The 144,179-nt window shown below is 35.8% G+C and overlaps 2 protein-coding genes across 7 annotated transcripts in view; one reads left to right on the top strand and one right to left on the bottom strand.

Moving 5' to 3' along the window:
- Positions 1-4,723, top strand: part of LOC149789580 (uncharacterized) — a 14,901-nt gene extending 10,178 nt beyond the window's left edge. For 2 of the 3 annotated variants that reach the window (XM_089973326.1, XM_089973327.1), the window contains exons 3-7: positions 1-259; positions 1,888-1,908; positions 2,398-2,748; positions 3,362-3,426; positions 4,398-4,723. The exon at positions 1-259 is cut by the window's left edge and continues 62 nt beyond it. In XM_089973326.1, the coding sequence (XP_089829452.1) occupies positions 1-259; positions 1,888-1,908; positions 2,398-2,748; positions 3,362-3,390 (660 nt within the window). In that variant the 3' untranslated portion in view covers positions 3,391-3,426; positions 4,398-4,723. The remainder of the gene's footprint in view (positions 260-1,887; positions 1,909-2,397; positions 2,749-3,361; positions 3,427-4,397) is intronic. The other variant, XM_089973328.1, reaches the window with a different exon arrangement.
- An 18,134-nt stretch (positions 4,724-22,857) lies between these two features.
- LOC149789581 (uncharacterized) lies at positions 22,858-97,205 on the bottom strand. 4 transcript variants are annotated; one of them, XM_089971602.1, is made up of 19 exons: positions 97,019-97,205; positions 93,320-94,210; positions 85,780-85,955; positions 85,273-85,340; positions 82,494-82,656; positions 80,428-81,231; positions 69,344-69,441; positions 63,647-63,728; positions 45,076-45,342; positions 43,181-43,687; positions 40,073-40,179; positions 39,199-39,450; positions 38,565-38,683; positions 37,789-37,952; positions 35,052-35,179; positions 29,226-29,792; positions 28,603-28,627; positions 26,301-26,600; positions 22,858-24,516 (listed from the first exon to the last, which is right to left on the bottom strand). In XM_089971602.1, exons 5-19 carry the CDS (start codon positions 82,561-82,563, stop codon positions 24,164-24,166), a joined length of 3,843 nt encoding a protein of 1,280 aa, XP_089827728.1. In that variant the 5' UTR covers positions 82,564-82,656; positions 85,273-85,340; positions 85,780-85,955; positions 93,320-94,210; positions 97,019-97,205; the 3' UTR covers positions 22,858-24,163. The 4 variants fall into 4 exon arrangements, with proteins under 4 accessions (XP_089827728.1, XP_089827731.1, XP_089827727.1 ...); XM_089971605.1 differs by lacking the exon at positions 85,273-85,340 and having other exon boundaries at positions 35,052-35,173; XM_089971601.1 differs by lacking the exon at positions 85,273-85,340.
- Between the last annotated feature and the right edge of the window lie 46,974 nt (positions 97,206-144,179).

Consider the following 144,179-nt stretch of genomic DNA (forward strand, 5'->3'; position numbering starts at 1 on the left):
ATTACCATAACATGCAGTCCATTAATGAAAGATAATTTGTGGGAATCTTTTAACGTTCCTTCTACAATTAACATAAAACCAGACTGCACATATATAGTTTATTCCGGAAATGTTACATCTGACATGGAATTTACATGCATAGAAAGAAATTACTCCGCTCTTACTCTATCAAAAGTCTCCAGATATAGACACGGCCAAATATGGTATTGCCAGGGACCGTATTATGCAATAAGCTACTCAACGGTAGTAGTTGTAAAAGGTTAGTAATTAGAGTTATATCTTAATCCTCTAAAATATATTGTCTTGTTCAATAGTTTATTCATTCATTATCAATATGACGCATACATATACTACCCTATTACTGCGCGCGTGTGTGTGTGTCTGTGTGTGTGTGAGTGTATGTGTGTGTTTGTGTCCATGTACATGTAAATGTGCCAAACGTTTAACTTGCAATGGCCATAAATATACATAGTTTTTATCAATTGATTCATACCTATTTATATACATCCCAAAATTGGTGACATGACACATGTAACATGAAAACATGATAAAACGTATGAGCATATATATAACACAAAGGTAAGGATACACACAGATGTGTGTGTGTGTGTGTGTGCACCTCCACCCAAACCGAATCCAATTTCCATAGAAGGTTCATAACATTTTATTGCAAAGAGAGAATAAATTTATTTTAAAATACCAATGAAATAGTGTAAGAAGGAACTGAAGTTTGTTATTTATAACCAGAATACAGTGGTTTCGTACACAGGAAGGAATCAGACGTTTTACATCATTACACACACTTTGTCAGATCCATTGCCTGATACACACACTTTGTCATATCCATTGCCTGATACATACACTTTGTCAGATCCATTGCCTGATACATACACTTTGTCAGATCCATTGCCTGATACACACACTTTGTCAGATCCATTGCCTGATACATACACTTTGTCAGATCCATTGCCTGATACACACACTTTGTAAGATCCATTGCCTGATACACACACTTTGTCAGATCCATTACCTGATACATACACTTTGTCAGATCCATTGCCTGATACATACACTTTATCAGATCCATTGCCTGATACATACATATTTGTTTAAGATGCATAATCCGTAGTTCATGAGAAAAAGGTTCTTACTTCTTCAAATAAGGCTATGATTTCATCTTGTAAGTTGACTTTTATAGCTATAATGTTAATTACACAATTTTTGGCAACGTCATTAAATGGCTTCTTTAATTCGGTCTTAACCCAATAAATGCCTACTTCTACATCCAGAGAAACCAAAGAACAACGACCACAAAACTAACAAAATACATGACACATAAAATTCAACCCACCATTTTCGTGCAAAAAGCCTGAATAAATTGGCGTTCAACATGCTTATAACATGTCACTCACATGTTTTCACAGTAAGATAAATGTCGATGCTAAACCAGTATAATTGTATTTAAATGCCAAAAATGTGGCCTTTACTGATAGAGTTCTAGTACCTCTATTCAAAACATCATATCAGTTTCTTACATAGACATAAAGATTTTCCAGAGGATCTTGAGAGATCACTAGTTTTAGATCCAGAGAAATTGTGCTAACGAGTCTCCGATACAATAAAATAATACATCAGAAAAAAACCAAAACAAGCTATTTAATTTCGAATATCCCATTCTTTATGCTGTGCAACAAATACAATAAATCAAAGTTAAGGTGTTACTTCATTATTGGCGATGCAAAACACTGCTTCTTACAGGCAGGCGTGTAGTACAAGCTTGTTACACGTTCATCAAACTTCAAATGATTGCATAAAATCGATGAGCTATTGATAAATTACGAAAGGTAGATATGTTGTAATAATACCGCAATTATATCTTTTCTTCAGAACTTGCTGCTGTGGAAACGTGTAAGTGGACGAAGTTGTAAACGTATCTTTTGTTTGAAAGTAATTAAGTATAATATAGTCTTATGTTTGGTTGTGTTACTGTTGACTCTCCCTCTCTCTCTCCCTCTCTCTCTCTCTCTCTCTCTCTCTCCGCCTGTTACTCTCAAATCTTGCATCCATCTCATTGCATATTAAATTAAGATATACGATTCGTTCCCATTTAAACAAAAATGTATAGTTTTAATGACGTCTATTGAGTACAGTGACTATATATATGCATATATATATCAATTACCATATTACACCTTCGAAATGTATTGTGAATCACATTCATCTGAGTATACGCCCGGTTGAAACAGGTTTTATTATATGTATCGGGTTTTAGAAAATTGGAGTCATGTTTTATAAACTTCTAAAAAATTAATACGTTTAGATATCCATGAAGAGTATACCAACAAAGTTAATTATACCACAAGCAAATTAATCTATTAATATTGTATAATTTTGTAGGTAGTCAAGATACGGAAATACATGTATGCCCATATCCAGTTGCATATTTTGTGGAAAATCAGCCTCTGACGATCTTTGCCAAATACACTGGATTACATATAGTAAAATCGATAAAATGGATTGAATACATAAAGAATTCTCCCCAAGTGTCTCATTTAGTATACCCAAACTGTTCATATGGATTTAGGGATATCCCTGACGGCTACGAATTCGTATGCAACAGCTCCCAGGCACAGTTCACCATGATAATAAAGAATGTTCGACATTATATGCATGGCCAGATGTTGAAGATCGAGTTTGAAGTGTCACCCTTATCCACTATATCAAAATACATTATCTTGTCCATGAAGGGTAAGAATACTTTGATTTATGAACATATAATATCGGCATCATTATCGGACTTAACATTTTGTAATTCTCAAGCGGGATTAAATAATGTTCGCACATTATATTCTTTAAACCAACTACAAGGTCTACACTATTAAATCTTAATAAAATTTACAATATATTTAAATACTTACACTAACAATTCATTTTTAAGAAGGTTTTATATTTAAGATGTGAAGCGACAAATGCCGATCAGCGTATCTGCAGTATGTGGGACATGTATTAATGCCTCATATTGACAGTGACTTAGTAAATTATTGAACAATAAAATATTATATGGAGATTAATATATGACTCAAATTACTAATTTTTTACAACTGCTAACTTATTACGTGATACAGTCCCTAACAATACCAAATTGGCCGTATCTATATCTGAACACTCTTGATAGAGTAAGAGCGAATTAATTTCTTTTTATGCATGTAAAATCCACGTCATATGTAATATTCCCAGAATAAACCATATATGTACAGCCCTAATGTACGTTAATTTTAGAAAATGTTAAATGATTTAGGCAAATTAACTTTCATTAATGGATTCCATGTTATGGTAATACTTCCCTTCTCCTCTACTTCAGCCACGGGTGCAGGAGTCATTGTAGGATGAGCCGACACACCTGTATGAAATATAAAGTACATCAAGGTAAATAATCGGTATCTTCATATTTCAATAATGCATATTTGTTTCTGTATTTTAATTTAAATTTAAAATTGTCAAATTTGTGATACGACTGGACACCAACTAATATATCTTGTTCTATGATGCTTACAAAATTTATAAATGACAACGTCATGGTTGTTGATGCTACTGTATTTTCAAAAGAAGAACGATCGCAGTTTGTTGTTAAGTAATTTCAATCCTGTATGAATGTTAAGGAAGTGCGCGTCGATTCCCTTCCATCGCTACCAAAGACTTACACTACTGTATGACTATTTCCCTTTGAACATTAAACTACAGAGGGTATAATGTATCAATCTGACGTTAAATATACAAAGTACGTATTATTTATATAATTTTAACTAATAGTATAACTTCAATGTTTAAATTCTGTTTTTGTTTGTTTTTACCCTTTCCAATTTCTGCCGGATACTTTAGCTTACTGCGGCATAATATTTCATACGAACATATCATTTTATAAGTGAACAAATATGCAATATCGTCTTTGGAGTAAGTCTCCTTTGAACTTTGTTTTTTTTTTTTGTTCCAAGTAGAATATCGTTACCTTTCACAATTCTAATCATTATTCACAAATTTATCTGACCACAAACTACTAATTATAATATGGAAATAGTTCACTTATATACAGTCATTAATTCTCTCAAATGTTTTGCTTTTTATATGTATGAATTACTTTTTGTCAATTCTAAAGCATATACATTCCAAATTTTCCATAAAGAAGAATTACACGAAAACAAACTCACAGCGCGAATCAAACTGACTCTGCAGTTGAACATTTATTTATAAATACACTAAAATGTCAATTAAAAAGTATAGAAAGAAGTCAATAACTGTATGAATAGCAATATTCAGAGAAGGAAACTTATATAATTATTTTAGTCACGTGGCGATATTCAAAGTCCTAGATATTAATTGTTTTCCTTGTTTTCTTACAGAACAAGAATCTGGCTGAAAGAATTAGTGGTGTATATGTCTAGGCCAAGTACGATGACGTTGCATACAGTGGAATATTTTTCCTGCTCTTAAACTCACACGAAGTTTTCTTTTTAAATTAAAATCAAACCTTACGACTCAATCCACATACATCAGTGTTTACAAAGTGTCTCTGATCGTCCAATTATTTTTCCTCTACTTGAGGGATCGTTTGCACATACTTATGCCAAATTATTCATTCCCAGCAATATCCTTATATGTTTTACTTACATATTTTAATGAAATGTCACTCTGTTTAAAGTTAAAACAATGAAATTTGTGTTCCGTTTGTTTGCGTTTTTATTTTTTTTTCTTCTGGTTTTATGTTATATATGAAGAAAATAGTCTTAGACACAGTCATAAAACTAGTATTTACCATCAAAATGTTAGGTTTAATTACTCCAAAACAAGAGAAACTTAAATGTAGTCCAGATATCAGAAAGAAAATTTGATGGTCAGTGTATAGCAGGTTTATTGTATCTACATCCAAAACTAGGTGCACTTTCTGGCTGAAGATATTATTTTACTGGTATTAAACTTAACTCTTTGTCAAACAGTATGTTATGCCATGTAATGTATGTTATTTTGGATTCCACTCTTTGAATTCGTGCATGATCTATTGTTAACGATCCATTGTTAATTTTTAACAACATCTTGGCATAATTATAGACTGAAGTGATAGCTTCTACACTGACGATTGGTTTAACATTGTATTTAGTTTAAAAGCCTGGTCAAATGTAATTAAAATGTTGATGAACAATTTCCTATAATTAGTATAATAAGTCAAGTATTTTAAATCCAAGTTAAAACACCTTCAGTCATATACATGACAATTTTATTACAGGCATACTTTCCTGTATGTGATTTGTGCCTGCATAGTTATTTATTATTCTGTTGAGATTAACATTAATGAAATAAAAAATACATTGTTTAAACTCACAGTGTCTCGTAAGAATGATGACGAAAAGATGCGTCGTTCTTTGATCCTCCTATAAAAGAAAAGGCGTTTTAACTTGGAAATAAAGACTGCATAAATGTTAGAAGAGGAATGATGTTAAGAAAACTCGCCAAAGGAAGACAAATATCGGTGTCATGGTTTTCAATTTAGACTACGGTTTACAGAAACTACGATGTATTTATTTGGTGAATAACAAATCTAAAGAGCACTCAATAGAGTGTGTGTTGAATAAATTAACGTTGACGTTCATTGCATATAGCGCGATATAAATTTTAATTTAATCTGCATTAGTAACGAGTGAATACACACAAATTAATGACTCGATGATAGATACCCCGTTCACTTCACGTTTGAAATATATGAACATTGTGTTCATGAAACACCTTGTCTGTGGGAACTATTTGCATTTTACGAATCAAGTGCATCAATTTGGCAAGAAAATTCAAATGTGTTATGTTTAGTCCTTAGGATTAAATCTATGCAATAAATATTATCCGTGACATAATTTTGGGTAGTAATACTTCGGTGTGGGGGTGCGAGGCCTGGGCCTGACGTCCCGCTTACCAAAGGAAAGTGAAGCGTCTCTCATAGCCTCTCCTTCCCAGGTGTAGTGATCGGCGCAGGACCACTGTCTCCCTCTGCGGGGCAGGAGGTTACTTGCATATGGCCTCTCCTACACTATTGTGTCCACAACAGCACCTTCACGCGATGCCCCCTGTTTTAACAGAGCCTGCTGTGTGGCGCGACCGAGTAACCGGCGGTATAACTGGGTGGGCAGACTGGGCTCATTACCCTTGGCAGGCAACCAGTCTAAGAGAAGGGAAACTCTGACCCCAAACCCGGGCAGATGAAGCTCGTTAGCCTTGTCAGGCAGTTCATCTAGGAGAAGGAAACTCTGATTCAAAACCAACCAAGTCCCATCCATTGGATTATGGCTCCACTGCCTTGTGGATATCTTCGGGAGAAGGAAAGGCTACGGGAGTAAACCCAGACAGAAAATCAGGAGTGGAGCCCCTAAGGCGGCTGGGGGTCGACTACGACCTCCTTCCGGCAGCTCCTGCATCCAAACTGGTGCCAAATGTCATGCTCAGCATTCCTTTGGACCCCACCAGCAAGGACGAGAGGGGGATCCTGACGTCTGGGCAGCCCAGGATCTCCATACTCCACGCCCAGGCTTGCGCCCTGGAGAGGACACTCCAGTCTCGCTACTGAGTGAGGAAACAACACGGAAGCTGACAGTTTACGGGTTATAAGTCCCACCCGATTGGCGTAGGGAAGGGGCGCCACGGGTCAGCTTTGACGGTGGGAGGGATCATAATGTCCCACTGGCCAACTATCGCCCGCCTCAAGCCGGGCAGCCCCCGGTCAATAAGGTGTTGACCCGCCATCGTCTGCCTGCTCCAGTGGGTGTCTGGAGCTCAGTGTGTTGTTCAGCATGACAAGCAGACGGTAATTCCACACCAGACAAAAGAAACAAGAAACCAATAAAGAAGACTCCAGCTCTTCGATTTACAAGCTGGAATGTGCGCACCATGTGTACAGGCATCTCCGACGACCTCAGAGAAGTGGACGACACCAGAAAGACGGCCATCATCGATAGAGAACTCAACCAGACTAAATATCAGCATAGCTGCCCTCCAGGAAACCAGGCTCGCCTCTAGTGGCTCCCTCAGAGAGGAAAACTACACCTTCTTCTGGAATGGTCGAGAACCTGAGTAGCCCCGTCAGCACGGAGTGGGCTTTGCCATCAAAAACAATCTCCTGGCCTCGGTTGAACCTCCCACAGGGGGCACTGAGCGTCTCTTGTCCATCCGCCTCACCACTGCTTCAGGTCCTGTCAACATCATCAGTGTCTACGCCCCAACCATCACGTCATCAGAAGACGTGAAGGATCAGTTCTATGGGCAGCTGGATGAACAGATCAAAGGATGCCCCAAAAATGAACCACTATTCCTCCTCGGCGACTTTAATGCCAGAGTAGGTGCGGACCACGAGTCATGGCCTACCTGCCTCGGATATCATGGCACTGGAAAGACCAATGAAAACGGCCAGAGACTGCTGGAGCTATGCACCTACCATGGCCTGTGCATCACAAACACCTTCTTCAAGTGTAAGCGACAACACAAAGTGTCATGGAAACACCCCATATCTCATCACTGGCACCAACTCGACTTGGTCATCACCAGGCGCTCTGTCCTTAACAGCGTCCTCTCCATCAGAACCTACCACAGTGCAGACTGTGACTCCGACCATGCCCTTGTGAGCAGCAGAGTGCAACTACAGCCACACACGCTACACCGCTCAAAACCAAAAGGACGTCCTCGTATAAACACTGCGCAGATGTCAGTCCCTGCCAAGGTGGAGGAGTATGTGTCTGCCCTGAACAAGGCTCTCCAGGACCTGCCTGAGTATGAGGCTACAGCCAAGTGGAACGCCATGAAGGGTGCCATCTACAGTACAGCTATGTCAACGTTTGGCAAGAAGGAACGACCCTGCCAGGACTGGTTCAATGCACACCTATCAAGGATGGAACCACAAATCGAGGAGAAACGAAAAGCCTTCATAGCTTACAAAAAATGCCCTAATGAACGGACGCTTGCTGCTCTCAGAAGTGCCCGAAGTAACACCCAACGCATTGCTAGACAGTGTGCGAACGAGTACTGGCAACAACTGTGTGAAGGGATCCAGCGCAGTGCCGAGTCCGGACACATCCAAGGTATGTACAGTGGCATCAAGAAGGCTCTAGGCCCTACAGTGAAAGGTGTCGCTCCCCTGAAATCCCTGACGGGAGAGAAGATCACAGACCGTGGGCAACAGATGGCCAGATGGGTGGAGCACTACTCAGAACTATACTCCCGAGAAACGTCAGTCACTGATGCAGCCTTCAGCAGCATAAAGAATCTGCCCACCATGGAAGAGCTCGACAAAGTGCCAACCTTAGAGGAGCTCAGCAAAGCAATCGACTGCCTTCCAAACGACAAAGCACCAGGTAGTGACAGCATCCCGCCCGAAGCTATCAAACGTGGAAAACCAGCATTGATTAAACCACTGCACGAGCTACTTTGCCGCTGCTGGGAGGAAGGAGTAGTCCCCCAAGACATGCGTGATGCTACAATTGTGATCCTTTACAAAAACAAGGGCGACCGCAGTGACTGTAATAATTACAGAGGGATCTCGCTCTTGAGTATCGTTGGTAAAGTGTACGCCCGCATCATACTCAACAGGCTGCAGTTGCTGGCAGACCGTGTGTACCCGGAATCACAGTGCGGCTTCAGAGCAGGCAGGTCGACGACAGACATGATGTTCTGCCTAAGACAACTCCAAGAGAAGAGCAGAGAGCAAGGTCAACCACTCTACATGATGTTCATTGACCTCACCAAGGCCTTTGACTTGGTCAGCAGGAATGGCCTTTTTGAACTTCTGAGTAAGATCGGTTGCCCCCCAAAACTCCTCAGTATGATAATCTCTTTCCATGCAGATATGAAGGGAACAGTCCTGTATGATGGATCCTCCTCAACCTCCTTCCCAATTAACAGTGGTGTGAAGCAGGGCTGCGTGCTGGCACCAACACTTTTTGGGATCTTCTTCTCCCTGCTTCTGTCCAACGCCTTCGACACGTCCACGGATGGCATATATCTACACACCAGGTCCGACGGGAGGCTGTTCAACCTGGCACGACTGCGCTCAAAGACCAAAGTGAGAGCTGTGCTCATCGGGGAGATGCTTTTTGCAGATGACGCAGCTCTTGTGGCCCACACTGAGGAAGCCCTCCAGAGACTGGGAGACCGTTTTGCTGTTGCCTGCACGCAGTTTGGTCTCACCATCAGCTTGGAAAAAACAAATGTCAGCGTGCAAGATACCACCATTGCCCCTTCAATCAAAATCAACGGTGTCACCCTGGAAGCAGTCAACAACTTTACCTACCTAGGGTCAACCATCAGCAACACTCTCTCGATTGATATGGAGCTGGACAGAAGGCTTGGAAAGGCAAACACCATCATGGCTCGATTAACGAAGAGGGTGTGGGAAAACAACGCGCTGACAGAGCACACCAAGGTCCGAGTCTACCAAGCCTGCGTTCTCAGCACCCTTCTATATGGAAGTGAGACCTGGAGTACCTACATGAGGCAAGAACGCCGGCTCAACTCCTTCCATATACGGTGCCTAAAACGCATCCTGAAAATCAGCTGGCAAGACCGTGTTCCACACAGCGAGATCCTGCAGCGTGCAAGTACGCCCAGCATGTACTCCCTGCTAATTAAACGCCGCCTTCGATGGCTGGGTCACGTCCGACGCATGGAGGATGGAAGGCTGCCAAAGGACATCCTATATGGACAGCTGTTCACTGTCATGAGAAGAGTCGGACGCCCCTCACTCCGTTTCAAAGATGTGTGCCAGAGGGACATGAAGGCATGCAACATTTCACCCGATGGCTGGGAAGAGCTGGTCGAGGACCGAGGCACCTGGAGACTGATGGTAAACATTGGCATGTCAGTCGCTGATGCGAGGAGAGGCCAGTTGGCGGCAGAGAAACGTAAGAGAAAGAAGAACGCATCAGCAACCACAGTAACGCAGACTTCCCAGTATGTCTGCACCAACTGCAATAGGGACTGTCACTCACGTATAGGCTTGCACAGCCACAGCAGACGATGCCAACAGAGACAGACAACACCCCAAGGGCGCTATTCGCATGGTCTTTCGAGACCGAGTCGCCAATGATGATGACTTCGGTGTCATTCATATATAAAATGTTACGTTTAATACGTTTTAGTCATTTAAACGGGTTACATGTGGCCAACTTAAATGCACATAAACATTCTTGTGAAATTTAAATCCCTGACTTTTCGCAATTTATCTGGAATGTGTTTCTTGATAGATATAACAAGTATGATCTTATCCCATTCTTCTTCGTCAACGTTGGTAGGACATTGATGACCAGAGACAGAACGCTCCTTTGATGGGATGCACCGAAAAACTCCGCAATGATACAAACCATTACACCTGTAGAATCGACAAATGCTATGTTTACCAGTTGGTGATTATTTGCATATAACACTAATCAAATGATTCTGGCATAGCTTTATCCTATTGTCTTTTTTCTCTTACATTTATCCCACCTTAAATAAAGGCAAATAGCTTTTCTTTCTGCACACCTTTTTCAGAAAATTTCCTTGAAAGTCTGACAGAAGAAAAATCTTGATTCAATGGTGGAAAAAGACAATCACATTCCATCAATTAACGATGTTCAGCTAATTAATATGGTAAATATCAATGCATCTAATATATAGATACATCTGATGATTTCAATAAATTTTCTAACCTTACCTTACTACCACATTAGGTAAGATGCACTCGCATGTCAGCAACGATGGGCGTTAACAAATTACACTCGTCATTTTTGGATCCCCAATAAGATCACCATCACAATGGTCTTGAATTTTATTCCTATTTTTACAACTCCTAAAAATATGATAATATCGATACAGAGATTTCACTAGAAGACTGATCATATTGTCATAGTTGGTACTGAATGAAAATAGTGCCGGGTATCTCAGACCACCATCACAGTCATGGTGTCCACGCGATTGAGACTACTCAATCAAGGGACGCAAGCATTGTTTTTTTTCTGCCTGGCCTGATGGAGTTGTTTTCCGATCAAGCGATCTTCTATAAATTGATATATCGTCCTGGTTATATAGTGATCCATTATTAGAGATCTTTCTAACCATTTTTTTTAAATATTGCAATTTTCTCCCTCTCTATTCTTCTCATTATTTTCAACATTGCTGATTGTAATGTATCGTCCACCTGATACTGTACAAAGTCTTCACACTCTCATTTTCCTGAGATTCTCTGAGGAACACCTATATAGACAGCACCTGATCATCTTCGTGAACCAAACATAATAGTGGGAATCGCAAGTGTCTTTTCCTCTTCTTCAGCAAATCTATCAGGCCTCAGGACTATCAGAATAGCATGTGGACCTGTCAACAAACACTTCAGGTACTCTTGAATTTGTAGTACCGACGGTAGAACTGGTATTTTTGAGTGTCGACAATCTTTATCCGTGTACCACATATCTCTGCCGACTCCGATATTGATACCTCCTTGATAACAGAGTTTAAACTATGCTTTCTTGGAAAAGCTGATTTTCTTAATATGACATTTCCAGTTGTACTATTGCCATTTCAGTTTTACCAAATCAAATGAATCGGAAACATGTATTTGCCCGTGCGATGTGCAAACGTTCCATCTTTCAGAACCTTGTGCTCTGGAGGAAGACATTAATTAAAATTTCACTTCGATTTAAGATGCCTATATTGCTTCATAATTTTACTATAAATACGTTCTTGAGATTTCGTTCAATGTCATGTGCGACATGATGCTACATGTCTGCGGCACGATGCCCCAGTGCAAGACATCGCAATACACTGCCACACTGCAGGCATGACTGAAGAATTGTTTAAGCTACGTTAAAAAAAATCCAAACCAAACCAAACCGAAACGTGTAATAAGTCATATATAACATGTAATGCACTGACAGACAATGAATGGGTAATAAGTAATATAGAATATCATATTTTGACATATTAAAATTGATAATGCGATATATATAAAGTGCCATATACGGATATATATATATATATATATATATATATATATATATATATATATATATATATATATATATATATATATATATATATATATATTAAAATGATTAGCAAGGATATGCAAGTCTTTGATCGTGATATATTTATTTCTTTTAAATGTAAAGAGTCTACTTAAATATTTTAAGGATCGTAGATATCCATATTTGTACATATTTTTGGAAATTTTTTATATCCAACCTAATATAAAGATGTATACGCTTACAATGATTACAGCGTGCCAATCCAATAGTAACTGTATTCGAATAAATGAGTTTTAAATTCCGATTTCTGATGAATAAGTTTTAGTGCACATCATTAGACCTTATTCCATCAATTATTTGAGACAATCGCAAGGCCGAGTGGTGTTGAGCGCTGGTGCAAGAAAGACAATCGATTTGCTTACGTTGATGACTCTGTTCATGTTTAAAACGGATGCTTACTCACTTTCTCACCTATTCGGTTACTTCTCTCTCTCTCTCTCTCTCTCTCTCTCTCTCTCTCTCTCTCTCTCTCTCTCTCGTACAATATGCGTCAATTACTTGCAGATAGATTTAAAATATATATTGTATTTAGTGAGTTTGATATTTGTATGTTCGTTCCGAAGTGTAAACAATGTTCCTAGTATGATTAGAAATCAGCAAAGCACATCACTGTAGGCGAAGGCAGAAACATATGCTATCTCGTGCAAAATTATGTAAGAAATACATAGTGAATGTTTTAGGCTCTCACAAATTGACACGTGTCATTGGAACGTCTGAGTATCAAATCGCACTAAATTGACACGTGTCATTGGAACGTCTGAGTATCAAATCGCACTAAATTGACACGTGTCATTGGAACGTCTGAGTATCAAATCGCACTAAATTGACACGTGTCATTGGAACGTTTGAGTATCAAATCGCACTAGCAGTATAAATTAAGATTGCCATAACTGCATAAGATATTTACTAGCTTTGTCTTCTATTTATGTGTCATTGTCTCCATAACATTTTGGATTATCGTTTGTTGTTACATAGTAACTCAGATCAGATATTTACTACTGTAGGTATCCATATAACGTGGGATTGAATTGACTGTATTGAAATGTATGCAGTTACCCTTGGACAATTTTAAATTCATATATTATTTATCACCGACATTGGATTTTAACATACATGGATATCTATATTCTTCCATTCCTGTGTGCATCCATACAACTATGCATACGTACACACACACACACACATACATACATTCATACATACATACATACACACATACACACACACACATACATTCATACATACATACATACATTAAATGTAGTACGATTAGTCATACCTACCTACCTACATACATACATACATATACACGCACGCACGCACGCACGCACACACACACACACACACACAAATACATACATACATACATACATACAAGCAAGTTATTTGTTTCAGTTTTTCTTTCCATACTGTTAACCATCGTCGTATTAGATTGATATAGCGACATTAATTTCGTTCCTTATAATTTCTCCACCTTTTATTCAGTAAATATGATAATTTATGTCTTATATATATTTCTCTTCTTCTATAGTTTTTTGTTACCCTTGACTATTTTGCTAATTATTTTTTGTGGAGGGAGGGGGTGACGTGGAGGCAATTTCCATAGTAAAATATGAAGAAAAAAAACGCGTGATTAAATAGAGTAATAACATTTTCAACTAGCTGTTTTAACTGGCATTAAAATCGTATTTGAAAATAACAGATAAATAGTGCGTTGATAAGCGTTGATTGCAACCAAAATTAAATGAGAATTGAAGTTGAATGCAGCGCCTACCGCCGATCTACAAGCATACCAAGGCCGCACAAAACTGCACCTTGAAAAGTGTGTGTGTGTGTGTGTGTGTGCGTGTGTGTGTGTGTGTGCATGATTTGGATTTTTAACGTAGCTTATTCAATTTTACAATCCTATCGTTACGATGTCCGCACTGTGGTCCTTTGTAGTGATGTTTAGCACTGGGTCATCATGATGCAGACATGTAGCATGATTCCCACCCATTCACATTATCCTGATACCAGGTCGACCACTCTCAACACTAACCTCTTAATGCTGAGTGCCACGCTAAGCAACAGTTAGTGCCAATTTATAAATATTTTGTATGACTCGTTCGGGGTTGAACCCGCGACTTTCCGCATCCGAGGCGGACGCTCTAACCAAAAGGTGACCGGAGCGATGCATATTTGGATGTAGAAACAAACAACATAAAGGACGACAATTTTTCACGTAAATTAACAGGCATTAAAAGATTTTGTTTAACGGTGTTACTCTCTAACTTCTACATTATCACATCCCAATAGTATCAATCCGCTCATGAAATGTGCTTTAAAAAATAAAATGTATCTTAATTTTCATGCAAATTACATTAATTTGACATAATACACAGTTTGAAGAATCCTACAAAGAATCGAAATTTGTAGCTCGTTCCTGTCCGAAAATTATTATTGTTAATAGCATAACCGTATTCTCTATTCAAAAGTCCCGAATCAGAACATTTCTACAGTGAAAGTTAACAAATTTATACAGTTTTACATTACAAACGATTATAAAAATGATAATACGTATAGGATGAAATTAGTTAATTAGCCAATCCTATTTTTAAAAGCTGTGACACATGGAACATCTTAGTGAACTAGTTAATCGTATTCTTTACAGCTGTGACACTTGTCACACCAAAGAATGCTGTGGCTTACTATAATCCTTTTAGGATCTGGGAGAAAAAAAGCATGCAAGAGTATTGAAAATTCTACTGCTATAAAAGAATTCAAATAAGATATGAACAATGATGCTTTAATTAACTAAGCAATCAATCGTCAGGAGATAAATTTAATTAGATCTTCTACTCATCAGATATACAATATCACGATAAATAAAGATTCTTTTTCAAAATATGATGATATACGTAATTTAGATGTGTTACGACCCCAGATCTTAAAATAAGAAAATAAAAGGAAATTTAAATGAACAATTTAAATAACATCAAGACGCTATTTATTTTCCCAAGTTGCAAAGTGTATATTTAAGAAACACTTATAGTACTGTGAATATTAAATCCCAACATTCTTAAATGTTCTTTCAGAAGTCCAAACTTACAGAATGTTTCGAATGAATTACATTGGTCCTTAATGCACTTATGTGCCGCAATGATATAATTGAGAGTGTTTTGAGTGAGTCCCAAAAATCCAATTTAGTAATGTGAACAAATCTAAATAGTAAATAGGTACTTGCATTCCAATGAATGATTTAAATAAGTCCACCCATGAGCATTTAAATAATTCAAATTAATACTTTAAGTAATTATTCTCGAATTATATCTGAACAAACACAGCTAATGATTCCAGAGATTAATCATAAAAAAACGAATAAAACAAGAATCAATATCTTTTTAGAAAGCCTCTGTTTATACAGACACAAAATAATATTCTGGAATTCCTTCGATGCGAGTCATTCTAATTTGGAAACTTCCATCAGATTTGTTCTAGAATATTCTGAACTATTAAAGCTATATCAACCTCGTCTTTACAACCTACAATCATGGAAAAAAGTTAGCTATGTAAATACGTTATCATGAAAAGTTGTTGTTGTTATTGTTGTTGTGGGGTTTAACGCCATTTTTCAGCACATGATAGGCTATACATGGCGGCCAGTATTAATGGTGGAGGAAGAACACACAAAAAAATCGGAAAGAACCACCGACGCACGAGAAGCTACTGGCAAGCTTTCTCACATACCCACATTGACTGAATCCGAGACTCGAACCGGCGCAGACAGAAGTGAGATAGCAGTGATCCGTAACCGGGAGCGCTTTAGACTACTCGGTTACTCGGGGCCCCTATCATGAAAGGAACATCAACTCAACATGCAATCCACAATGAAGAACAAACATTAGGCACAATATAGACACACATAACAGTTAATAGCATTAATAATTTACTTAATGACTTTAGAACTATTATTGTTGCTTATTTATTCGTTTTAAAGATTAATAATAAAACTAATGGCATTACTACTTAGCTACTTAATATAATCTCCTTCTAACTTGCAATCAAATATATATTCTAGCCTCATTTTAAGTTTATCTCTTTTGCTTTCATTTAACTATTTTACCTATGTCTACTGCTGGTAATAAAGCATTTTTATTACAAGTGTTTTCGATCAATTTCATTACGTTTAATATAGACTCTATCTTTTCAGTCAAAGATAACTCTAAACATGTAAGTTCCAAAAAGGTCTTTAATGAAATAATTATGGACGCTTGCCATGCAAACATTTCGTAATGCATACGTAATACATACCTCATATTCTTGGCTGCATTAAGTTTGCTACAATCATTTTTAAGGTCACCTAGATTCGTCGAATCGTATAAAAAAAACTGATTATTAATATCCTTGTATACACTAGAAAGAGGCAACGAGTTATTTATCACCGGGATTTGTTACAATAGTATTCCTGTACCTGAGTGTTACGGAAAAAACAAATATATGCTCTGTTTTAATCAAACAGACTTTGTTTTTAATCAAACAGACTTTGTTTTACGTAATTTTTACACCATATATAATCATATTGCGATGTTATATTGTTTTAGGTTTACTTCCATACTAGTCTTACTATAAATGTTTACTATAATAAAGATTTTTTGTTGAAATAATCAATCTTAATCAAGCCAGTTTGTCACGTGGCAAAAACTATAGTTTTTGCATGTATGATATGTTAACAATGTCTCTGCTACATATTTTCTTAAGTATAAGAACAAGTCATTTATAAACACATTAAATAAAATTAGTCTTAGCGTGACCTGTCAAACCATAACTATCGAAGAATGTATACGTGTTTCTTAACAGATATATTATTTTACTTTCGAGTCCCATACGGAAAAGCAATACCAACAATTTTGCAAGATCAACGTGTCGAACGTCTTCTTGAAATTGACAAGAAGTCATCTAATTATTTCCTTAAATTTTAAAGCATATTTGTGCACAGCGTATTATAAACGTATCAATAATACAATATGTCTTTCTCATGCCAGATGGTGCCTCGTAGATGAGATTATTCTCCTCAGCTCAACGCATTTGTGAAACCTTTGAATAGTGTACTACATTGAGATCTAACTTCATTGAGATTGTTTCTACTCCCACTCTTACATTTCGGACCAATGATAAGTTTAGCCACTCGCTGACAGAGTTACCAGAATCAACTATTGTATTTAAAAGAGAATTTAGTAATTGTTAAACACCTTACTAGTCAGTTTAAGAAATATTGGAATAATATCAGGTCAAGTAGTTTTGACATTAAAACTAAGATATCTTGGTTACTTATTAAATCATCCAAGAAATTGTCAATTTCGGGTAGGACAGTATTATCAATTGGATTGTCAAGATTATTATAAGTTTTCATCTTGTAATAGATCGCAACAATAAACGTACCAAACTACCTTTCAGAGAGCTTGCGTGTCCTTCTAAAAGGTAGACTTTTAGCATGTGCTTAAACATAAACTATAAGTAGCAAATTTAAATCTGGATAGCATGGTATGAACCCTGCCTGCGGGTACGTCGGCTTCACAGAATAAGTCCCTCCCTTAACCTTTTTGTCTTCAGTAATATAGTCCTTTGATGGCCTTTCGCTCATCTCGAACGTCTTTAGTAAGAGTTTTAATTACACGAATTCGCTAGTTCCTTGTTGGTTTACCTAGGCAATAGCTGTGCGTGTTCTTTGAATCGACTCAACTTAAAATATTAAACGGTATGCACGGTATATTCACTTTGGCTGGTGTCAACATGGCTGGTGTCAACATTAGCAAGTCTGTGTTCGCTCAATTGAGTATTAACAGTGTCCAGAGGAACACTTTTCTTTTTAAGGAACTAAACTCTTGATGGATAGCCCGCAAAGCCTATCCCTTGTCCGTTTCGGGTTTACCTGTAGTTTGAAAGATATATATAGTAAAACTGAAATTTCATGAATGAGTTTATTTTTTCTGTGTGAGTTCTTTCTTGTCTTTTTTCGGGGGGAGGGAATTTTGTTTCTTTCGGTTCTTTTGTTTCTTTACTTTCCTCACAGTTCAATTTAACTTGTCCAATATTGACCAGTAACACGCTGCACATTTCAACAAATTTCAAAGTCACTCTTATTTATCCTTTTGTGAAGTTGTAAGACCTTAATCATTGTTTTCCTCTTTGATATCTGAATGAAGCATCCTATTCAAATTCGCCATTCATCCACATGTGCTCCCATGTATAATTTACAGTCTTCACTACTTTTTCAACCTTGCTCAACTTCCAATTGTAACAAAAGTTGTGTAAGCAGATTTCAATCACTGAATTATTTTAAGATTACTTTCTTACTTTATTGAGATAATGACAGGTATATACTAAGTTTATGATAAATGCTTATACTGAGACCTGTGAAAGTACAGTGCAGATGTCAGTGCTTCCGGAGTTAGTCCCCTTTATTTAACACCCATTGCGCACAGAAAATTGAGATGAATAAAAGCACTCGAAATTTCTGATAAATACGTTCAAATGAAATGGTCCATGTAAAGAGGAAGGAGGAGTGACGATATGAATAATAACAAAATTCTAAATATTGTATAACTCAATTTCTTTGGTTTTCGTTTAGCCAGCACAATCCTGTGTTGCCTTTAGTTTCTCATTACTCTGCAAGACCCTAAGTTACCCCTTGGTTTCAGTTTATGACAAAGAACAAGGGGAAAAGCTATTAAATATGATCATAACATACACGACAAATATGAATGTATTGCTCTTTACTTATGCAATGCAACACTTGTACTAATACAAAATGTTAGCTTTACGGAAACTTTATGCATAGCGATGGGATCTATAATTGGATTGCATTTTAGCCATTAAATGTATGTGTTCAATTATATTTCATGAAGCTCGATGTTTGAGAACTGGTCCCAGATTTAGACAGATAATTTTTTCATAAGTGTTGTTCTTTACAATTTGTGTCGTCCCCGTCCAATTATTCATGTTTCTAACGTTAAGAAGTGTGTTCATATTCCTTACATTTTCTTCGGTACGTATTTCGTATACGTCTCTGTATCTGTGAATGTAAAACGGTAAGTATATTTTGAAATTTTGCCATGTATAAAGATATATTCAATAGATTTCTCAGTTATGTTAACTTTATCATGAAATAATATGAATTTTAAATTGTCTGGTTACAGTATAAATACATTGTAACAATATATGTTAATCCGCTGTATATATACTATATTCACATACCATTTAGTGTGACCGTTAATTCAATATTTCTTTACAAGGAAATTGAACCTTTCATAAAAGAAAATACAAAGCGAAAAGACATTGCAGTTCGATCGAGAGAATGCTGTCAAAGTACTATCAGTAAATGCAAAAAAATAAAAATAGACGTGAAGAAAATCCAACAAGCGGAAACATTTAGCTGATTCAAGAGGCCAAGATGTTTATACAGGAAGTCGCCTAATTCACTCTTTCCTCATTGTTTTATTTAGAATACGTTAATCGTGCAATTATTTCCATAATGAAATAGAGGGTACATGTAGCGATCTTAGTGTCGAATAGGAGTTATAATGTTTTCTTTTCTGCAACTTTATAATTATTAAGCGCATAAATAAGAAATCGTCCTTGTTTTGGGCTTGTGTGTTTTATATCTATCTACCTATCCATCCATCCAACCAGCCAGCCAGCCAGCCACCGATCTATATTTTTTATCTTTATACTAATACTTAAACAGTAGTTGTATCATGCTAACTTATAAAATATCGGCTGTTGATAATTGTTACAGACGATTCAATATCGATATCAATCGAGTGTTAACGCTGTTAGAGTAAGATTCAGTAACAATATCAGTCAGTGGTGACATTCTTAACGTACGATTCAAGATTGGTATCAGTTTAGTGGTGATAACCTAAATGAGCAATTCAAGCTTATAACAGACTTTGCCAATTTTCTAACCCTTCAATGTCAAGAAAGATACCCATTATTTAAATTAAAATTTGCTATCCTACTTCCCTTCCAAGAAAAATAGTAATAGTAGTTCCAGTTAAACATATGCGGGCGGATTTTTATGTCACAAGTTGTGCGATAAGTACAAGACCGACGCTAGATAGCATTTCGCGTCTACATTGAAAATGAACTTAATCAGAAATAACTGTTTTGTAAGACCTATGCGACATTGTCTTGCCTGCTATGCTAAACATTGCACATTTATTCTGTATCTCCTGTACATTCAATATAAGAAAAAAGATTGTTTGCATTCTTGAAAGAAAATATGTTTATTAAAAGTAAGCAAGCTGGAAAAGAATTATTTGTTACATATTTTTGTCATGTAGTTCTTTTCAATTGATACCAAAATCGGAATCCTTAAAGAACCATTAAAATGAGCGTTGTTACGAAAAATAAAATAGGTGAATTTAGCAGTCGAGTGTATGTCATAAACTTCGAATAATTAACCTAAGACAAATTCTTCTTTTTTTTTTGTTGGGGGGGAATAATCAAATAACAAAGTACACTTGCAGGTAGTCTGTCTATTTTGAGACATAAATTAAGTTGGAACCTATCTCCCTGTAAGAGAAATTGATACTAATAAAATGGAAAAGGTGTGTGCTTCATGCTTTGTTGCTGTGATTGTTGTTGTGTAAATTGCATTTGCGCAGAAACAATTACCTGCACCCTCTCGGAATTAATGTTAACTGTAATGCCTATTGTCATGTTGTCGTCCGTCATAAACAGTTTGCTGTTATATCACTCATAAGAAACAACTTTAAGTTCCATGTCAGTTGGGATCGTGGAAAGACCGCCGCCACGTGCGTAATCTAGCTTGATGTATCACAACAATTACTTATACTTCTGTAATAACTCTGGAGTTACCTCTGCGCGGATGGCTTTATCTTCTAACTTTGCGAAAAACTAAAACTGTTTTTGTATATTAAAAATCTTTCATGGTCTCACTATCCGGCCAAGCATTTGGGATTATCCGCCCTGGATTACCCTAAATACGTTAGAACACTATCGATAAGACGATCGACTAGAACACTAACAATAAGACGATCTACTAGAACACAATCGGTAAGACGCTCAGCTAGAACGCTATAAATAAGACCATCTACTAGAAAACTTTCGGTAAGACACTCAACTAGAACACTGTTAGTAAAGCTACTAGAAAAATATCGGTACGACAGTCTACTTGGATACTATCGGTAAGACGCTCAACTAGAACATTATCGGTAATACGCTCTATAAGATCACCATCGGTAATATGCTATACTATAAAACTATCGGTAAAGAGCTCTACCCTCGCTCCCGTAATGAATCTCGACTTGTCCATTGAAGATGCTCAAAACTATTTTAGTCCCATTGTCCTGTGCGATATCATTAATGTACCAAGTAACGGCTGCTTTTGGTCCTGTAAACAATTACTTGGCAGCATCCCGTCTGGCGGAGTTAAATCTTGATACGGCTACATGCTTCACTATTGATGTATTATTAATAGCAAAATTGACTTGAAATAAATATAGGTTTTCAGTACATTCTAAGTATTGGAATTTTTATTTCAAATTAATTCAAGGCTTTTTGTTATTCTTCGTGTTATTATTATTGTAGTATTTCGACTTGAAATTAATCTTAGGATTCCAAATTAATGAGTATTGTTATTACTAGTATTTTGACTTGAAATTAATCTTAGGATTCCGAAATACTAAGTATTGTTATCATTAGTATTTTGACTTGAAATTAATCTTAGGATTCCAACTTACTACGTATTGTTATCATTAGTATTTTGACTTGAAATTATTTTAGGATTCCAAATTACTAAGTATTGTTATTATTAGTATTTTGAATTGACATTAATCTTAGGATTCCAAATTAATGAGTATTGTTATTATTAGTATTTTGACTTGAAATTAATCGTAGGATTCCAAATTATTAAGTATTGTTATTATTAATATTTTGACTTGAAATTAATATTAGGATTCCAAAATACTAACTATTATTATTATTAGTATTTTGACTTGACATTAAGCTTAGGATTCCAAATTAATGAGTATTGTTATTATTAGTATTTTGACTTGAAATTAATCTTAGGATTCCAAATTACTAAGTATTGTTATTATTGGTATTTTTACTTGAAATTAATCTTAGGATTCCAAATTATTAAGTATTGTTATTATTGGTATTTTTACTTGAAATTAATCTTAGGATTCCAAATTACTAAGTATTGTTATTATTGGTATTTTTACTTGAAATTAATCTTAGGATTCCAAAATACTAAATATTGTTATTATTAGTTCCTTGATTTCAAATTAATGTAAAGATTTGGGAGAATCAAAGTATTTATATTATTAGTAATCTAACTTAAAAATTTATAGTAAGGACAAGTTGTAATCAATATTAAAGAAATCGATTAGCAGAAATCTCTAGCTTTTTTATTGTTAGCAGTAAAATTCCATCATTGTACAATATTCTTTCATATGCGATCTCATGTTTTTAATTTTGTCGCACATTAAACACAGATAATTGTCGACCTTGTTCCACAAACTATGTATCATTATATCTACTGTTTTATGCACAAAAGTAGTGCAAGACAAAGCATGCATATGAGTAAAAGTCTTACACCTTGTTCAACACACTTAAGGGTTTATATAAAATGAGCCAATTTACATCACTCTATATAGTAAAATATCTTGCTTAGATTGAAGATGAAAATATCCAAGGGATGATAGTGGTATGTGAATATATCTCAATTTCTTTAACACTTAATTATTTGACAAATATGAACCAGTCATAACGAAACAATCATATTTTAATTCATAAGCAAGTAATTATGTAACCCAAACGAGTATGTACATATCTTATATCAACTTTGCATGCAACTGTAACAATAAATATATTGTTTCTGCATAATATATTATTTCTAAAGTAATTAACTTTATAAGTGGGGCATTAAGCATAGAAAGCTAGTGTGAGATATTCAAGTTCGAATGAGATATACTGTTTGCATATATTGAAAAGATAATTTTAGATATACGGCTCTGGTTCTGGTTGACGTTGCAATGTCTATATATTAAATTTACATTCGGCCAGCAAAATGTAATGTCAATAAATATAGTCTCACTTGTGCAGGTTTATGTGTTTCTATACATTTGACCAGCATTTCTAATATTCAGTTTGTTACGTTTCTATCAAATGTCAATCGTATTCAATCGAATTAACGAAACTTAAATAGAACATTAAACTTACAAGTTTTACGGTTTCTCGAGCCAAAGACATTCTAGTGCTTTTGCTGAGAATTATTTTTATTTCAATGTAGGCAGACTAAGCAGCCAAAGAGATCTGTGAGTTGTCTTACCTTAAAGGTGATGACGTAGTCTCTTTTCCGATTTAATAAATGTACAAAACATACTTCAAATACAATGGGAGACGAAAATAAATGATTTTGATAAAACTAGACGTACGGTCCAAAATGGCCTCTTCTGTGGGTCCCAGGCGTTTATTTTCAGTACAATACATAAGTTAATTGGAACTGTATATCAAATAATAAGTGGTTTACTCCAAATTTCATTGTACAAATTGTAAAAACCGTCGTTTGGCAATATTATCTGCATGTGATATATATAGCTCATATAACTTTTCTGTGATGTAAGTTTTGGTATCATTTTATAAGGATGTATTCCTGCAAATACAATCTTAATGACATCTTGTTTTTAAATCAACAATTGTATAAAATATCAAGTTCTTCTAATAGCAGTAGTAGTATTCCTTTACAAACTGATTTGCATGTTTGTTGTTGTCATCCGATAATGTTGGGAAAATTAAGAATTTGTCGTCGTGAAGTACAATGTCGTACGCAAAGCTAGCCTGCAATAATAAGGCTTTAATCTCAGTCAAATAAAATAACAATTTATATGTAATCTTTTCATTTCAAAAGCATTAACACACCCGAATATACGTAGTATTCGTGTTCTCTATATTCGCTTATTCAACTTTTCGGCGTTCCAAACGTAGAAAAAGATACGACTATGACTGTGAATCTCTACTAGCTGACATGTCCATGTTCCTGGTGGTGTCATAGTGTGCTAAACCTGGTTTTATTAATGAAGCCTTGGTACTTGTTTCATTTGTGGGACAGATCCATCAGAACTAAAATCTAACGAAAGTTTTAGAATAGAAACATCAATACCTGCGCCTCTAAATGCCCTTTCTAGAGTTATGAACGTTACTGTCCATGGTTCATATTTTCTCCACTCATTGAATATCTCGAGACATTGCATGGACACAGAATGTGGATACTCCATACGAATCTGCTCTATTCGACTAAGTTTTACCCCCAATTCTACGCCTAAGTGAATAAACTCTTTTCCTATATGTCGGCTGATTATCCTTAGTTGTTCACTATTAGGTCGCTTGTGCCATTTGTCCTGTGGAAGGCAGGACTTAATTACATCTGAAGAATAAAAAATATTTTTATGTAAGATCATCCAATACAGACCTCAGCACCTATTCACCTTAAAATGTATTTGTTTGAATATACAAACATGCAGAGATACTCTGCGGATTATACTGGTGTCTAAATTGAGAAGGTTTCTCGGGCGGAATTTTCGGCGTAGATTGCATTTGTCCGAAAATACATATCAAGAGGCGGCGTTCAGGAATAACTATCCTTTCATTTGCTAACATCAGTTGGTGTTTGCAATTTTAGCGACCAACTAGTTTTTTTGAGGCAATGTATGAATACAAATAATATTTTGAAGATGCTGGCAAACTTGTAGCCTTATCAGACATATTACTGTAAAAGTAGCTATATTACATTGTAGCCAACACTGGAACTCCGCAAAATGCATTCAGTATGCTATATGTTATTGTATGTTATATCTAGCATAGAAAGTACCTTTTAGCTTGGAGATCCTACATGAAGCACACCTTTTCTGACACATAAATTTGATTAAAACAATTTTTACAAAGTGAAACAAATTTATTTGCATTGAATTTATTATATATCCTGCTGAAATAAATTACGGTTAATAATTGGAGATAGGGTGATTACATGCTAATGGTGTGTGAGAGGTAGTTTGAATTTTATAATTTTAGGCAGCGCTTGCTACAAGGGAATTAAAATCAATAGGTAAATTTAGTACTATTTTCTCAAAAATAAACTACATTGACTACAATGGGTATGTAATAGCTCTGCAGACTTTACGTTAATGTATTTGACTATTTATTTAACAGTTAAATCAGATCTGTGTTTGTAATACACATATGCACCCAACTCAAAAATAATTAATGATGTCCACAAAGACTGAAAACACGACACTTACCTGAGAACGTTAATCGGGCCATTTACATATGCATGCAAAATATTCCTAATAATTTAATTTATCTGCCTTATATGATTTGTCTTAACGGCACTTAAACGGCCTTTGTAAAAGTTAAAAGGTATGGTCCATTTGAAAGATTTAACACGAATGTGTAGAAACTGAAAGACTGATATAAATGTCTAAAATTATCATGTTGTCATTTGAGGGCAAATTCAGAATGATAAGTATTTTTCTGATCTTAAAATGAGTATTAATGAGTATGTTCGGATCTTAAAATGGGTATTAATGAATATCTTTCAAAACATTGTAATAACATTTTTCTATACATGGATAGACGAATGTAAGGAAGGAAAGACATAAGCAATCATGATGAGGGCGCTTCACGTAGAAGTTGAGGAGGAAAGAAAATGGTAAATATTCTCAAACAAAATTGTGATGAAAGGTACAAATCAAATTCCAAATAATTAAATATTGGGATAGTAAGCACAATTGATACCAAAATTTGTGTAACACATTTTCTGTAGTACATATATCTTTTAAATTTCTACTTAGGTAATGCTTTGATGTACTCACACAAATTGAATTCCAAGAGTTGAGTTTGTTATTATTTTGTTGTTTTTTGGGGGGGGAGGGGTTCCACGCAAACATTAAGAAATGTTTGTATTCGATTATTCGATAAATCAGTCGCGAAGATGAAAATGAATAAATGTATCATTGGTGGAGGGCTGAATCTCGCTCAAGAAAAGGCTATAAAATGCATGATAAACATTAACACGTAACTGAATATCATCTGCATATTTTACAATTTATAAGCAAATTAATTTACACGGATGCATAAATAGCTGCTGAGTAATAGACTATGTATTTGCATCACATCGTGACATGCGCAGTTGTGGCCAAATATTAAATTTACCTGACTGATCGAGCGATAATAATATTTCAGCATCAACTCCAACACTTTTTAGGGCCTTCTCAAGGTTTCTGAATGTGGCCTGATCCGCATATTGTTTCTTCCATTCTACCAGGATCATTAGACATTGTGTGGACACAAAATGGTTCTCTAGTTGGATCTGCTGGATTTGAGCCCCAGAGATACCCAACTCCAACCCCAAAATGAAGAATTCCTGACCAATCCTCAGCGACAGTCTACTCAGATCATCTTCTGATGGTATCTCATTCTGAACATCAGGTGGTAGACATGAAAATTCAGTCTCTGAAACGAACAACCAGGAAATGCAATACTTCAGCTTCAGTCATTATCCTGTATATATATATATATATATATATATATATATATATATATATATATATATATATATATATATATATATATATATATATATATATATATATATATATATATATATTTATAACGTGTGTTATTTTCGTTCCTTTTAATTCGTGCATCATAATTACTTTATTCATCACAAGTTTTGCCACTTTTTATAAATTTAGACTTTTCCTCCAAACCATTAGGAGAGATGGTGCCACTTGCAAGAAAGAAAAAAGAACTTTTTGTTGTTGCTGGTATGGTTGTATCAAGGTATAATCGGTAATTAGATGCAAACCGAAAAGGAAACTAGAGTAAATAGAATCTCCTGACCAAGGACATCTAATATTTAACAAATTTAAAAGATCTTAATTTCGATTCCGTATAGCTGAGTTTCACCATATATATCCATTATATATTTGATCAGCTTTGACGTGGTGTACACATTCATCTATTTTTAAAGTTCTTTCTAACAGGGAAATCATTGCAAATTATTAAACATGTTTAGAATTGTAAGCAAAAATGGGATGCCCAAATCGGCCTGATATAGCTTACCTTTTTCGTAACTTCATACTGCACAGTTGCACTAAGATGTATGTAGTACAGGAAGGAGCGATCCTATGTAAACTATCTTCCAGCATTTATATCATGGCCAATTTAGATTACATATACTCGTAAAATATAAATGCATAATTATTACGCGTATATCTCACTCGTAGTAGTATTTGCCCAAGCTCTAAATGATATAGATATATCTTCAAAGATATATCGAATTCAAATAAGATCTACAGAGTTTAGTGGGCATAAGCTCAATAAATCTGATCAAAGAATAAATCTTTATTATGTGAATATCTCTTATAAACCTTTCTAAAGTATGATAACATAAATATATTTGCCAAATTTGAACAATAGAAATTTGGTAATATGTTGGACATTGTACATTGAGTTTGTTCATAATAAAACTCGTTCTGCACCTTTTTTAACATGTCTTATGCAAATCTGATCAAAACCTATGTCGCTAGGGTGACAACAACTCAGGCAATCATGTCATTAGTATGTCTAGAGCATGTTCATAATCGTATTCATCTGAGAACTTGATAAAAGCCAATTTACCATGTTTGCTCATGATCCTATTAAAACAATGTATCCAAATTACTCACTCTGCTATTTAGAAGCATGATCACCATATAAAACGCATGAAAACACATTTTGATTGAAGGTGAGTCGGACATACCGACAAGATTGAATAGAAACTTCATTTGTCCGGGAAAAAAACAGCTCCGCATAAGTAGAAATAACTATTGCCCTACATAAAACTGATCATCTTGGCTATATAATCCTATTTATAAAGTCTAATAATCAAAATTTGATCCAAGTCTGTAACAAATGCCATATCTAATATGCATGGCTAACACCTATTATATAATGCATCAGAAATCGTGTTCTTATCAGCTTATACTATAATACTGAAAACCAAGTTGGACCACACTCACATTTAAGTTATATCCCCAAGGGTGGTATTATCCTCAGCCAAATACAAAGTTACCTCATTAAGTTGCATATATTTGTCTCATTTTCGAATTTACCTGATATATTACTGATCAAACTAGATTCAAGAGGCGTAATAAACAATTAATGTCGGACAGGCAATGCACAAGGGACGAAGAGTCATTGCATCAGCTCACTTAGCTATACGGAAAGGTAAGCAAATAAATATTCCCTTTAAGTTAGCTTGGGTACCAAGTTTGATTGAAATTAGTTTTAACAAACCTAAGTATCTTCGGTGGTAGCAAATATTTTTAAATGGCGATCCAAGACTAGCAATTCATGACAAACAGCAAATGCAGAGCCATACGCCTGATCCATTTTCCTCAAGTTAGGTGATAAATGACTGTGATGTTATCAAGTTAGCATACGTTTCTCGATCTGGCAAATATTTACTCACCATGTTCTCTTTTATCATGGACTCCCTGAAATAAAGAATTTAGTGTATGTGGGACTTTACACAAGGATAAGCTTTGAAGAAGTTAGAAAACAGGAAAGAAAGGTATCTCATTTATAATGTACAATTATACATGACATTGTTATAAGCACAACATGCAATATAAGTCAAGTGTTACTTATTTCGGTAATCCATGTTCAGTATATTTTCCAAAGTATAATTCTACAAAGTTATTGTTGTAAAGTGTCTGAGTGACTTAGAAGCTAAAACTTAGTATCAGAATCGTCTTACTGCACGAATCTAGTACTTACTATCAAGTCGTTAAGAGTATTTACTAAAATTGAGAAACTATATTTTTAATTTTAATTGAATCATAATATCCTCAATAACATCTTTATTGTCATTTTCTTCATTCCGGTCAGGATGAAGAGCTAACAGCAATAAATTGTCAAATACATGTACAACTGCATCATTATCACCACTCTGTGTTGAACTGCAAACTAAATAGTGGATTTGTTATGTTTAGCGCATCAGTATATTGCAAATACCATAATCTTTGTCATTAAACTCAAAACAATACATGACACTCAATGCATTTCTATCCATGCCTTCATCCCATTACTGACCTCAGTTTCAAACCAGAACAGGAGTAACTCTCGTGACTCAACTATATGGTTACCATCGAATTTGCACCGTACTTCATCGTGCTCCTGCAGCTCTGGGACTGGTATCATGTTTTCAAAACATTCCACGTCACATTTCGGACACTGTATAAACCATTCGAACTGTAAAGCCAGGTTCAGGGTCCTAATGATGTTGCATAGGTTCTTGTCAATAAATTGTTTTACTTCCATGCAAAGCTTCGAAGTTGGTGTCCTGTTTGAGACCCCCATCCTGCTGATCCTCACAAATATTACATGGTTCCTAAAGTACATTGTCATTCTGTGGCAGTGGTCCAGGTCAAACACACAGCAACCACAGAAGATCATGGATTCACCCCTCATTTTTGACACAGGCCATTGAGCCACACAAGTTGCAAGAAGTCTATGAAAAACTGGAGATGGTAGGAATCTCTCTGTAAACACGTAGCACAGAACTGATGAGTTCCATCTATGAAGATTTTTTTGAGGGGAGACAACTTCTTTTGGTGTAGTCTGGCGGAGCATACATGGCGCAATAAAGAAGTTCTCCATCTAAAATGTTGAAGAATTCAAATAATTTTAATATGTGTTACATGAGACTAAAATAAACAAAACATGAATTTCTTTTCATTTGGTACGAGTCATTTTAAATATATTCAAGAATTAGAGGACAATATCTTAATGTAACGTTTACAGAGTCCTTTATATTTACTATATTTCAGAACTGTTACTAAAAAAATATGAAAACGTGCTTTGAAATTTATGGTAAACAACAATTCATTTTATAATTGAACTTCAAGTTACATATCTGAATTTGTTATGATTAGCCTCCAAAGAAAGTATCGTTCAAACTATTTTGTTATAAAAGTTCCAAAAAGTGATGTGGATATTAATATAATTGAGTATGTCTAGTTATTTCACAACATTGTTTGCATCATACATATATTTCACATAATGTTTCCGTCATAATTCACCACATAATGCAACAAATATTGGGAACTGTCCTGCTTCCAAAGAGTGGACAAAACAGTCATAATTAATATTAAATGTAATGATACAGTGACATATTTTTAGAAACTTGAACTCCATTTGCCTCTAAAGGTGATTGTTATAATCAATAAAGATATCTCATTCGGTAAAAGAAAATTTCAACATATCACCTTTCATCAAAACCGAATAACAAAATAAAAACGTATAACATGAAGAGATAGTGATATTTGATTTTTCAGCCGAGGCATAATTTTGGACAACACCTCGGTGAGTATCCAAATTCTTGTAGTAGATTTCGGACTTGGCAAAAAAAATATTAATTTAGAAAATAAAAGAAACACTGTAAAACTCTATTTTGTTTGATTACAGTAAATTATATCAAAATGCAGAGATACTGGAAAAGGAGGTTGTTGCGTTGTTGTGGGGTCTAACGCCATTTTTAAGCACGTGTTTCTCTATATATACGGAGTAGGAAGCACCCGGGAAACCCCCAGGAAGTACCACCAACCCAAGGAAAGTTGCTGTCAGTTGATGTCAAGCTTTCTCAATACCCACACTGACGGAGCACGAGACTCAACCCGCACAGACAGTGGTGATAGGGCATTAATCCGTAACGGTCAACGCTTTAGACAACTCGACCATCCGGGGTCCATAAGGAAGTTAAGTTCGACAAATACCGCCATGAATTTCAAATCTCCATTGTTAATTGTATGGACGAGACTACATAAACTGTTCTCATATTTTTTAATCTAAAATGCATGTCACAGCGAAATATTGAATTTTTCCAACAACTAGGAAGGTGCCTTGATTCGATGTATTCCTTAATGCACTTTATAGGTTACTTTTCTGTCTGAATACTTCAGCAATGTTACTAAGATGTGATGCGAGGAAAACTTTCATTGTCTTTAATGCAACGCCAGGAAATATACGGATACCTGCTTTCTAAGAAATTAGAGATCTCTTTCTTTCTCAAATTTGGACCGAAAACTGATTGCAAAATGGATTCCATTATGTTTCATAAACTATATTTCAAAATTTCTAAATAAAGATCAAACTGATTTCATTGAAGGTATATCTATAGGAGAACAAGTATTGCGTGTTTTTTGTAATTTATACAATGGACATTTATAAGACCTATTTTCTCTCTTGATTTTAAAAATTATTTCAATGATCTGAAAGTAAGGGTTCAAATTAATTATTGAAATGGATTAAAATCTTGTGTGCTAATCCTAGGTCATGTGACAGGCATACCGAGTATGGGTTCCAAATAGTCCCAATCTACTGGGGTTTACTTAATTACCTAGTCCCAATCTACTGACGTTTACTTCCCTTTTGATTCGTATTATCTGTATAATTTCTCACAAGACATCCTGCTATTTCTAGACGTAACGAGATATCTTGATAAGTATGTATGTAGGTAGGTAGGTATGTGTGTGTGTGTATGTATGTATATATGTAGGTAGGTAGGTAGGTAGGACTAATCTTCAGCAGAAATTACAACAGGTTCGTCTAAGACAAGATCTCGAAACACAGTAATGAATCAAAGTGACAAATTTATAAGTAAAGTACAGAGTCAGCTACGTTATGGACAAAACGAAACATAGTAAAACATACAATCATATACATATATCTGTAGAAATATCGTAACTTTAATATCATTTAACTTAGCATGGCACTGGCCAGCTTTAAATATTTGCTGGATGATGCCAATAAAACAACGAATGACAGCAATTCTATATTGGTACATGCTTAGCATTAACCTTTAGATGGGATATATATGACAAATTTATTCATATGTGCGACACCAAAATTATCGTACGACAGTTGAAAAATGCTTTGTCTCTACTGAAATTTGCATTATTGGCTGGATTTTAAAAAAAATTGTAACTAACTCTAACAAACGTGGGTTCTCTGAAAAAAATCCAACTATAGCCAGACCAAAAAAAATGGTTTTCAGATATGGTATCTTTTAGGGAATTAAAATTAACTTACTGTGCAATATAGATCTGATCATAGTCAACATTACCTCTCTACTAGATTCAATCAAGAAAGCTATCAAAATCTGGAATTCACGTCAGCTTTATTCATCTATAAAATTATGTTATAAAATATGTTCTATTATACAATTAACTTGTATTACTTGCTCACTACCTTATTTGAAGAGTTCTCGGATTTTCAACATTTGTCTCATAATTATATAAGAAGGAGTGAAATTGATCATCTACAACGAAATGTACAAACAATTCAACGGAAAAACTGAAAACGGTAGTGCGTATGTTCCGTTGGCAAATGCAACCGCATACTGTAAATATAATAATCTGTCTCTAATTAGAAGAGATCAGATACAAATCTGTCTTAAAAATGACAACTCTAACTTTACGAAGAGCTTAAACTTTAAAGAATGCATCTATTATTTTACTGCAATACACACAGGACTGAGAAAGATGTAAAAACAGAAAGAATCCATTCACTAAGTACGTTACCAGAGTATGTCTTGAGAGGAATGACAAGTATTCCTGAACTGAGATTGTTCATTCTGAAAATTCAACAAATCCCATATACAAATTGGTTATGATACTTTTTGTAAAGTAATTAATTTAAGTATTGGGACCGCTGCAATGGCCTAGTGGTTACAGCGTCTGATCCTCTGCCTCTGATACGGCAGGTCGCGGGTTACAACCCCGGCCGAGTTTTACCAAAGACATAAAAATGGTACTAGCAGCTGCCTCGCTTGGCGCTCAGCATATTAAGAGGTTAGTGTTTGGATAATGTGACTAGGTGGGACATGATGCTACATGCCTGCGGCATGATGCCCTCAGAATAGACATCACTATAAACTGCCACACTGCATACACCGTAGTGATATAACCCTAAAATTTTTATATCTATTTTAAAAATCCATAATGCAAGCACGCAATTTAATTTTGCTATTGTGGGGCACATTAATTTAAAAATATATATATTAAAGATTTTCGGATAAATCTAAATTGAATGCTTATTTTATGAAATAATTTTAATTATTGAAAACAAAACTAATGCAGTGGAAAACAACATTCCAATCAGAAATTGAATACAGGTCAGTCAACCAGTTCTCTTGTACATTATATGTTATTTGTAAGCCAATGACAAATAGCATGAAACGTTTTCCTGATAAACTGCCTCAAACATAAATAATCTGGGTCAACCTGGGCATATAGTTCTGCAATAGTTATGCAGGTAAGTAGACGTATTTTACATCTTACCTTTAAACGTATGAAAATAACCAATTAAGAAATGTTCAGATCTAATGTTTGCACATATATATATATATATATATATATATATATATATATATATATATATATATATATATATATATATATATATATATATAAAACTTTGACATCAAATATCGACGGCGCAACATATGAGCATATGATTGTTTTGTTACACCGAGCATGATCTTTAGAGCACGTTTTTTTATTGTGTTTGAGTGAACCGCTTAACAATACATATATTTGCTACAGCCAAATTAGTAAAGTTTCGATATTTTGTTCCAGAAATAAAAATGAATGTTGATACCTTTCTGACGTATGTTTGTATAAAATAATCATCAAGCTTATGTTGAAAATGAAGCGACTTTCTATATTTAACATTAGGTTCGTAGAAAGAAGGCATCACTCTTTATCTCTTCTCTTTCATTTGAAACTGAAAGTGGGTAATAGCAGGTAACAATATGTCTTCTCTTAAGAGTAGTGTAAATAGGTCACATGATTTTGAAGTCAGCGCTTTTTATAGTTAGTAACATCAGTTGTTTCAATGTTGTAACTATATTATTTGTGTACACCGTACAGGCCCAGTATTCCAATCGGTCGAATCTGATATGTTAGCAACAACCTTGCGTATTGATATATTTATTTTGCTAGGCAATGAAGAGCCCTTTTATACAATATCTAAATATCTTGATTTGTAGCAATGACTACTATTTGTCATAGGGAATAAGTATATGTACAAATAGAAGATGAGATGTCAAATAACTCAAGCGGTCTTTAGAAAATGAAACAATTTAGATTATTTTGTTTTAAGTTAAAATGAAGGCAAATTGTGGTTTCAGATTCAAATCTTGTGCACATAGTTGAAAAGGGTTAATGTTTGAAAGCTTTGATAGCGTTTGGTTGTATGTCACCTGCGTGATCTTAAATGCAATTTTCTCAAGTCTTTTTTATTTGAACCTGATATGGCAATCATTGGTACCGAAAATCTACACACAAAAACAATTACAATTAAGGTGAGTGTATGAATAACGAACTAAATGAAAAAAATATTTAAATGAAAAATAGGAGCTCTAAACAGATGGTGATTTTATTTGTGTGTTGATCCTCTTTTGGGATCCCTGTGGTTTAAGTCACTTAGTTTCACTATTATTAGGCGGTAAATCCAGAAAGATTTTTGTATGGTTTCGAAACTCCTCCAGTTTGATAAATGCCGTTATTATTTTATCACTTATAATATGGCCAGCGTAGGAGAAGAGTTCTTCAACTGGACTTACCCAATCAGAACAATGAAGATTGTTCTTTTGTGTAGCTTTTCAGTTTCTCATATATACTAAAGGCATCAGATGCTATATGCAATACAGTATATTGCATTCCAATGTACAAGTTCTAAATAGACTATGCAAATTCAATTTTATCTTCTACACTGTGTTAGAAAATGTGTTGGACTCTATCATATATTGTCAGTTTGTGAGTGTGTTAATAATGTTCATATTCAGACCTAGATCATAATACCATTTGGAATTTTGGAATATATACGATGTAGCATATTATTTTGTACCTAACTTACCACGACTTCATTCCCATCTTCACTGAAAGACCTTGGTTTTGCGATTATGTTCAGTTGCTCCATCAATCGCATGATATGGTCTTTATTGTCATGGAGATCTGGATTATTCTTTCTTGTCCAAACTGCATCTAGAAATGAAAGCATATAACAATACTTAACTTATACTAAAATATTAACTGTTATTTATGCAAGACATCTTCTTGTTTTACATGAAATGCTTCATAAAATATGATATTCCATATTACGTTGTGCTATTTGTTAAAGGAATATTATTCTCTTTAAAATAATTTAATTGTGCCCTGTGGCAATGCTGAAGAGATAGACTGGGAGCGAACATTTTGGAGAATAACCCTACCAAAGAAACACAAGCATAGGTAAAACAAGAACATAAAAATATGATACGTAAAGATGCCTCAGTTGCTTAAATTAAAAGATAGAGGTAATACATATAGCACCCTTGCACCATATTGTGAAAATATTTTATATAAACCGCATTCTTTCAAAAAAGATTTTATCGTTGTGAGTTTATTCAAACTACTTCTGTCTCAAAGGGTAAACGTCGACACACTCAACAAAAATGTATTCACTTGTCAGCGAACACTGACATTGTATGCACTCTAGTCGTGGACAAAATACGATACATAATATTTGAACATTTCGCATAGACAACCGGACAATAAAGACATTCTAAGATGGTTTTTTAATCAATTGACATTTCTTTACGTAATTGTGCTCAGATAATATACTGATAAAACTCCCCAAGTATGCATCATGGACAACGAACAAAATATTGAAAAATAGTAATCAGCACTGTCATCTGAAATGTTGTAATGATGCATTTTCACGCCAAGTTTGATCTTAATCCTTTATTATTATGTTTTTTTGCAGTTATTTTTCACAAGGTAATTGTAATGCAAAATATGTAAATAGTGATTACCTACCTTAGGCCAATACTTTAGCTAATTATCGATCATTCAGAGATGTTGAGGTAATCAACAATGATGCCTAGTTTGGTGGGAATCCTTTCTTCTGCACGTTAAAGTTATTCACAAGTAACACGGTTCAAAATCATATGTCATCTTTTGACCTGTGCTGATTATCAAACTCATCCCAGATGTGGTTGAGATATCACTAAAATTTCAAATCTACACAAGATCCATGTTTATTTGTTCAAGCTGATTTCTATTGGACACATTTTATATCTGACATTTGACTGCACATGTCTTAACTTCTTTTGAGGCATATAGATCACAGTTCGTAACTATCTCTGAAATGCCATCACAGGTCATTGTTCCAAAACACCTAGGTCAAGATTATTTATTTTGAACCCAAGGTCAGGCAATGTAAATAATTCAACCCATAAAGCCCATAACGTTTGGAGCGAGTGATGGCTGAACAACCATCGCTCCCATTAAAACCATAAAAACAAATGTCATCATTAAAAAGTATGTAGCAATTTTAAAATTCTTGCCCTCTTTTATCACATATTCCAATTGCATACTTGCTTAATTTTAGAATATAATAGCTAAATAAATAGTGTTCGCCATCACTAGTAAGAGAGCACCTTACGAATAATATGACACATTTGTGATATTATTGTCCCAGAAGGACAGTTTGCCGAACTAGCAAAGAACATAATTGTAACTTTATGGATTAATATGCCAACTAGACTGTCGATAATGACATGCAACAGACAATTATTACTTCAGCATATGATGTTTCAAGTAAAGGAAGAGGTTATGACATATGCACAGTAATTGACATTAAACAGATACAGTAATTTCCGCTTGTAATGTCTGTATCAAATGAAGAAGTGTTTGCATATATAATATGCATTGTAGTTGACCCCTTAGAAGCATCATACTATCTTAATCTATTGTTGTAATTATTGCAGTTTGTATCTACATACTGCTTGCTGTTGCCGTTATGTTTCATATTTCGTCTAACATGTCCTTGCTGAACATGTACATGTATGTGCACTGAGAAGAAGTAATTTTGACTTTATATTAATGTTTTTCTCAATTAGTTGGAACTCAATTCCGTCTTCATTAACCTGTTAATGGTACATTTTAAACAAATTGACGCTAAATTATAATTTTTTTAATAAATAATTCACTCATTTAATAATCATTTATTCTAATCATTTTGTCTATCCTAGTCACCCAACAATTAATAAGCAATTACATTAGACATTTGATATTTTAAAATTGTTTGCAAATTTTTCTATGAATTCAAGTTGTTACCATCATACGTTTATGTTGAGGAATGTACTAGAAAATATCTCGTACAGCATATGTACCTTCCAAATATATCCCGTCATCATCAAAGTATTAATCATTATATATTTTTATTTCTTCTTTACCCAAGCCTATACTAGCATTGTAAATTGTTAAGGTAGAAAACGCATCAAAATTATTGTATGGCCCAACTATTAGACGCCACGAAAATGTGTCCATCCTCATTACAGTTTTCGTCCAGTACATAGTTGACAATATTGAAACACATACGGCCACGCATACGCTTAGAGATAATTATTGTATTCTCTCCAATCGATCGATTCAACTTTCTTGATTATTTTTTAATCTGACTATATTTACCTATTACATATTGTTACATCTGACTATTAGTGGTTAAACATAATATTATTAATAATAATACATTTGGAAAGATTGCATTGGAAACTAAAGAAGTGTTCAATACGTGTCATTATCAAGTGATAACTTAAATGCTGACAAACCCATAAATTCCGGGGCCAGTTTTCCTTTCTCGTTGAATTCACACCACTTCTCGTACAAAGCAGGGTAATGGTTTAGAATGAACATCTCTGCTGTGATAAGAGACTTTAAGGCATCAATAACCCATTGTGGGTCGAGCACAACATTCTCCTTCAGTCCTTCAGTGCTGAAAAAAATTCAAAGCGATTGCCGAACTTCAGAAACATTTACAAAGACTCACCAAGCCCACCATCTTTTCAGAGTAAAAGCAAACTGTTTTACCATTATTTAATACGTTTAGTGTATATATATATTATAGCATGAATGTTATGTGTTTCATTGTATCATTTTTATATTTGGTATGTTGTTTCCTATTATTGACCTTGACTTATTGCAATATTTGATATGTATGACTGCCCTACTCAGGCAAAAATGCGCGGATAAAAACGTTCGTTCTCTGAAACGCATACAAAACTAAAATTATCTATTGAGTATGCTTAAATAATTCCTAATATTCAATTCTGAGTTATTAGGACGTAAAGGTTTCTTACTTATTTTTCACATTGTTCTTTATGTCAGATTGTATTAGATAATAGAGGATGCTATTTCTGCGACTCAAATAATATGCTAATTATGTCTTCTTTCTGTCTTGTCGTATTAGGCATACTAGTCCGCCAAGTCAACGTCTACTTTTTATGTTCTCAAGTCAAAGTGCACTTTTGTACGGATATGTATGCATATATATGTATTAGACATGTTTTTGGAGCTTGTTTCTAACTGAAATATTTGGCACTTTTACCTGAGGTATAGGATGGTGCCCATTTCGTGGTGGAATCTCAGAAAAAGATCAAGTTCTTCGGTCTCGATGGGAACAGGTCCTGCCTCGTTAATCTTCTTCACATGGCTGAGGGAAATAACCTGACAGACAACAATGTAATGTATATTTCGTCAAGAATGTACTTCGATAAAAACTGCTAAAAAATATAACCAACATCTATACAATAATTGAGAAGAATTTAGTTACACGTCCGTAAAGTTTTCATAGCAAATGTTACATATTATTCTGAATCCTGTACATTCTAAATTAACATTATTTTTATAGAATCCAGTATAATATAAAAAATACAAACAAATTGTATGGACCATATATTGTTCACGTTGATTTGTGTGCCTTTGTAAGTCAAATATCTGCAAAGACCACATAAGATGCAGAATTTTAATTCACCTTTGTACTAAACGCATTGGCCGCTATCCATTATTCACACAAGTTTTGTACAAGATAATAAAACATGTTTTATGAAGGTTATCTCATTCAGTCAAACCTATTAAAATAGTACCTTTAAATTACCCTACACGTCTGAAAAATACATCTCTAACAGTGTTATGACGTCTTCTTACGATTGGCATGATAAGATAATTGTTTGCTTTAATACCTTGATACCAGATGCTTTCAATGTCATAATCACTTGTTCCAAGGGTAGCCATCGAGCAGGCACCTCTTCCCCCCAATATGGTTGTCTAGAAGCTAGGTCAACAATCTTTCTTTTGAGCGCATCTAAAGTAGAGTTTGGCTGGGTATTATCAATGGCAAAATCTTCATCAGCTAGATGGAGTTTTGTCTTCTTGTCTTTCAAAATGATGCGAATCTTTTTGAAATACTCTGATATCACCCGCTGACGAGCTTCCTAATCGAAAAAGAAACGTGTGCCCTAGAGAAATGTACAATTGTTCCAGATTTAAGCTCTTGACAAAAAGGCTTTGTTATTTTCTAGTTGAAAGTAGTGCTTTCCTCAAATACTAAAATGTTAATGAACATCATGACCAACAGACAACTATATAGAACATAAGTCCTAAACAAAATACTTTATTATATTCCTATTTTGGTGAAAAAACTCTAATTAAATCATTATATGGCTTTGATTAATGCTTTTTTCTAGGAACTTAATCGTGGTATGAGTTAATGAATTTATATTGAGTTAAAATACAGGAGAAATGTGTATGATCTAGAGTATGATCTTATTGAAATGAGGTACTAAATAACAGTTTTAGTTTAACTTAATTTTTTAAAAGTAATTCGTGAACTTGTACCTTCAGCACTTATGGAATTTCGTTGCTTTTTTGTGTAAACATGTTCCTTTGCGGACTGATTTCTTCTAACTCTGTAATTTTTGTTCAAATGTTTTCCCTTTTGTTCTATTGTTTTGTTGATGTCAAAGATGTCAATATATTCAGACTGGACGTATTTCCAAAGTTAACTCTATAATATGATTTGCAAACGCGTTCATTTTAAAAATCACATAGCGATACCTGTGGAAGTTTATCCACGTGTGTTCCAACAAGAATAACTGGAGGAGACCCTGCTTCGGGGGATGGGGCACAAGAATGTATTGAGTTCATCCATATCTCAACCAGATCTGTAAAGGACAAAATGTGTCACCTGTTAGCAGTGTACTTGATATAAGTGGATCGGAAATTGAAGTAATGTAACTTTATAATTGCCAGCATAATTTCCAATTGTTTATTAATGTTAGCTTAAACACTTAAAAGAATGCCCGTGACCAGGTATATGTATATATATTTAATGCCGTTTATGTAGTCTTTCAATGTCAGGGATGGAAAACAAAAGTCCACAAACTTTGATTCCCATTTCCTAAGGCCTACAACTAAGCTTCCATAAGATCTGTGCGCTTTTCGTTAGACTGTTAAATATAAAATACAATACAATGATTGTTTAATTGTGTAGGTTAGCTTTGCAACAATGGGGTAATAACCTTGACACTCTTTTACCTCATAAAGAAGGGGACTAAATTATGACCCTTCTCTCTTTATATTTTCATGATCATCAGATTGATGCATTTTGTTTAACGTGCCGACTATACCAGCCAACATGTACTTTGGGGATGCAAAAATATCAACGAGAAAGAGAACAAGACGGAAAACTTTGTTTCCAAATACATACTGATATTTTTATATCTACCTGCATTCTGCCACAGGGTCCCGCCATTCATTAATTTTAATCATGTGCAATATATGTCTATTACGTGACTCCTCTTGGGAAGTTGGTAATGACATATGTGGTAGGCAAATATTTATGAAGAGCAGACTGGAAGGACATCGTCTGCATATGTTTGATCCAGTACACAGCCAGGGACTTAGACTTTGTTCGTGTCCATTTAGAAATTCCCGTAATGAAAACTTGTGTGCCGAAATAAATGAACTATGAACTATCACTATACCTCAGACGAACACTGGTTCTTCCATACACTACTATCTTTAGTTACGTCATGTCTTAATGCCTAAATAACAACCTTGTACGTTCAGAAACAAAATGTGAATCCACCTTTTGGCATACGAATTCTTATTCATAGAAATTCCACGCTATAAATATAATAAAATTTGTATTCCCAAATTACGACTGTGATAACACAAACCGCTTAAAAAATATTTGATATTTTAAAATTTAAAAACTTCTCAACATAGCCTCTCTTTTAAAAGAGCACATTTGACGAAATCAGAACCACCTACCGTGGTCATCAGTCATTGTATATAGACGGTTCGAACGGAAAATACCAATATACCATCTCGAGCCGGCTACCTGACAAAGCTCCACTGTTTAATGAAGAAGCTAAAGCCATACCAAAAGCTTAGAACTACCTTGAAACCTCTAAAAAAATCCATCGTCTATTTTGGACTGCCTTTCCACGTTGAAAGTTCGGCAACCTGTTAAAATCGCTGATGTTACAAAATCATTATGGGCTCATAGAATCTGAGCAAGATATTCTATACTATTGGCCGCCTAGTCAAATTGCTATACATGGTAATGAATGGCAGATAAAGCAGACAAAGCTGCCCAGCAATCACCCGTTTCCTAATGGAATATTCCACATGCCGTCTTTCAAACTTGTAGAAATCTGTATGTTCGCCATAAACCTATGTGAAGTCTGAAAACTGTGCAAACACGTTTCGGAGCATTAGATACATTATTGGACAGTGGCATCTCTTAGAATCAATCACAGAGATGGGTTGCGCGGTGTGCAGATCGTGTAATTGACACATGTATCTGACTCTGTGCCTCCTGAAGGGTGTATATATTACAGAATATTGGCATCATTAATGTTTGTACTTTATTATCTTGTGCTTCTATGTTTTTTAGAACTTCACGTTAAGTATACAACCATATAACCACGATGGTGCTGAAGTACTGTTACATGCTGTTACATGTCTGCATTTTAGTATATTAAATAAAAAAAACATTTAGTCAGTCATAGAGGATACAATTTTATATCAACGAGTTTTTGAGGACGTTCGTTTTACATTTTACATTGAGGCGAGAAAGAATACTTTCTGAATTTTTTAAAATACCTAGGGATTATAAATTATTTTATACATGGTCCCAAATCTATGGGATATGAACCACATTCTGAAAGACTGTTGCCTGCAATTGATGAGCTGGACGACTGTTTTAAAGGCAGCGATGGATCAAGATTCTCACTGTACAATGGAAGATATTTCTGTTATCATGGGTATTATATTTTCAGCTGCTTTTAATACATTCAATTCACTTTTGAAACTCAAAATGTTTGAACAATTTTTTCCAGCGTTTGTTTACAGATGATCAATGCCAAACTAGTCTTGAAATCGCCAAACGACTATTCACAACTATGAAAATAGTGACCAATCAAAAACATATTTACTTTTTTGAACCCGTCTCAAGAGAAAATCATAAAGCTTTAATCGGTGAAAGTTAGATGAGACCAAACATTGCTCAGTGTAGCAGGATTATGCAGAGAATACGCATTATTTTCGTTTCCAATAGTCCCTGTCGTATAGATAACTGTTTCAGACTCCTCTTAAGTCATTCGAGATTTGAATACTTATAAATTCTTGCTGAATGATCCGTCCGCGTACGGGTACCAAAGGTCTCCATCTAATCCTAAACAACGCACTGGTGCATAAATCCGCCATTGTGACAGAGTTCCTGAAGGAGAACAGCATCCAAACGTTGCTGCATCCTTCAAAAATCCTTTGTTTAGGAAGAGGTTATTTTCGGCTGAATTACGCCATCTACGGTTCCTTGGAGAGCAGATAATATGAAAACCGCGTTGAAATTGGTAGTGCTGGTTTCCAATTGTACGATAAACGTAAAATAGTATTTTATACTTGGATAATCAGAATAGTAACGTGTGTATAGGTGCAATGGGAAGTCCATTTGATGGGATGCACTAACGTAGTGTTCATAACAAAGAGCTTTTTGTTCAAAACGTTTTAAATATCTATCGTATATACACGGTACATGAGAATATATATATATATATATATATATATATATATATATATATATATATATATATATATATATATATATATATATATATATATATATATATATATCTTGATTTTCATTGTCAAACTTACCATAGACTTTACACAATTGTATTCCCTTGCTATCAAAGAAAACTTCGTCATCGCTCACCAGATCTGTGATATGCTTACTTAGATCTATCACCAATATATATACAGCCCGTCTCGTCAGAAATGTCTGGTGGGTGGTGTAGAATACATATTGGCCGGCAAAGTCCCACATAGACAACGGTGCGTATTCCACTCGGCTTTTCTCTAGTTTATCAGCATTATCATTTACCAGTTTTATAATGTCCATCATTGTATCATTTTTCTTATCTTCTCGAGTTAAAGGTTTTTCAGCATCACTCGTTTGAGAAGAATCGTACATTTGTCCATCAATGACTTGTTGCGGCAATGGTACAGCATCTATGTGGTCGATGTTGATGTTACTACCAACAGTAACAACATCTGAGTCAGAATGAGTCTCATCGTGCTCTTTCTGTTTTTCGGATTCAGTACAGTCACCAGGTTTATTTAGGAGCTTAACGAGGCGTTGAAGTCTAAAATACTTCTCTGACTCTGGAAATAAAACATTTAAAAATATATTATTTGCCCTCACGCCCATCTCTATTCATATAGGACAGGTATTGATATAAGCCCCGCTTTATTGTGGTTGCATACTCAGAGCTCAACAAAAGACCCAGCTGGGACTAAGATTTATCACCTGTGTGGCATCTGCCAAACAGTTACATGTAACAGCAATATGATTTATTGTATGTTTATGTCATGATTTCTTCTTAGCTTGATTGCTACAAGAAGCTGTTTAAAAGAGTATCTCCAGCCACGCTTATCAACGTATCAACATCAAATGTGTAGAATTTAAATGTCTTCAAACCTGAATGATTTATGTTTAGGCTAATGAGTTTGTCAATTCACGGTTTTGATCCTAATGCTTTAAAACATTCTGTACGTACTCCTTCAGCACCAATTCAAAACTTTGGCTATTCCTCTAGTAAACCCCTAGGCTAAACAGGCAGTCTGTGTAACGTGTTAGAAATGCATTTACACAGAACCCTTGAACATATTGTTGGACATATTTTCAACCACAACGAAGGCCGCACATTTGCATAGAAAGAGCGATCTTACGCGATCTTACATAAACGGAAACGAAAACATGATTATCGTGTCTCTATCAAAGGGATATCTCGCTAACCCATTCCCAGAAGATGAAATTTTCAACGTTTAATGTTCAGTGAAGTTTCACAAGATATCAATAGATGGCTTATAGTTTCCAAATTTGCCTTAAACGAATCTCACTATTTTTCACACAAGCAACAGCAGTGTTTGGCTTATTCACTTCAAGACATCAACAGGTGTGTTTTTGTGTAAGTGATATTTCGCTTGCGTTTGAGGTAAATCTTGTATCAACACTATGTAAATGTCAGAATGATAGTTTAGCAACACTTGGTAAATCCTATGCGAGTATGGAGATTTAGCAACACAAGGTAAATTTAATATTAAATGACGAATTAGTAATAACGGATACATTTTCGGTCAGAATGACTGTTCAGCAGTGCCAGGTAAAACCTTCTTCAAAAACATATTAAAATCATCATGAAGTCTCCAAATAAATGTCAAACAAGCTCTAGCTAATGTTTTACAAATATAACAAAAGTGATAGTAAATATAATTTCTTAATATAAATAGGAAACGCTACGGCAGTACTGAGCCATACATAATCTAACCATGAAATGTTGACAAAAGATTGTACAGTATTACATAAGGAAGGAGTCTCGATTTTGTAATATGCTTCTCTTTGGTACGCGCTTAATTTAAACGCGATATCACACAACTGATATAATGAAAATGATTTTCACTCATCACATATACTGATTGCTACTAGAATAAATTTATTTTCCATGGTAGGAGAGCAATCGAGAATCCAAAATCAAAAAGTGGCTACCCACCATGATCTTGAGTTGTCCATTCACCAGTTTCCAGGGACACTCGGCTACAATGAACATGAACGTCAATGCCTTCTGTGCTACTTTGTTCACACAAATTCACACGCTGACCCAGAATGCGCTTTGTTAAAGTTGTCTTTCCGGCCCCATACTGACCAACCACCATAATTCTAATGTTGTAAACTTTTTCTGTCCCATCCCTCAGGGCTTCGTTGTACATCTCAAGGGAACTGTCATCCATTTGAAGAATCTCTTCAGGAATTGCTGGATCTGAAACAAAGCATTTCAGAAATTAGATAACTGCATTTATTATTGCGTGGTTAGAGACTGACATAATAACTGGTTCAATACAACTATCGTTAATGAATGTATGTATGTATGTATGTATGTATGTATGTATGTATGTATGTATGCATGTATGTATGTATGTATGTGTATATATGTATGTATGTATGTACGTACGTGTGTGTGTGTGTGTGTGTGTGTGTGTGTGTGTCTGTGTGTTAGCGTTATACGGCATGTCAACATATACGAAATTTAACATGTCAATACAATTGTATCAATTTGGTGCGCTACAATTCAATTTCTAAACATTTTTATATGAAGAATTCAGTATAAAACAATAGAACCTTAAACCCTTCCAAAATATTTAAACACGATGTGGCACAAAAAATAACAAGATAATTGAAACATAATGATGTTACAATTATCTTGACACAATATAGAAATATCAAGATAAACGGTTAAATTCCTTAAAATATGTGTTTGTTATTTTTATAGAAACCCCATTCCCGTGGCAAATCCAAACTTTTCTCAGGTAAAATATCACCATAATTTATTTAAATTGAATTCATTTCAATCAATTTATTTCTGGCCAATTATAAGTCGATATATTCGACACGAATGTGGTCCTTAGGCAGAGTATGAATCCTAGTCGTCTTTCACGAATCAGTCTGGCATTATAAGAAATAGCACCTCATCTTCTTCTATTTCCAACGATGGGTTTGACGTTCCAAAGTTTCAATGTGATGTTTTCATTCCATACCGTGTGCCAGGTATATAGACCGTAATGATGCATGTTAATAGTTGAAGTCAGTCATTCATTTAGAAAGGATCAGCTTTGGATCCTATATCTGTCCTTGCGTTACTTTTAATACAAGCATAATTAGAAAGGAAACATTAATGAATACTTTATCCGTACTGTCTGAGCAAATATGAATAATAAATTTGTTTCTGGAAGATTTGGTCAATAAACTGGCTACTAACATTAAGGTTCTACAAATCTTTCAGTGTAGAAAGGAATATGAAAAGATGATTAAATGTTATGTTAGATATATTTATAATTAGTTGATATATTCTGTTATGGTTATAATTTCGGCTGTGATCACCAAGGTTTTATTCTGTTTGTCAAAATAATGTTAAATATAAGCCTTGGATGTATCATCTATTAAATATTGATGCAGTAAGTATTATGTACCATGACACCAATTTAGTATCAATCATTCTTTATCAATGGCATATTTTACTATACTCATATTCTTTTGCATATCCATACATCTCGTATTATGTCGAGATAACTGGTCATTAGCTAACTATAATTTCTACATTTGTTTGAGCAAACTATATCTTTTTTATTCATACAAATTCGCTCTTTTATTTAGAAGTTGAAGAATTTTGGAGGCAAATTGAGGTTTTAATTCTTGCGCACTTCCAAAAGTGACATACTTAAAACTAAAACACCTCCAAACGTGACAAACTTAAAAGTATAGATTTTCTTTATTCTGGCCAAAAAATAATTTGTTTTATTTTAAATTTGGAGATTTTGTTAATTTTAAGTTTGCTTCTTTTATTTTTGTATTGTAGTGCCTTTTAAAAAATATTGTATATTATTTTCCCATTCCACTCATCCTTAAACGTTCAACAACCCTTTTTTCATTTTCACTATATTAAGCGAAATGTTTGACATGTTTTAAGTCTGTCGCAGGCTAAATACAGAATATATTTTACTTTTTGGATCTGCTAATAAACATCGTATTACCTTTTATCTTAGCTAATTAAATCAACAATAATAATCTTTCAAACATTTTCGAAATACGATTGTCGTTACTTCCAACAAAAAAATGATTTTTTCCTTAAATCATTCTTAGATTTCGTCCAAAGATCAGTATTTAATTTAATATATGGAATAATCAGAGAATTTGATTAAATGGTAATGCCATGTGTGTCCTCGTTACTTACAGAGACTTTAATTTTGTTCACTATATAGGATAAAATGTTTCAGAATCGATCAAATTTACTCCCATATCTTTAACAAACGTAACTTGATAATCACTCAACCATTAATTTTTACACCCATCCTTCATGAGTTTAATGGATACTGAGTATTGGAATCACGCACGTGATAACATACCTTAGCGGAACAATTATTTGGGAAACCGTTTGAAAACTTATGCAATTTAATGTTGCGTAATTGTTCAACCATAAATATTATTTATATATGACAATAGCTTTTTATTGTCATAAATCTTAATCACTGAAATTATTTTTCTGTATAATATATTGTATGCCACTGCTATTCGAAATATGTCTATGTTACCCTTTTACAACAAAAAGATTCAAATCAATGTCTGTATTTAAAAAATCCAGTTTACATCATGTAATCTTAAATGAGTCCTTCCATACCATTCTGGAGAACTGGCAGCGACTCTAGGTCTTAAAATATGTAACAAAAGGAAAGCGAAACAAACAAGTTTAGCAAAATCAACAAGTATTTCATATCCATAGAACACAAAGTGAAAACTCAAAATACACTTAGGGTATAGTGCGCAAATTTCCAACTATTAGTGAATGTCTATCCTAAGTCCAAACAACCAAATGTTCCAAACGAATTTCCGGCGTTTTGATTGTGATGATCTTAAATAAGATGAGGCTCCACAATCATTTAAGCAAGAATATTTTTGAATGAGTCTCCTATAATTCCCAAGTGGAGTTTTAATCCAAATGGTCAAAAAGCGTTATGGAATTCCAATGAATAATCCTTGTAAATCATCACAAATTATATCTCAATACAACTGCAAACTCTGATCATTGATTCCAAGAGAGTGATATGAAAAACGAACCACTGCTTCGTTTATAAAGCAAATGTGTACAAAAACTGTCACATGATCCATAGCGCAACAGAATGTACAGGAACACGGGCCATTTCTAATGGAAATCGTCCATTAAACTCGCAACAAGGTGAAGCTTTAAACTTAAGTTTAAGAAAAGAGCTTGTTTATTTATTAGAATCATCACACAAAATAGGCAATCAGGACATGACATTAGGAACAAAGTCTCACTCAATCATGTGCAATATAAATAATATATATATATAATAATGTAAACAATGGACACAATCTAAGCCATTATATATTTAATTTTTACAAAACATTGCTAGTAAGAGAATATCAGATTTCGTATACAAATAATGATATTCTTTCACCATTCTTTTATTTGAAATGCCTTCCAAACTTTCTGTGCATGACTATAATCGTTGTTTCTTTTTCTAAAATCAGTAAACGTTTACTCTTCAGATCCTTTAGTTTTACATACATATCAATATAATCATTAGGCTAAATAGCATTCTTAATTTCCTGTTTAGCTGTCAGTTCCGAATGTTCGGTAAATGCACTACTTATCTTAAAATTCAGTTTTAGATAAATTACAAGATAAACTATCCAGACTACAATATGGATTCGTATGGAATCAATAAGTTTTAACTTGCTCTACTAAGTGATATGTATATTTCCAAAATTTTACAAATAATTGACATTTCACAAAAACCTCTTAAAAAATGGAACTTTACAGGAACTTTAATTTTATATGAGATTATCTGTAATTTGTAATTTTAAACTATATTTGTAATAAGCGATGTCCATAAATTTGTTTGTTATATGACAATGAATTCTACAATTATTTATTTCATTTCATCTTCATCAGCACAATTTCACCTAGGGCGATGTAATCTTACTTTTTGGCTTATCATTTGCGAAGATTGATATAATGTTATCTTTTCAGTTCATCATTTAGGGTATTGAGAACTTTTTCAATATCTTATTTTCCACTACATCTGCCACGTTACCTCACAACTAACATAGGAATAGCTACATGATTGTTGTTCTATGATTTGTTCTGTGCGGTTTATTTTATTTATATTTATGTTTTCATTACTATTATTAATTTAATATCTTTAGATATAACGGGGGACTTCGTGTGTTTATTCTGATTATTAAAATTTGAAATTTTCAATTTCGGTCTAAATGCTTTTACCCCTTCTCCTTTAAAGACTATCTCAACCCAAAAAGATATATAATGTCCTGAGAAACATTCCTTGGAGAAAATGTGCAGGTACCTTCTGCATTGCATAAATATTATTTCTACTTTTATTATTCCTAACCAAATATAGATACAGTTTTAATCTTGGCGTAGTCTATGAATTCTAATATAAGGTATATCTATGAAATATATTTTAATTTTCTTTGGCAATTCGTAAAGGATACAATCCCCCAAGATCACCGCAAAACATTGGCAAATATGTCACTGCTTTTCTGACACATTTAAGATCACATTCAATCTAATATAGGAATTAATAGTTTTTAAATATATTTTTCCAAAGAAGTATTATTTTTGTTACATGCTCTCTATCACGATTGGCGGGAGAAAAGGACGCTAGTATACATTATTCAAACATTTGTTATCGATATTTACATTAATTCTAAAATATAAATCTAATGTTAATTCTCTAGGTAAAGAGATATACCATTCTACTCGATCGATTTAGGTCATATTTTGATCATTTCTGTTGTGGAACTCAACCTTTTAAAACCCCAAGTGCAGCAATAAGATGTAAAATAAAAGATATTAATTCAACGCACTTAAATGTCAATCTAATTTGTGTCAGTAGCTACAGTTTAGCGAGCAAGTCCAGCCTTGTTCCAAAAATACCATAATTGCATTCAGTACAAATACCATCCTCCGTCTATTTTTCAAACTATATAGCCAAAATACAGTAGAATTCTATGCCAGGTGTTTGGCATAGCCACTCTCCATGGATATCCCTAATTTCTAATTTCACACGTCATAGATTGTACAAAGTTACACAAATAATTTTTTATTTTATTCCTGTGCAAGGCTAAAATAAATATCACCTGCAAGATACTTTGAATTGTCGTTCTTATTGGCTTTTTTTCTCCAATTTACTCCATTATATATATATATATATATATATATATATATATATATATATATATATATATATATATATATATATATATATATATATATATATATATATATATACATATTCTCTTTTAATCAAATTTGCCTCTTGTTCGCTCTAAATCTAATAGTACATTCTTTGCATTATTAGGAATCATATGGCCCCAGCCAACAATGACTTCCGTAAGGATTAAATAACTCACTGAATTTCACGAAATGTTTAGTTTCTCATTATTTCATTAGTATTGCATAACAGTTTATGTTGTGCAAGTGAAAACAAACTTCCGGTATGTTTATTATTACTATTCAGCGTTGGGGAATTTTATTTTGTCATACGACGAGAACTCTGGACCTATGAATCGTGGTAATGCTAGTCAAGACGTCTAAAGAGAGAGAGTGTGAAAGAAAGAATTGTACAGTCTTTAGAAATGTTAACTAAAGCGGAATAATGACTTAGATGAACTGTCAATATATTAAAATATTTTAATTACCTCTTGTTGGTTCGTCATTTCACTTAATTTCTATTCCACGCTAATTCCCATACGCCAGTACGTGAATGTCTGACCTTTCTTCATAAAAAACATTTTTCATGTTTAAATCATGAGTGTGTCTTATAATGATTAAATAAATGTGAATCGAAATAGAAAACACCTTATCAATCTCCATATGTTATTGTGAACAAGAAGAAAAATCGTAGAATTACATGTGAGGAGTTCATTCACTCGATCAATACACAGTTGCCAGGAGCATATCGTAAACTCCATTCATAGTGCAAATATGTGTATTTCTATGTGATATAAATAGAATATATCTATAGTACGTACGTTGTATAAATGATATACCACTCGTTGTATAAATGTTTCATTAAAAGGAAACTCGGCAAAGACTCGTTACCTTTTAATGAAAAATGTTAACGTCTCCTGGTAAATCAGTGATACAGCGTACATTATATATATATATATATATATATATATATATATATATATATATATATATATATATATATATGTGTGTGTGTGTGTGTGTGTGTGTGCAATGAGACTATGCGGTCCTAAACTCAGTAACAAAAAGAAATTAAACCAACAAGTTTAGTATGTCATCAAATAATTTATTTCCCTAGAATACAGAGCACAATTTCAAAAGGCACAGTATTGTGAATTAAATCCCAAATGTTCAAGTATACGTCCAAACATGCTGAGTGTTCCAAACGAATTTCAATAGTCTTGAATGTGCTTAGTACCAATGTTTGTGGTGTATTACTATGATAAAATCCAGAATGTTTCTGAATGAATTCACAATATACCCAAAGAAATATTTTAGTCCAAAAGGTCCATGAGCACTTTCTAATTCATATGAATAATTTAAGTAAATGATTCTTCCCAAATTATATCTGAAGACAATAGTAAATTACTCCACAGATTGAACTTAAAAAAGGAATGATTAATGTGTTCACACTTTTATATGCAGACTGTCAACTGATTCATATAGTAGTATCTTCTGGAAAACTTCACTAATTTTCGTAAACATCTTTATAGATGAATAATAAATGCGACGATTTGGATATCTCATTATACAACGAACTACATACGACTAAATTAATGGAAGTGCCACAAATAGTGTTTCTTTTAATAAAGATATTTTCACTGAACGTAGCAAGATATATGTGCAATACAATCAGACATTTGTAGTTCAAAATTCTAAATTCTCCTGCTTTATCATATAATTTATTAGAAACAATACCAGTAATATATCATTTAATTAATTTAAAATAATTAAATTTTCAATACAATAAGTTACATGAAATATGAAGTCAAATCTGTCAATTAAGAAACAATGCTATACTTATATAATGATAAGAACATTCTAGTTTGTAAATAAAGCTAGTCCTTGAACATAATGTCAGTAACCAACTTATTTACAACTTTTAAACTAAATTTTAAAAAAAAACAGGTGCACACACAATCTCTATCCTCAATCATGGACAAATGTCAAGCACACATTATTTATTAACTATACATAACACTAACATGACTACCAGAAAGCAACACTTCATCATGAGTCGAAGTAAACGTGTTACTTGTATACATTTTGCAGTCCTTTTAATTAGGAGAAACATATAAAGGTTTGTTCTTCTTAAAGATATACTAACAATTTAAGATGAAAATTAGTCTCGCGATGTTGATACGCAAGCATTAGTAACTTATGCAAGGATGCAGTACAAAATCCTTTTGATTTCTTTATTTCTGATAAAACAGCAGTACATACCATCACAAAATATTAATGGGATTGTGAACTTTTTGTATTAGTAGTTAATATGGTTATTAAGGCACGTTTTAGTTTTCCTAACCATTATCATGATATTATCTCAATATTATCTCAACATTATCTTTCTGAAAGCATCTTAAATTCTGCGCATTTTTAATGTTTGGGTGAAAAAAGTTACGTTGGGTTAACAAAAATTATATTATCCTCACATTACTTTCGCATTATTTTCACATTACCTAGCCATTATCCTCACATTATCCTGACATTTTTTTCACATAACCTTGACATTATCCTCACATAAACTTGACATGTATTCACATTACCTCGACATTACTTTTACATTACTTTTTCCTTTTCTCACATGTACTGGACATTTTTTCACAATACCTTGACATTATCCTCACATTACCGTAACATTATCTTTCTGATCTTACATTAACTTATATTTTGCATGATATACCATCATACAGTACAACAGTATGTATAACTAGTTTTGGCATAGCTGAGTATGTGACAAGCTTGCAAAATCTCAAAGAAGCAAAAATATTAGAAGAAACAACTTGTCAAACAACAATTTCAAAAGAGATTACCAAATCTTTAACATAACGAATTACAGAACAATTTCCAATAATACTACAGAATAATGATGAAAACAGAACCAATTAATTGACAATTGGCCTAAATGCAAGTAGTACAAGTAATGCCATAACAATTACAATAAAATTACATCATATTCCTATTACCCAGAGTTGAAACTAAATCCGTGCTGTGGTAGTAAAAGTGTATTATCTTGTAAAAGATGTTTGATTCAATAACATAAAGATTTAACACCAAAACAAGTATATTAGCAAATCAGGAAGTCTCTAAAAATGAGTTAACTAGATATCCCCCTAATGAAGGAACTAAACACACAAGTCGGTAAGTTGTAATAATATAAAACAGATGTTCGAATAGCGAAGAACAATGATTGTGATTACTATGGGAGAACCAATTCTGAATACTACATGCGATCATATTTCTTAGAATTGTATTAGTTTTTTGATTAACGTAATTTATTAGACTATAATCGTTGGGGAGAATAACAGGTGGAGGAAGACCCCATGGACCACCGATCCATGGGAAGCTACTGGCAAGCTTACTCACATGATCCATTCTGGCCAAGAACCAAGATTCATAAAGGCTAGCGCTTCAGACATATCAGCCATCCGAAGCCTTTAGAATGGTATAAGGAACTACATTATTTGTATTGGGGAAATCTTACTGATGGGTCACTTTTAAAGTTTCCATTTACAGGCGTTTTATACATTAGCATGTAATACAAAATATTAATCATCAACACTTACATATTGCTTAGTTGGTTTAATGTTTGTAATGCTACAAATATGTTCAGGTATTTTGGTGGCCACGAATGGAACGCAGAATTTTGATCCAGATTGTGGGTGTTTTCTATCTCGCTCTGATGCATAATGGTGGATTCTTTTTCTGACATTTTCGAATGAAAATGAGGGCCGAAATAAAACAAATCTTCTGTTGTGAATACCAGGATGGAGAGTGAAAACATAGGATTAAAGTTGACAAATTCAGTGAAAACTTTCAAAAATGTTTAACCGTTATTCGCTTATTACAAACAGTGTTTAGAGTCTTACACATGTGAACATGCAAAAACATACAACTCAAAATTAATCTTTAAGATTAATCATGGCAGACAAAAAAATGGAATTTTGTTCTCGATTTTACTTTGATCTAAAATTGAATTACCCTTAAAAACTGGCATTTACAACTACGTCCTTTCAGACTCGAGACAGACTAAAGAAGCCGTACATGTAGGTAGGTCAATCAGTATTAAAAGTCATGTTTGTGGAACATTTAACTTTAACCACTGCTCGTTTTGGTACGTAGTTATGTTACAATCAATGTTTATCTTGGTGACTGTCTAAGAAGTGATGATTAAAAATGGGAAGGTGTTAAAACTTTGTGTACACTATTCTCGCAGTAGAAGATCAAAAGAGACCACGAGTCGGGATAAATGTCACGTGTGATGTAGGATAGAGCAATCCTGGACCGGTGTGCCACACTGGAAATCATGATCGTTCACGAATAGAAATGTGAGATATAATAAGTATTCAACCAGATTCATATAACACACCCTATAAAAATTATGTGAAACAAAGTATCCTCGTCAAAATGAAAATTAAACCGCACTGTAACAAAATAAGATGTAAAGCAAAATCATCAGAAAATATGTACAGTATTGCCTTTACAATACGAAACAGTGTACGGAATATTTTTCGTTATGATTCTAGGATTTTGGACTAAAATTTCATCATCCATTGGCTGAATAGTAAACATAACAAATATAAAATTAACTGGTAATGTCTTGCAGATTAGTTACAGGCCCATATGTCATTGGAATCACTTATGGATAATTTTCATTTACAACCAAATAGTCCCAAACAACGTTAAATAAAGTGCACCAAATATCATCATCCATAATGCGTGTAACATCTCAAGCTAAAATTAATCAAATATTAACATATTAGTTATAAATTAGGTTGTGTGTGTGTGTGTGTGTGTGTGTGTGTGTGTGTGTGTTACTGTAAGAACTCATTATTGTGAAAAAGAATTGGTTGGCCCAAGTTTTTGTAATGCATTTGCTTGGTTCCGTAATGTTTTGTTTTTGTTTTGTTTTATTTTTGAAAGTGAACCAAAGACTGAAGCAAGTAAATGGAACCATAATAAGTAAAGATACGTGAAAGTCACAATCATCAAAGGTCAGTTTTAAGGTATTGGGATTGAGGCTCAAGCTATAAAGTCGCGAAGAAAAAACTTTACGAAATTGATTGAAAAAGTGATACAGGAGAACAAGAAACAATAACATTAACTCCAGAAATAAACCAAAGCACAACAGACGTATCCAATGGACAGACCCCAAACAGGCATTTCAATATACACCAAAGAAAATATATAAACTAACATTCATTAGAAACTTCAATTACGTGTGTAAGTGGAATGATAAAGTTATAATTTTGTATAATTATAGCATATAGTTATTATTCACGTTGTATCGCCATGTTTAAACGTAATAAAATAAGGATGACCAACATATCATAAAAACTATGAATAATGATATCCAGTTAATACTAATACAAAAATCTTTAAGCTGACAATAGATGCCACACTACTATTAAATTATAATGATAATGATGTAATCTCAGTTAATAATGCATGGAATCGTTTGCATATTGCCCAGTTTTAATAGATGATAATGTGATAACACATTTACATATATATCCCGCTAGTTATTACCATAACAAGACTAATTTCCTAGTCCAATGCGTATGCAAACTCGACAGGAACATTATGCTGTGGTATATAGATAGTAGAGGCGGCAGTACTACTTTTAGAAGATTTAAAACATGTACTGTGTTAATACCAGGGGCAACAATTCCAGCTGAGGCGGTAACTAATGGTCTTGCCGATGGTACCAGCTATGTTGATACTGGACAATTGTTCAAGACAACACACATTCTCCACTGGCAACAAACACGTGTCATTATATTGATCAGTATCTAGTATATTTTGGTGTATGCCGTGATATAGACAGTATTTCAAAATGTTAATCATACAATAAGTTTAGATAGAAATCGTGATGCACAAAATTGTATCAAAATAGCAGCACCTGCTAAAGGTAGATTTAACATTTGTCCAATTAGCTTATGGATGCACAAACTTAAGTTGTCACTGTTATTAGATTATGAATGCCGCAACTTACACTGTCAAGGTCGATAGATTTTGGTTGCCCAAACTTGAAATGGCACGGTCAATAGCAAGTGATATCGAAACAAAATTGATTTATAACTTTAATAAGCATGTGTATTTAGAACAGCTGAACAACAATCAATAATATGCAAATGAATAACTTGAACATTACATGGAGAATTGCACCAAATGTATCTGAACGACTTCTGAGGCATGCGATTCTATCATTCAATCTGCTGGCAGAAGTATTAGCCAAGCTCAAATCAATATGGTATTTCGCCATACAAGATTTAAGATTAAGTTTTGTTACAATATCGTGTGAGTGAATTCCAAATGCAATTTACCGAATCAAGTAAACACTGTTCAAGAGTATATCTGTTTCAAGCAGCTATACGTAAATATACAGGCCTTGCCACAGGCACAAATGTTAATAGTGTTGACTATACAACTCAATATCCCAATTTTATTTAGATGCTGGCAAGCATGCTTAAAACCGGCAGTGATTTCCAATGATACTGAGTTATTGATGTCGGAGTTAGGTGGTAATATACAATATGGAGATTTAGATGTACAATATGATTGTTATGCTATTACGTTAAATGATCATTATTTAACATTAAATACAGTATATAATAAGATTAATGTTATTGTACAACCATATATTATAATGAGTTCTACCACAGTTTATGTTTCATTATCAAATCAACAAAATTACATAATTCAGAATACATATTTAATATAAACAACAATAATATTAAAAGTGATTCCACTGGAAGGTAGTTATGGCACAATTGTTCCGGTTACGAATTTTGTTTTCTTGAAAAAAAGGGTATAATATTTTGGAATAATATTAATGTTTAAACAATGTGGGTTCTATCTTTTTTGCAACCATACCCTTCGTATTAATGTTTGCTCTAACACTATTAGGAATAATACTGCCTGCACTATGTTTTCTGTTGCCACGGGTGCGGCTCACGGTGCAACATCAAAAGCAATTCAATATTCCGGTTTATCTAAACGAAAATTTCTGAAACAAAATGATTTTAATGAACTTTATTAATTCAAGGAATTTGGACTGAACATAATTAAGCACAAAATTAAAATCAAAACTTGCGCACAAAACAACATCCATTCGCTAGGAGACTTGAAAAAACATCAAGGTTTAAATTAATCAGTGTTAACAGAAACACAAGGAACAGAATGATTAATCAAAAAGTTATGGTCATGGTGTAGATGTTAAATTTCAGAGGCTTATTTAAAAAAGAAAACATTGTGGATTTCATCCTCTTTTCCCATTACCAGCAGGAGCAACTGCGTGTTACCCAATATATTTATGATGGTCTTTTCGGAAAACAAATATAAGCATTGTTATACAGAATAAGACTATGCTTTGCACTGCCAACACAATAGGAAGTTGATTGACCTTACTAGGAACAAGAGGAAGAGGATATTATTACAAATTCAAGTAGGGGAGGATTGGTTTTACAAGCAATTGAAGAAGGAGAATGACATTACCAGTATTAGAGTAAGATCATGAACATTACCATTACAAGAGAGAAGAGGAATGGTATCAAGAGGTAGAGATGCTTTTTAAGAGGAATTGTATCAAGAGGTGGCGATGCTTTTTTAAGAGGAATGGTATCAAGAGGTAGAGATGCTTTTCTTCAGGAGGAATGGTATCAAGAGGTAGAGATGCTTTTTTAAGAGGAATGGTATCAAGAGGTAGAGATGCTTTTTCAAGAGGAATGGTATCAAGAGATAGAGATGCTTTTTAAGAGGAATGGTCTCAAGAGGTAGAGATGCTTTTCTTGAGGAGGAATTGTATCAAGAGGTAGAGATGATTTTCTAAGAGGAATGGTATTAAGAGGTAGAGATACCTTTTTAAGAGGAATGATATCAAGAGGTGGAGATGCTTTTTCAAGAGGAATGGTATCAAGAGGTAGAGATGTTTTTTTAAGACGAATGGTATCAAGAGGTAGAGATGCTTTTTAAGAGGAATGGTATCAAGAGGTAGAGATGCTTTTCTTGAGGAGGAATGGTATCAAGAGGTAGAGATGCTTTTTTAAGAGGAATGGTATCAAGATGTAGAGATGCTTTTTTAAGAGGAATGGTATCAAGAGGTAGATATGCTTTTCTTCAGGAGGAATGGCATCAAGAGGTAGAGGTGCTTTTTTAAGAGGAATGGTATCAAGAGGTAGAGATGCTTTTTTTAAGAGGAATGGTATCAAGAATTAGAGATGCCTTTTTTAAGAGGAATGGTATCAAGAGGTAGAGATACTTTTTTAAGAGGAATGATATCAAGAGGTGGAGATGCTTTTTCAAGAGGAATGGTATCAAGAGGTAGAGATGTTTTTTCTTAGACGAATGGTATCAAGAGGTAGAGATGCTTTTTAAGAGGAATGGTATCAAGAGGTAGAGATGCTTTTCTTGAGGAGGAATGGTATCAAGAGGTAGAGATGCTTTTTTAAGAGGAATGGTATCAAGAGGTAGAGATGCTTTTAAGAGGAATGGTATCAAGAGGTAGAGATGCTTTTTAAGAGGAATGGTATCAAGAGGTAGAGATGCTTTTTCAAGAGGAATGGTATCAAGAATTAGAGATGCCTTTTTAAGAGGAATGGTATCAAGAATTAGAGATGCCTTTTTTAAGAGGAATGGTATCAAGAGGTGGAGATGCTTTTTTAAGAGGACTGGTATCAAGAGGTAGAGATGCTTTTTTAAGAGGAATGGTATCAAGAGGTAGATATGCTTTTCTTCAGGAGGAATGGCATCAAGAGGTAGAGATGCTTTTTTAAGAGGAATGGTATCAAGAGGTAGAGATGCTTTTTTTAAGAGGAATGGTATCAAGAATTAGAGATGCCTTTTTTAAGAGGAATGGTATCAAGAGGTAGAGATGCTTTCTAAGAGGAATGGTATTAAAAGGTAGAGATGCTTTTTTAAGAGGGATGGTATCAAGAGGTGGAGATAATTTTAAGAGGAATGGTATCCAGAGGTAGAGATGTTTTTTCTAAGACGAATGGTATCAAGAGGTAGAGATGCATTTTTTAAGAGGAATGGTATCAAGAGGTAGAGATGCATTTTTTAAGAGGAATGATATCAAGAGGTAGAGATGCTTTTTTAAGAGGGATGGTATCAAGAGGTGGAGATAATTTTTAAGAGGAATGGTATCAAGAGGTAGAGATGATTTTTCTAAGACGAATGGTATCAAGAGGTAGAGATGCATTTTTTAAGAGGAATGGTATCAAGAGGTAGAGATGCTTTTCTTGAGGAGGAATGGTATCAAGAGGTAGAGATGCTATTTTAAGAGGAATGGTATCAAGAGGTAGAGATGCTTTTTAAGAGGAATGGTATCAAGAGGTAGAGATGCTTTTAAGAGGAATGGTATCAAGAGGTAGAGATGCTTTTTAAGAGGAATGGTATCAAGAGGTAGAGATGCTTTTTCAAGAGGAATGGTATCAAGAATTAGAGATGCCTTTTTAAGAGGAATGGTATCAAGAATTAGAGATGCCTTTTTTAAGAGGAATGGTATCAAGAGGCAGAGATGCTTTTTTAAGAGGAATGGTATCAAGAGGTAGAGATACTTTTTTAAGAGGAATGGTATCAAGAGGTAGAGATGCTTTTTAAGAGGAATGGTATTAAAAGGTAGAGATGCTTTTTTAAGAGGGATGGTATCAAGAGGTGGAGATAATTTTAAGAGGAATGGTATCCAGAGGTAGAGATGTTTTTTCTAAGACGAATGGTATCAAGAGGTAGAGATGCATTTTTTAAGAGGAATGGTATCAAGAGGTAGAGATGCATTTTTTAAGAGGAATGATATCAAGAGGTAGAGATGCTTTTTTAAGAGGGATGGTATCAAGAGGTGGAGATAATTTTTAAGAGGAATGGTATCAAGAGGTAGAGATGATTTTTCTAAGACGAATGGTATCAAGAGGTAGAGATGCATTTTTTAAGAGGAATGGTATCAAGAGGTAGAGATGCTTTTCTTGAGGAGGAATGGTATCAAGAGGTAGAGATGCTATTTTAAGAGGAATGGTATCAAGAGGTAGGGATGCTTTTTAAGAGGAATGGTATCAAGAGGTAGAGATGCTTTTAAGAGGAATGGTATCAAGAGGTAGAGATGCTTTTTAAGAGGAATGGTATCAAGAGGTAGAGATGCTTTTTCAAGAGGAATGGTATCAAGAATTAGAGATGCCTTTTTAAGAGGAATGGTATCAAGAATTAGAGATGCCTTTTTTAAGAGGAATGGTATCAAGAGGCAGAGATGCTTTTTTAAGAGGAATGGTATCAAGAGGTAGAGATACTTTTTTAAGAGGAATGGTATCAAGAGGTAGAGATGTTTTTTTCTAAGACGAATGGTATCAAGAGGTAGAGATGCTTTTTTTAAGAGGAGTGGCATCAAGAGGTGGACATGCTTTTTAAAGAGGAATGGTATCAAGAGGTAGAGATGCTTTTTTAAGAGGAATGGTATCAAGAGGTAGATATGCTTTTCCTCAGGAGGAATGGCATCAAGAGGTAGAGATGCTTTTTTAAGAGGAATGGTATCAAGAGGCAGAGATGCTTTTTTAAGAGGAATGGTATCAAGAATTAGAGATGCCTTTTTTAAGAGGAATGGTATCAAGAGGTAGAGATGCTTTTTAAGAGGAATGGTATTAAAAGGTAGAGATGCTTTTTTAAGAGGGATGGTATCAAGAGGTGGAGATAATTTTAAGAGGAATGGTATCAAGAGGTAGAGATGTTTTTTCTAAGACGAATGGTATCAAGAGGTAGAGATGCATTTTTTAAGAGGAATGGTATCAAGAGGTAGAGATGCTTTTCTTGAGGAGGAATGGTATCAAGAGGTAGAGATGCTATTTTAAGAGGAATGGTATCAAGAGGTAGAGATGCTTTTTAAGAGCAATGGTATCAAGAGGTAGAGATGCTTTTAAGAGGAATGGTATCAAGAGGTAGAGATGCTTTTTAACAGGAATGGTATCAAGAATTAGAGATGCCTTTTTAAGAGGAATGGTATCAAGAATTAGAGATGCCTTTTTTAAGAGGAATGGTATCAAGAGGCAGAGATGCTTTTTTAAGAGGAATGGTATCAAGAGGTAGAGATACTTTTTTAAGAGGAATGGTATCAAGAGGTAGAGATGTTTTTTTCTAAAACGAATGGTATCAAGAGGTAGAGATGCTTTTTTTAAGAGGAGTGGCATCAAGAGGTGGACATGCTTTTTAAAGAGGAATGGTATCAAGAGGTAGAGATGCTTTTTTAAGAGGAATGGTATCAAGATGCTTTTTTAAGAGGAATGGTATCAAGAGGTAGAGATGATTTTTTAAGAGGAATGGTATCAAGAGGTAGAGATGCTTTTTAAGAGGAATGGTATCAAGAGGTAGAGATGCTTTTCTTGAGGAGGAATGGTATCAAGAGGTAGAGATGCTTTTTTAAGAGGAATGGTATCAAGAGGTGGAGATGCTTTTTTAAGAGGAATGGTATCAAGAGGTAGAAATGCTTTTTTTAAGAGGAATGGTATCAAGAGGTAGAGATACTTTTTTAAGAGGAATGGTATCAAGAGGTAGAGATGCTTTTCTTGAGGAGGAATGGTATCAAGAGGTGGAGATGCTTTTTTAAGAGGACTGGTATCAAGAGGTAGAGATGCTTTTTTAAGAGGAATGATATCAAGAGGTAGAGATGCTTTTCTTGAGGAGGAATGGTATCAAGACGTAGAGATGCTTTTTTCAAAGAGGAATGGTATCAAGAGTTAGAGATGCTTTTTTAAGAGGAATGGTATCAAGAGGTGGAGATGCTATTTTATAAAAAAAACTCTTAACAACTCTGAAATTAAAGTTATTATGATACAAAAGAAACTTAAAACGGTATAGATAGTGAAAACAACGATGTGCTTCCAAATAAAGAAATGAAATAAATTATTTTAAGTAAGGCAGAGAACTTGGTTGGCTTGAAGTCGTACTGATTGGGTTTATATTTACTATGCTACTGACAATCAAAACATTGAATATTTTTATTTTGTAGATAAGAATGCCTGTCATTATTATAAAAGTACGTGGAAAAAGTGATAATTAGATACAACTGTGTTCAAATACAACATATTAGAGGTATTATATATGGTCATTGTGTCATAGAAAGACCCAAGTCGATATCATTTGTTATAGTTTATCACCAGCCAGGTATTTTTAATGGACGACTGATAAATAAAGTGCACAAAAATATAATATAATATCATATGTGAAACACATGATCATTCTTACAGTAGTAGATATCATATGTGAAGTACATCGTCATTCTTGTTATTTTGATTAGTTGCTATATCATTTCAAAATTCAAAATAACTTTTTGGCAATAATGTTCTTAACATGGCATGACATTTTCTACTATTTCCTTCACCCCTTCTTGTTCAACGAGTGAGTAATCGTGGCATTGTTCGCATTATGTATGCTGACATTTGTTTAAAGATATGTTGCTTAAAATTACTAACAGTGAATAAAAATATAGGAAACAACGTGGTCTTATAAATATTTGGTGGTGGGTTGAAGAGTTCTGAGTGTTTATATTGGTCTCTGTCTTTATGCAAAAATATCAAACAAACGTGGCGCACATGTACTGCCGAATGGAAACGGAGTGAATTACTTGATCTCTTTTATTAAAAGTATTTCTAAAGATGCCTCATTTTTACCTCCTGCAGGATTTGAGTGCATTGGAATAACAATTATGAGTGCATTGGGGTGACAATTATAAATGCATTGGAGTGACAATTAAGTGTATTGGAGTGACAATTATGAGTGCATTGGAGTGACAACTATGAGTGCATTCAAGTGACAGTTACAGGTGCATTGGAGTGACAATCGAATAGGCTCTCCAAAAGGCAAAGTGTTATAGAACCTTTCATACAAAACTCAGCCACTATTAGTTTCTTTCAAACACCCAGCTGATATTACTAATCATGCTGCTTTCACAAAGGCTCAACAATTACGTATTTCACCAATAGCTTAGTTTATGAATTACACAGTTCACCAATAGCTTGGTTTATGAATTGCATAGTTCACCAATAGCTCAGTTATAAATTATGCAGTTCGCCAATAGCTTAGTTTATGAATTACATAGGTCACCAATAGCTTAGTTTATAAATTACGTAGTTCACCAATAGCTTATTTTATGAATTACACAGTTCACCAATAGCTTAGTTTATGAAATATCATGAAAAGTTTTCTCCAGTTGTCAAACGTTCACCTAATTTATTCATTAAAATTTTCATTTACTCAGTCTGCAACTAAAATAATTTAAATGTAATATAAGGGATACCTAGGTTAGGGTCTTCAGCGTCCTCAGTGGACTTTGCATAAAGTATTTCTTCTGTATTTACGCCTGGTGTCCCTCCATGTACCTAAAATACACGAACGATACAAAGTCATAAATACCGTCTGTAATTATGATACGCAATGTAGTTCATCATACTATGAGGACGCTTATGGTACGCATTAAAGGTTATTCCATCACCCTGTGATGACAATCATGGTATGCAATTAAGGCCATTGCATCACCCTGTGATTACTATTATGGCACTCAATAAAGGTCAGTAATCCCCATATAATGACTATTATGGCACTCAATAAAAGTTAGTAATCCCCGTATAATGACTATTATGGCAATCAATAAAAGGTCAGTCATCACCCTAATTATGATTATTATGGCAATCAATAAGTCAGTCATCACCCTTTGATGACAATTGTGATATGCAATAAAGTTCATTTCATCCCCTATGATGACTAGTATGGTACTCAAGAAAGGTCATTTCATCACTCTGTGAAGACGGTACCATGACACTCAGTAAAGGTCAGTTCATCACCCTTTGATGACAATTATGGTATGCAATAAAGGTAACTTCATCAAATTATGAAAACAATTTAACCACGTGCGCAATTCTGATGAAAAATAGTTCAGCATGTGACTTTAACATTACTAGTTTTACCTCTATATTTGTTACAGTTTACATTAAAGCCTTTTGTACTTGTTACAACTTACAGTGCGAGTATTTTTATTTTTATTTTTATTTCTTTTGTTCTGTATATAATTAATTGTGAGATGGTAGTTCTTATGTAAATTGCTCTTCTTGACTTGGTGAAATAAGATTCATAGACTCAAAAACTTACCGATTAGTAGTATAAAACGCAATTTGGGTGTGAATGAAAATTATATGATAACAAAAGTAAAAGCATTATAGCGACCAGATTGGAAATCCTCGGCTACAAAACGTTCCATAGGTTTGACATTATAGGTCTTTATTTGACACTCATGGCAGCGAGAATACATTGCGTGTATAATTTTTACATTGTCGTCATAGAGACCCACTGCCATCCACGTCAATACTAAAGTCCTATTGTCGTCAGAGTGCCATGTCTATGTTAAATTATCAATAGAAACTAGTGTGTCATTCCCATGTTAAATTCACTTGAGACACCTATGTGCTATTCCTATGTTAAATTCCTGTGTGAGACCATAGTGCCATTTCCATGTTAAATTCCCGTGAAACACCATAGTGTTATTTCCATGAAAACCCCCGTTAGTCGATAGAGAAGCATCTCCATTTTAAAGTCCCTTTGTCACCTAAGAACCATCTCTGTCTTAAATTCCAACTATACCATGAGTGTCATTCCTGTGTTAAATTTCCTTTGAACAAATACATTTCATCAACATGACGACCTAATCTTAAATTCCCATGGACACGTAAAAATTTCATAACCATTACGGCCAAATGTTAAATTCCATTGGGACACCAAGCGACTTCAGCGAGTTCATCGCACTAAAAAAATTGCATTGCTGCAAAGATCATAAACATTGTATGATTTAATTTGGTTTTGTTTTATAGATAGAAAAACTAGAAAATGATATAGTATCGATTCAGTTAGAGTTAAGTGCCTTGATCAGGGAGGCGTTACGATATTCGACGCGGACTTAACAGATTCGTTGTTGTTCTAGGGTTTAACGCCATTTTTCAGCAAAAGATAGGCTATACATGGCGGCCAGTAGAACTGGTGGAGGAAGAACCCTGAAAAACCCAGGGAAGAACCACCGACCCACGAGAAGCTACTGGCAGGCTTTCCCACGTACCCACGCCAGTCGAGCCTTGGACTCGAAGCCACGCAGACAGAGGTGATATGGCAGTGATCCGGAATGGTGAGCGCTTTAGACCACTCGGTCACTCGGGGCCCTGAACAGATTCGTACTTACTCTCATTGCTCTCCACAATCTAAAATTTAACATAAGTAAACTAGAAGCCACAATAATGATCTAAATGCTAAAGTCATAAATTTCGTAACTAAAATGTTGATAAGGATATGTTGTTTTATGTCATGGTTCTATAGCCGATTTCTAAACACGCCATGAGAAACCCCTTTCGATCTTGTTTATTACACATCTATTAGCCGACCATCGTTTACATTTATTGTAATCTATTTGTTTCCATTTAAGGACCAAGAGATTGATAATTCCTTAGCCTCTCGATCCATTATATATATATATATATATATATATATATATATATATATATATATATATATATATATATATATATATATATATACGTACGTTCACGCTGTAGCAATGATATACCACAAGATGAATAAATTTTCATTAATAGGAAACGAGGATTGCTGAGTTTCCTTTTAGTGAAACATTTCTACAACGAGTGAAATATCATTGATACAACCTACGTATTGTATATATATATTTTTTATATCACATACATTGTTTATGTAAAGATTTATTGTATAAGACCACCTGCTTAAAAGTAGATTATTGGGCCTCATTCTCCCTTTATATTAGACCTTTAAACGGAGTAAAGATTTACTACATGCAACTGTGTATTGACCACGTGAAGGGTTCCTTCACATCTCCGAGTGTGTCCGCTGCAAAATGTAGTTGTATGCCTTTTGTGGCTATTCACAATCACCGTTGCATACTGATAAGTTGATGTTGTTTTTTTTTAATTTCTATGTTTCTTCACATTGATTAAGTCGATATAATACACACTTATGATTTAAACATGAAAGATGGTATTAATGATAAATATAGAGCACTATAAATACAGGGTTAGCTCCGCAATTCACATGAAAGCTTAGCAATTGACGTACTGGTGCCTGTAAATTAATGTGAAATATAATCAAAGAGAAATGACGAACCAGCAAGAGGTAATTAAAATATGTTCATAAATTTACAGTTGATCTAAGTCATTATTCTTCGTAGTAATAGTACCATCGACCATAAACTCTCTCTCTCTCTCTCTCTCTCTCTCTCTCTCTCTCTCTCTCTCTCTCGTCGGTTTAACTTTAAAACTTTCTCTCTCTCTCTCATCCTTTGGTCGGTTTGACAACATTTACCTCATTCATAAGTCATAAGACATGGTGGGATGACAAAAACGAAAATCCTCTACGCTTGTAATTTCAATGATTTTAGCCCGTATCTTGCTATGACTGTCGAGAGAGAGAGAGAGAGAGAGAGAGAGAGAGAGAGAGAGAGAGCTTTGAAAATGTTCATATTTAATTAATAATGGTCGATTTTTATTTAGAACATTATAGCACACTTAAAAAAAACAACAACAAAACAAAACACACATTACAGCATGTGTACCACGGAACCGAGAAATGTCGACATGATTTGCAACTTTGTATCATTGCTAAACACTGTAGATAAAAATCAAAAAAAAAATGTGAGCACATTCATTTTCTCTTCCACTCCACATTCTACCTATTTGTCCGTTATGTGTGAGAGGGGAGGGGGAACAGAAAGCAGGAAGGATTTTGATGAAAATGTGTACCATATTAAATTCATTTAGAAAACTGGGATTATTAATACTTTTTATCGTTATTTTGATACGGCAATAATGATTCATGCGTGGAAATTTATCATTGATCTAGAATCAACTGCAGACGCTCGTAAAAATGTTGATATATGCGTATTATTCTGCCATGGGCTGATCAAAATTTGATTTACCAATAGTATTTTTGTATATCAAATTGATTTATACCACATATATTAATAATAACATGACTTTTAAAGTTTTGGTATATTACAATTTGATACACCAATAATATTGGTATACCAAACTGTTATCCGTCCATGGCGCAATAATACGAGTAAATAAACTTTCTTTTAACTGCAGGCCTATAGATTACTGGTGAATTTCCACGAATCAATCATTAGTGACGTATCAAAATAACGATAAAATGTATTAATTATCGCAGCTTTCAAAATGAATTTAACATGGTACACAATTTCATGGCAATCTTTTCTTTTTTCCGTTCCTCTCTCCCCTATCATGCATAAGGGGCAACATACGCAAAAATATAGAGTGTGAGAGAAAAACAATTTGAGCTGGATACAAACCTTAAAACTGAATTTCTACCAAATAAATTAGAAGAATATGGTTCTTCGTAATAGTATATTTACACTTTCCTTGTGATATATCCACAGTGTTCAAAATATCAATAATACATAGTAACAACATCCTATCGACAATATAAGTTAAATAGTGTCGGTTACAAGGCGCACATACTGTGACGTATTGAATGCTTTGTTGTTGTTGTTGTTGATGTTTATTAAACATATTATAATGTTCTAACAAAATCGATTACTATCAAATAAATATGAAAATGTTATAAAATTTTGCACCACACAACGACCGCTCTATCTCTCTCTCTCTCTCTCTCTCTCTCTCTCTCTCATCGACGCAAGATACGGGCCAAAATCCACGAAACTAGCGTTGGAGATTTACGCTTAAGGTCATAATACGATGTCTCTGGACCTATGAATGATGGTCAAGTTAAGTCAAGACGTCCAACGGAAAAGGAGAGAGAGAGAGAGAGAGAGAATTGTATGGTCGGTACTAGTGTTAATTAGAGCAGAATAATGACTTGGATCAACTGTAAATTTATCAAAATAATTGTATTACCTCTTGTTGGTTCGTCATTTCGCTTAGTTTCTATTCCACGCTTATTTCCATACGCCAGTACGTGAATTCCTGAGCGTTCAGTGTGTTCAAGGGGCTAACGTATTTGTAGTGCTCTACTTTCTTTATAGAAATCAATATTTCATGTTTAAATCATAAGTGTGTATTATATTGATTTAATCAATGTAAATACAAATAGAAATTCAAAAAGAAAACAATCATCTTATCAATTTGCAAATGTGGTTGTGAACAACAATAAAAAACATGCAACTATATTTTGTAGCGGACACACTCGCGGGGATGTGAGTTCATTCACTCGGTCAATACACAGTTTCCCGGGCATATCTTCACTCCGTTAAAGGGCAAATATGTATATATGTATGTGATATAAATACAATATACATATAGTATGTACGGTGTATCAATGATATACCACTCGTTGTATAAACTTTTCATTAAAAGGAAACTCGGCAAGCCTCGTTTTCTTTAAAAGAAAAATGTATACATCTGATGTTATATCATTGATACAGCGTACATACTATTTTCAAGGATAATTATTTGAAAGGAATATGCAACGCCAAATACCTTTATACACCGGTATATAATTGAATAAATCAATGACTAATATAAATATTAATTTATTATGTTTTGATCCGGGACTAAATTTTGTGGAGAAGATAAATATATCATCTACTCACTTTTCACGCCATCTTCTGTAACAATGTAATTTGGACAACAAATCATTTCTGTATCTTTAATTACCTTAAAAAGACCATTCTTTGTTTTCAAATGTGACTTATTTGTTGGGTTAGATAATGAAACAAAAGTTAGCAACTTTGATGCATCAAGTATCATCATTGACACTCGTCTTGTAATATGAAAAACAAATCCTTTTAATCGAATGAAACGTACAAATGGAATGTACAGTTCGTGGAACGAGTTAAAGTATTGTGAGATAATACCCTATTCTTATTTACTTACAATGAATCAATTGACATTAAATTCGATACTTATTGTTTTAATAAAATTGAGAAGTAACATTTAGGGCAACTCACTAAGCCTTTGTCTGTTTGTGTTGAGGTCTTTGAATATTCAACGTTCAAATGCACATCCTTCCCTTTGCTTGACGCAGCTTTCAAAGTCGTGTCAGCGTCTAAAAAGAAAAGAAAATATCCAGCCTAGAGATAACCCAACACATTATAAAGCACATTCCAGCTCTTGCTAAGTTATTTTATGATGGATTATATGTGGCTTTATTTTACAATCTTGTTTAAAGAAAGAAAGCTTTTTAAGATATTGTCACTTTGATATTTCGTCCGTCACAATCAGAAAAATGACAAATGTTACATAACGTCTATTATAAGCATAACATGAATAATAATGAGAATAATAATAATAATAATAATAATAATAATAATAATAAAATATTTTAGTTATCAACGGTGACATAATCATCTCGCTCCTAGTTTATATTATGGTCCTTCAATTAAAATAAATATACATTAAATTAGTAAAAATGTTCACGGGTAACATCTAATGCATTACAAAATACAAAAACAGACCAGGCCTTCATACAAACTATACAAGGAAAATACAGAGTTATCACGTGGATGTACCACCGTTACCACTCATAAGTGTCATGCGGTCATGAGATTAGGATTCCTCCTGACAACATTTGCAGAGGTATAATTTGTTAAAATCGGAAGCATAATGTGTTTCTTTGTAATCCTGCTGTAAGGCCTTCCCAAAATCCGTGCCAGCGTACGAAAATGGTGTCTTAAAACAATCTTTCCGAACTTTTGGTATATGTTATTGTTATTCAACCGTGTTCTATTTTTCCCAGCCGTGTGTTACGTTGACTTATCTGTATACTCCATTCACTTAGTTGTGTTCTGCTTTATTCAATCATGTATTCCATTTATTCAACCGTATACTCCATTTACTCACCCATATGCTCATTTTCCTAATGTTCCTAACAAACCTAAAAGCATTAAAATGCCTCGCAGCTAATTTATGTATTACCTTGAAAAGTAAAAACAGCTTTGCTAAATTAATATCCTAAATTGGCTTCCATCTAAGAGTGTTGAAAAGAGATGATGTACATGTTAAAACATCTTCAGCATTTAAAATCACACTGACTGCGTTAGTTCTACGCTGCTTAGTCTCTGCTTATAATAAGAATTACGGTGTTCTAAACCACATCTTAAGAATTATGGTGTTCTCCCCGACATCTTAAAGAATTACGGTGTTCTCCCCTAATAACGTGAATTACTGTGTTCTCCCTACACAGTACATCAGTTGATAACATATGGAAAAACAACTGTATTGCACGACTGATTCTATATGAAGCATCTTAAAGTTTTATAACACTTATATATCAGACTGTTTTAATGTTTCTAAGTGCTTTGGACACAGATAAAGTATTATCAACCCGGATACATAAAAGACAGAGATTTAACAATTTTAATATTTACCATTTGCCTCTAAGTACAATTCTGTACATTAAGATGCTCGTTGTGCTGAAGAGATCAGCGTGGGCTTTCCTTAAATTTTAAGCTCGTCTTATTGTCATACGATTTGAAGAAAATGTAAATCTTCATTAGTTTGCTCTCAACAGTGATAACATCTTGTTGTTTATATATTTTGATGTCTCATCTTTGCAATAATAGACACTAAAATATATTTTGAACATTTCAGAAAATCATTTATATATAAAATGCAGCAGAAGAGAGGACCTAAAACTGAGTATGGCATTTAATTGAGTGATGCATTATCTTTGTGTTAATTGAAAGACTTCAGTTAAAATTGAAACATCTTTAAATTTAAATATCTGATTCATGACTAGAAATATAATGTGCCCGTGAATTTTATTGAAAAATAAATCAATGTGGTAAATTAGTATTCATTTAATATCGATGTATAGTCATATTTCTTGTAATAAACTTAAAACTTGAGCATATAGTATTAGTCAACTAAGAGCAAGTATCATGTGTTAGTCTTTTATACTCACATTTCAATACATAATCTGAAGTTATCGATTAGGCATGGCAAGAAATTTAACAATGTAAGTATAAATGAACGTCCCAAAAACACCTACACTATCCTGAAGTTATCGATTAGGCATGGCAAGAAATTTAAAAATGTAAGTATAAGTGACCGTCCCTAAAACACTTACACTATCCTGAAGTTATCGATTAGGCATGGCAAGACATTTAAAAATGTACGTATAAGTGACCGTCCCTAAAACACCCACACTATCCTGAAGAAATAAATTATTAGTGTTACTTGTACTGCATATGTAGTTACTAATAGTAAGATATCAGAGAAAAAAAACGTGTACTTCACAATAGTTGAGACTAATGCTTTCTAATGTGTGGGTTATACCAAGCATTAAACTTCAGGAATAAACATCCACTTGCAGCTATACGTCTATTTCATTCACATATTAAATTACACTAAGAGTGTGTCAATTATAACTTATAACATGCGCAAAAACCGGAAAAAATAATTGGAGCATAAAATCATTTTTTACTGAGGCACGTTATATTCTTCTGGATACATATAAATAACATTGTATATTTCGATTCAAGTAAACTGAATAAGCTATATTTGACCAACGTATTGATGCCAAATATCAACAATTCGCTGCTTTGATATCTGGTCAGAGCAATACTTGTGTTAATAAGGCTTAATTTACATGAGATTCTTTGTAACTTTACTAACCACATGTGTTAATAAGGTTAGATTGATATGAGATCCCTTGTAACTTGACTAACCACATGTGTCAATAAGGTTTTGATTCATATGAGATCCCTTGTAACTTGACTAACCACATGTGTTAATAAGGTTAGATTCATATGAGATCCCTTGTAACTTGACTAACCACATGTGTTAATAAGGTTTTGATTCATATGAGATCCCTTGTAACTTGACTAACCACATGTGTTAGTAAGGTTAGATTCATATGAAAATAATTTAACCGGACTAACCACCCTGAGTTAATAAGTTTATTTCATATGAGAGTAAATGTAACTCTGCTAACCATAATTCCTTAATAAGGTTTATATTCAGTTTACTTTTTGAGTAATATATCTGCGTGTGAAGTGTAATCAGCATTCGCGATCAGTCATTTGACAATGTCTTTAATAAAAGCTAAACGTTGTCACATACAATTAGAAAATATTATATTGGAAACATGTTGTCACACAGCTTACTATTCATCAATTCTGTAGAAGCGATAACACGTTAACCGAGAAAAAATTATCACATACTCTAAAAAATATCGATAATGCAAACACATTAATACCGTGAAAACGTATTATAAACAATAGGAAATTATAATACATACATGCTGCCACAGAGGATATGATTCGTTATGTGTGTGTTGAAGTTTTACCAAACAAACTGGAGCCAGCTGTACCTTTCTCCCTGTGTATGTTTTAACCAAATCCACCAAGTCATATGTCACAAAAAAATGTATCATGCACTAGCTGAATGCAAATGCAAATATATTGGCTTTAAAATGGATTAATGAGAAAAGTGTGTGTGTGTGTGTGTGTGTGTGTGTGTGTGTGTGTGTGTGTGTAAAAAATGTCAATCTCATCATAATTTTGCCAGTAATTGCTACATAATTGTGTAGTAAGTACTTAATAGTTAGTAGCGCAAACATTCATAACGTAGATAATTGGATCATTTATACGTATAACTTCCGCACAAGTTCATATATACTAAGCGATTTTTTTTTCTATATGTACTCAAGTTTCTTTACAACTTCAGGAAGTATCATTTACCAAATAATTCCCTACATGCAAGCAATTTCCCTAAATGTAAATAAAAAATCCCCTGCATGACGTAAATTACGACATCTTGCTTAAATTATATTTCTGACTATGGGCAGTCGAACGAAAGTGTAGACAACCCATTCTGTCCTCTTTTCTCGCAATGTAATGTGTGTGTGTTTTTGACTGTGGGCAATCGAACTGGTAGATAACCCCTTCTGCCCTCTTTTCTCGCAAGGTAATATGTGTGTGTGTTCTTTAATTTCCTGAAAAACATTGAGTCCCAAGTAGCTCCTCAACAACTGCACACGCTGCATTATCAAATGTACAGTTCCCTTTAATGCTTAGTGTAGTATAATATTTTCAGTGAGTAGACGTTTAATGTTCCTAAGGTTTTATCGCACGATGTGAAATCTTTACAAATAGTGTTCTATTTATCTCACGATGTGGAATATTTATAAAGCATTATCTATTTATCTCACCATGTGAAACATTAGCAATTATGTTCTATTTATCGTAGAATATTTGAAAATACCAGAATATTGGATTTGCAGTATTATGAAACTATGTGAAGCATTACCAATTATGTTCCATTTATAGCAGAATATTTGTAAATACCTGGATATTTAATTTACAGTATTGATCTGATGGGCAAATGTCTAGAAAGGTAACGGTATATTCCCCAAAGGTTATTAATGTCAAAAATGATCACGTTATTGTTTTTTCAAAATATTCCATATCGATTAATCGTATTATTAGACAATGTGTACAGTGGATGCGAAATAATACTAGAGTTTGGTTTCCAACAAACTTCGTGAATAGTAGCTGGTGCTGCATATATAAATGAACCAAAGCTAAATTGCTTTAGTAATAGACACATGTAAATCCATATGCCTTCAACTCATACTGACATGGTCAATGCCATCGTAATCCTGAAACTGCCGCTGTAGTGTTAAATTTTGACCCTCGTTGAATTTTGACCCTCCAGGTCTGCTTTTAACGTTGAAAGTTGACCCAGGGTCAGTTCTTAACGTTGAATTTTGATTTTCACAGTCGTTGAAAACGGATCGCAGCGTTGAATTTTGATCAGATTTCCGGGTCATTTTTTAACGGATATTGTTTTAAGTTATGCATGCATGGGTTTATGAGTCGTCAATAAGGAAATGATTAGTATGTATAAAATCAACAAAAGCAATGTAATGCAGTACGTGTAGTAATGAAATTATGAATATATTTATCTTCCATATTTGAAATGGATATAATGTAATTTTGTTTGTACTTCGCCTGCTGCGTTCCATCAAACAATCAATGACCCTCTTCGAGCCTTAACGAAACAAAATCAACCATGGGAATGGAGTGAAAAACGATAAAGCGTTTGAAAAACTCAAACAGAATTTAATAAAATAACGCAATAACAGCGTAATTCGATCCTAATAAGGAAACGCAATTACTTGTACATGCAATTCCTGTCGGTCTAGGCACATTATTAACTAATAATGGAAAGATTATTGCCTACGCCTGTAGAGCACTTTCAGATGTAGACCAACATTTGAAGAACGACATCATAGTATAGTGGGACGATAGGGCGATAATGGAAATTAGCATTACAAACCACCCTGGGACGATATGGCGACAAGAGTTATAGCGACAATGGGAATTACCATTACAAGGTCCCTTGGGACGATATAGCTACAAGTACTATGAAGTACAACCTGGGCCTGTATAGCATCAAGGGAAAATTTACATAGGAATATATCATGGGCCTGCCTAGCGTCAAGGGGAAATAAACATGGGAATATATCGTGGATTATAAACACTGATACCACATTTAAAAAATAATTTTTTTGGGGAGGGTTAGGCATGAAAGTCATTTGGTTCTTCTGCTTTTTCTTCTACTTTCTCCATTTCTTTATCCATCTCCTAAATTTTCCCAATATTCCTTTCTTTTTGTGTTCCGACTCAGGAATCCAGTCTGGATGACCTATCGCTCTACATTTCTCTTGGACATTCATCCAGTTTTTGTTCATTCTCTCAGATGCTTCTTTTTCTTTCTGTTCTCTTGTTCTTTCCTATCTTTAGCCCATGTGTCTTTAACGTTCTTGACTTCTTCTTCCAAGACCCTTTTCATAATTTCTTCTGCTTTATGGACTTGGTCCCGTCCCCTTTTGACAAAAGCCCACACTGTAAAATTGAAGATATCATCCAAAAACACCTGACTTAGATAACAATTTCAAGAGACTGCTTCAATGTTCCGACTCTTACATATTCAGGCGAGATGAAACCTCTCAACTTCTTTACCTCTTCTTCTATCATCCCTTCAATGTTCTCCCTGGCTATTTTCAGATTGTTTGCAAAGTCCAAGCTGCCTGGGATGGTTGGTTAGTTGGATTATAGTGGTTTTCGTTCTTTCGAACATGTACCACTTGTTTATTCACGCACTGCGTGATTTTTAATTACTCTTGGGGGAAGGAAAATGAGGCTAATCCCCCAGGCTTTTATGTACTCACAGAGTACTTTTTAATTTAGCCACTCAGGTATAGGACTAACTAGTCCTTAACAACCTGACTGAAAGGCTAATAAACATGAGTGGGAATAGTCACACCACACACTCATGTTTTTTAGTTGGATTGAAATGCCCCAGGTGTCAACCCAAGCAGTATGTGACGCCCACTACGATTAGTCGGCAGCGATGACGTCACATTAGGACACCTGGTCTTGTGGCAGGTGGAAATCGTTCCACATACTGCCACGTGTACGTTGTCCGAGCGTGGTAAAGGAGGAAAGGTACTCGGAAAGCCAGCCATGGATGTCATGTAATCCCCAAAACGCCAGCCCGTACTTATTCCAAATCATGTCCAGTTTTACTAATGGACAAAATATACCAATAATGTGTTAGCCACCTCTGCAATTAATCAAATCATAAGAGTTATAAATTTTGAATAAATTTTCCGAACAAGTTTGAATTTAGTGTACATAGTGTACATACTTATTGAAATTAAAAACCAATCGGTCAAGTCTAAACGACTTATAGCAGTTGAATAACGCATGGCAAAAAAGTAAGTGTGAGAATTTAAACGGCGGTACCAAAACAGATCAATTCAGATGTAAGATTAGTTGATCTAGGAGGGATACCAAGCCAAAATGGGCTGCCTGTGAACTTCCATTCTCTTTCAAGTCTTTCCACTACATACTCCGGATCTATCATCCAATACCAACTCTCCTTCAACTGGTTAAACAAGTCAGATACATACACCTGTTAGTGATGGCACCTTCCACAAACACATCTTCTGCTCCAGTAATTATCCCAGTTGACTGTAGCAGATGGGAGTGCAGAGGCTTGATGATTAGCCTCAGCATCCCAATCTTCTGTCTCTGGGATAATATAAACTTCCCTCTTTCTTCTTCTATGTCGCAGTCTAGGATGTTGTGGCCTCCTTATTTCTTCTTCCCAGCTTTCAGTTGGGCGAACTACAGGTAATTGTGCTTCTGGTGGAAGAGTCTGTGGCTGTGGTTGACGTTGTGGTACTGTTACTGTTGTTTGTGGAGGCGTCCTCGCCTCAGGTTTCATCTCACACTTAGGTCTCATCATAGGGTGAGACCTGATCCCTCTCTTCTTTTCCTCATCTTCTTTCTTTCTTCTCTGCTCCTCCTCCTCTTTCATTCTTAATTCTTCTGCAATGGCCTCCGCTGCCACCTCATTCAGGAGGCGCCTGGCATATTACAGGTTCATCTGGAGTTCGAACAGTTTGCTTATTCTCCAACTCATTCTTCACTGATGTCTCGTCGACAATGGGTAGCCAGACTGACGAGTGTTTCCGTATATATAATTGAAGCACGCACGTACAGGAAAACATCCCCTAAGACACAAATCTTACATTACCTATATGATTACAAAAAAAAGGCTGGGCCCTAAATGATACACTCACTTTTTTCTACTAATAATTACTTATTCAACATTCCAAAAGGAAATCAGACAGAAACCTCATAGCGGTATTCATAGACTTTGAAAAGGCATTCGACCTAGTGTGGACTAAATGCTTATTAGCCAAATTAAATCACTACGCCATAACAGGCCGAATGTATAACTTCATCGAATACTTCCTAACGAACCGCAAGATAATAACCAGAGTCGGTGACACTCACTCTGATTTACAACCCTTAGAAAACGGAACTCCACAAGGGAGTGTACTCAGTCCCACTCTGTTCAACCTCATGATCAATGACCTAGATAAGAACTTGGCATCTAACCTAACTGAAATATCGTAATTTGCGGACGATAGTGGAATATGGAGAGCAGGAAACCCCTCCAACCACAAAATAATTAAATACTTACAAGATAGCTTAAACAACATAGGAAAGTGGGCTGACAAACGGGGTTTCAAACTAGCACACGAAAAAACTATAGCCGTAATATTTACCCCAAAAACGTAAAATAAACAAGCATCTCCCTACACTGACAATACAAAATCATGAAATTAAGTACGAAACATTTGCACGATTCCTGTGAATGTATTACGATGAGCACTTAAGCTGGGAACACCAAATCAAAGAATTAATTAAAAGATGTAACAGGGACCTCAACCTCCTCAACAACATTAAAGGGACCGACTGGGGATCCAATCAAGAAACACTGTTAACCCTATACAGGGCACTGATTAGATCCAAACTAGACTACGGATGCCAAATATACAACTCAGCACCTAAACAGCATCTTAAAAAACTAGACAATATACAAAGAAAAGCCCTCATTACAATCACTGGCGCGCTACCATCAACATCTCTAGCAGAACTCCTAGTACTAACCGGAGAACTCCCGCTCTCCGACGACAAGAAGTGATTCTAAGATACGCAGCCAGATTAACATCCCACTCAAATTCCCACCCCACTAGAATAGCGATAGAAAAATGTGACAAACCATTTAGCAATAAACTGCAACACCTAACCCCTACAGGGAAATTAGTGAACGAACTTATAGAACAACTCTACATTGGAAACCTCAAACATAAAACAAACAAGCACTTCGGAATCGAACCTTGGACCAACGAAGAGCCAAAAATCAATATCTCCCTCACCAAATATGGCAATAAAAAGGATCAAAAACATCAATTACACACCATCGCAACAGAAGAAATTAACACCAACTACTCAAATTTCCTTAAGATATACACTGATGGATCAAAAACTAAAGGACTGGACAAAACGGCAGCCGCATTTGTCATCACTGAATTAAACATCAAAGTAGGACATAGACTACCCGACAACTGCTCAATATATACGGCAGAATTCTGGGCCATAAAAGAAGCACTTAAATGGGTCGAGACTAACAACACTCCGATGACAGTAATTATAAGCGACTCACTTAGCGTCATCTCCTCAATACTTAACAACAATACCAACTACGGAGAAAATTTTCTGAAACAAACCAACTTAACGCTAAAAAGCTTAAACAACAATAAACAGCACATATAATTCCTATGGATTCCATTCCATATAAATATACCTGGCAATGACCTAGCAGATTCAATAGCTAAACAAAAACTTAACGAACCTAGCCACGTCCAATTAGACTACAGTGTTAGCGAAATATACAACCTAACAACATCATTAATGACAAAAAATGTCAGCAAAAAATGGAATGACAGTGCCCAAGGTAGGAAACTTTACAACATCATTAATGAAGTCAAAAGAAACAGGAAACCACCCGTACTCCAAAGTAAAGATCTAAAGATAATTAATAAAATATATACAGGTCAAACCAAACTGGCTACCAGTTATGGAAAGCATATATGACCCTTCCCACACAATCGTAATTGCTATTATTGCCGGGTCCCTGAGGACCTACCACGCATATTCAATGTATGCCTTAAATTTAAAAACGAAAGGGAGATATTCAAAACAGATCAAAATAAAATAGGATCCCCAGTTACCTTCCCAGAAATCCTAAACAAATCCAACCCTAACCTGAACAGTACCTATACAAATATAATAACCTACTTACGTAAAACAGGTTTAGATAAAAAAATATAATAGCCAATCATCGATATATCAATAACTAGTAAAATAAGGAAAACTCAATAGGGACCAACCAGATTAGATGTCCTTGAACCCTCTTAGAAGGTTCGAGTAATCGAATAGGGCACAATTAAACTATATATCAAAACCTATTAAATTTTTTTAAAATAAAGAAAAACAATTTTATCATACAAAAATACTATAAAAATACTATAATTTTTTAAAAATAACTATTAATATCCATTGACATAACAATACAAAATAAAATAAAGAAAACGCAATAGGGACCAACCAGATCAGATGTCCTTGATCCCTCTTAGGAGGTTCGAGTAATCGACAAGGATAAGTATCTGAGACTAAAAGTAATCTGACCAATTAACCACAAATAGGAAAAACACATATTAATACCTAAAAATAAAAACATCATAATAATAAACAACATAAATAGGAATCAGGATAAATAGATAGAGGCTACCCAGATTTAAAGATAGGGAACCAACTTAAATAAATAAATAAATATATATATATATATATATATATATATATATATATATATATATATATATATATATATATATATATATATATATATATATATATATATATATATCACATTGAAAAATTACCGACCGGATCAGAATTCAACGAGGGTCAAAATGTGATACTACATCTGGGTCGTTATTTAACAGGACATTTAAAAAAGGGTCAGATTTTAACGTGAAATTTTGATCACGGTCGTTGAAAAATGACCCGGCGGGTCAGAATTCAACGAGGGTCAAAATTTAACACTACACCGCCATGTTGACAATTCATTTTACCTTGCAGAGATACTCCAGCATTATCCTCCAAGCTGATTTCTGGTCAATAACTTTTTAATAATGTCTTTATTTTTATGACAAGTTTCCTTTTCTCTTAAAGGAGGATCTTTTATATATTATTGCATTTTCTAAAAAGATATGGATGCAAATTACGATACAAAATTGTATGATCTTAATCATTTCGAAAACCGCTGACTATCCCGAGTAATTAAAATCCATATAGTCCGCTTTAATAGGACAATCATACTATCAAATTTGTAACCCCGTGTAAATAAAGACCACTGTTTGTCCATTGTACATGATGCTCACAGAAATAGATTTTGCAGATGTTGCACCAGTTAACATCACCAGTGCATTTTGAAACTGCCTTAAGATCTGTCAATTAAATGCATGTTTTTCGCTCGTGCTGTTGGTCTTTAATTTCATCGGAGGTTTAAAATGATTCATAATATATATATAAAAACTTCTCAAATGTGTCATCATTTGGATGACACAGTATTTGTAATTTAGCAGTGTTATGCATTGCAATACCTTGTTGGTTCCAGAGCATCCGAAATCTCGAGACGTCATTGCTTTTCCAGCTTGTGATGAAAAAATCATTGTGTTCATCTAAACAAATCTCCCAAGGCAACTGTGGGATTCCCTGTTTGAACACATGCACTAGCTGCAAGTTTTCTGTCAGCTGATGGATGCTTGGAGGATATTGGTTACAGACATAAATGTATCCTCTATTGTCCAAACAAATACTCTTAGGCCATGGCAAATCTACATGGTGGTATGTGGCTTTGTACCGTCCGCTGTAAATATCGTATCCATACACGCCGGTATCTTGTGACTTCGGACCAGCAGCACAAGAGATATACACGTTTGATTCCTCTTTATTTGTTGCCACGTAACTGGAACCGAGGCTTCGGTATGGGCATATTTTGTGAATCATTTCGACCTTTACAGAGGTAGTTGATACCAAACACCAGCAGTGCATACCGTCTGGAGACCTGCCGCTAACTACAAATTGATCTCCGCTTCTCATAGCGTACACTCCGTGACAAACTTTTAATTTTGTTTTTATGGTCCTCGTTGGTCTGATCACCGCAGATTGTCCCACAGATTGAATATACAAAATCTCAATAGTTCCATTTCCTAATGCCACGGCCACTTGCGATTTGCTCTCATCGTATACACAAACATCCCAGGGTTTTGACTTCAGTTTATCTGATTCTGTGATTAAATATCCAGTACCACGGTCGTAAAGTTTGGCGGTATTTATTCCCCCACCTAAAAGAAGGAGTTTGTGTCCTGGTAAACACACGGCTCCAGTATACCAGTCATTGCCACCTGTGGAAGAAGCAAATGCGTTCGCAAATTCATATTATCCGTGTAAAAACATGCACTAACGCTAAACAGTATCGCAATTGTAACAAATAACAACAATAGACACTTTCATGAACAAGAACAATAAAGCACCATCAGCATTAATACCAATTTCTAAAAAACAAGAACCAACAGTGTCGTTGTTGCTGCTTTTCGCGTTGTCATTCAACTAAATAAAACTGTTTTATAGTATTATCCACTCAGACTCTCTTTCTATTTGTTCAAGATATATATATATATATATATATATATATATATATATATATATATATATATATATATATATATATATATAAAGAATACAAATCCTATGCGAATAAGTCCTTTCAAGTGCACTGGATCCAGCAAAGGATCACAAGTGTTTGTTAGGAATTGATTAAGGTAAATAAAATAAACTGACAACGTACAGTGCAAAACAAGTATCTAACTAGCCTGACCACTTTCGACTCTTAATGAGTCTTTTTCAAAGGCAAATACAAAACATTGACACGACAAACAACTAAATCAGAAAAGTCGAAAACCTTTTTGTTTGCAAAACTTTACATGAGTATTTCTACAGGACTGAAACCTGGATAATATTATATATTGTATAGTTAGGTACTAGTTTTGCACTGCAGATATACATATATCATCATCAGCAGCAGTATTTCATTATTTCTGTTTGTATATAGGAATATAGTTATGCACGAGTGCATGTAAGGGGAGAAGACACACATTCATATCAACTGAAATAAATTTTCAAAGACCTAAAAATATATACTGAAATATTTATATCGGGGCTGCGATCTGAATTGGAAACTTGCCATTTTTTTCTCACGCAGAACTGTTTTGCCCTTTCTCGGAAAATAAAACATCTGGTACTTTTGATCTTTTAGTTATTTGTTGCCGTATGTTACATGATGATTATTTTATTTATCACCAAAACGGTCACTGTTATCGTCATCATCAGATTATTCAAAATCCTAGTGATTTCAGATGATGATAATGATAGTGACAATTATAAAAATTATCAAGACACGAAGATTTTGGAACCCAAAATATTAAGTATAATTGTAACTTCTCGAAGCAACGGCGTTATTGTTTTCCCCGATATCAACTTCAAAGTTAATTTGTAAAGAATAATTGTTAAATAGTCTGGTACACATGTCATTCAAATATGTATTGACAAGTGAACGATACGTAAGAATCGGTATTTATAGGATTTATCTACATCATGCCTCGTTTACCTTTTAGTGTCAATGTCCCAATTCTGACGAGACTACAGTTTTTATTTGGTAATCCTGATGCAGTGGCCATTGTGTGCTTCCGTCTAAGCCTTGAGAACAAGGAATTGTTTTGTCCGACTCACTAAAATTTTCCAAGTAACACAGGGTTCACATATAGATTTCGCTGCAAAATAAAGCAAATATATTTTATAGTCAGTAAAAGAGGACTTTGAAAAGGACGGTGATCAAACTTAGTCCATTTAAAGATTGTAAGCATGACATACACGAATAAGAAAACTTAAGCGCTTATAATGTTTTCAGAATAAATCCTTCATACCTCTGTATTTGTACACTGGGTGTGGACTTGGTGCTTGTAAACCATTATTCAATTCCAGAGTAATCAACCAAAATGTATCACATTTCATCCTAAAATATACAATAATATTCCTTTGTTGTTGCCATTGTATGTTATGTTCCTACCTAATATCACTAGAACACTATGTTTACCACTCAACAGCCACTTTGTATAATGACTGGTACAATGAATAAGAAAAGTCTTAACTCTATGCAGTCAACTCGTACAATGTCGGATACAGTGTATATATACATGTTTAACAGCAGCTAACTCGTACAATGTTTGATATTGTGTATATGCACTTGTTTAATAGCAGCTATCTCTTACAGTATCTGGTGAGAAATATATACACTTGTGTAACACTAACTACAGCCAACTCATACAATATATGATATAGTGTATATGCACTTGTTTAGCAGCAGCCAGCTAGTAAAGTACCTGGTGAGAAGTATATACACATGTGTAACACTAGTACTAATATTAGTACCCTTACTCGTACCTCGTGGACAGGGTACTAACATGAGCATATACATGTTAATGGAGCAAGCCGGGTGTGATTCACATCCGGCCCTCTTTTAGCCTAATAATAACACTTTAAACATATTCCTTGCATATTATCCAATAAATTGAGTAGTCCTCTTATTTAATACCGGAAGTATCGAAAATCATTGTAGAAATAGTTCTAAAATCTCGTTTACCTTTTTTTGCCGATATTTTCGTTTAGATCATCCGCCATATTATTTCAAATAATGATTACTTCCGTTCTCAGCCTCGCTTGTTTGTGTGCCATATAAGGACATTGAAGCCTTATTTGGAAATGTAAACAAATCGTAGTAAACATTTGGCGCCGTTTGGGTCAGAAATTTATCGCATCAAAAGTAAATACTGTTTATCAGCAACTTTCATATTTCAACCAAGAAACGATTATTCTAACTTGAGTGATAATAATATTGCGTAGAATATCCAAAATATTGTCTGGCAAGCCTTATGTAGAAAAGGGGTCACGGCGAGAGTCTCGCGTTATCTGTCATGGCGGACAGGATAAGGTTAGAGTAACCATGCCAATTTATTTTATCGTGTAAGGGCTTAATAAATTCAAAATAAGCCAAACTTCATTCACAACATGATTATACTTATGTAGTTGATTTCTACACTGTTTGTTTTTCTGACTTTAGTGATGATTTTTTTTTTGCTCCATTACATGATATGGGATCAGTTCGTAACCTCAACCACAACAAATCAAGTTGAGGCTACGACATCGTAGCTAGTGTAACACTAACTACAGTCAACTCGTACAATGCCTGGTGAGATGTATACGCACATGGTTAACACTAACTACACCACAGCCAACTATTATAATGACTGGTACGGTGTTTATAAATATGCATTGTTAATCATTTTCCTGTATCTGCATGTTTGTGCATTTCATTGTTACATTTACTGAACTTTATACTTAGTTGCCAATACATAACCACTTTTCTGCTGAGGTGCCGTAAAACACAACTATATTCATACAGGAATATATATGTCCACAGGTATGCATCCATCCATCCATCAATGCATCCATCCATCCATCCATCCATACATTACATACATACATACATACGTATGCAAATAAAAAGATGTAATCATATAGATATATATGCATGTATGCAAGTAAATAAATATTTTGTGTGCACGGCTCAAATTACTTTCATCTTAAATTTTACTAATAACTCAACTGTTTCTTTGTTATCATGTTGAATTTTGGTTGATATCTACGTTGCTTATAAAGATGAGTACGTTGACAGAAAATCACATATTCTAAAAGAATTTCATTATGTTGTGACTGTCTCTGCAAGAAAGAAATTTCGAGAATTGTCTAGTCCGACTCGTCAAATTGACTCCACTCGAAATTTCAAAAACACATTAAATAATTGCGACACTCATTTTTCTTCATAACCTACATAAAACGACTTTATCAACATTTATTTCCAATGGGATCACCAAAATATAAAGCACGCAACACTTTTCTCAGTTTATTTCACATACAAAAAAATTTAAAGCATCGAACTGTTTCAATACCTTATAACACATGATAATTGAATGTCAAATACAATCTTGAATGGTGATATGACACTTCCGTATGAAGAACACATTCGTATCTTTCGATGCCGTTTATACATTTACTGTAAAGTCACCAAATAAGAGAACATATCACTAACACGTATGCACTTACATGCGTCACAAGCAGCTTTAAGCAGAAATCACCCTTATTTTTTCCAAATGATTCGCAATCACTTCCGCTACGACTCAGTCTAGAAGGAAGTAATATTTACTTTTAATAACGCCTTATTTGTTTATTTCTCCCGTTATTTATGTATTTATTTCCAGACATATGTTGTGACTTTATATACCAAGGCGTCAAAGAACCACGGAAGATTATGGCTGTGGGATCATATTTACCCTGAGCATAACCTTTGTAACTTGAGCGACTCAATGTTAGCTTGAAAATTTACATCTGCGTGCACATTCTGTAACGCGAAACAGGAAGACAATTACTGCTTAAATCTCTTGAAGTATGTAACTTCCTTCTCAGTCAATAAGATGAAACGGAACACACAGAACACATCAAACATACCTTTCTGAAGCTTTTCAAATCAGAAATCCTTTCAGAAATACATTATATGAGAACACTATCTCATGATAGATTGTCTGTCCAGACGAATTAAATGTAAACACTGTGTGGACTGACTTTCATACAAATCGTCTTGAAAGGTGTCAAATGAAATATCTTGAAGGTTGGAACAGGCGACTTTGTCTTAAAAATTACAAGCTTGATAATCATCTGGAACATTAATACATTTGTTTAATATTATAATGGTGTTCTGGAGTAATACAGTTATATTTCAAAAAAAAACAACACAATATATACTCTCTTATAAGCTAAATCCAAGAGCAAACTGCACATACCCAGATCTGCCGTGGCCTAGTGGTCTAAAGCGGTCATCGTTACAGATCACTGCCATCTCACCTGTGTCTGCGTGGGTTCGAGTATTAGACTCGGCCAGTGTGGGTACCTGAGAATGCTTACCACTAGCTACCCATAGATCGGTGGATTTTTTGGTTTTCCCCAGGAACGTCATGTGCTGTAAAATGTAAAATTGATGTTGCCTATATACCAAAATTAACAAGCCAGTCAAGTTTTGCCCCCCCCCCCCATCAAGTTCCCCCACCCCCAATCAAGTTTCACCCCCCCCCCATGAAGTTTCCCCTCCCCCCATCAAGTTTTCCCCTCCCCCTGAAAAAGTTGAAATGGCGTCATTGGTTTTCCCGGGTTTTTCCTCCACCAGTTATACTGACCGTCATGTTTAAGCCTATAGTGTGCTAAAATATAACAACTATCGTCGCATATTGTGCCGTCAAATTTGAGTGTATGCAGTTTATTAGGAGTAATCAGTTATCAGTACTGCAAACAACATAGACCCTGATCTGCTGACTAATCATGCGACGAAAGATCAAGATCTGTGTTCTTGTACAGTTTGACTCGACTTATAAGGGAAAATATAATGCAAATCTAACTCTAAAAGGAAAGCTATCGTAGTTGTTAAAAAAATGTACTAGAATATGTAATGTGTAACCCAATAGCCAGCATGTTTGTTTTTTGGGGGTTTTTTGTGTATGTTATGTTTCTATATCGAGAATCAAACTGAATGCTTAAAGTAAATTATTACTACTTTATTCGACAGAAACAGGGTGTTAGTCGGTCGTTTATGTTTGCATTTCTATTACTATATGATTATATTGAATCACAAGGGCGTACTTTGCACACACACACACACACACACACACACACACACACACAATATTATACAACGCTACTGCAAGATTTATTAACAAGCTTTACATAACAGGAACGTGACTTTGTTCTAAGTTTAAAAATGAATTCGTGCACGACCTTTAAAGGTAGAACTTTAACCAAAAATATTCATTTATGCTAAAATGAGCCAAAATTCGTCCAAATACTGTTTTTCGAAAGGGGCTGATACATTCGTAGGAGCTTGTGCTTTGATATCTTTATATATATATATATATATATATATATATATATATATATATATATATATATATATATATATATATATATATATATATATATATATATATATATATATATATATGTGTGTGTGTGTGTGTGTGTGTGTGTGTGTGTATGGAAATAGATTTTAGCAGAATGCTTTCGTTAGTCCCATTGTTTAAAATTGAACACTTCGAAACAAGATGAAAGAAGAAACGCTACGGTTTGATAGTTTGTAAACCGTAATGAAATATATATATATATATATATATATATATATATATATATATATATATATATATATATATATATATATATATATATATATATATATATACCAGATATCGGTAGATGGTTGTTGTCGCTGATGTTATTCGTTTTGTTTTTCCTTGTCGTGTACTTATTGTATTGAATGCTTAAATGACTCATTACTAATGAGTATATGTTTAGTTATCTGTGACAATATTTAGAATACTTTCATCATCAGTATGCTTTCGTTAGATAAGCGTGACATAAGCTATCTTTCTGGGTTATTCAACAAAAGGAAACACTTCCGTCGCTTGGCTACCTAAATATGATAGCGTCGTCACAGCTAATTTCAAATAAAAAGGGGCGTAACTCAGGCGCGTGACTACTTATATGCTGAGTCTTTCAGTGGAAAAAATAGTGAGGGTGTAACTACTTGTCTCTTTACACGATGCCTTGTTAACCCAAGGTTTTGCGTGGCATCATCCAACAACGCCTAACTATATATATATATATATATATATATATATATATATATATATATATATATATATATATATATATATATATATATATATATATATATATATATATATATATATATATTCATTCTCAATAAAGTCAGTGCAATGTTTCAGGTTTCCTGTAGTAGATTTAATTTTGGTCACGATCGTCTTTCACCTTAAATGCGATCTTTACTTATCGTCCGATCTTGGCGCAATACTTGTACAACGAGAGGAAAGACAAAGTCTAATAACCGTGGTTGGGGATCGAACCCGGGTTCCTCGGCCCCACAGTCCGCTGCAAATACCGCTAGACTTGTAAGGCTCTGACAGGATGGTTAGTGACTTAACATACCTAGACCGCATACGTTGGCATTCACCATCGAATACCATCCAGATTCACCTGTCAGAGTGGCCAAAGCCAACTCTCAACAGTGCCATCTGCTACAGAGAATCTGACGAGGCTCCAAATGTAACGGGAGGGGCAATGAATAGCGGTCGGAAATTGAAACATGTTCGTCTGTTCCACCTGATGGTGCACATACAGCACTAGCCTATGGGGCCGGCCATATTTGTCCTTTCTTTTCTACAAATCAAAATTAAGATTATTATTTTGAAGCCGGATTTTTTAAACATATTTGCCACGGCGAAAAATTATAAGGTCGGCTACTAAATGGACTTTCTGCAAACTATGTATGTATGTATGTATGTATGTATGTATGTATGTATGTATGTATGTATGTATGAATGTATATTTTGTGTCTGCTCGTGTGTGTGTGTGTGTGTGTGTGTGTGTGTGTGTGTGTGTGTACACATACAAGCAGGCTCTTGAGCTGTGACCATTATGAGTTATCCGGAGTATTTTTACATTGTGGAGTATCATTCATAATTCTAATGGACTTGTAATAAAGTTATAAATCTATATCATTCCTCTGATGTTTATTGTGACTGTCATTTCTATGTGGAACAACGGTACCTTAAGCTCACAGAATGTGATGTTCGAAAGAAATGCATTCTGTTCAGCGAATTCGTTATTAAATACATGTATTTAAATCAAAATAACAATTTCTTAAATTTGTGCATTATTGTACACACGCGCGCACTTGCACACAGACACTGATTCTCGATCTCTCTCTTTCTCTCTCTCTTTTTCTCTCTCTCTCTCTCCTTCTCTCTCATATAGAAACAGTCATGTAAAGTTTAGCAAACATAACCGTTTTACTGTTTTATTTGTCTTGTATATATATATATATACGTGGAGAAGACATAAACGATCAGAATGACATAAACCAATATTTTCATTATTTTCGTTACCATCATGGCATTTAAGTCACAAGCAGAGTCAATGTGTCTTGTGTTAATCAGCCAGACTTCTTAGAATATGTATTCTTCCAATTCAGGTTAACTTGGAACAAAATAGTTTTTGTAATACTATGCTAGATTGTGCATGTGCGTGCGCTTGCGTGTGTTTAATTGTGTACATGTGTGTGTTTGTCTGTATGTGTGCAATTATGTGCATGTGTGTATATTTGACATATTTCCTATCTTTTCATATTATAGTAAAGGTTATTTCGAACGCCCAAAAGCATGGTTATGAATAGAAATTCTTTATTTACGAATAAAACCTGTACAGAGCAGAACAAGAAAAGAGATAGACGTCTATATTAGTGTTTAATAAAACCGAAGGCTAATATATGGTCCTGTTCTCAGAAACCAAGTTTTTAGACTTAAATTTTGTTTCAATGTTTAGTTATAATGTTTTAAATTTTATTTAAATTTCCTGTCAGATAAACCTTAAATTTCTTGTTTAAAGATTGGAGGATAAGCAAACGCTTCCTTTTCTAAATAGCAACTAAATCGGATTTCACTTAATAGGGACATGCAATAAAAGGTGTTTCATTTGATAAGAAGTCTTACGATACGGAATAGTATGACAAAATGGGATTTAATGTCTAACACGTAGTTTTATTCAAAACCAAGCAGGAATGCATTGTTAAAATTGGTCCATGAGAAACTACTTTCCTCACGAAAAGCAGCAAGCTATCATAACAAGATAGAAGTATCATTTGCTTGAACTTTGAACTTTGCTTACTGACACTAGAACAAATGCAACTATCAATTTCAATAAGGGAGTTAAATAATATCTTATTTGCACCTAGGCAGTTAGAGGATTATATGGCGCTCCCTAAACGGTAAGAGGACTGAATAGCACACCTTGGCGGTAAGATGACTGAATAGCACACCTTGGCGGTTAGAGGACTCAATGGCACACCTTAGCGGTTAGACGACTGAATGGCACACCTTGGCGGTTAGAGGACTGAATAGCACACCTTGGCGGTTACAGGACTGAATGGCACACCTTAGCAGTTAGAGGACTGAATAGCACACCTTGGCGGTTACAGGACTGAATGTCACACCTTGGCGGTTAGAGGACTGAATAGCACACCTTGGCGGTTAGAGGATTGAATTGCACACATTGGCGGTAAGAGGACTGAACTGCACACCTTGGCGGTTACAGGACTGAATAGCACACCTTGGCGGTTAGAGGACTGAATAGCACACCTTGGCGGTTAAAGGACTGAATGGCACGCCTAGACCGATAGTGGATTCTTCTAAGAGTCATATAACACCATGGCGATTAGAGGTATTCATCCAAGAGTCATGGCACACCTAGGCGGTTCGAGACTGAATGGCACACCTAAGCGGTTAGAGGATTTCATCCCCGAGTCAGCATACATAGGCAATTCGAGGGCTTCACTCAAGCGTCTTTGCAGACCTAAGGAGTCAGAGGGTTTCATTCACGAGTCATGACAGTGTAAATATATCAACAAATGTGACGCACAACCAATGTAATGATGTACATTTATTACGTCATACGCAATAGGTAATTGCTGAAAAATATTTACCCAGAATTTTTAATAACTTGTAATGGCGTCAAGTAAATTTGCATTTCCTTGTAGAAGTGTCCTTGAAATGCCCTAGAAGAAATGCAAATGTGATCATATTTTTTTCCATGGAGACCATAGACTAGGTCAAAACCTAGGTCTTTAAACGTCACCGTGTCTTTGCTACAGATGCAGGATTTAACATTAAAGTAGTATGAAATGTCTTTCATCACCACCATGTCTTTGCTACAGATGCAGGACTTAACATTAAAGTAGTATGAAATGTCTTTCAACACCACCATCTCTTTGCTACAGATGCAGAATTTAACATTAAAGTAGTATGAAATGTCTTTCAACACCACCTTGTCTTTGCTACAGATGCAGGATTTAACATTAAAGTAGTATGAAATGTCTTTCAACACCACCTTGTCTTTGCTACAGATGCAGGATTTAGCATTAAGTCTCCTTTATTCTTTGTTCTGTTCCTTATAATGTGTCACTAAATATAATTCACTGATTCTGTCTAAATATACTTAGTATATGATATTTCAGTTTTTATTTCTTATACTATTCTTTCATTTTTATCCTAAGTACGTTTGTGGTAGAATTTACATATTTAAATAATTTACAATTTCTCAGACATTTGAAACACTAGAAATCATCTAAACAAATGAGGAACAAAATTATAAAAGATGAAGGCAAGTGTATATATGCAAGCAAATGTAACGATAATACTTTAAGAATTATACTGCGTTCCTTTCAGTGGCGTCGCTAGGAGGGTGCGGGGGGTGCGGACAGTACCGGGTGACACCATCTCAGAGGGGTGACACCAAAATGAAAAATTGCAAATTTTACAGAGCACACACTGCTCGGTCTAGTCGGATTTCATAAGCGGATGACCGATCATAGTTAAATACATGACTAGCAGGCACAGCAGTGGCGTCGCAAGGGCGTGCGGGGGGTGCGGACTGCACCGGGTGACACCATCAGAGAGAGTGACACCAAAATGACATTACTAAGGATTCTGTATGGTCTCTTACGGAAGGAGGACCATGGGGGTGACACCATGAGCTACCGCACTGGGTGACACCAACCCGAGTGACGCCACTGGTTCCTCCGGATATTCACGTGGTATTTTAACCCCGCAAAAAGAATGAGAGGAAAAAAAAACAGTTGGTCTTTTACAGTAAATTTCAAGAGAACCTTATCTATATTTAAATGGTCGATTTCCAGACACATATTTCAGTTACATTGCTAGAGTTACATTTTACATATATAATTACAGGTATATATTCATCTCCTGTAAAAAGTCCTAACAAAAGGCTAATACAAATAAGATAAATGTTATATTCAACTAGTACATTCTACATGCCAAAGGGTCAATTATTTCCTAGCTTGTTTTCGTTTTCTTTTTGGAAATTTCTTCTTCCCGTAATAACAATGATCTAACTACCTCAAAACGTTTTCTATCTGACTGTGCGTGTGCATATCCAGAGAAAGAGATATATGTTAACCACATGAGCTATTATCGATTCGTCCTTCAAAGTGTGTGTGTGTGTGTGTGTGTGTGTGTGTGTGTGTGTGTGTGTGCTCGTGCGTGTGTGTTCGTGTGGGTGTGGGTGTGTGTGTAGAGAAAGAGATATATTCCACACACGAGCTATTATCGATTCGTCCTTCAAAGTGTGATTTTGTGTGTGTGTGTGTGTGTGTGTGTGGAGAAAGAGCTATATATTCCCCACATGAGCTATTATCGATTTGTCCTTCAATGTGCGTGCGTGCGTGCGTGTGTGTGGGGGGGTGTGGGGGGTGTGAAAATGGAAGAGAAGAATAACCAACCGGTAGTTGTCTTGGATCAACCAAGATTTTTTCGTTCAGTCATTTTGCTACACTAGGACACTCATAACCTGCATGAGTGGACTGAACTTTAAAATTAAAAAGGCTTACAGTATCAACTTGAATGTATGCCTGTGCCTGTCTCGTACATAAAACGAGTTGACTGGTGTGTTGCATTGTCCCTTGAGACTTATAACAATTTTTAATCAACTTGGTCATTCATTTTATCAAAGATATCATATAGCATGATATTAAGATGTGACCTATAACGGTTGGTACAAAGAGAAAAATTTAATTCTCAATGATTTCTTTCTGAATCGTGCTATTTTAAATTATGCCTTGTTTAATATGTTAGCAAGTGTTACCGTATCATCCTTCATACGACATTTGTAATATGCGGAATGATGAATTTGCTCTTTTAACGCCATTTTTCAGCACATGATAGGCCATACATGGCGACCAGTATATTTGGTGGAGGAACAACGGGAAAAACCTCGGGAAAAATTGACGCATATCACATACCCAAACTGGCCTCGTCAAGACTCGAACCCACGTGGACAAACATTAGACTTGAATGATCTGTAAAGGCCAGTGCCTTATACGTTTCGGCCGCCCATGACGCCTAGCATTTTTATTACTGTTACCTGTCAAGTATTTTTTCAAATTTAAATTTTCAATGTTTTCGTGTACTTACCCAAGATGGTGAGAACAAAAAAAAAACCACTGATACCATTCCAATAAATGTTTAATATTGTTTTATGGTTAGCGTGCATAGTGCATATTGTTGCTGTCTGTACAAAATTTATTTCCAACTATGCCACCTCATTTTTGTACCATACGTTAGCCACTATTGACCTGTGATTTGACATGGAATTAATCGTCAAAAAATATTTTAGTTAAATTAGTGCATCGACATAGCTACACACAAAAGGTCAATCCCGTTCCGATTACAATTGACACAGTCTTACCTTATTCATAAAGACAAGCTTGACTTTTCTTTGCCACCTCTGTAACATTTCCCATAAAGAGTTCGACTCGTCTTCCGTCTTTATCGTGTCTTCATTTCAAATCGTACCTTGCATGTGTTGTGTCGTACTCCTTTACAACTTGCCAAATGTTGCACATTGGATGTGAATAAGAGTAATTATATCTCGCTTCAGGTCATTAAACATCCTTTAACTAATCTGAAATGCGTATTCAATAGAAGTTTCTCTTCGCATTACGGCTGTGTACTATATCCATCAGAGACTATTGGCACGGCTACCGTGTATCTACTGTAGCAAAGATACCTGCAGTGCGACCTGTGCTCTATATTTATTTTACCTGCAAATTGACACACATGATGATAATGTTGCATCGTATTGCGAAAATACCTTGCCAACAGAGCTATTTCGCCGAACTTAAGCCATCCTATCTTCCTGCTCATACAGTAAGTGTAATATCACATCAAAGGATAGTCTGAATGTGTCAAGATCATAACGGTCTATATTATGCGTTAAACATGCTTCCTTGTATGTCCATGAATGGCCTAACTTTAGAATTCAAGGCGCGTACAGAACCGCCTTCGTCTACCAATTATACTACATACATTACTGACTTGATCTATCAATCATATCGCATACAATACCGACTTGACCTAACAACTATAACAAAAACAAGGTTCAGAAAAACACACAAAACGGTTGACTCAGTACATATAACCATCTAGAGAAACCTGCCGACAAATCCGGCGTACTTCAGTGAAGTGTATTGCAGTCACATAGAGCAGTTCACTTGACCAATACTGTATGACTCCCTTATGAAGTTGGATAGTGGAGTACACAACTCCAATAGATCCGCTTACTTCAATCGCTGTCAAGCTGAAAAAGGAAATTGTGTCATATGATAAGTAAAAAATATACACAAAATAAGACCAAAAGAAATGAGCAGAAATAAAACTTCAAATTTGACAAAATGTTGTAATACGGAATTTCTATTCATGTTTTATGAAGGATAAAGGAACAACTAAATAATTCCGATGGGCGTCTGTCTTGTAATACAGCCAAGTGCAAATATAATTATGGTAATGAGTATTTATAGTAATAAGAAGAAGAAAGTGAATATGTACCTAAAATATGCAAACTGTCCCAAGATATTTGCTATAGGGACCTTGTATTTGTATTCACAGAAGTTTGCTTTAAAGGAGGACTGTTGCAAAGAATATTATGGTAAAGGTGAGAAATATTATCAAATCCGCAGTCGGGGTCAAATTTGGGCATACATTAGTAGCTAATCTGAAATGCACCATGTTGGATAGCCTTTTTTGTTCTTTCACTGGTGTGTTTTCATAATAATCATGTTACCTTATACATCGATCACATTAAATTCGTTGATTTCATGTCTAATATCAGTCTTTAAAAAAAAATCCTAATTTAAAACATGATGGTAATAATGCGTTACAATCACGATAACGGGTGATGCTGGACTGGCTGTCATGGAAGCAACGGAAAGCCTATATTCTCTATAAGCACATCGATTCGTTCATTTTCCTTAAATCTACATGGTGTTTGCTGTAGATATGTGCATCGGCGATACAATAAAATAACAAATACACTGAGAAGGGTTGAACGATGCATCTTGACAAGGTGCACGAAAGGCGGATAGGACAAAATACTCCAAATTATCATCGAGTAAGTAGGTCATCAATAAGATTACTTCCTGTCCTGGATCTAATATTTTGTTGATCGGCCAGTGTCTTCATAATTGTAGAAATTACACAATAACATAACATTACATTACATAACTTTGGTGGCAGTAATTAATAGTTTTAATAAATGCTATTAAATACAATTTATATGCATTTTTTATATTTGACATTTTTGACATAAAAATGGCAGTTCAGGTCATAGATTTGAGAAAGAGATTTAATGTCAAGGAAATGTGATCATGGTAACGTAATTTCGTTTTGCCTAAGCAGGGACAAACGTCCGTATGGATTCTTCTTGATTTGTGCCGCATTGTTTGAGTGTTCACAAGAAATCCAATGGTTTTTGGATTTCCTATCTTCTAGTTTGAGCAAATCCAGTCCTTTATGGCCGGGAAAAAAGAAATATTCCGTCACAGGAATTTCTTTCCACTTTATTGGTTTGCCAGTCATTTCTATGGAGATTCGTTCTAATATTTAGGTTCTGCCAACAATTTACTGTTTAAATTGGGGCCCCGAGTGGCCGAGTGTTCTAAAGAGCTCACAGTTATGGATCACTGCCATCTCACCTCTGTCTGCATGGGTTCGAGTCTCGGGCTCGGGCAATGTGGGTACGTGAGAAAGCTTGCAAGTAGCTTCTCGTGGGCAGGTGGTTCTTTCTGGGGGTTTCACGGGATCTTCCTCCGCCATTTATACTGGCCTGTCTTGTGCTGAAAATGGCGTTAAACCCTACAACAACAAATGTTTAAGTGCCAAAAATAAATACTTCTTTTATTCGCTACAAAAATTTTAATGTTTATATTTTGAACTAAAAAGGACATAATTTCATTTTGGTTATTTCATTTTTGGTACCTTGAAGATCATGACCGAGTGCAATAAGTTCTTAAATGGTGTATGAAACTATACATGACATCATCAAACGTATATTCTCTCACAAAACGTAATTACATTTCCATCAGAGAAACAGCTGAGTAACAATTAATGCCTAATAATACTTGTAATTAAAGAAATAGACAAACACACTCGACTACAGACTGCAACGTGAAAATGTATGAACTAGAATGTTATATTGTTACACAGAAGGGTCTCTATACCGAGCGAATCAACCATTTGCGCGAGCGCGGCTAGAATGTATATACTTTTCCCCTATTTCCAAGGACCTAAATACAACAGTAGTTGTCAAATTAAAGGTTCTTATATTACAGCAATTGTTCTATAATCACCTAATGACCACACATCACGAAACTCTAATAATTTCAGACTTTAATTGTTTATTCTTGTTTCACATTTGTATGATTCAACAATAAGCCTTACTATGCAGAATATCAATACCTCACGCCACGCCATGGAATGCACGACCCAAACACCCAATACACTTATGTATTCCTCTCTCAAAGTACCAAGCGCGTTATCCTAAGAAAAGAATCGAGATAATTCCCTATGTTAATAAATTACGAACTCGTAAATACTTTGGATAATGACGTCTGCTCTTGGACAATGACTAATCGAGTTGAGAAATATCTTCCCAACAACCACTGCCCATAACCAAGATCTAATCAGTAAACAAAAGCTATAAACAGAAACATAAATACAAACAGCACATACCCTAAATTTATTACAATATGTAATAGTGAACATCGAATTTAAAAAAAAGGATTTGAGTGAAAATGCATTACTTTATGACATATTTTAAGCGATCTCTAGCGTATTTTAGAGACATATAATACAAAGTCTTCTCGGGTCACATAATGTTACACACGATATCTATTAATATCAGAGGGCCCAGGTGGCCAACTTGTCTAAGGCGCTATATCAGGTTCCATCAAGAAGCATTATGGCACATTCGCGTTGTTTACCAGGTGGTTGAGTAATTCGAGTCGGATCCAGTCGTTACTTAATGGTAAATCAAGATGATAAGAAGAATAATAATTGTTAAACTGTCATACTAAATAACTTTCCCACAAACAAAAAAAAAAATGATTACCTTTTGGTGCTCCTTTTCGAAGCCGATTCTCGTTTCTGACCAGCTGGAATGTAACTCTAGCATCTGTATTTACAAAGTGAGACAGGTACCATCCGCTATAAGCGCCAAAGAATGTTAGCGTGAAATGAAATAATGTTTCTGATAGGTTGCTGCAGGCATTAAACATTTCTCACCAGAAAGATTTTAAAAGAACAAGGATCGGAAATTTGCTTGACACTCCTACCAGAAGTGTGAAATAAGTTGTATAAAATGGTACTTCCGGATCACTTCAAATCCTTCTGCACACAACAGCAATCCTCTTCAAGAGACGACTGCTTAAGGTATCTCTAGTTTACTCTGTGATATAAAATCGTATATGTAAGATGCTGAAGTGTTTGGATACTGTCTATAGAAAAAGTTAGCGATGGTAAAATTTCATTTATGGAAGCGACACCTAGACCATATGGCATCCCTTTTTAAATATATTTTCAATTTAGACCTTACACAATCCACTGATGATCTACTACTTTACATTAAACAGTTGTTGTTTTGTTGTTTTTTTTTTTTGGGGGGGGGGGGTGACCGACTCATTCGACAACTGGATTACTACAAGTTTGTTAACAATGACCGTGTCGTAATCTTGTCATAGCTCTTCATAACTGAAGTCCATAACCACGTTGCCCCGAAAACCCTTGAGATAATTCGGTTCAGACTGGCCTCAAAAGCCTAAAAGGAAATAATGGTTATGACAAGCTCACCAAACAGCCGACAAAAGCAAAATGTAAAGTAATTGATGGCAAATGTTACTTTCATGAGATTCTTTTACTGCTGGAAAAAGAATCAACACTAGAGTTAAGACTTAAAGGTCTAAAATCTCATACTATATGGTAATTATACTGCATCAAATAAATTATTCCATACCATTTGGTAACAAAACTACAGCGAATAAACTATTCCATTTCATTTGGTAACAACACAGCAACACATAAATTATTCCACTACATTTGATAAAACATTATAGCAAATAAATTATTCAATTCGATTTGGTAAGATTATTACAGCAAATAAATTATTCCAAATCAGTTGTTAGCAATACTACAGCAAATAAATGATTCCATACCGTTTGGTAACAACACTATAGCAAAATAAATTATTCCATACTGTGTGATAACACTACAGCAAATAAATGATGCCATACTGTTTGGTGGCAACACTACAGCAAATAAAGTATTCCAGATCAGTTAGTAACAATACTACAGCAAATAGTGATTCCATGCCGTTTGTTAACAGCACTACAACATAAAAACTATTCCTTGTTATATGGTAACAAAGGCAACAGCAAATAAACTATTCCATAATATTACCTATCATTCATATTAGCTAAAACCTTCTATACTTTCTATTCAAAAAGAGAACAGAGGAAAATCAACATTTCACGTTTTCAGATTATTCGGCAAAATCTTCGTTAACATGCGGAGATAATACATTTTATTAAAATTTCATTCTTGAAAGTAATGAATAAATACGACAAAGCAACGGTTGTAACCATGGCAATGTGCTAAAGTGAATGGACCTATTACTACTTCAAACAGATTATCCTTGTTTTGGCCCCATCGAAATATATACACGTGGATGTTCTTTGTACCATCATGAAAACTGCAAATAAAATGCAAGTTATTTTGAGAAATCCAAATCTGTACGTGTAATAGCGTTATGCAGCATTAATAACAAGCGTGTTTTACCAGTTCCAGGGATATTGAAATTCTCAAATTATGCTAAAATGCTGCTGGAGTGTTCTTAATATGTCCAGTTTAAATTACTTGCATTAATCAAGTATACCTTTAAGAAGAATACAGACTGGTTTCTCAGAACAAAGCCTGATGGTTGAATGTTTTCAGGTCTGAGTAGTTGATATGTGTCTATATCTTATGTTCTTGATTGCTGCGTGATGTATATATAATAAGCAAAACATTTCTTACCCAAGACTCTTTGTACGCAAGAAATTTCGAAACCAGTACATGTCCCCAATGCATTTTCATTAAAATATTTCCAACGAAATAGTCTGAGACATTCTCCAAGATATTCCTTCCTCAGACTTTCTGTGCATAGACGTTTTTTAACCTAGTTTTGAACAAAAGAATAATTTTTTTCTTAATAAAAACACTTCAGTAGTCCTGAAGGTGTCGGTGATGAAGACCTTCATGATTATAAGTTCTGTCTTTTTAATTTAATTTTATCTGCCTCTTTTAATTTGTCTTTAAAAAAAGATAAGCAATGCACACGTTTTCACTAGACAAATAATTGGCGTGTTCAAGGCAATAACATTTAACAAAAGTGATGAAATGCCTTTGATAAAAGAGATTGAAGGATAGAAGAAATAAGTTAAATAACTCGGAATGTTTAACTGTATCGTTGGTGAAACATTGAACATAGGTATTTGCCTAATTCTTTGAGATTTTATTAATAATCAGGAACTTCTGTAACGAAAGCTTTTGTAAATGATACAGAAGAACAATTTCAGTATTTTCATATGCATCATTTTGCTTTTAAAATGTATTATATTTGGACGCTATCAATATAACTAAGATAAGATAAAGTAGGGTAAAGATTAAATGACAAAAGCCACTACAGTTTATAATTCCATTTGAAGTCATGTAATCATCATTCGGTCCATTTGAAGTCATGTACTCATCATTTAGTTTGTTTGAATTCACGTAATCATTACTCGGTCCATTTGAAGTCATGTACTCATCATTTAGTTTGTTTGAATTCACGTAATCATTACTCGGTCCATTTGAAGTCATGTACTCATCATTTAGTTTGTTTGAATTCACGTAATCATTACTCGGTCCATTTGAAGTCATGTACTCATCATTTAGTTCGTTTGAATTCACGTAATCATCATTCGGTCCATTTGAAGTCATGTAATCGTCATTTAGTTCGTTTTAATTCACGTAATCATTACTCGGTCCATTTTGAAGTCATGTACTCATCATTTAGTTTGTTTGAATTCACGTAATCATTACTCGGTCCATTTGAAGTCATGTACTCATCATTTAGTTTGTTTGAATTCACGTAATCATTACTCGGTCCATTTGAAGTCATGTACTCATCATTTAGTTCGTTTGAATTCACGTAATCATCATTCGGTCCATTTGAAGTCATGTACTCATCATTTAGTTTGTTTGAATTCACGTAATCATTACTCGGTCCATTTGAAGTCATGTAATCATCATTTAGTTCGTTTGAATTCACGTAATCATTATTCGGTCCATTTGAAGTCATGTAATCATCATTTAGTTCGTTTTAATTCACGTAATCATCATTCGGTCCATTTGAATTCAGGTAATCATCATTCGGTCCATTTGAATTCAGGTAATCATCATTCTGTCCATTTGAATTCACGTAATCATCATTCGGTCCATTTGAATTCACGTAATCATCATTCGGTCCATTTGAATTCACGTAATCATCATTCGGTCCATTTGAATTCAGGTAATCATCATTCGGTCCATTTGAATTCAGGTAATCATCATTCGGTCCATTTGAATTCAGGTAATCATCATTGAGACCATTGTACAGTTTGTCTAGATGATCTGTTGTAAGAAATGTACCTACTAAATGATGCTACAACAAAGTGCAAATCACGTCATGTCACAATAATTCGACAAGTTTCCAGCTATAGCATTGATAACACTTTCTCCATATAGGACTCACGGTACTAATTCCACTCCAATGGTAAACATATGGAAACACTATCATATTCAAAATTCAATAACTTAAAATTTATGGGTGCTGATAATAACACCTATAATTTTTCGTGCACATCTAACCTTGGTGCAAGCTTATGTGTGGAGAACACCATATGACCCGCGGCAATTTGTTTACATACATGTGCATGAAACACGTGTTATTGATTCTGCACCAAATGAATCAGGTGCTACTTTCAGTATTGAGTACTCCTGAGTCAAGCCTGTAAAAATGCTAAAGTTGCATCAGTAGAAATTTGTCAATATTTTTTTTACATTACATATAGGATAAGCTCTCAAAAGATATTTTTCCTAAAATTTTAATTTTCATTATTAACCAATTATGGACCACCAAACCTGTAAATACTCTATTATTTCTTCACCCATTTCTAGACTGGTTCACAGTTCTTCCGTATAATTAGTACCGTGTGTCCTATAGTTTTCTTTACTGTTAATATCATTGTAAGTTCCGTTGGAATCGATCGGTTTAATTCATTTTTGTAATCTTCCTCTGAAGAGATAGGGCTATTTCCATTTTCGTCCGCGATAAAGCTAATTAGCTTTCGAGCTGTGCTTTTTTCTCATTCATCAATGATACTCTTATAAATAAATAACCTACAGAAAAATGATGTTAAAACTGGTGAAATGAAATAAACTGAAAAAATCTTTACGCTGATGATGGATATATTTAATGTATTTCTCCTTCCTACTGCATTGCATGCCCATCTTGATATCATTATCACTGTATAATCATCTATATATCAGTATGACTCTCTGTGTGTGTGTGTGTGTGTGTGTGTGTGTGTATATATATATATATATATATATATATATATATATATATATATATATATATATATATATATATATATACAGTGATACTGATATAGAGAAGATTATACAGTGATAATGATATATATCAGTATAACTGTATAACCTTATTGATACCAGTATCACTGTATAACCAGTTTGATATCAGTATCACATTATAATCATCTTGGTATCAGAGTTACTGTATAACAATCCAGATACCAGTCAATGTATAATCATCTTGATTTCTGTATTACTGTATAACCATTTGATATCAGAATCACGGTAAAACCGTCTTGATATCAGAGCCATGGTATAACATCTTGGTATTAGCATCACTGACTAACCATCTTTATATAAGTACTGGTGCTCTATTTATCGGTGTTATTTAATGAAATCTCTGAATCTGCGTATTTTCTGAAACATTCCAGAATATCATTGTTTTATGTTTAAAATCTAAATTTTAACATGTTTATTATCATGTATGTTACTTTGTACCACAATTTCCTTTTACCACACTGACATTACTTACAAACTTGTCAGAGGACACCCGAGTGCGAGTAGTCTAAGCGCTCACCGTTAGGGATCACTGAAATCTCACCTCTACGTGGGTTCGAGTCTCGAATTGGCTAATGTGGTTATGCGAGAAAGCTTGCTAGTAGCTTCTCATGGGCTGGTGGTTCTTTCCGGGTTTTTTCCCACCATTTATACTGCCCGCCATGTATAGCCTATCTTGTGCTGAAATATGGCGTTTAACCCTACAACAACAACAAACTTGTCAATAAATGCACATTATTTCTTGTTCCCGAGATAGTTGCTGTTGTAGTACGTTTCTGTTTTGTATGTTTGTTAAACACAGTATTTCCTGTTACCGACAAGGTTGTTTTATTTATATGACTCATCATTATGTCACCTCATTCAATAATTTTAAACTCACTATTGTGCCATTATTTATGATGTTTAAAAGAAACTTCGTACGCTTTAGTTAATTTTCTCATAGTCAGTGACCCAGTGATATTTAATTTATTTACGATGATGAAATAATATGATTCATAAATGGTATTACATCTATACATGATATGTGTTACGATTGCATGTTCTCACTCATGCGACAGAAAAGTCTATCTGTTTTACTAAATTTACTTTTCTTATTTCAATCTGGTTGTTTCAGTCAGGTCGTCACAGACGTGGTTTTAATTTAAGTGCAAAAGACTGGGTGAGTAAAATAAGGAAATTCCAGTCGCGGGGTTTCTTTTTTGTCTTCCTCCTCAGCAAAGTTTCGTGGGGAGACAAATAATGTAACCCTTTGACTGGGATTTCCTTGTCACGGTGCAAATCCAAACATAGATTCTCTTAGTCTTAAACTAAGTAACATAAAAGAGAGAAAACTAACAAGTTTAGTAAAACTCAAGAGGTAATTTATTTCCCTGGATCACAAAGTGAAAATCTGAAAAGAACTTACAGTATTGTGACTTAAATCATAATAGTCTTAAAGATTCTATCAAAAGCCCAATATAATAGAGTTCCAAATGAATTCCATGGTGTTCCTGATAAATTCCAATATCGAGCATGATGATGTGCCACAACATTCTTGACATATCACGATGATATAATCCATATAATCCAATAGGTATTAATGAGCACTTTGTAATTCTAGTGAATAATTTAAATAAATAAATATTCTCAACAAAAAAAACTGAACAAAATAATAAAACCGATTTTACTTCTGATGGTAAGGTAGGGAAGGAGCAGTTATAATATAACCAACTTTAATATAAAAACCGAAAGCACAATTTAATAACCTGGATGATAGTCAGTTTCCTATCATTTCCTGAATATTCCAAGTTGTAAGCAAGGTCAGATCTCTTACTAAACAAAATAGTAACGAACGTGTAAAACAGCAGGTACACCAGGTGCTTACAAGGGGTGTCAAATGTCCTGAATTTAAACTCAAGTAAACATGTTTACCTCCAGAAATAATCATCGGAATATTTAATCGATTATCATAGAGAACCATTAGCTATGTATTATGTTGTTTACAAAATCAATGTCACGAGTCAGAGAGACCATTCACTCGATTACTGACCAAGGGCAGTCACATACTGTAGATATAAGTAACAAATAATCGTGGATGAACTATCATGATGACTCTTGTATTTGTGAATTTGTGAGACGTCTTTACTTTGTAACGTTCTTGACCATGCGTCCCTACTGCGTCAGTCACTAGTAGTTCTGTTTGTGTTATTTTTTGGGTGGGCTTTTTGTTATTTTCTTGTTCTTTTGTTTGGGTTTTGTGAATTTGTTTGTTGTTTTGGTGTTGTTGTTTTGTTGGGTTTTTTGTTTTGGTTAGATGTTTGTTTGTTGGGGGAGCTATTGTTTGTGTGGTTGGTGATCTCTTTTCTTTTTAATTTTCCAAAATGATGCCAAACTGAAGCCATTTCTATGTTCCTGAACAATATTATATTCCAATTTTGTTTTGTAACCTTTAAAAGATGTCATAATCTCCTTCCAATTTGATGTTAGTTTTTTGGTCCTTCTCCGCTGGCAGTAGTTTTATCCGTTGTACCTTTTGGGCTACGACTTTTTTCAACACACATTGGACCTAAACGTCTTTCACAAGGTTCCCCTCAACTCAGTCTTCCACGCTAGTTTTGTTATATTTATTTATCTAGTTATTTCAGGGATGCATCTGGATGAATTAAAGACATCAATTAGAGCTGTTCTATAATTTTATTTCCATTTCAAGCAATTTTGCTTTTGTTTCATTTCTAATACCAACTGCGTATCTCAACTGAATCTTATCAGAAACTTTCAATGCTGTGAATGCGTTACTCCTGTTTAGTTTGTATTCTGGTACGTTGTTTTTCTTGCTTTGCACCTACATTTTCTTGCCTTCACGCTTCACCTCACCGAGCTTTGGACTGGTTCGGCATGATTAATTCCAACAAACGTACAGAACTAATTTAGAACACTTGTATTTCTCGGCTTTCAAACACTGATTGATCTCAGAATGAGTAGGCAGTTAATTTCATTTTATTCTGACCTAGACCCTGAACCCGTGAATAAACAGTATGTTATTGCGTTTATCTTTGTCCGTCCTTGGCTGATCCTCTGCCTTTCAATTTAGTACCCGTGTTGATAGCATTAGCACTATCACTGTCACCAATATGTATAGTATGTACCCTTGAAATACCTTTCTCATCACTATATCCCCTAGTTTATTGTACTGTGTTGTAAGTTACCTTCCTCAAAACACAATGCTGTGTAATATGAATATGTATGGTTCTGGAAATATCGACCATACCTAGGTATTCATGGACCCACTGCAAATTTAAAAGAAAATGTAATTAACTCCTCCAATTGTTGGGTATCCAGATAATATTCGTTGATTGGCTTCTCAAAGTGTTGAGTATCCAGGTAATGTTCATTGACTGACATCTCAAAGTGTTGGGTATCCAGGTAATGTTCATTGATTGGCTTCTCAAAGTGTTGAGTATCCAGGTAATGTTCATTGATCGGCTTCTCAAAGTGTTGAGTATCCAGGTAATGTTCATTGATTGGCTTCTCAAAGTGTTGAGTATCCAGGTAAGGTTCATTGATTGGCTTCTCAAAGTGTTGAGTATCCAGGTAATGTTCATTGATTGGATTAACTATATCACTTACTTTCTTGTACAGGAATCATAGAACTACAGTTAAATCACAGGAATGATATGCCCTTTGTTTTTTATGGAAAATGTATACTGTGTTTGTGATAAGTACGTCAGTAATCATCTCTTACATATCCCAGCAGTGAATGACCAGGTAAATAACTTATAAGTGTTCTCACCTGTAATAAATGTCGCTACATCCTTGTCTTTTGACTTTGATCTTATTCAACTTTCCTTTTTCCAGAATATTTCACGTAGTCTTTTGCACTTTTTAAGAAGTTTGATAACATTCCATATATGGTAAGTATGGTGAGTTTTGAAGGTCAGTACTACACGTCAAATGCATAATGTACTGTGTGGTATATTTCAATGTAAATATTAAAAAATTCACTACATAAATCACTTTAAAAAAATCAATTATTGTGCATTTGAAATTCCCACATAATTACTTAACAAATCACTTTCCATGCCATTGTACAATAATCGAATGTCACATTATGTATCAACCTATCTGAACAAATCACGTTCCAGGCCATTGTACAATAAGCGAATGTCACATTATGTATCAACCTATCTGAACAAATCACGTTCCAGGCCAATGTCACATTATGTATCAACCTATCTGAACAAATCACGTTAAAGGCCATTGTACAATAAGCGAATGTCACATTATGTATCAACCTATATGTTACCTACACAAATTTAAAGATATGAAACTTCTTCTGTTGAAAATATGGGTAACCATCTCTACGCTATTATCCTGAAAATGATGATAAAGCCGTATTCAAATTTGTTTACAATTTCTTCACCATGAAAATTTTTAAGTAATGGACCACTCTGAGATAGTATGTTATCTTTTTTACAAATGGTCTGGGAACATTTTTCCTTGTTATAGAGTCTGTAATGCAAATATTATGATAATCGACTTCTTTATTTGCAAGATATTTCTTTAAAAATAATACGAAATTACACACCCTCATAAAAGTGTATGAATCAGTATATTTGTTTTATTTGTTTAATTGATCTTGGTTATTGTCGACTTTATCTCCTTTTTTGTATTTACTTAAGTCTGTCTGCATAATTAATCACTTCTATATTAACCAACGATTTTATTCGTTCAATCCTTTGTCCTTTCTTCTCATAATATTGCAAGCTTTCATAAGAACTTCAAACAACGCTATACGAAGTAGGTATTAATTGCGTATTAGAAGTGAACAAATGAATAAATATGTATGCGGATAAATTTACTGTACAGCTTGAAGATCGCATTAACTTTAAAACTCAAATCTACACTGGCTTTAAAATTAATTTAATTTATAGTGGATAAAGTCAGATTTAAATCAGTTACCCAGAAGAAGAACTGTATGTTTTAGAACCAACAATGGGAATAATAAACGTTGACACAAAAACTTAAAATCCATACATTTCAAACTCCATTGTAAAGTATTCAAAATAAAAGTACTCGTTATTAGTTGATATCACTAAAGAAAATTTATCAAACGTAAAGCATCTTCTGAGTGGTCATTTTTATTTCGGTTAAAATTATCAGCAAAAACAATATCTAAAAATAGTTACTGTGATCCAGAACCAGATGAAAGCACTGTGGCATTAAATGAATGATGCATGAAAAGTAAACGGCTCCTCAAATACTGTTTTGCCTCTAGTAGACCTCAGGCAAACAGAAAATGCACTTGTGCCTCCGATAAACGGTCAGTAATGACGTATCGAAAATACATCTCTTCTTCCAAACGACAGAATCATAGTACAAATAAAGAAATGTTAAGAAGCGTAGAAAGTTCAAGTTTTTGACAGATATTTTTTTAGAATGTGACAGATGGGGAAAAATTAGAAATTAGTATAAGTATTGCCTTATTTTGCTATTGTTTTGTTTTATTTAAATTAGGTTTGTTTGGAGTTTTTTCACTGTACTTAACCGAATTTGTATGTGTGATAAAATTCAAATAAGAGAAACTACATTTGATATATATATTTGGCCCTTTGAATATCTGATCCTTAATCTCGTCAGTTAACACAATTTCGTTACATACAACTGCTTGCAAAGATGATTATGTTTGAAATGCATATTGATATAGTCATTTTAAACACGTTGAATGGATTATAATATCCTCTTCTAAACAATATTTAACCAAATAGTTTTATTTATCTTGCCAGGCCCCTCTATTTAAAAAAATACACACACTCCCGCGTCTTACTATTTTGTTTCCAAAACTTGTAACTCCGTTCAATTTGTTTTGAAGCGGAAAAATTCAAAATCATGTTAAGAGCTGTTTGGTCTATTTCAAGTTTGACATGGATACAATTATACAACACAGAAAATTTCCTGATTCAAACTTCTCTTAGAGAAATGCTATATAAAATTTATACGTAAATGATTAACACTGAACATTTTTATTTCTTTCGTATCTTTGTTCTCAGAAAGTCTTGCGACGATGGCACCCGGGCAATAGAATTGTCCTTTTCTAATTTTCAGATACGTAAGGCTGTGCCGTCAACGTCTGCTTAATTTCTGTTTCAGCAATTACACTAATACGATTTCTTATTCTCGCAATACAAAATTATGTTGTGCTACCTAATGCATGACTGCCTTCAAACCCTCCCTCAATTTCATAATTATCTCTAAAAAGATGTAATGATGATATCCGGATTTAACTAATTCATTTACGAAATATACGTTCTCTTTAATGGGACATATAGTTCACAAATTAGCTTAATTTTCTCACATATTAACAATCATAACTTAATATGGATCAGAGTCTTTGCAAAAAGCCTACTACTCGTACTAGATGGGGAAGTAATTCAACATGTAATACCAATCGGTAAGTATAAGAGTTATGTCCCTTTAAGAAGTTCGTGACAGTATTACGAGGCAGTTATTAGGGTGATATATGATAGTATGCATTGTTCCTTCATTATTACAATGTATCTGACAAAACAAAAAAACTCTTTCTTCAGCTCCTAGAATATATAACAACCATTTCCTTTGTTTAAGAAAAGATATATTTCCAAAAGATGTCTCAAATTATTATTATTATTATTATTATTATTATTATTATTATTATATTGCTTTGTTTTATTTGTTTCTTTTTTTTAGTCACAGTCACAGGGGAAAATGTTTGAACTGATGCTGGATATGTAATTTTAACAAAAGAGGAAACCCTAGATCTGTGTGTGTCTTTGTATCTGTGTGTATCTGTTTCTGTGTATCTGTGTGTGAGTATAGTTGTGTGTGACTGACACAAAAAGCTAATATAAACGTCCATCAGATACTTTAAGCAGACAAAATTCCTGCATGTTATGAAATTATGCTATGCTCAGTGCTAGCATGTGTTGAATTGCTGCGTGTTATGACACTGTGTTATACTCATTGCTAGGCATCTGTTACATCCCTGCATGTTATGAAACTGTTTGTGATATAGACAGTGATAGGCATGTGTGGAATTCCTGCGTGTTATGAAACTGTTTGTGTAATGATCATCGCTAGGCAAATGTTTATTTTGTGCCATTTATTAAATGGTCTGTGTTATACTCAGTGCTAGACATATGTTAAATTCATGCATGTTATGAAATTGTCTGTGTTATACTCAGTGCTAGGCATATGTTAAATTCATGCATGTTATGAAATTGTCTGTGTTATTCTCAGTGCTAGGCATATGTTAAATTCATGTATGTTATGAAATTGTCTGTGTTATACTCAGTGCTAGGCATATGTATGTAAATTCCTGCAAGTTATAAAATTGTCTTGTTATACACATTGCTAGACAGGTATTGAATTCCTGCAAGTTGTGAGACTGTTTGTCTAATGCTCAGTGAAAAGCATGTGTTAAATTTCTTAGAGTTATTAAATTGTCTGAGTTATGCTCAGTGCAATGCATGTGCTGGTAAAGAAACATAGGCCCCACTTCAATCCCAAAATTTGCCCCAAACAATCCAATTGAAAATCGACCAATGGCTTTGAAATATAATCTTTTCACCAGAATACAAAATATCCATTTTAAATTTCACTTGTCTCCCTCAATATACGAATTTATTTAATTCTTCTAACAAGGACATTCAAAATAAAATTTAAAAAATTAAATGAAAGATAAAAAAGCTATATCCAAAACGGTTAACAAAATGTGTAAATCGGTCCAGAAAAGCATGCATATCAACGGCATATTAAATGTAGCGAGTCACTGGCGTGTTCAGTGGCGTAAGCTAAGAAAGTTTAGACTAGTCTTGTTACTTACAAAATTCTCTGAAATTTTGCAATGCGATTTAATGTATTATGGACCGACCGAACTGCAGTAGCTCAATCGATAGCGCGTGGGACTCGTAATCTATATGTCGCAGGGTTCAATACCCGCACAGGCAAACCCAGATCAGCTGCTACGGTGTATCTTTTTTTATAAAGATATTTAGGTCTCATTTCCTACACAAAATATCGTCAAGAATGTGTTAAAAACGTTTCTGTAACCTTCGCAATAAAGGTATCGTTAGCTAAGCATAGAACTGTGACATACTATCCTGAATGTTTGGCAAAGGATATCCTAGTACTAATATTAGTACCCTCACTCCTACCTCTTGGACAGGGTACTAACATGAACATATACGTGTCAATGGAGCAAGCCGGGTATGATTCACACCCGGCGCTCTTTTAGCATAATATCAACAATTTTAACATATTCCTTGCATATAATCCAATAAATTGAGTAGTCCTCTTATTTAATAACGGAAGTATCGAAAATCAGTGTAGAAATAGTTGCAAAATCTCGTTTACCATTTTATCCGATATTTTCGTTTAGATCCTCCGCAATATTAGTTCAAATAATGATTACTTTCGTTTGTTTGTGTGCCATATCAGGACAGTAAGACCTTATTTGGAAACGTAAACAAATCGTAGTAAAAAATTTGCGCGGTTTGAGTCAGAAATTCTGCGCATTAAAAAGTAAATACGGTTTGTCGGCAACTTTGAAATTCCGCCAAGAAGCCATTATTGGCCACTTGATTGATAATAACATAGCGTAGAATATCCAAATATGGTCTGGCAAGCCTTACGTAGAAAAGGGGTCACGGCGAGAGTCTCACGTTATCTGTCATGGCGGACACGGTGAGGTTAGTGTAGGGGGCGCTCACCAATTATTATGTACTTTTGAGAGAGACTGACGTATGTAAGGTGAAGTTGTTTGCATTTAAAACAGGTACAATGGAGAGAATATTGGCTTACCTCTATACTACATTAATGTAATGTAGATGGTATTTCTTTGGATATTGTACTTTTGGAAATTGTACATGACCTAAGCATACTGCTAACTAAAATGTCTGCTCCCTTGTGCTAAAAAATCAGCCTGAATTAGTCTAAAGTATACTATCCATAGCAGCTATTAAAATAGGGAAAATGAATTTTACCAAACTAGACAATACCAGCTTCTGAAAGCGCAATGAATGAATTACGAAATATATAAAATGTTTTTAAAAAAAGTTATCGGCTCTTTTTTATACAATTTATCTCTGCAGTTCAGGAAGTGAAAATGACCAAGTGGAGCATGCACTGTTTTGAAAGGTAAACATCTGGAGTAAGGCCAAGATGTATACTCTATAACCCATATTACACCCATCAATCATACACCAAAATAAAGGCAATTAAAGGTTCTTTGAATTATACCTAAGATATACAAGGTCTTTTTTAAATAGCCAGTATAACCAGTGAGGAAAGTAGGGGAAATTCTTTTTCTTTAAAATTCTAACCTATCGAAAAAAGGAAACTGTAGAGCGCCACCGTAACCATGCCAATTTATGTTATCGTGTAAGGGCACGACTTTTGCGAAAAATCTATTTGTCCATTGACACATGACATAGAAAAATGTGCTTGTTTATAGGTGTAATTTTCGAATTAGACTTCAACATCCAACAGTACAGAAATTCACATGGTGTATCAATTTATTTACATTCACGTGTATGGATGAACTGAACTCTTTATCTGTCATAAAGAAAGGTATTTAACTTTCACTGTTTGATGTTTATAGTTTCAACTAATCTCAGGAGTATTTGGTAACTGTGATATGTCTAACACCCTCTAGATACTCAATGCAAACACATCTGGATAAGGGATTTATGCTCGAAAGAGCTGAACTGCCGGTTGCACGTATGTTTGAAGGCTATGAAAGGGAAATACAAACTCGAGATATTATCAAAGTGCCCCATTGCAGGTCAAGGTCAAGAACGCATTTTATATGTAGAGACCATACCTCGTCTCAAATACGTTCTCCACTGCTCCCACCCAACCCCGGACTTGGAACAAAACACGGATGCGGTTTTGTATTTATTGCAAACCACGTCATTATATAGAATCTAAAAGACGGAACATGGATCCGGACCGGAAAATTTGCTGAAGATGTAACATAAGAATTAATGACAATAGTAGAAATATTCGAATGCAGCCATATTTGACTTTAATGCACATATTGACCGACTGATGAGTTTTATACTTTATGCAAATCCTTAACTCATAGATAAACGTTATTGCCAGGGAAAATGTGTACATTTTTAGCTGGAATTCATGTTGGGTTTGTAATGTGTGAAACTACTCGAGTTATTTTTATTGAACGTATACACTTATCCAGCAGTACCAATTTAACTATTCCTTACTCAAATAATGTACCTCTATTCATGGTAACAGCACATCTTCGATAACCTAGGTTCCTATATGATAATGTTATCTTGACCTTAGCGTATCGTGCATATATTTCTTTGCTTCGGGTCTCTGTATTTCATAGAATGCGGCGGCAAGCCACTGAATGGACTAATAAATAGCAATTTTCCAGTGCCGGTCCGTGTTGCACAAATACCTTTCACTCAAATAGACATGTAATGGCTTCCCATTGGTACGTATGCATACTTTCGATGTCAAACTTACAAAGTATCCTGTTTATGTCAATTGGCTCCACAATTTTCGACCCATGTACAATGCACCACGCTATTGGTTAGTTGGCATTACATACTAAGGGAGGCAAATCATGACATCCAATAGATGTCGCTAGGACAAAGCACCAATATATCCGTTCAATCCGCCAAGCACACAAATATAGGGCTGTCACATCGGAACCTTGGCTAGCTAAGATAGGCAACAGCCATGCATGGGTCAAAAGTCCAGATAAAATAACCAAATCGGACAATATCTACTTGCGACCTCTAATTCATTTGTTTTCGAATCAAATATAAAATGTCAATTATGCTTCACGAATCTATGAAATTTCGCGCGTGTGTGTGTATGTGTGTATATATACACACCAAACAGAGCTATCATGCAATGTACTCGTATTTGTAAAAATTTATGTTAGTATTATCAAGATGAGATTTAATTACTAGGTTGACACGTGGGTGTGTCTGCTACGCACGGTTGCCTATACCACCAACTCTGTCACATCATTTTGTTTGATGATGTGTGCATGGTCGAAATAGTATAATGGTCAGGGGAGATTACTGCCGCTGTCACGAGAGGTAAATATAAAGATTACGCCGAGTTGAGAGATCTTGCGAGAAGTAATTGAATCACAGTGGGTTTTGAAAAGGCCGTTTCTAAGAATGTACTGGAGATCTATATTCCCGACATGTATTTAACAAACGTTTAGGATGAGCATAACGTTGCCTTCACGGCATCAACTAACGGTTGTAAACCTTCGAAAGATGATATTTAATTACACCTTACTGAAACTTGGTCCAGCTTACGGAAGATTATCAAAAACTTGGCTGAAAAAGTATCGTCAGGGTTGGCAGATCTGCTGAGATATCTTATAGAGAGAGAGTGCAGTATTGCAAATAAACATAGAGGACTAGAGCACGCTCTTGTATGAGGGGTTGATCTCAACAATGATGGATGGTTTTGTCAAACATCGTGTCTTACCTTTCTCGGAGTTATTTTCAGAGTTCGTGGCTTGCCAAGAAAAGAAAAGAAAACACTTTGAGTTGACGCCATTGCCGCTGACAGATTAATTTATGTTTCATGCACTCTGATCGCAAAAGCTGGTCACTTTGACCACTATATGCCGTATTGGTTCTTGTTAAAGATTACATTTTAGGTTCATTTCTCAAGCGCTGTTTATACTGGAATCAAGAAACCTAATCAAGTTATGCATCTCAGTCATTTTGGTCACAAAAAGCGGGTTACTATGACCCATATTTTACACTTTACTGACTTGGGTTACATTTGTATTATTTTAAGTTCTTTTCTCGGGCACTCTTCATTCTGGAACCATGAAACTGGATGACGACATATATCTCATAAGAGATACACCGTTAAGGCATGAAGGTCACTGTGATCTATAGTGTTTTAGTGACTTTGTAAAATTTGTGGCATTTAGCTATTGACCACGTGACCTTTTGACTGCTCATAATCGTATTCTACATTTATCATGAAACTTGATGAGTTGATGCATTTTATTGATCTAGACTCCAGAAACATGTCTAGATGAGTTGTTGCATTTTATTATTCTCTATACTCCAGAAACATGTCTAGATGAGTTGTTGCATTTTATTGTTCTATATACTCCAGAAACATGTCTAGATGAGTTGTTGCATTTTATTGTTCTGTACTCCAGAAACATGTCTAGATGAGTTGATGAATTTTATTGCTCTCTATACTCCAGAAGCATATCTAGATGAGTTAATGCATTTTATTGCTCTCTATACTCCAGAAACATGTCTAGATGAGTTGATGCATTTTATTGCTCTATACTCCAGAAACATGTCTAGATGAGTTGATGCATTTTATTGTTCTATACTCCAGGAACATGTTTAGATCAGTTGATGCATTTTATTGCTCTCTATGCTTCAGAAACATGTCTAGATGAGTTGATGCATTTTATTGTTCTATATACTCTAGCAACATGTCTAGATGAGTTGATACATTGTATTGCTCTCTATACTCCAGAAACATGTCTAGATGAGTTGGTGCCTTTTATTGATCTATACTCCAGAAACGTGACTGTGACATATGTTTCATTCTTCAAAGTTTTTGATTAAATATTATGTGTTAGGTTCCTTTCTTTGATACTGCTCATTGTAGAGTCATGAAATTGAAAACTGGAGGCGTTTTGTTTAGTACTTCAACCTTACAATAAAAGCCACTATGACCTTTATTTAAGGCTTTGCGGCTAAGTATTTGTATTTATCTGAACATCACACTTGGACAAAGGTTAACGAACAGAGAAATGTTTTCTTCCATTTATCTGTTTTTCCGCCCTTTAACTCGTAAATTTCCAAGCATCCATTTTTTTTAAAATTAGATTTGAACCAAGTTTTTTTCGTGAAGATTCATTTCGTTAGCTTGGAGGAATTTAATTGGGATAACACTATGGCATATTTTTTAAGAGTTATAGCCCCTGATGGTCTGAGCGTAGACTTTGCTAGTACACAACAGTGTGCATACTTTAACATTTAAAATCCGATTTTAACTAAACCGTGTCTGGAGCTTGATGTGTCTGTCAGAATAAAACATGTTTTCATAACTATTATTTTCACATGATTCAATTTATAATACTACACGTAAATAAATTAGCGAGATCAATTATCGCTTCATCTGAGTGAATTCTTTATTTTCATTCTTCCCACATTCAGTTAAAAGTACTATTCAGCATGTGATTCACGTCACAGTTAGTTCTCTTTAGTGTACAGCCTGTGAAAGAGAATCGTATTTAAAGTAGAGCAGTAATAAGTTTCACCAGCGTTAACAATTAATTAAATTTACTTATGGTTGTTTACTCTTTGTGCTATCGAGTATGTTGCGGTCATTTCTTATGCCGACTTGTTCTTGTTTTTATATAAATTGTGACAGCAGCCTAAAACAATTTACAAAACAAACTTATAACGAGAGTCATTTCATTAGAACCTAGGGTGGTGATTGTAACATAACAGACAGATCCCCATTTTAACTCGAACAACGTTCTCACCATGATTGTAGCATGGATATAATAACATCGGCCCTGCATGTATCAATTAATAAATGCCAGTTTTGTGCAGTATGGTACGGAAATTTATTATTAGTACCAATGGACCAAAATGCCAGTTTATGCAGTCTGGTACCGACACTAAATTAATAGTATCAATGGACCAAAATGACAATTTTTGCAGTCTGGTACGGAAAGCTATTAATAGTACCAATGGACCAAAATGCCAGTTTGTGCAGTCTGATACGGAAACTTATTAAGACTAATTGCAAGGTAAATTAATTCCAACGACTGATAAATTCATCATGCCTATACTGCTGTTCAGTGTATCATCGTTATTGAATCTCAAAACGTATTTTTTATGTACATTTAATTTCTTGGTTTGTTCGCTAGTTTTAAAAAAAGTAAAAATTATTGCATTACATGCTATTGTAATGTAACATGGTATGTTGGACTTGACCCAGTCCAAAGCTGAGTTCATTTCTGCTTGACCTGATTTACATTTTTTTTTTATATTTCACTTTATATAAACAACTAATAATAACATCATTATACTATATGTGTATGAATTTAATATCAGGATGTTTATTCAGGTACACAAGTAGGAGAAATTACGTTTATTTGGGTCGAGTTTTTGGAATCTCCTAAGTGAACTTTACAGTTTATTGTGTTGCAAGTAAACAAGGCTCATTTGGTCATTCTAGAAGGCTATTTTCCATAGGTAATGCTTTTTGTTTTAGAAAATGCTAATCATCACCTCAGATCAAGTAGAGAACTATATCTATATTGTAACTGTGAGGATCTTATATCATAATATCTAGCACTTTCAAGTTGTATTATATTGTGACCATTATGGGGTAAACTTTATTTTCTTCAAATTATTGAATTCGAGTGATTATTTTCCCTGGAAATACAAAGGTGCTCTGATAAAATTCTTGGATTAAGACATTCATTTGAACTTATACTGAATTCATATCTGAAATTATATTTCTGTGATTTAACAAAAGACTGTTGATACATCAACACTTTAATAGGTACCACAGACACGTCATTAACTTCATTTTTGATATATTGTCTGGACATTTACTGAATTTTATTCAGGACTTTAAATTTACTAGGACTTGTGTCTGTAATTCTTGGATGATTTTGGGATTTAATTCGCAATACCGTAAGTTGTTGGTTTTTTCTTCTCATTTTCACTTTTTATTCTATGGAAATGAATTATTTGTTCAATTTTACAAAGCTTGTCGTTTTTCACTCTTTTCTATTACTTACTTTAATAGCATAGACTTGTAACATTATCGAAAATGTTTGATACAGAGCAGTGTAAGTGTCTACATGTTTTAGTATGAGTTTAGATTTTCGAAAACACTGTAACGTATTTAAGTGTACCTTCTGCGGATATATCGTTTACTCCAAGTGATTGTATTGTGACTACGATTACTAATGAAGATGAAACCAGCATTCTTCTTCCAGAATAGGGTGGCATTAATTAAACTTTGGTTGATTTCCTGTCGTCTTCGCAAAAATGTTGACTGTAGTACTGCTTTCGCCTCCTTCTCCATCGTTACAATTGGTAGATGATTTCAGAAAGAGACGGAAAGAAGAACTGGATAATTTGTTTTGCAACGATAGAACGAAGCAGAATAATTTGTTATTCGCCAACAGCAAAAATAGGAGAAAAAAGAGAAAGAAAAAAAAAGAACAAGCACTGAAGAGGACAACATTAAATTGTGAAGGACAGAAGGAAAGGGGTGAAAACATATCGCTGTGAGGCATTTTGGTGGATTTGTATATTATTTAATATTATATGTTTATATGTTGTCGTCCCATCTCTATAAAACGTCGAGCTGTTCTTCCCTTAAACATTTTAATATTACGCTTTCCCTTGGCGCAGTAAAAAAAACAACTTTCTCTTTATAATATCATTCCCATGTTAAACTTATTTTTATGTATAACTATATCATGTGAAAAACATGTGTCGATTATATATTATTACTTTAAGATAATGGTCATTTTTAGGCAGCATGAGTAGTTAAGTGGGGCACTAGAGCCTCAATCGGAATTAGCATTACAGAGACCCCTGGGTCACTATAGCCTCAATGGAAATTTAACATGGAGAAAAATCGTGGGTCAATATAGCCTCAAGGGGAATTGAATATGGGAAAAAAGTCTTGGGCCACTATAGCCTCAAGGGAATTGAACATGGGATTTTTTTTTTTTTTTTTAAATTTTTTTAAATTTAAATTTAAATTTAAAAAAGGGGTAGGCAATGGAAAGGCTATCTCTTTTCGAGAAATATGGCTGGCCCTGAAAATGGCCTTTGGGTTTATGTTAATATTAATATTAACATAGATGGCATCTGTCACATCTTCTTCTTCTTCTTCTTAAACTCCTTCTAACTGCCGGTCCATACACAAGTACCCTCTTGAGACATCCTTGTCTTTCTATGTAAACTCTCCTCATCCATTGACTAGTATCTGTCCTATCAACAACAGTCCACTTGGACCTGACATACATGAGCATGTCCGTCCTAAACATCATGGAAGACACAAGGGTGGATGACTCAACTGTGGTCCACATCTTGAAGCGACGAGAATAGGTGAATCAATGCAGTGAACTGCGCTTATTTATAGGTACAGGAAGGATTGAAACGGATTGAATTCATTCACCAATCCGAACACGCGTTACAAAATTCAGTCAGCTCGCATCCAATCCGAAGAGAGCAGTCTGTGACGTCACGTGGTCTATATAGATTCGTTAGCGCTTGTGTGCAGTCAATCTATGCGACAGTGATTCAACATGACGGAAACTCAGAAAACGATCCATTGGGGTGCACCAGCAGGGGAGACTGCCCAAGGGAAACCGGACTTACTTTCAGAAGAGATACATTGGGATTTTGTGGATTTTCTTACCTCGCAAGAATTTGTTCCGGAACCTTCGTTACCTTCTTCATTACCGCAAGTGGAGAATTTTAGACAGAGACAGAAAGAAGAATTGGAGAAATTTATGCAACGACAAAAGGAAGCGGAACAAGCTTTTCTCCTACAGCAACAGCAACAGCAACAAGAAGAGGTAAGAAAAAAACAAGAGCAACAACAGCAAGAAGAAGTAGCAGCAAAGAAACAAGAGGGTGAAAATCAAACGGCTACGGTACTGTTGGACATTTTAGCGGAGTTAAGAAGTCTGAAACAAATGTTTCAGACTTCTTTATCACGACCGAAGAGAATACGACCTTCCCGAGCTAAACACGCCAACCCTGTGACTAAGCCTATCGTACCACCCTTAGTGATTTCAACCCAATCATCAGAAGTAGGCCTCGGCCGTGGCAAAGGCTTAAGGCAGTTAAAGTTGATTGGTTAAACTCACCCCTACACCAAAATAAAAAGGCCCTTTTCAGGGCCACCCACTTCTCTCGAAAAGAGATAGCCTTTCAATTTGCCAATAACTCAAAAATCAACAAAAAAAAACAACCCATTTTACCCTTATAGTACATGTCTGTGTATGAGTGCGTGAGTGTAGCTTCTTATTTTAAAATCAAATTTCAAAGACACTTACCTTATATCATTCATGTATTCTTTTATCCATTTTTTACAATCCAATTCACAATTCACCACAGAACACTTTAATTAAAAGTTCATTGACTTCTTCTTTCTCCTTGTTTAGTCTCTCTGTTTTCTGAATTTCTTCACCGTTTTTTCCTCATTTTCTTCCCTTCTTCTTTTCTTCTCCTGTTTATTTGCTTCTTTTAAATAGAATTGTCTTCTTTCTTCCTCTTCTTCCTCTGAAGAATCCCTCTCTTCTTCCGAAGAATCCCTCTCTTCTTCTGAAGAATCCTTCTTTTCTTCTGACTCCTCTTGTTTCTTTTTTGGGCAATCTGGAGACCAATGTCCTTTTTCTTTACAATAATAACAGGTATCTTGACTTTTGTCTTTTTTAGCCCCTGTTTTTTTTTCTTTTTTGACGGTCTGGACACTCTGAAGACCAATGCCCTTTCTTCTGACAGATATAGCAAGTATCTTGACTTTTATCTCGAAAGGAAGGAGAGTAGTCCGTCGGCTGGTCTGAAGAGAATTTTCTAATGACCTCTCGCAAAGCTCTGACGAAACGTTCCATCTGGGTAGTCTCTTCCATCGTTGTGCTCGGCTTGAGAGTGAAATGAATAGTGAAAGAACAAGACACACACCCTGTTATATACGCTTGTCTGCCATGACTATAAATTAGTCTATGGTGTTTACACTTGAGTCATTTGACGTTTTGCACTCAAGATGAAACGATCCCATTCATTCGAGAAGAAAGAAGAAGAAGAAAGTAAGAGGCAGAAACGTGATCTATCGCCTCGTACCAGAGCTGAAATCTTGGCACAAATTCATGCCAGTGATTTTGAAGAGGACATGAGTGAACCAGAATTTGAAACCTCTAAACCAAGTTCGTCACCCTTAGTCAACCCTGAAAAATATTATTCCATTCGAGAGACGGAAAAGCGCTCCTCTAGAAAATTTAGAACCACGGCTTACACCTACACGGTGAAGTTTAAAGATTTCAAGGCCGACGTACCCTTGGAGAAAGCAGAAGGGTTTATCACCGAGATGTGGGATTCTTTGCTCACCGCACTCAAGCGACAATGTCAACCCAAAGAAGACGATCGCTTGACACTATCCATAGATCACGACGGTTTGAAATCCCCTGTTTGGATCGAGTTTAGCAGACCCGCAGAACTAACTCCTTCCAAAATCATGGACAAGATTCAACACGTACAACAATCTAATGACCAGTTTGACATCACCGATGGTAAAGCCACACTGAAAATGGCTCACGTCTCTCTTCCTCAAGGGACTGGACGCAAAAAGATGTTATTGGTGAACGAGCTTCGCAGCATTAAGCGTAGCCTTGTCCAAATTCACAATCCTCAAGACCAGATGTGTTTAGCTCGAGCCATCGTGGTGGGACGAACCTATGCCAACAAGAACGACACGGCAGAATGGAAAAGAGCCTGGAAAACTATTCGACATTCGGACCGAGCCAAACAACGAAACGAAGCAGAACTCCTGTTGCAACAAGCCGGACTGTCCAAAGACACACCCTGTGGCATTCCTGAGATGCAAAAATTGCAAGATACCCTAAAATCTTTCGGGGACCAAACACGTTAGCCGATTTTGCCCAATGGGTCTTAGACCCCATCGAAAAGACGTGGAGCCAAGAGGACATCGAACGTTACGGAGATTGTCATCGTCATGCCACGGTGATGGCTCACAATTTCTCCGGATACGATGGACAGTTTCTTTTGAGGTACTATACGGAACATGGCACCGAAAGTCCTAAAGTGATTTTGAACGGAGCCAAAATCATTTTCATGCAAGTGGGACAAGTGCAGTTTAAAGATTCGATGAGTTACTTGGCCATGCCTTTGAGTCGAATGCCTAAAACGTTTGGAATGACAGAAATGGCTAAAGGGTACTTTCCACACTTTTTCAATACGGAAGCCAATCAACACGCCGTTCTACCCCATTTGCCTGAGGCTCACTATTACGACCCCGACAACATGCGTACCGAACAACGAGAAGCTTTCTACGCTTGGTACCAGGCTCATGCCTCTGACCCCTTCGACTTTCAGGAAGAAATGTTAAAGTATTGTCGTTCCGACATGGACATTTTACGACGATGCTGTGGAAAATTTCGAGAACTGTTCATGGAACACGGAGGGGTCGATCCTTTGAAAGAAGCTTGCACCATTGCCAAAGCGTGTTCCTTAGTGTACCGCCAACGATTTATGCCTGAAAACACCGTAGCTGTCATCAGCCCTCAAACGACCCACTATGTCAAGCGTCAATACTCGGTCAAAGCCCTACGCTGGTTACATTACTTGTGCGACAAAGAAGACACGTGGATTCAGCATGCCCGCAACGGAGGGGGTGAAAAGACCATCGGAACGTATTCGGTCGATGGCTGGGACTTAGAAAACCCCAAGATCGTGTACGAGTTTAACGGCTGCTTATTTCACAGATGTCCCGTCTGTTACCCTGACCTTAGCACTAAAAATCAGTTTTTACAACGAACCATGGAAGACTTGTACCAGGACACTTGTCAGCGGCGCCTAAAGTTAGAACAGCAAGGATACCAAGTGGGGGAAATGTGGGAACACGAGTACGATCACCGTATGAAAACCGATCCCGAGTTTAAACGCCTCGTGGAAAGTTACCAGTTCATGGACCCGTTGAACCCGAGGGATAGTTTGTACGGAGGAAGGACCAATGCCACCTGTTTGCTGTACCAAGCCGACGAAGAGAAAGGAGAAGAAATCAAATACTTGGACGTGTGTTCGCTGTATCCCTACGTGTGCAAATATTGTCGCTTTCCCGTAGGGCACCCGCAATTGCTGACGGAACACATCGGCCTGAAAAACATCCGACAATACGAAGGCTTGATCAAGTGTAAAGTTTTGCCTCCCACGAACCTATACCATCCCGTCTTACCTCACCATTGTCAAGGCAAACTGATGTTTCCCTTGTGCCGTACTTGTGCCGAAACGTGCAACCAGGACCAACCTTGCCATCACAGCCAGGAAGAACGTGCCTTGACGGGAACCTGGGTCAGCGTGGAATTGTTCAAAGCTCTGGACATGGGATACCAACTGTTAGAAGTGTACGAAATTTGCCACTTTCCCAAGACACAACAGTACCACAAGGGTGACCCTACTCAGAAAGGCATTTTCGCAGACTACGTGGATGCCTTTTTGAAACTGAAACAAGAAGCCAGCGGCTATCCTTCCTGGTGTCACACTCCCGAAGACCAAATACAATTCAAAGAGAAATACTACGAACAAGAAGGCATCTCTTTAGACCACATCGAAAAAAACGAAGGCAGGCGATCGTTTGCCAAAGTGATGTTAAATTGCTTGTGGGGTAAAATGGCACAACGACCGTGTTTACCCAAGACGGAATATTTGACAGAACCTTCCCGCTACTTCCAGATGATTCACGACAAAACCAAATACATGAAACACGTGGACGTCGTTCGAGAGGATTTGATCTTGGTCAATTACGAAGAAGATCTGGACTTTGTACAAGACGACCCTTTTGGAAATGTCATCATTGCGGCTTACGTGACAGCCCATGCTCGCTTAAAATTGTACGAAGCTTTAGAACTGTTAGGGGAACGCGTCCTGTACTTTGACACGGACAGTTGCATTTACATCCATCACCCGATTCAACATCACCCTGACATCGAAGGAGACCGTTTAGGAGCCTGGACAGACGAGCATCCCGACGACAAGATTCTAAGTTTCGTCAGTGGCGGTCCCAAAAATTACGGCTACGAATACCGGGACAAACAAGAAGAAGTGCACACGACGTGCAAAGTGAAAGGACTGACTCTGAATCATCGTACCAGTCGAGTGGTCAACTTTGGGGTATTGAAAGAAGCCTTGCAATCGGGAGAGGATGGAAACTTTAAAGTGACCACCTATCAACCGAACAAGATCGTACGTTTACCCACTCACCACATCGTCAGTCGACCCTTGGAAAAAGTCTATCAAATTGTATACCAGAAGCGAGTGCGACTTCCCAATCACTTTACGTTGCCGTACGGTCACGTCGGTATTGGTCTGTATATAAAAAGGAACCCTAGGCAAGATCGATAGTTCATTGTTCATTGAAGTAACTTACCATGTCGTTGACGAAGAAGAAACCAGATTGGTTTGGCTTGGACCCGAGAGGTGGCCCAGTATGCACGAGAGTTATTCAAGGAAAAAAGTTACTTTTCAGCCCGTGTTAGTGACGGTGCCAGAAGAACCCGTCACCCAGGACGGGACTGTCGTGGACAGGCCTGAAAGACCCTTTCGGGAGGACACTTGTGTGACCTTACCCCCTACTATAGAACTCGTTAGAACTTTACCCAAAACATGTTGTACAGACACTTGTGTTTATTCCACGTTCATGGTTATCATGTGCCTTTTATTCTTGTACTTAAGCCTTTGGCTTTTATGTATTTTTGTCTTTCGTATTCATGTTTGAAAAAAAAACATTCAATAAACGTGTTCTGAAAAAGTATATAAACTCTTGTCTTGTTTGTTTTTTCGTGTCACAAGTGACATTTCTCACACAATGGCTACCTCTGCTGTCTCTGCTCCCTCTTCCTCTACTGTCAAAGTCATCGACGAACACTTAGATCGTGCCAGTTGGGAGGCTTTGTATCTTCGCCATCCCTTTAACATGCTCATTGCTGGACCTAGCGGTTCAGGCAAAACCGAATTCGTCAAACGTTTGATCGAACATAAACATCATTTGATTGATCGACCACCTCAACGGATCGTGTGGTGTTACAAAGAGTGGCAATCGGCGTACAACCTCTTGCGAGAAAGTCAAGGCGATTCCATCGTGTTTGTGGAAGGCATTCCTAAAGAAGACGACGGCATCGTCTCTGACTCCCGTCAAACCCATTTGGTCATTTTCGACGACATGTTAGGAGAAGACGAAGAAGAAATTAAACTGTGGTTCACGCGCAAAGGGCATCACCGTAATGCCAGTGTCGTTTACATCACCCAAAATTTGTTTCAACAAAGTAAAGCCCATCGCACCATCAGTCTCAATGCGCATTACGTGGTCTTGTTTAAAAGCCCTCGAGATAAATCGCAAGTGCAAGTCTTAGCCAAACAGTTAGGAACGCCTTGGCTGACTCAGGCGTACGACGATGCCACTCAGACGCCACACGCCTATTTACTCGTCGATTTGAAACCTACGACTCCCGAGGATTTGCGATTTCGTACCCACTTGTTTCACCACTGGTGCCAAGACGGAGGGCCTGTCCTGTACACGTCTCCGTCCTCGACTTCATTTCACTCCCCATAAAAAAATCTATAAAAACCTCAGACCCTTTTTCGTCTGTCTCACACAGTGTGAACATGACGTCCCTTCAGTCGCATCTTCCCGTCAAATTGATTCGTGCCTTGTATGGCATCAGTCGAGAAAAAGATCCACAAACACGAGGTCGTGTCTTAGAAGCTAGTCTCAAAGAAGTCTTACGATGGTTCACGGTGACGGCACGTCAATTACTCCAAGGAATCATTCAGATTCCTCATCAAACCAAACGCTTTTTTGATCGAAACAAAGTCGCTTTGGTCCAACTGGCCGATCCCCGCATCGACACTCAAACCAAAAAACAAATCATTTTGAAACCTGGAGGGAGCGGTACTCTAGGAGGGGTCATCATTCACTCACTCTTAAGATGGGATCCTAATGCCCCCAAAGTTATACCCAAGACAAAAGTCCAACGAAGCCCCAAGAAGAAAAAGACCAGGTCCCCAAGGAGAACTTCTCCAGTGGCAGGACCCTCCTCTGACCAGACACCACCCCGGAAAAAGAAAAGAAGCCCCCAGAAAAAGAAACAGAGAAAAAGTCCCCAGAAAAAGAAAAGTCCACAGAAAACTAGTCGCAAGAGAGGCACTTCGGCCAGGACGCAACCTTACACTCGCAAACCACGACCTGCCACGGCGGTGACTGCGTCTCCGGCAGCCTCACGTTTGTCCACTTCTCCGTTAATGACACCCAGAACTGAAGAGTACTTGGAGACGTTGATCACACCAAGAACTTCTCCGTTGATGACCCCCAAAAGAACTTCCCAAGTGGCAGGACCTTCCAATTTAGTGGCAGTGGCTGCTGCTCACAAAGTACCTTCTCCCAAAATCAAAGTTCAAGAAAGATCGGGCATGTTACAAAGTTTACTGGATTTGTCCAAGCAAGAACTGGCTCGATTTAGTCCGTTACGTACCCCTGTCATGCCTGTCCTCAAACTAATAAGACGTAAAGACAATCAGTGGCGACGCGTTCCAGTATAAAAAAGGCCTGTGACCAAGTCGGGTATCAGTGTTTTTTGGTGCTCCTGAAGACTCAAAGATGTCACCCTCCAGAAAACCCCAAGGAAAGAAAAGGAAAGGACTGCCACCACGTTTAGCCAAACATGGGGACATGTTATCTGTCCTGTCCAAAGCTTCTCCACCCCTACGAAAAAAACTCATTCAAACAGCCTCCAAAGAGGTCATCGATACCGTGTGCGAATGTTGTTTGAACGTTTTGAAAGGCACGATCCCTTTGTCCAAACACCAGAAACAATGCTTAGGCAAACATCGTCACGTTCTTCGCCAAATGGTTCAAAAGAAAATTCTCATTCGTCAAAAAAAGAAGATGTTAGTGCAACGTGGAGGTATTTTACCTCTCTTGTTAGGCCCCATACTGAAAGGAGTCTTGGGAACCATGTTGGGAGGACTGGTGGGAGCAAGATAAAAAGGCCTCGGAAGTTCCAAGATCTCAGAATCGACCCCTGACAACCCCATGGAAGGACGAAAACTAGCTTTAGTGCCTTACAAACGATGGATGGAATACCATCGGTGGCAAGAACAACGCACCCCGCATTTACCTCCCAATCCCAATTTGAGCGAGATGTCCCAGTTACAACACGAATTGCAGTCCTTGATGGATCGCCAAGATTTGTCCGAAACAGAAAAATCGCAAAAGTACGGTCAACTCTTGCAACGACTGCAACTCTTTCACCAGAAAGCTTTAGACGAAACAGCTCTACCCACTCTGAAAGATTTTAAGACCTTGATGAAAAGTCCAGCACCATCACCAGTACCAGTACCAGTACCACCAGTACCAGTGACCAAGACAGAAAAAGGAAAAGAAGAAGAAGAAGAAGGGTTTCAAACTCCACCGGAAAAAGTACGCAAGTTAACAACACCACCTACCTCCAGAATTGGATGGATTAAAAAGATGATGGCCACCCCTTCTTCATACAAGAGAAAAAGAAAGTGAAGACAGAAGTGAAACAAGAACCGATATCCCCCGCTCAAACATCCTCCTCCTCTTCGACACCTATTGCCGGTCGCACACGCAAAGCATTGCAATCCAAGAAAATACCCCAAGAGAAAAAGAGTAGCCTCTTCCAAGAGTGGGTGCCTTATTAACACACCAACCAACACAAAAAAATGGAAAAAGTCTTAGCCAGCATTTACTACGATCCCTCCCATCCTGCAGGTTACGCAGGAGTTCAAAAATTGTATCGTGCTGCCAAAACGCGACTGAAAAGTCTCCGTTTACCTCAAGTGCAACGATGGTTACAAGAACAAGCTACCTACACTTTACACAAACCCATTCGACGCAAGTTTGCCAGAAGTCGCACCCGAGTGGAAGGCATCGATCATCAATGGCAAGCCGATTTAGCCGATGTCTCTCATTTGGCCAGCTACAATCGTGGCTACAAATATTTGTTTTGTGTCATCGACGTCTTTTCCAAATTTGCTTGGGTCGTACCCTTGACTTCCAAATCGAGCAGCGAGTTAGTGCGAGCCCTGCAACGGGTGTTGAAACAAAGCGGTCGTCGCCCTCTTCGATGGCAAACGGACAAAGGTACCGAATTTCTGAACCAAGCTTTCCAAAAAGAATTAAAGAAACGTGACATTCATTTTTTTACCACCGAGAATCCCGAAACCAAAGCCAGCATCGTGGAACGTTTTCAACGCACTTTGAAAGAACGCATGTGGAAATATTTTACGCATCACCACACTCTGAAGTACATCGACATCTTACCGCACCTGGTGCAAGCGTACAACCAATCTTACCATCGAAGCATTGGACGGGCCCCGCAAGACGTGACTCCCGACAACGAAGTGTTGGTGTTTGAGCGCCTGTTCGGTACGTCCCCGACGAGGGCTGTCCCCAAGAAAAGTGGAGACTTGGCCGTAGGAGATTGGGTGCGCATTGGCAAAACCAAACGCACTTTCGACAAAGGTTACTTACCTAACTGGACGACCGAATTGTTTCGCGTCACTGGACGAGTGCATGGCCGTCATCCTGCCGTCTATAAATTGGAAGACATGAACGGAGAAGTGCTCAAAGGAACGTTTTATTTGCCCGAGTTACAACGTGTCACCAAAAAAGAAGACGACGTGTACGACATCGAAAGCATTCTCGAACGCAGAACCCGTAAAGTGGGCAAACGACGTGTCAAAGAAGTCAAAGTACGTTGGAAAGGATATCCACCCAGTTTTGATTCTTGGATCGACGCTTCGCAAGTCATCGACTATAAAAAGAAGTGACCATCATGCCCTTTCACACAGCAGACGCAGCTACGTCGACCACTCCTCCTTCACCTAGTTCTTCTGTGCAAGATTTACAAAAACAAACCTTGTGGGTGTGGTATGGAGAACGTGTGCCTAAAACGCAAATCGTCTTTTTCTGCCAAATCTTCGTGGTGTATTGTGTCATCGGGGCAGCCATCGCCAATTTGAGTTTGCAACAAGGAGACAAACAATTGTGGACCATTTTATTGAGCAGTTGCATCGGTTACCTGCTTCCTAATCCCTCCCTGAAATTCACCTCGAACGGGAACCCCGGGAACCCTGTGTCCAGTGCCAGTGCCATTCACCACTTCAATCACAACCAGAACCCCATTTTAGACGGAGACACGCCTCTGACGTCCAGTAACCCCTCAGACAGCCACAGAACTCTGGAATTATGAGTCACCAAAACCAATTTTACTTAACTTTACCCAGTGACAGTTCCATGGAGGTGTTTCCCAAGAACACGTTGTGCTGTTACACGGCCAAATTACCTCAGGCCATCCAGTTAGATCACGAAGCCCATTGGGAAGTGACTTTAGTAGAAATGATTCACCCGACCCAAGTCCTCAATGTCCTTCCCAATCAAAATTTTTTTGATGTGGAAGTTCATGACGAGCAAATGCAACAGTGGATGGATAGCAATGTCAAATATGACAAGAAAACCCGTACACAAAAGTACACCACCTATCACTTGTTCATTCCCCCAGGCTATTATTTTAGTGGTCAACATTTGGTCAGCACCATAACCTCCAGGTTTAATGTCGTGTTTCTGAAAGCTTTGGAGCATGTCAACAAAAATGTCACCATGGAGTACCACAAAGCAGCTCGTCGCTTCTTGATGAAATTTGAACGAAGTAAAATCATGTCCATTTTATTTTGTCCTGAATTATATGACATGTTGGGCGGAGACATGGACATGAGAAAGACCATGCTCAAGAAAAACGAATTACGCATCGTTTACGACAACGAGTCTTTTAGCAAGTTATTTCGTGCCCCGGTAGAACTGAACCAAGGACTGAATTTGATGTTTGTGTATTCCGATGTGGTGGAGTACAACGTGGTGGGACACACCTTCGTACCGTTACTGCGTGTCATTCCTTTCAAAGTAGATTCTGCCACGGACGCTGACGAGGAAGGTGGAAACACTTACCACGTCCACCGCGAATTTGTCCATCCTCACTATTTGCCGGTCAGCAAGTCGTATTTGGACACGGTCAACATTGCTATAAAAGGAGATTTGGGACAAAATATTCCATTCACCAAAGGAAAAGTCACGGTGAAATTCCATTTTCGAAAACGGTTCTCTCACGACTCGTAAGTAAGTCATGTATCCAGTGTACCGAGGGGTTGCTCGACAGCGAGGACACGGTTTAGGAGACATGTTAAAATCGGCCTTTCGTTCGGTGGCCCCAGTGTTGAAACCGATGGTGACACGCGGATTGCACGCCTTGAAAGATGCGGCACTGACGCAAGGCAAAGAATTTCTCCAAAATGTCATCATCGACAAACAAAACCCTAAAGAAGCCTTCATGAGGGCAGGCAAAAATGTCTTGCTGCAAACGGGCAAAGACATTTTGGGCCGACAAGACACACCTATAAATGCCCTGCACGCTACCGAGTCAGGCATTCAGCAAGGACAAGGCAGAAAGAGACGACGAAGAAAACACCCTTTCACCAGACTTCAAGCGAGAAAGGCCAAGAAAAGAAGAACCGTTCGAGACTTAGACGTTTTCGATTATTGAGAAAGAACAAAAAAATGATGCACCGAGAGTCTTGCGCTTGTTCCAAGTCGGAACTGGATCTGTTTGCCATGCCCCCTACCATGATGACCATGCAAGAATCCCAGTGGGTGGAATTTCACCCCGTCTCCTCACTGACGGATTCCGCTCCCATCGAGTTTGAAATCAAAGGACAGCCCGAAGATTACATCGATCTGAATAGCAGTTACTTGTACCTGAAAGTCAAAATTCTAGATAAGACTGGAGGTGCTATAGACGATGAAGCAGTAGCTCCCGTCAACAATTTCATGCATTCCTTGTTCAGAGGAGTGGACTTGTACTTGAATAACAAACTGGTCAGTAGCAGCATGGATACTTACCCTTATCGTGCCTACTTGGAAAATCTCTTGACGTACGGAATAGATGCCAAGAACACTCATCTCAATGCCTGTGTGGTATGGGAAGCTGACGAACCTACCAAGTTTGAAATATTGGAAACTGATGAAAAGAAAGACAACAATGATGGATTTCTAGAACGAAGAAAGAGAATCACGGGAGCCGACACAAGTTTAGAACTGATGGATCGTTTGCATTTGGACATGTGGTTGCAAGAAAAGTATTTGCTGAACGGGGTGGATGTCCGCCTGAGACTGAATCGTAGCAGTACCGCTTTCCATTTATTGGCTGATAGTGACGGTTACAAAACCAAAATCCAAGAAGCCAGACTCTACGTACGCCGTGTGGAAGTGTTACCTAAAGTGGGAAACGACATCAGTCAGACGTTGAGCAGAACGACCGCCAAGTATCCCATACGACGCGTGGAAGTGAAAACCTTCACCATTCCCAAGGGACAGCGATCCATGATCGAAGATCATCTGTTCCAAGGACAGTTACCCAAACGTTTGATCGTTGGTATCGTCGAGAATACAGCCTTCAACGGAGCTGCCGAAAAAAATCCTTTCTACTTTCAACACTTTGGCGTGTCCAAAATCGAAGTCAGTCGCGATGGCAAGACCTTGTGTACCCGACCTTTCGAACCTGACTTTACCAAGAAGAATTACTTGAGATCGTACTTGTCCCTGTACGAAGCCACCGGACAGTTAGGAACCAATACCAGTCACGGTATTACGTACGAGGATTATGCAGGAGGCTACGCTTTGTGGGCTTTTGATTTCACTCCAGACCAAGGCAGCGACGAGAGACATTTCCACCCTATAAAATCCGGCCAGATTCGTGTGGAAATTCAGTTTAAAGACCGAGACCCTAATGAAACGGTGAACGTCATCCTGTATGCAGAATTCGATAATACCATAGAAATCAACAGTTTGAGAGAAGTCATCCTAGATTACTAGAAACCATGGAAGACTGTTATCCCTCTTTACCTAGTGGAGAAACTTTTAGTGTTGGATTATTGTTAAAAAATGTTAGAGTTGTTGTTGTTTAGTGTTAAGTGATTTTTGAATAAAAAATGTTGTGTTTTGAAAAAATTGTTTGATGTTATATTGTTGGATTATTGTTAAAAATGTTAGAGTTGTTGTTTAGTGTTAAGTGATTTTTGAATAAAAAATGTTGTGTTTTGAAAAAAATGCCTTTGTCTTTTGTTTAGCTATAAGAATGTTGGATTGATGCTCTTTCATTTCTTACTATCCCTCTCATGACACTCACTAAACGTTGCGACTCAAAAACCGTGTGGGGGATGTTTTCCTTCACGTCCGCGCTTTGACTTTAAGAACCGGGGTTGTTTCCAGTCTAACCATCCATTGTCGACTCATCCTCCTACGAAGATGTGCTCCAAACTAGCTAAGCTCAACGAAGCCTACGTGAATTTGCATAGGGTCAGACACAGTCTGATACCGAAGCCAGAAGAAATAGAGAATGTGAGAATGTTAAAAATCACTGAAGACCTGATAGAAGAGCTCTTCAGAGAAGAAATGAACAGGGAAAAAGAAGAACGGACAGAGAAGTACAGACTTCAGAGACAGCAGCAACAGCAGCAACAACAACAACATCAGCAGCAACCTGAAGCTGATAGAGGCTTTGTCGATTGTCGTATCGACACCAAAGAGTTCTTCTTCTCTTTTCGAAGAAGCAGACCTATCGCCAGAAAGTCCATCCTCAGAGGACATCGCATTCTTAGAAACTAAAAAAGAATGCCATAGCAAACAAAAAAACAGCCCTTTTCAGGGCTACCCAATACTCTAGAAAAGAAATAACAATCCATTTGCCAATGTGTGTAGGTAGAGTAGTGTGAATATAAACACTAACTCTTTTTTAAACAAATGTGAGGGTATGTGTTTGTGTGTTTGCGTTTGTAAGTGGTTAAGCAAGTTGGTATGGATAGTAGATTAAAATGATGTCTTTTTTTTGGTGTTTGAGGATGTAAATTTGGGGTTAGATTGGATTGCTTTGCGTATGTGAATAGTCTATTGAAGTGATTTATAAAAAATTTTAAAATAGTGATGGGTAGCATAAAAAAGTGAGTGAGTGTTTCTTTTAGGTCCGCGCGTTGTTGTTTTTTGGTTATGATCTAGGTAAGATCAATTTTATGTTTTTAGGGGGATGTTTTCCATCACGTCCGCGCTTTCACTATAAATTGAAACTCGCTGGGCAGTCTAGCTACCCTTGTTGATTGATCAACACAAGAATGAATAGCAGAATAAGCAAACTTCTTGAACTCCAGATACATCTGGAATATGTCAGGCGCCTGTTAAATGAACTGGCCGCGGAGGCTATAGTAGAAGAGGAAAGAATGAAGAACGAAGAGGAGGAGAGAAGACAGAGGGAAGAGGAGGAAAAGAAACTAGAAGAGAGGATGTCGTACAATATTCCCGAGACAGAGGATTGGGGGGTTGAAGCGAATCATCCTCCCTCTGCGCTCCCCAGAAGAAAGGTGAAAGGAGACTGGGGAAGAAGATGCGTGTGTGGCGCCAGGCCAGGAAGGTGCAACGATTAGATAGGTGCATCTGGAGTTATAAAAAAAACAGCCCTTTTAAGGGCTACCCAATACTCTAGAAAAGAAATAACTATCGATTTGCCAATGTGTGTGTGTGTGTGTGTGTGTGTGTGTGTGTGTGTGTGTGTGTGTGTGTGTGTGTAGGTAGAATAGTGTGATTATAAACACTAACTCTTTTTTCATAGTGCGAGGGTATGTGTTTGTGTGTTTGTGTTTGTAACTGCTCACGTACGATTGTGTGGATAGTAGATTATGGATTTTGTTTATTGTTTCTTAGCGTATGTGGAGAGTATAGTTTGGGTTTTGTAACCGCTCACGTACGATTGTGTGGATAGTAGATTATGGATTTTGTTTATTGTTTCTTAGCGTATGTGGAGAGTATAGTTTGGGTTTTATTATATGAAATGAGAAAGTAGGGGATGTTTTCCTTCACGTCCGCGCGTTGTTTGGTCATGATCTAGGTAAGATCAATTTTATGTTTTTTAGGGGATGTTTTCCATCACGTCCGCGCTTTCACTATAAGAACCCACCAAGTTTGTCGTTGGAACCATTCTACGGAAGAACCCAAGAAAATGAGTATTGAACTATTTAATGAGCTAAAGGATAGTTGGTACTGGATGACAGATGCAGCCTATGTGGTGGAAAGGCTAGAGAAGGAGTGGATGCATGAAGTTACTAAGGACTTTGTCAAAAGTCAAGTGACGAGTCTAAAACTTGCCAGGGATCTGATTGTGGACATGATTGAAGAGGAAGTTACAAAGTTAAGAGGCTTCATAAAACTTGACTATGTGAAAGTAGGTAAACTGAAAGAGGCCCTTGATTATGCTATTGAAGTGAGGTGTTTTTTAAAAGATATTTTGGAGTGGACTGAGTGGTCCTATGTGAAATGGGGTTTAAACCAAATGATGAAAGCAGAGGAGATGATGAGGAAAGTGATGAGAGAACAAGTCAAGATAATAAAAGAAAAGTGGTCAAAGGAAAGAAAAGAAGAAGAAAATAGAAAAAAAAGGATGAACTAGAAAAACTGAACGCAAACTGGATGAAAATCCAAGAGAAGTTCCGGGCCATGGGCCACCCGGACTGGTTGCCGGAAACAGAAAAGAAGAAGAAGAAAGGAATGATGGACAAAATAAGAGGATGGTGGAAGAAGTTAAGAAGTTAAAAGAAGAAGAAGAAAAACCCAAAGGCCCTTTTCAGGGCCAGCCATATTTCTCGAAAAGAGATAGCCTTTCCATTGCCTACCCCTTTTTTAAATTTAAATTTAAATTTAAAAAAATTTAAAAAAAAAAAAATCCCATGTTCAATTCCCTTGAGGCTATAGTGGCCCAAGACTTTTTTCCCATATTCAATTCCCCTTGAGGCTATAGTGGCTCAAGACTATTTCCCATGTTAAATTCCCCTTGAGGCTATATTGACCCACGATTTTTCTCCATGTTAAATTTCCACTGAGGCTATAGTGACCCAGGGGTCTCTGTAATGCTAATTCCCATTGAGGCTCTGGTGCCCCACATAACTACTAGCATGTTTACATAGCTAACATTTGTCCATATGATTGCAGATTGTAAGTAAGATGTTGACATAGCTTTTTGAGTTCCGAATATTCTACAGCAAACAAACTTGTTTACAATTTGTTTGGAAATTACCATTAGAATAACTTACAACCAGGTAATGTGAATGTGAGTATAAACAGAGACTTCGTAAACAAAACAATTAATGCCTGCTTCTGTGCAATCCATTTATTATCAGAGTTTAACGTTTTGTTCAGTTATAATTCGAGAGCAATTATTTAATTATTATTCATTTGAATAACTAAGTACTTCTTGACTTTGAATTAGAAAGTTGTTTTGGAATTATTGTGAACTCATTCAAAGACATTCGGAACTGTAGCATTTTATACTTTCGTACATGTGATAGTCAGTTAGGATTATTTCGGATTTAATTTAAAGGTTTGTGTCTCATATTTTACCGTTGTAATGTAGAAAAAAAAGTGGGATTTTCCTTACATTGATTATTTGACTTGCCCTGTTTCCCCAATTAAAGACTTAGAGTCGTAACACTCTGGAACAGTTTTACATGGGATTTCCCCTTGTCCCCCAAGCTCGCCCTTGTAAAACCCATGAGCTAATGTTATTCTCCTATCCCCCCCCCCCCCCAAGTGGTCCATACAACTACTGCCATAACACGACTAAGTAATGAACTTAACATGCTTATAATCTTTCTCATCAATTGTTGTTTCAGTATGAAACTGTCTACGTCATTTGGTTGAAATCTAATCACATAAAATGTGAGTTGTGTGGGTGGGTCTGCCAATCAGGGATTATAACCCTGCCGAACGATCATGTTGTAGATTGTTGACAATCAAACACAACTGAAAGACTGGTCTCTTAACAGTATTATTCTGACTCAAAAATTTGCCTGAAATCCAATTATAACTATGGGACAAATAAAAGTGGGTTGGTGAGACAGTCTCTGATATACCCGCCATTATGTAAGATTTTGATATAAATATTAACCAATGCAGGTTAAACTCAAGTAACACCCAAGGAATGTGTTGTTCATAAAAGTGCTTGAGTCTGATAATCAGCGTCTTTAACTTTTCTAGAAGATAATCTAGAAAGTTGACAACATAATTCAGCCCCCCCCCCCCGACATTTCTCCCCAGTCTTGCTGCTTTGCATTCATGTTACTTTATAAATACTAGAAGTTAAACGAAACGTCTTCATATTCGTTTTATTTTAACTAAAAAAAATATTCCCAACTGTTAAAGGTACAGTATTCAGAAGGGAGGAAAACTAGGACAAAATTCAGGGGTGGGGGAGGGGCTACGGTCATAGGGCTCAACGCCAAATAAGTTTTTCTTTCCCTTATTCATAGGGGCCTACTGGTGATTTTTTTCTAGGGCCCAAAAATCCTGTCCGAGGCCCTGATTACTCCGATCACATGATTTCTTGGTATGACAACCTCCCTTGTTGTCTCCACAGGCACTTGATTCAATCAGTAAAAGGGGGAAAACTCATAACACCTCTCTCCCAATTAATTAATTAATTGGCAATAGATAAGGATGTTACTTAGGCTTCATAGGAGTGGTCTAAAGCGCTCTTCGTTACGGATTCGGCCAATGTGGGTATGTGAGAAAGCTTGCCAGTAGTTTCTCGTGGGTCGGTGGTTTTTCCCGGGTTCTTCCTCCACCATTAATACTGACCGCCATGCATAGTCTATCGTGTGTTGAAAAATGGCGTTAAACCCCACAACAACAACACAAGCTTCCACCTTTCAAGTGTGTAGCGGTCTCGCTGACTCAGCCTCCCCTGAAAAAAATCAAGAGTGATGGTGAATCAGAGCAAATGTATTATTATTATAAATAATAATAATAATAATAATAATAATGTGATTCTCCATAGCTTCATACACCCCAAAAACCACGAAAGTAGATCGCAGTTAGGAAACACCGGGATTCCAAACTATTACGCAACAATCTGGTTATGGGGCGGAATGTCTAAATATAGACATTAGCAGACGAACCGTAAATAATAAAATATGTCAGGTAATTTCATAAATTAAATGTACATTTGCGCAAACTATGACGTTCTCTAACTTCTTACTACTAATAAAATATCCTTTGCTTACATTTCTAATCTATGCAAGGAGCAGACGCAATGCAATATTGTTCCGTGGAAGGTTATGAGTGATTAGGCTCTTTTCACGCTAACCTGTTCGACGCTTGCTGTTCGATGAGTTACACATCCCGCGGTAAGTTGAATTTAAACAATCTTACGTAAGATTTAGTTACTTGTGAATTCAATATCAAACATATAAGTCTTACATATTTCTCGGTGATAAAATGTGTCATTTGAATGTGCTGTTTTCAGTAGATGTTCAAAGTTATGTCAGCGACTGACATACGTATTCATACACTAGGGAAATGTCAAGAATTTTAGCTTTAATTTACTTTTATTTTGACAGAAAAGGAGAGACGATAAAATATAATAAAAATGGTGTACATCTATTCTTCTTTACTTTGTTTGATTTCGCTTGTTAAAAAATAACATTGGTATGATTTTGCTTGTGGAAATATCGAGCGTTCCGTAGGTCATCGCCTCTTGGGTTACTTTGCACTTTACATGGTCAAAAGTTAGGTGGACGTGGCCCAAGCGTGACTGCTCACTTGGAAAGACGCCCTTCCCCTTCATGTTACCATTTTCCATATCAGTTGTATTGTTTGCGCACATTTTATGCTCATAAATTTTTGTACTTTTTAATTTTACAACAATATTTGCAAAGGTTACAAGGAAATGTGTCGTGCACAGAATTTGCGGGGTAAACGACCTTGTTGGATGACCTAGATACTGCAAAGGTTGATTACCCCTGCGGCCTGAAAATATCATGTGATACGTGTACATGAAAAGCAAAGCAGGCATTTGATTGAGAAACTAATATTAATGTTTACTGGATTTTCAGTTTTATTATAATACTATAGATAGTTCATACTGGATTAGCTATTAGCAATCTGATGACTTTTTGTACAAAATAAATGTATGACAGCAATACACACTTGCTATTCTGAATTATTTATTGCAAAGGAAAAATAAGGTAGTGTATGTGACAGTAACTGGTCACATTTTGTATAAATGGTTTTATCATGCTTATTTATGTACGTTTTTGTATGCGTTTGTGTTTTTGGATTTTTATTGTAGCTTTAACATTTTTTCAGTCCTATCACTACAATGTCTGGATTGCGGCAGTTTATAGTGATATCTGGCACTGGGGCATCATGCCTCAGACATGTAGTGTGATGTCCCACCGTCACATTATCCTGACACTAGAATGACCAGTTGTAACATTAACCTGTTAATGCTGAGTGCCTAGAGAGGTAGCTGTTAGTACCATTTTTATAATTCTTTGATATGACTTGGTTCGCTGGGGATCAAACCTGTGACCTTCCACATTTGATTCAGATTCTTTAACCACTAGGCCACCATAGCGGTCAAAAGTTTTGCTATTACATGATTATAGTACAAGGCTCATGGGTTATGTATGTGCATTTACTCATTTTAAATTAAATATAAATTGTTTTGTTTTTTTAAAAATCTAACACTACTTATCTTTTATCAAAGTCTATTTGATTCTGATTTTTGAATGATCTTCACCTTAACTGTCATCAAGAAACTTCCTGATGAAAAATTGTCGATCACTTTTACAATTGTGAACATTTATTAAACTTGGGTCAAGAAAAGAGCACTTGAGTGGAATCGTCACAATATAGGTTAGTACAAATTTGTTTCTTAATGTGCATAGCATTCATTGTGACATCACAGCACACAACATTCAGTGTAGATTTTACTGGATCACAGCTTCATTATGTCCAAAAATGTCTATGTACTTTAACATTGATTTTGCAATATGCACTTGTCAGGGCATCTAAATAATGACCTATCAGAGGAATGTTGATGTATAAGGATCCAAATGAAGTGAATACTTGCCCCTTAAAGGTCTGTAAAATCAAATTCTATAAAATGTCAATCATTAATGAAATATCAGAGTCAAATGCCTACATAACCTGTGGAACTTTTGCTATTGAATGAAAATAATCTCTTACCTTTTGATGTAAAACTATTCAATAATTACAAATAAATTATTAAGAGAGTAATACTGTTTCTAATCGATGCTACTTTTGAGACATTACAGAATCACTCCTAATAGTACTGGATCACGAGTTTCGGTCAAGGTGTGCACTTGCATAGCTGCCAACCCTTACGATTTTGGCGTGAATTTCATGACTTTCTTCATGAATAAATGATTCATGCTGTATGCAGAAATATCATGAATTCCCCAATTCTCATTTATTTTTAAATCTTTAATAAAATAACTGATTTCCCGTTAAGCGCTAGCGCTAGTTAAGATGATGGCAGTTGCTGAAACGGTCCGGTACTGCTGGTTGCAATATTAGTGAAACCACAAATTTTAGCATTGGGCATGGTGGCAGAGACGATGTGAGGAAGCACATTGGTAACAAAAAGCACATAGAGGTCATGAAAATAAAGAACTTGCAGCAGATTTCATCTTTCTACGGAAGACATGCAAGCTACCATTGCTGAAACATTGTTAGTGAGTTTTCTCTACCTTTATCAGCTTAGACCATGCTAAACATTTGTTCCGCCAAATATTCCCATACTCGAAGATTACTTCACGAATTCATGTAAAAATTCACTAATTTTTATCCCTATTTTCACCAATTGCAAGCCTGGAGGGTTAGCAGCTATGCACTTGGCCCTGATTGTACCTGCTTAATATGCAAGAACAATGCACTGAATGGGATACTACCCTCTCATTGGCCAACTGAAAATACAGGACGTCATTTTGTTTTAACCAATGAGAGGACAGTATTCCATTAAGCAGGATCTCACTTGCATAGTAAGTGGGCACAATCGCAGCCATGTCGAGCATTAGCATTTCTTAACCCTTTACCTCATAGAGCAAAGTTGCCCAGTGCAGCGTGCTATAAATAGAACACCTGTTACCTATTCGACTCCATATGCCTGCTGTTAACTGTTAAGCATGGACCCATGGGAGGCTACACACATGGTTTACCCAGACTGGCAGAGCCAGAGACTCAAACCCACACAGACTGAGGCAAGATGCATGTCGTCTGTCGAGGCAACTGCCTCAGACTACCTAGCCCCATTTGGATCAGAGGGTTGATATCTGTCAAACTTTCCATCAGGCTGCTGATTGCATATGTTATGAAAACAATTGTTTTCAAGTTTCTCTAGCTTTTAAAGCTCTGTCCATATTAACCCATTACCTCATAGAGCATAGTTACCCAGTGAAATGCACTATAAATAGAACACCTGTTACCCATTCGACTCCATAGGCATAGGCCTGCCTGTTAACTGTTAAGCAATGTAGTGTATGTTACGTTTAACAGCAATTTTGATCATTTTATACTTGTGGTACACATCTTTATGTGTAGAAAAATTTAAGAGTGAAGTCCGATTGTTATAGCTGTGTAATTATTTTTCAAGGAAGAATTTTTTATGTGCTTAAAAATCTGGAGAGAACTCATTCACCGTCAAGTCAGTGAGACCGCGTGACCAACTGTAGCTGCCATTTCTCATACTCGAAATTTACAAGTTTTTTGTCTGCGTGTACATCACTAAGTCATCTGAATTTGATAATTTATAAAAACTAATTGCTGCCTACATCAATATCAGAGCCTTTGCCTAAGTTATTGAATCTTTCATAGTTGTGATTCTAATCGTGAAAACTTCGTAAGTACTGAATGAAATCAGTGACCGCCATTTTGGAGAGTGGAGATTACGACCCAGTTACTTTAAATAGCAGATATCGACCAGTGCATAAACCGTGACCACGTGATCTGACGTAATTGTCATTCGTAGAAATGAATGTAGTATCTAATATGGGTTTTCCCCGAAGGTGGCACTAGGAAAAAAATTGGCTTAAAATGGCTGATGTTTACAGCCGACGTCAAGAGGCACTTCCATGTGACTTGAGTAGAGGCGTCAAAAGGTGCTTCCATGCGAATGGTGTAGAGGCATCCAAAGACACTTGCATGAGGTAAAGGGGTAATACATTTGGAAGATACACTTCTTTTTTAAATAAATCTTTCACCGAATTTCAAACACATATATTTATATAAATAGCCGATCTGTTTTAAATGTTACAATTGGTTCATCATAGAATCAAGTGAACAATTGAAGTCATTGCCTTGTACAACTTCATAACTTGCTGATTTCCAGTCCACTCCAACTTCACTGTGGTTGTTCCTCTATGTCCTTTCGCTTTTTCCCTTCTCCAACCTCATTACTGTCTTGCCTCTTTTTGGCCCTCAAACTTCATGTTGGTAGGTGGATACGTAAGTACGTAGATACTTGGATCAGTGGGTACATGGATCCCTCATTGGAGCTATTTCCGCTATCAAAATAAACAGAAGTAACCTAAATATTCTGTCAGTTGTCCTGCTTGGAATAAATCATTATTTCCCTCTCGATATGTCATATCATTCTATCAGAATTCAAACAGATACCAAAGGCTATTTGGTGAAGCTAAACATGGCAGACCATAAACAAAGCTACTTTCTTAAGATTAATGTGCGTTCTTGTGAAGTTCTATGTGACCCACTGTTATGCGTTGGGATGGGATGCTCCCAATATTTATTTGAATTACTGTGGAATGCCCACCCTGGTTCGTTTTTGTAGGAAGTGAAATTAGTGATGGAGAGAGGTAAAGCTCCGAGCCCCCAGTCAGCAATACCGACAATTAAATTATTAAGAACACAAAGGTGAAATTCAAAGAATAGCAATTTAATACAAATTAAACGATATTAATGTCTCAACCAATCTTCTTTCTCTCGACCATGTAACAACCTATTTCATCACGTGATTATAGTGTGAGATGGCTTTGCCCTGTACTTGGTTTCTACTCATCTGTGTTTACTCTGCCAATTCCTTTCCTCCTTCCGGCGTTTTCCGTACTCCGATTCTTCCTATCCTCTTCCCCCTTTTGTCTCCTTTTCTCCTCCTCCTTCTCTCTCTCTTTCTCCAGCAACTAGGCTTGTTCTCGGCCTACTGCCTTGTTCTATCCTGTCTCTCTGAGACTTGGGACTTGACTACCCGGTAGTTCTGTCCCCAAAAGCTTCCTATGAAAAACACAAGGACGTTAGCATTTGTGTTAGCCATCTTGCCTCACACTACATCAACAATCAATCATCAGATAAAGGCTATCTACATCTTCGGTCACGCATTCGTGCACATCGAAAACCACACACGTTCTTATAGAAAACAACGTTGCACTAAAGAGTGGTATCCTACTTATCATACAGACAGCACTAAATTGTGTCACATCAATATATATATATATATATATATATATATATATATATATATATATATATATATATATATATATATATATATATATTCTTAATCTCATTATTCTCAACAATATTACAACAATCCGACGCATGTCTGTACATTACACTCCCACAAGTGTACACAAATATTCAAATATCCATATTATTTAAATTTACACACTGCAACCATTTCCAAAGTTACAATTTAATTCAACAATTGCAAAATCTAGAATATCACATAAATAAATACACTAGTTTACCACGAAGTAACTAAAAAGCGAATTACAATATTAATTCTGATGAGCGAGCAATCTACATGATCATAGCTCATTTCTCAAGTACGCATGTAAATTAAACAATACAAAGGTAATTCTACGTACTAACGATTCTAGTAAATAAATATACATTCTGCACATAATTACAATTACAATGCCATAACATTCTGCAACAATCGAGCAGGTAACTCACTGACCTTTACGAAGCTTTCTGTCCTTGAATATACCAAGGTTTTTCCTGCCAAATCATGAGTGGCTCCTGGAGTGAGTATATCTCTTGACCAGTATGATGGCTTACAGTCACTAATTCGTTCCCAGCCCAAATGACTGTTAAATTCTGGTTCGAATTGATGGCCCCACCGTTTCTCAGTTCTGATTGGATATCAATTCTACCCCAGTCGGTCCCGCTTAACAGATGAGCCTCATTCCATCTGTCAACGCGGGGAGATTTACAACAGCAACAGGGGTTCTATGTTTTAGAACAAAGCTTCTAACGTCTGCATGTTAGTTTTGACACCTAACGAGAACTCTTGTACAAACTCTAATCACCACGACAGTGCAGGGCCGACATACTCATGGCGCTAACCCATTCCTTTGTTCCTGACTTATGTAATCGCGGGCAGACAAATGTGACAGTTCTAAAGGCTATTCCATCCTGACTCCCATTAAGATCACACGAGACATAGCAATTCTGTTCTCGTCTCAGTTACACAAATGAATGAATAAAATTCATTACATGACTTAATTATGTTATTTTCAGTGAATACACACATTTGAGTCTTTCGCATACATAAAATCATCTAAGATCACTGACTAGAATTTTGGCAATGGGGGCATATAAAACCCAAGAAATTTTGTGTGGGAACCATGCCACTTATTTAGTGTAACTAGTCAGGATTGAATATATCTACCGCCTTTTATAACATTGCGCCAAAATTGCGGTCAGCCTGACTTCTGGATTTCCAAACAACTGATTCTGGAAAAACTTCAGAAGGGTAATTGACTTCAGAAGGGTAATTTGTAAGTTTAACACCAAAAGCCTGACTATGTACATCAGTGCTGTCCAACCTTTTTGACACCATGGGCCACTGATAAATGTTTTTTTTGAAGCCCCAGGCCGCAGCAGAAAACTGAAAAGCTACAACTATATAGCTGCTTGAGCTCTGGCAGGCCATTTAACATCAGCCGCGGGTTGGACAGCACTGATGTACATGTACTAGAATGAAGCCTTTACAGGTGTATTGATGGAAAGGATGTATTTGTGCCAACATGGACCAGCAGTGGAATTATCTCTTACTCGAGTCAATTCCAGTTGTGATCTCCCCTTGTTTAAACCATGGAGGAACAATGTTCGAATTTGAACAACTTGATTTTCATTTAATGCATCAAATGAAATTCACAGACCCAATCAACTGACAATGTTCAGATAGGTTAACATGTCCGAACCTTGGCTAGCAGAGAGGGTCGTTCCAGGTCAAAGAAAGAAGACTATTATTCACTGAGGTCAAAGGTCAGATTCACTAGCTAAAAACAAAATTGCTTCACAGTACCATTTAGTCTGATTTTTATACCTGAAATTTATTCAGATTCAGGAGGGTCAAAGGTCAACGTCAATGAATTTTTGTCAATGTTGATACATTTTCGTGAATGTACTATATGTATTTTGGACCTGACTGCATGTTTACTGTTCACAATTTTGGCTGTTGGTGTCTGATATGATAATGAAAGGCCCACAAATTTGTATCTAGTCCAATAAGTGTATATTCTTGGGAGAGAATTTATATCTCCTCTTCAAAACTGCTCTAAATTTCTACTCTCAATGCGAATGTAGCTACATTTCTTTAGTTAGGCAAGACAACAATATACATTATTTATTAATTATGACAAAAACATTCTACAGGATGTACTCTGATAATAGCAGACAAGCATTTGTGGTAAACTCTAGAATTTAAAGAAAAACATTTCTATAAGGAATTGCCAATCTGACGTGAATGACTTGAGCATTATACATGTTTCTAGTTAAGTGTCATGATTTTCTGTGAAGTCAAAATTAAGTCATGGGTCTCTGATACATGCAGTTAAAAGTGTGCATAAAAAGTAATATATAAATGTTTTAGTTTTAGTCTTTATTAAATTATCTGCTCCAGCTGTGTTTGGGTGAGTTATACATTGTCAGATTCAACGAGCAGTCCTGCGCTTTTGTACTTGTAGTACATTGAGTTTTCAGTCCTTAAAAGTATTCTTGTGTATTCTGTAATATGTATACTTCTTACAGTGGAGGACTTCATACAGTATAAAATTTGCCTTTCATTATTCACTAGCAAAATACATCTTAGTTGTTGTAGGGTTTAACCCCATTTTTCAGCACAAGATAGGCTATACATGGTGGCCAGTATAAATGGTGGAGGAAGAACCCAGGAATACCCTGGAAAGAACCACCGACCCACAAGAAGCTACTGGCAAGCTTTCTCACGTACCCATATTGGCAAAGCCCAGGACTTCAACCCATGCAGACAGAGGTGAGATGGCAGTAATCTCTAATGGTAAGAGTTTTAAACCACTCAGCCACTGGGGGGGGGGGGGACTAAATCAACTTTCTGAAATTCTTGTTACCTCAGAGACTACTGTCATAGAAAATTGAACTTGGTACACTTGCCATTGTTGAGAATTGTTTGGCAGCAGAGAGCACATAAAAGGTCATAATTTCAAGTTGCACTTACAGAACTTGGCTATCAGCAAATCTTGTCAGCTGTTCACAGTACTTCAGCCATATAGATCTTTGAACTCCTAGACCTTGGCATTTATTTAGTGGACCTGGACATAACAGTTTTACAAGCACTGAGGTTTGGATAAACCAGATGTGTATGGGAGATGCCATTTTATATTGCATACTGCATAAAAGAACTACCGTTCTAGATTTTGATTCCCCTTCTATAAATTCTGTCATGTCTCCACTCTGAGAGAAACCAAAATTGAACATATGTAACAGTTACAAAGCTGAAGAAAATCAATAAGTTAACAGTTTTGTAACACTGTATACACACACTTAAGATTTATGGTTCTCAGTGTAACTCTGGAGATGTTGGTTATTAATCCTGTCTGGTGGCC

This window comes from Sinohyriopsis cumingii, chromosome 10, assembly GCF_028554795.1.
Source record: "Sinohyriopsis cumingii isolate HCF-2022 chromosome 10, ASM2855479v2, whole genome shotgun sequence".
NCBI lineage: Eukaryota > Metazoa > Mollusca > Bivalvia > Unionida > Unionidae > Sinohyriopsis > Sinohyriopsis cumingii.

Coding starts and splice junctions, on each gene's coding strand:
- LOC149789581 (XM_089971603.1), bottom strand. CDS start 82,563: ATGGCCACTGCATCAGGATTACCAAATAAAAACTGTAGTCTCGTCAGA. Junction 43,688..45,075: donor ATGGACAACTCAAGATCATG/GTGGGTAGCCAC, acceptor TTTTATTTCCAG/AGTCAGAGAAGTATTTTAGA. Junction 37,953..38,564: donor GGCACCATCCTATACCTCAG/GTAAAAGTGCCA, acceptor AATTTTTTTCAG/CACTGAAGGACTGAAGGAGA.